This window comes from Zalophus californianus, chromosome 1 (assembly GCF_009762305.2).
Source record: "Zalophus californianus isolate mZalCal1 chromosome 1, mZalCal1.pri.v2, whole genome shotgun sequence".
Classification (NCBI taxonomy): domain Eukaryota; kingdom Metazoa; phylum Chordata; class Mammalia; order Carnivora; family Otariidae; genus Zalophus; species Zalophus californianus.
In genome coordinates, this window is record NC_045595.1 from 122,201,752 (window position 1) to 122,345,930 (window position 144,179).

The 144,179-nt window shown below is 41.2% G+C and overlaps 5 protein-coding genes across 17 annotated transcripts; 2 read left to right on the forward strand and 3 right to left on the reverse strand.

Moving 5' to 3' along the window:
- Positions 1–1,288: 1,288 nt before the first annotated feature.
- LRRC34 (leucine rich repeat containing 34) lies at positions 1,289–17,264 on the reverse strand. 6 transcript variants are annotated; one of them, XM_027582833.2, is made up of 11 exons: positions 17,131–17,264; positions 13,274–13,394; positions 12,409–12,527; positions 12,244–12,308; positions 11,126–11,209; positions 8,645–8,773; positions 6,838–6,933; positions 4,084–4,238; positions 3,561–3,716; positions 2,868–2,994; positions 1,289–1,621 (listed from the first exon to the last, which is right to left on the reverse strand). In XM_027582833.2, the coding sequence occupies exons 2-11, from the start codon at positions 13,345–13,347 to the stop codon at positions 1,418–1,420; spliced, it is 1,209 nt and encodes a 402-aa protein (XP_027438634.1). In that variant the 5' UTR covers positions 13,348–13,394; positions 17,131–17,264; the 3' UTR covers positions 1,289–1,417. The 6 variants fall into 6 exon arrangements, with proteins under 6 accessions (XP_027438634.1, XP_027438633.2, XP_027438632.2 ...); XM_027582832.2 differs by lacking the exon at positions 17,131–17,264 and adding an exon at positions 16,867–16,981 and having other exon boundaries at positions 12,463–12,527; XM_027582831.2 differs by lacking the exon at positions 17,131–17,264 and adding an exon at positions 16,867–16,981 and having other exon boundaries at positions 12,244–12,341; positions 12,463–12,527.
- A 102-nt stretch (positions 17,265–17,366) lies between these two features.
- Positions 17,367–45,228, forward strand: LRRIQ4 (leucine rich repeats and IQ motif containing 4). 7 transcript variants are annotated; one of them, XM_027585742.1, is made up of 7 exons: positions 17,481–17,848; positions 23,672–24,725; positions 28,631–28,804; positions 30,044–30,182; positions 31,105–31,301; positions 36,152–36,321; positions 45,103–45,228. In XM_027585742.1, the coding sequence occupies exons 2-6, from the start codon at positions 23,703–23,705 to the stop codon at positions 36,302–36,304; spliced, it is 1,686 nt and encodes a 561-aa protein (XP_027441543.1). In that variant the 5' UTR covers positions 17,481–17,848; positions 23,672–23,702; the 3' UTR covers positions 36,305–36,321; positions 45,103–45,228. The 7 variants fall into 7 exon arrangements, with proteins under 7 accessions (XP_027441542.1, XP_027441543.1, XP_027441540.1 ...); XM_027585741.1 differs by lacking the exons at positions 17,481–17,848; positions 45,103–45,228 and adding an exon at positions 17,367–17,436 and having other exon boundaries at positions 36,152–36,368; XM_027585739.1 differs by lacking the exon at positions 45,103–45,228 and having other exon boundaries at positions 36,152–36,368.
- On the reverse strand, positions 38,687–63,157 carry LRRC31 (leucine rich repeat containing 31). 2 transcript variants are annotated; one of them, XM_027585746.2, is made up of 9 exons: positions 62,968–63,157; positions 58,166–58,309; positions 56,286–56,453; positions 53,535–53,642; positions 53,130–53,297; positions 52,184–52,351; positions 49,691–49,858; positions 45,255–45,422; positions 38,687–39,018 (listed from the first exon to the last, which is right to left on the reverse strand). In XM_027585746.2, the coding sequence occupies exons 1-9, from the start codon at positions 63,155–63,157 to the stop codon at positions 38,687–38,689; spliced, it is 1,614 nt and encodes a 537-aa protein (XP_027441547.2). The 2 variants fall into 2 exon arrangements, with proteins under 2 accessions (XP_027441547.2, XP_035577754.1); XM_035721861.1 differs by lacking the exon at positions 53,535–53,642.
- On the reverse strand, positions 46,403–46,861 carry LOC113917756 (40S ribosomal protein S18-like). The gene has a single exon (XM_035721862.1). The coding sequence runs from the start codon at positions 46,859–46,861 to the stop codon at positions 46,403–46,405; it is 459 nt and encodes a 152-aa protein (XP_035577755.1).
- A 48,384-nt stretch (positions 63,158–111,541) lies between the features above and the next one.
- Positions 111,542–129,537, forward strand: SAMD7 (sterile alpha motif domain containing 7). The gene is made up of 7 exons (XM_027582478.2): positions 111,542–111,627; positions 112,913–113,037; positions 116,351–116,429; positions 117,564–118,195; positions 119,201–119,322; positions 125,328–125,438; positions 129,340–129,537. The coding sequence occupies exons 1-7, from the start codon at positions 111,542–111,544 to the stop codon at positions 129,535–129,537; spliced, it is 1,353 nt and encodes a 450-aa protein (XP_027438279.1).
- The last annotated feature ends 14,642 nt before the right edge of the window (positions 129,538–144,179 follow it).

Here is a 144,179-nt window from a genome sequence, read left to right on the forward strand (position 1 = left end):
TTCTATAAATTAGGTAGGTCAGCTGCTTCTCCTGCTCTTGAAAGTAGTGGCCTTGTGTGGAAGGCATCCTGTGGTTTCCTGCAACACAGTCCTCCCTAGTCACCAGAACCTGTTGAGGTTGAGCCATGATGGATGCTGGCATGCTGGTGGATGATGCTAGCCCTCTGCCCCACTGGCTACAATGATCATCCTGTCGTGTTAAGGGGACAGTTGTGGGCAGGGCTTGTCTGCTGCACAGCTGGCTAATAAGCCCTAGTAGTCTCTATGTGCTCAGCCTGTCTGCAGTGGTCCGCTTTGCCTGCTCTGGGCTCACTGGTGAGCAGGACTTGTTTCCTGTTTGGCTGGCTGTGAGACCTGGTTGCAGCACCTGTGGGTTTGCTGGTAGGCAGGGCTGGCCGTTAGCCCAGGGGTCTAGAATGAGCCTCTGTGACTGCTGCAGACACTGAGGGTAGGGCTTGCTCCATCTATAGGCAGCTGAGAAGCACAGCTATAGCAATTGCACATGCACTGGTGTGTGGGGTTAGCTCCCCCCTCCCCAGGGCAGGAGGTGCTGTGGAGGGGTGCCTACCACGGTGGGCAGGTTGGACAGGGCAGGGCACACAGTTCAAGCAAGGTAGGGGGAGAATGTCAGAACTGGCTTCTCCAAGTGTCTGGCTATCTAGGCTGGGAGAGAGCAAGAAAAAGGGCACCTACCAGCACTTTCATGCCTAGAGAAAGCTCCTGTATTTCCTGTAGATTCCTGCCCCTCCTGTACACATCCTAAAACTAGTCAATAAATCTCCCACACATATAGCCCAGGCACTTTTCAAACTGTTCCTTCTGTGCTCTGTCTCGGGCCAAGTTATGTAATGTGTTGGCTTTTAAAGGGTGAGGACTTGGTTTCCTAAGCCCTCCAGCTCTCCTGGAGTTAAGCCACACTGATTTTCAAAGCCAGACATTATGGAGACTGGGTCTTCCCAGTGCAAGTCCCCAGGGCCAGGGGTGTCCATTGTGGGGTCGCTCCTCCCTGCCTGTGATGTCCCCCACCTTTGTTGAGTAGTCACTTCAGGAGTTTCATTCCCGATGCATCTGTCCCTCCTACCCTTTTTGATGTCACCTTGTGTCTACACCTAGCTGTGGAAGAGCTGTTCTGCCACTCTTCAGGTGGTTTTCAGAGTGAGTTGCAGTACATGTAGCTCTTGCCTCCATATGTCCGTGGGGGAGGTGAATTCAGGGTTCTCCTACTCTGCCATCTTCCCTCTCCTGTAAAATTTCTTTTAAAAAATACTACTGTTTTTTCCACAATGGATAGTTATACAAAGTCATTTTAATATAGTCATTTCCAAATATATGAGGTAAAACATTCTAAGAAAAATTTAATAGGCAATAAAATATTAACATAAGACAAATATGTGAAAATTATTTTAGAGCTTGTTTTTCATAGATGTTCACCTACTGGTACAAGAGTAAAACCTGCGTTAGGTGAGTTCGTGCAAGCTTCTTCATAAGTTGGTCTCCAGTAATAATGCTTTTTAAGGCCATTGGAGACTTCTGCAAGATACACATGTCCATCCACCATAAATGGCTCCACATCTGTATTATCTGGTTTTAGACGGTCCATTTGAATTAAGTCTGAATAAGCCTATGATTTTTAAGAAAAGAAGAACCTATCATTAAGAAAATTGTTTAATTACCACAAAAATGAATAAGCTAATTTCAGTATTCAGATTAGCTGTGATTTTTAGTTTAAAATATTCTGAGTAAATTACTGAATTTTAGTATTTTTTACATATGATTTTTGTTCACCTAATATCACATAATGAAATTATAATCTTGAAAAAATTATTTCTAAGTTTTAAGGTATTTTGTTCTATGGCTCCTAGAATTAACAGTTCTCTGTATTACAGATTTTGTGGGCCAAACGTCCCATGGTCAAAATTTTCAAGTCCTACAGGGGTTCTTAGGGAGAAGGGAGTTGTATATGCCTTGAAAATCTGATGGTAGCCAGGGACCCATTTCTCAGAAAAATAAGCAACCAAATTTTGGCATACAACTGTATGGAGTTCATGAACTCCCTGAAGCTAATTTATAGACTGAGGTTTAGACAATTCCTGTAGTATTAGATGCTGGCCTGGCAGTAGCCTAATTCCGTCTTCACTGTAGAATTTTCTTTGTATATCTCTTGGGTCATTGGTATCTTTGTAAGGGTGTCATACAAACATGTTAAAATGGTTGGTCAATAAGGTTGTGAGCATAGAGAAAGGCAGATATTTAGACAATAAAAGATTTAAAATTTTAGTTGCTTTCTACTTTAGCTTATTATTCCAAACTAATTCTACTGTGTAGAATATGATCTTTTTCTGAAATCAAGAGTTTAAATAGTATATTTTATTACTCTTTTTAGAGGTGGAATTTTGGATAGTCTTTTTGCAAAAAAGCATCTTCATTCTTTCCAAATAAAAACTATTTGTTACAATGCCTTTTGTTTTGAAAGTCGTATCAAGGGCTCTATTTACATAAGCAACATAAAAGCACTGTATGTCTCCAAATTCCATGTCTTGGTTTAATTATTGGGTAGCAGACGAGATTGTGTTACATCAAATTTAGAATAAATCAACAGTTGTGACTTTTAAAATGTTTTAACTTTGGAGGAATTGGGACTGTATAATTCAGTGATCTCTGTATTAATATGTAGTGTTTGATATCTTCTGTTTCAACCACAAAACTTTCTAGTGCTTAATTTTTAGGACTTATGTTAAAATTTATCAAAACTTAAGTGTCTTACTACATTTTGGAATCATTTCCAAGGCCACCTGTAAATGCCTGATATTATAGAGAAGACCCCAGAAAAAGCCTTTAGTGAAGATTAAAAAAACCAAACAACTCACCACACATGTAGCCTCATCAAATTTGTTTCCCCAAATGTAGACATTCGAGAATGTGGGGTTTGTTTTCATTGACTCTGAAAGTGCAACAAGTCCTTCTCCCTCTATGTTGTTGCTGACTACTGACAACCTATGAGAAACAAGAAGTAATAACCCTGAAAACCAAAACATACTTCCACAAAGATGATGCATAAGTTAGCCAACAACATTTATTACATTTTATTGTGTAAAATCTTAGGAATTATATTAAAGATACTTAAGAATAATGCTAACTAAAATCCAAGAAACTTCATTTTCTAAGTGGATGCTTCATGTATCCAGTATAGTTAACTACATTTTAGAAACCAACAGCCTGTTTTGTATCATTCAGTAAATGTTTTGGGTGGATTACAAATACACCCTTCAGGATAAAATCATCCAATAATACTTTGATTATTTTTTGTCTTGATCATATTATGATTTTTCTATAGAATTCAGGATAAATACCGTAGGCAGTAAGAATTTTCCCAATCTTAAGCAATCACAACCAGAGTCAGTCTAATTTTAATAGACATTACTTTTGAAAAAGAAACTGAAATGTTTAATGTCAGTTTAGAAACTTCTCATATTTCATCATGAATCTTGAGTTTTAAGGGGCTTGAGGCTAGTATTTTAAAGTTTTTCTCTTATTTTGATTAAATATAAAACCATACTAACGCTCTTAGACTCCTGTTGTGTGAAGCAAGAGTTTCACTGAGATACTTTGCTCCTGCATTTTCTATTCTGTTAAAAGAAAGATCTAATACTTCCAGGGTAGTATTGCTTTTCAGTACATCAGCCAAACACACCATTCCGTCGCGAGTTATTTTATTGCTGGGAAGCGAAAAATACATGGTTACATTTGAAAATACGAAGTATTCTTTTATTCACAGAGATTAACATGCTTCAAAACTGTTGTATAGAACATTACTTTCTAGTTTAGTTAAGATTTTAATCACTCAGTTTCCAAAAAAGTTAATCTAAATTTGCCATAAAATGTTTCCAGTCTGGTTTACTCATGATTAAATTGCTCATTCACATTGTTAGAGGAGATAAAATAGCATATAAACTAAATACTAAGGCTTAGGACAAAAAGTTGACAACAGTGGTTACATTTTCTGATCTAACAGTGTATCCTGTGTACTGTGAATATTTACATAGATTATTCCCAGGACTTCTGGATTAATGTATTACCACTTACCAGCTGACATCAAGGTAGCGTAGGCTTCTGTTCAGATACAGTGCATCACATAACTGTTTAATACCACAGTTCTTTATATTATGCTTACACATGTGTAGTTCAACAAGGCAGTGATTTTCTTTCAACATGTGGCCTAGATGAACTGTGGACTCTTCCTAAAAATAGGTGAAATCTTTTTCTAAAATACAGTTTGGAAGCTGTACATGTTTATTCCAAATATATGCTAAGTTACTTAAATTAGCTTTTTAAAAAGATATCAGTTAAGACTATTAGCCTATAGTTTGTATTTGTTTTGGCTTGGCTTTTAAGAAAAATCACTTTTGCCACAAATGATACTTCATCATTTTAAAAACCGGCAGCAGGACCTTGGAAAGTACAGTGACTAAGTGATGTAAAAGAGGCTGGTTTTAAAAAAGTCAATTCTAAACAACACTCCAGAAGGGGAGGAAAAAAAAAAACTTGGCCCCATGACGTATTGCGCATATTAAGCTCCCTTATTGCTGTCCTTTCAAGAATCTCTAAATGTTTCTTATACCCTCCATATGTTCCTGAACTTTTCTCTTGATCTCTACTCTTTATAGATAAAATACAAAGCCATTTCTCAATGTTGATTCTCTTTTAAAAATATACTCATTAGTCCTGTGATATCCAATTCTTCCCTTTTATAATCCCAAATTTCTAAATATGTTTTACTGTTCTAGTCACTGGAAGACTTACTTTTAATTCCAAACTCTAGCTGCTTCCAGGCAAAAAGTATATAACCTCAATGAGGATTTGAGTACCAAGCACTTTAAGTTTTTAACAAAGTCAAACCAGGTCTTAAAATAAATGGGTCAGTATTTTATGGTAAGGAGAAGTCCTCTTACTTGATTGCTGCATTTTTTTTCTTTTTAAAGTAAGCTCCATGCCTAGCATGGAGCCCAGTGCAGGGCTTGAACTGAGATCAAGACCTGAGCTGAGATCAAGAGTATGATGCTTAACTGACCGAGCCACCCAGGTTCCCCAAGATTGCTCTTTTTATAAGTTTTATAGTCACTGGAAATGCTGATCACGACCATGAATAACTATGTATGCTCAAATTATGTACTTCTACATAATAACTCTGAGAAAAACTACAAAAGTTAAATGAAACCACATAGCAGTAGCAGATAGTACATGAGTTTTATAATAAAAGTATGAGCTCTGTCCAAATACTAGCTTTATACTAGCTGTCTGACTTTGGGCAAATTATTTCATCTAGCTAAGTCTCAGTTTCCTTTTCTGTAAGACAGGTAAAATTATACTTCCCTCACAAGTAACAGAAAAGTACCTGGCATAAAATAACTGTTATGTAGAACACTAGAAAGCATTTTTTATTGTTCAGTAGTCTGTAATCCTATATCTGATTTGTTTAAATTATTGCTGGCACTGACAAAGACCCAAAGGGAAGCTATAGTTGGGATCGTAACAAATGTAAACTGGCCACGTAGGGGTCCAGTATTGCTCTGCGTGGTGCCTGGACAGAGCACAGGATACATACTTGTGTCTTATGCTTTGACTGCCTTTTTTTTTTTTTAGGTCAAGAAGTTTGGTTAAGGGACTACCCTTATTAGGGAAGGGAACTAAAATCAGAAATAGAAGTGTTTTTAGATCCATTTACCAACTTTGACAATTTGCCCAGGATGGCACCTGGCATCTACATCTTTTCCATGCTCCCCAGATAGTGAAACGGAAGAGAGGTCTGCAGGGCTTATGTTTGGGAACAGCAAAGTGTGAAGAAGCACAGGAGGGCTCTACTCCACATCCACTGAGAAGACTAGGACTCACAGGGACAGGGGGTAGTGGCTGCCTTGGAGAGGAACAGAAAGCAGGCTGGAGTTTAGCTGACTGCTAGAAGCACCAGGTTAAGAGCAAGGGCCTGGACCTAAGACCTTGGGCTTTTCTTAACTCTTCCCTGATTTGGGAATAATGACACCACTTGACACAAAGAGGAATCATTGGGGCGCCTGGGTGGCTCAGTCGTTAAGCGTCTGCCTTCAGCTCAGGTCAGTCCTGGGATCAAGCCCCACATCGGGGAAGCCGGCTTCTCCCTTTCTCACTCCCCCTACTGTGTTCCCTCGCTCGCTGTGTCTGTCAAATAAATCTTAAAAAAAAAAAAAAATCGTGCTTCTAGTGTGATTTCATATAGTTTAACAGACTTATTTCCTCAAGGTCTAATCCAGAAAATTCTGATTTAGCCTTGAAATCTCATGTCCTCAATCTGAAAACCTGCTCTGCCAGTTCTGTTAAAGAGCAAAGAGAAGCCTTGAAAGCAGCTACAATGTTTTTACTCATCATCTTGTCTCCGGCAGGCAGCTTACCTATAGGATCAAGTCCACACTTCCCAGGCTGCTCTTCACACGTATATGGCCACTGTTACTCATGATTTCAAAGCGGTTTAGTGATATCAATATAACAAACAACAAAACAATTCACACTGAGCTCTTATCCAACCTTTAAAACTTTTAATCACTGTTCTCGTCTTAACTACTCTGCCTCTTTACAGGTTTACTCACTGTTAGATAATCTGAGTTTACAAGAAAGAAAAAAAAAGACATATTTACTGCTTAAACATCTAAAATCATTATTTAACTCAATTTTTCTTCAAATAAGTTTTTCTTTGTAAATGCAGTAAATTCTAAAAATATGAATGAACCTTGACATAAACTTCAGTAAAGAGTACCTTCATTTCATTCACATGTAGTAATATTAGCTGTCATCACTTTGAATACATACCTGTTCACCATACAGTATAGGTCGGTTTAGGTTTATTCCCTTAATTGTTTGGTTTTGAGTTAGGACTGTAGCCAATGCTATCACACTTTGCATTCCCTAGAAACAGTAAATTCATTAAGGAAACTGACGAAGTATATAACCTCCCTATTTCAAAATTAGTAATCTGGATTCCTAGAAATAAATTGTATTTTAAATTGTAAACCCTGAATTATAGTTTGGTCAAATTCAGAAATGAATTGTTACTATGTTCTTTTCTCCCTGCCCTAAAATCTTTAACATGCACGGGGAGTTCTTAAAGTTTTGGCATCCATTTCCTAGGACATTCACCTCCAGGTTTGCTTCTAAGCCTTCAAGGTTCTATGTGTTTCCGACTTCAGATACCCAGACACAGATGCAGATCCCAGCTAGGGTTCTACACTACTTAGAACAGACCTTGTGCAAGCATTCTTTTATATGCATACTCACAGTGTCTGTGCAGTGGGAAAGGTTTACTAATCACGTTTTTCATAGCTTCCACAGGATTCCCTCTTTATGTTATTGGAAGGGCCTAATTCTCCAATTTCTGTGATGGACACCACCACACACCCCTAGCTGTTATGCCAGAAAATCTGGGCCTCCTCTCCGCCAGTCTACTCACCCTCCCATCCAATTAGTAAGTCTTAGAGATTCTGTCTCCAAAAGAGGTCTCAAATTAACACATCTGTGTGCCACCACCCCACCCCCAGTCCTTACTGCCCGCCTGGACTACAGTAACTTCCTAAGTGGACAGTGAGCTTCCTCTCGACACCCTCTAATTCCCCACAGAAACCACAGTGATCTTTTTAAAGGACAAATCATGTCACCCCTCAAAGCCTTATCATGATACGTATAACACAATCCCCTCTTCCCCTGGCCTGTGACCCACAACCCATACAACGTTGCTGGATCTGGCCTCTGCACACCTCTCACCTTCACTTGAGATACTCTTAACTCCTTCTGTCTAGCCACTCTAGCTTTTCAGTTCTTAAAACCTGCCAGACTCAACATTTCATTATTCATGTGCCACTCAGGATTTTTGCCATATTGGAATCTCAGTTTTACTGTTTACTTAATAGTGCTCTATTAAATCAACTCACTTTTTCCACTTTATTTTAAAGCTCTATCACTACCATAAATGGAAAACCGTTATTCCTCAAAATAGAGCATTTGTAAAAATAAATACATGAGTAGTAAAATTACCTCAATCTATAATAGCATTGCTACCCATATCACACTTGGGGTAACACTATCTTTTAGAGTCTTTGTGTGCTGGACCCCTGCCTGGAATGTTCTGCCATGGACCCTCTCCAAGGCAGTTTTTTTCTCACCCTTCGTGACTCAAGTATTACCTCCTCAGATATTAGGCAACTGTCCTATCATGCAGATTACCTCCTACCAGAGTACCTGGCCATCTTGGTAGCACTTTTCTCTTTATTGATGTTTTCCCAACTAGAATATAGGCTTTCTAATGAAGTAGCATTTTTTTTTAATTAAAAAACAATTTCTTAAAAAGTCCCATATAGGTTAAGAAGGGTTATAGATAGAAGCTTAGGAAGAATTTTATTCTAGGATTCTAGGTATTCCTCTACAGTATTATTTAGAACAATCTGATTAATAGCACTATTATGCCTAATAGTAAAAACAAAAAAAACCTTTTTCTCTGATATTAGATATTAGGGGCAAGCTTCATAAGACTGTCATTTAGCTGGTCTCTTTAACAATTCCCTATCCTGGTTTCCAAGGAGAATGATGTAGTACCTAGGTGATTTTTCTCAACCATTTTACTCACCAGATCACAGTCACCCAGATCTAATTTTTCTAAAGATGAATTAATTTGTAGCATTGCAGCAAAAAACATTCCGCCTTTATTTTCAATCTTGTTTCCAGTCATTCTTAGGTATTTCAGAGTTGTATTCTTCTGAAAAGGAAAAGAATCAAAACTCCATTAAATTTTTATTCCATAGAATTCTCTTTGGCATACATGAGTCAGGAGACTTACTATTTGCAGACTCCTCAATTTTTCAAGGTTTCATGGAGATAGAATAAGATATACTCCTTAAAGGTAACATTCAGTTTCCCAATAAGAGATAAGAAATCTAGTTTTTTACTGGGAAGAATGCCCAGGAAACAGATGTCCAAACAATGCCCAGTAAATGAAGCAGATTTTTAATAAATTTTCCTTTAATTGGGAAACCTATAAATTTGTTTTCTAAGAAAATTATACCACTTTTTTTTATTGAGGTGAAATTCATATAACCCAAAGTTAACTATTTTAAAGTATACAATTCACTGGTTCTTAATAAATTCACAATACTATATGGTCATCACCTAGGTGGTTTCAAAATACTTCACCCCCCCTACTCCCCACAAAGGAGGCCCTGCACCCATTAAGCAATCACTCCGTATTCTCCCTGTATCACTTTTAAAGGAATATAATTCCTCAGACATTTGCAAAATTTAACTCCTCTCATTCCACTCTTAATAATTCTTTCACAAAGAAAAATCAGACATTTCAGTGTCCTAATGAATATCAGAGGATATATAACTGCAAATAGTTATTAATTGAAACCCCTTAAGAGCAGGAAGAAGGCAAGGATGTCTACTGTTTGTTTTTTTAAAGATTTTATTTATTTTACAGAGAGAATAAGCAGGGGGAGCAGCAGAGGGAGAGGGAGAAGCAGGCTCCCCACTGAGCAGGAAACCTGATGTGGGGCTCGATCCCAGGAACCTGGGATCATTACCTGAGCCAAAGGCAGACGTTTAACACACTGAGCCACCGAACAGGATGTCAACTGTTAATACTTCAAGTGTACTGGAGGTTCTAGATGAGGCAATTAGGCAAGGAAAAGAAAAAAAAAAAAAGGCATCCACATTGGAAAAGAAAACTATCTGTCTGCATATAACATGATCTTATATATGGAAAATCCTAAGGAATCCACCCAAAAAAAGCTGTTAGAACTAGTGAGTTCAGCAAGACCGCAGGATGTAACATCAATATATAAAAATCAGTTGTGTTTCTGCACACTAGCAATGAACAATGCAAGATTGAAATCAAGACTATCCCACTTACAATAGCATCAAAAGGAATAAAGCATTAGGAATAAATTTAGCAAAAGCAAGACTTGCACATTAAAAACAAAGCACTGTTGAAGGAAATAAAGATATAAATAATGGAAACACATCCCACGTTCATGGATCAGAAGACAATACTGTTAGGATGGCAGTACTCCCCAAATTAAGACTTAAAGCAATTCCTCTCAAAATCCTTGTTTTTCTTGCAGAAATTGATAAACTGATCTTAAAATTCATATGGAAATGCAAGGGACCCTGAAGATCCACCACATCTTGAAACAAGAACAAAAAGGACTCACTTCTTGACTTCGAAACTGACCACAAACTACAGTAATCAAGGTAGTGTGGGACTGACATAAGGATAGACACACAGGTTAACGGAGTAGAATGAGGAGTAGAGGAATAAACCATTTGTAATGGATTTTTGACAAGGGCGTCAAAATTAATGGGGGAGGAATAGTCTTAAATAGTGTTGGGACAACTGGATATCCACATGCAAAAGAATGAAGTTAGACTCCTTCCTCACATCATATACAAAAATTAAAATGGATCAAAGAACTAAAAGGAGCTAAAACAAAAACAGTTAGAAGAATATGCAAGTGTCAATCTTCATAACTTCGAGTTAAAGCAAGGCCTTAGATATAACACCAAAAAGCACAAACAAAAGAAAAACTAGGTTGAGCTTTATCAAAATTAATTTTGTGCTTCAAAGGACACCATTAAGGAAGTGAAAAGGCAACCTACAGAATGAGAGAAAACATTTGCACATCATGTATAAGGGACTTACATCCAGAACATACGAAAACTCCTAGAACTTAAAAAGAGACAACTAGACATGGGCATCGGACAGGCATTTTTTCCAAAGAATGGCACATGAAAAGATGCTCAGCACCATTATCATGATGGAAATGCAAACCAAAACCAAAAAACCTCTGCATATCCACTAGGTTGGCTAAAATCAAGAGGACAGTAACAAGTGCTAGCTGTAGAGAAGATGGACCTGGATGTGCTGGATGTATCTTAATAAAGCTTTTTTTAAAGGAGTTCAAAAGTGCTCATGTTACATTTTAATAAATTGAAGTGTAATAAAAGTACACATTTGCACAATGAGTTCATAACATTTCATTCTGTTAATTACAGGCCATCGAAAGTTAAAATTCCCAAAGAAAATGTTAGTTTGAGGTATATAAATGCTTACATGTAGTGCTTTAGCAATCAGTTCTCCACCTTCGGGCCCAATATCATTAAACATAAGGTTTAAGTAAACGAGGTTATGTTGTTTCTATAATAAGGAGAGGAAAGAAGCTATTACATATATAATTGTTAGGAAAAAAATAATATAGGAGCTGCTTTAAGTAAAAGTATTTACCTCCAAAGAAAATCTTTGTAACAGAAAATCTGAAAGTCCAGCAAAAGAAGCTACCATTAAGGTGTATGTGTGGAGGGGGAGGGAATCACCATGCTCATTTAAACATAATTGCAATATAAATGAAAGAAAGAGACTATATTCTATTTTGATCAATCATTCAAAGTATGAATGTCCTTTATTTAACCATAGTGTACAAGTTTGCAAAAGAGGACTCAGGAGCTCTAGGTACCAGCAATCTACCGATAACAAAAACACACGTGGGTTTTCCACTTATTTCAAGTGTTATAAATATAGTGCAAGGTCAGGATCCCGGACATTTTACAAAACTAGCATTTTGTGTGCGTGTGCCACTAGAGTAGGTGGTTTCACCACAAACAGAACTAAGAAAACTCAAGAACATTTTGATTATTTTTGCAGCATTTTTGTAATTGCTGAGAATTAGCTCATATTTTTCAATCTTTACTCTGTCCTGTGCTGTGTGCCATCGCATGGATATGAGAATTTTAGGATCATTTTAAAGCTCATTGGAAGCACATTTAGCAATTGAGATTGGGACAAGTAGTTAGGAACTTAAAAAACCAATTTAAGAGAGGTATCAAAAAATGATATATGCTGCTTTAAACATTTTAACTGAAAATACAGACATATACCCATATTTGCCAATCTTTTGACGCTGAAACAAAGCCTTTTCTTAAAGTACACCTACTCTGATTGGTAGACCACACTGTCTTTTGTTTTTGTTTTTGTTTTTTTGACCCCCCCTGTCTGTCTTAAATAAAATGAACCGTATTGCAGCATGGGCATCGCCAAAGTGAAGGCTGCAATAAAGGGTTAACTTAGCAGGCTTGGGATGCTCGAACCCTGTACATTCCAAAGAAAAAGGACTGCTTCTTCACTGACTCCTGGAAGAAAACATAACGAACTAAGAACATTTTGTAGTAAAATACCTGAAGCAGTCTTGCAGCATAGTATGCACCAACGTCACTTACGAAGTTATATCTAACATCCAAACCTGAAGAACACAGATGAATACAGGCTGATGTTCCTTATACGGAATAATTAAAATCAGGAAAATGAAAGCAAGAGGTAATGATTGTTAAGGAGACATATACCATTAATATATGGATTCTTCTTTAAAATTCTTAAAAGAATCCAAAAATCTTCACCTGTTACTTTTTCTTCTGGCATTAAGCGACTGTTACCAGCAATGTTTAATGTGATTCCTTCCGATCTATTAAGATACAAAAAAGAAACCCACTAAAGAAATAGAAGTATTTTTTCCTCCTATAGAAATAGTAACATCATGAATAGCATTTACTGAAACCAAGTATGTATCACAATACAGATTCACACTAAGTAACTTAAGACAACTGAATACTCTATAGAATACTCTATAGACTGAATACTCTATAGTAAACACTTTTATACTATATAATTTTTCTTTCACACACACACACACACACACACACACACACACACACACACACACACAAAACAATGTATCAGGATGCCTGGGTGGCTCAGTAGGTTGAGCGTCTGCCTTCTGCTGGGATCGGGTCCCACATCTGGCTCCTTGCTCAGCCAGCAGGGAGCCTGCTGCTTCCCCTGCTTGTGTGCTCCCTCTCTCTCTGACAAATAAATAAATGGAATCTTAAAAAAAAAAAAAAAAGTATCTCCACCTGATAGATAAATGATATCAAAGACTTCAATGTTTTTCATAAATCAATCCAGCTCACAGGAGTTCAGGACAAATGTGAAGGCTAGACTCGGAGATGGCTGGTCTAGTGCTCTTCCCCACATACTCCACTACCTCCAAGACCAGCTAACAGTGTCCATCAGCCACTGTCCTAAATCAAAAGGTAGGTCTGCTTTAAAAAGCATGTGCAAATGGCTTTAAACAAATCACTCGGTATTCCAGGATTTTCACAGGATGTCAGTGAATATTACTTATGTAGTCAAGTTAAGTGTCTTCCTTACCCCTTTTCAATTTCTTCATCCACTTCTTGGAGTATATGCAATATAAAGGAATTAATTTTCTGGGACTTTTCCATACAGAGATTATAATAATTTTCCTGGAGATGGCCAATAACTTCTGGAGCTTTTGAAAAATAAGTGCATTACTCTTCATCACATACAAATTATACCAGGACCTTTCCTGTTCCCCTCCATCCCCTCCCCCAAAACACACTTCTTTCAAAGATACGAATGTGTGTGTGCATAGAGTCAGGGGTGAGGAAGAAAAGGCAACAGAATTAAGAATAGAGAAAGAAGAGGGAAATAGTAGGAACTGGGGGGAATAAGAATACTGTTTGGAGAAGCAGGGCCATAGAAGCACCCACCGAGGGTAGGCAGACACTAACATGGAAGTGACATAAGGGGAGAACTAACAGAGGTAGCAGAGTAAAAGGATATTCAGAGACATTATTTTGTCCCAAATCATACAGCTAATAAGGACGGAGTATAAAAACAGACTCCAAAGCCTCTTTCCACTCTGCCACATCAGGTCAGGGGGACTCACGTTTTCTTATCATGACTTCAAATAAAGGCAATTTTAATCAGAGAATCTACACTCTAAAAGGGTCTGAAAAGTCCCCAAGTCTCAGAGGCTCCTTGGATACCCTCACATAAGTTGATGGCATCTTTGGCTACAGCTCTGTCGGTTCCTCCTAACACGGAGTTGAGGCCTGACTCAGAGAAGCTCTTCACCTACCCCGGCCTTCCATTTCCTCTTTCTAAAGGTTGATTTTTCTCTGTTCAGTCCTTAATAAAGAAGACGGAAACAAAGCAGGAGTTGAAATCTCCTTCCTCTGTTATGCCTGCATCTTTCCTTAATGGTCTTACTGTCTTTGATACTAACTTAAAAGGATCTTTTGCAAGACCCAAGCCTTCTGGGGGTGGGAATGATGTCCCTCTTCTTAGAAGCACATATCACTATCTTTGTTTTCTATCCTGTCTTTTCTATGGGTCTCTTAAAAAAAAAAAAAAAAAAATGTGTGCTCAGAGATCTCACTATTCAACCAGCCTGGTATCTTCAGGAGCCAGCCTAAGTCTCTGCATCTCGAGATGTTCTTTTTTTTTTTTATAAGGTTTTTTTTTAAAGATTTTATTTATTTATTTGAGAGAGGGAGAGAGAGAGCACATGGAGGGGGAGGGTCAGTGGGAGAAGCAGACTCCCTGCTGAGCAGGGAGCCCAATGTGGGACTTGATCCTGGGACTCTGGAATCATGACCTGAGCCGAAGGCAGTCGCCCAACCAACTGAGCCACCCAGGCGCCCTCAAGAGATGTTCTTTGCTGAGATTTCTGCACTGTATGAACTCAAAGAGTTTGCTAAACAAACTTGCAGAACAAGATTTAAAATGAGGACTATTACATTAAAAATGAGAGCAGTAAATTTTTTAATAGTTTTTTTAAATAAGCTTTTAAAAAAATTAGCCCACTTATTCCAGACAACTTGGAAATTTCAATATCAAAAAGAAGTAAATATTTATCAGCAATCCCACTGCTAAAGAACCATTATAATTAAGGTCTGTGGGTATTTCCTCCTTATTGTTTTTCTCATCTATGTATATATTAGCCTTTTTAAAAAAAAAAATGGAATATTTCAGTACAGTCCTATATCTTTTCAGTTAACATGGTGAGCTTTCCCATGTCGGTCTCTGAAAAATTTTAATGTCAACAGAATTTCCTGTCTTATGGGTGGATGTACATAAAAAAAACTCTTCACTTATTTTAGGAAGTTTCCATGAATTTATATAACACTTTAGCACAATATTTCCCAAACTGTGTTCCTCAGAATACTAATCTTCCAGAATATGATCAAAGATGTTCTAAATAGAATAGATTTTATTGTCAAATAAGTTTGGGAAGTGCTGAATTAAAGCGAAGCAGACCTCTATAATACTTCTCAGGACATTTACAACACTCAGGTGCACAAAGACTCTTCAAACTGTTGAGCCTGGAGAAAAGGGAGAAAAAAAATACTCCATTTCCCAGACTTATGTGACCATGGTTCACATGGAATTCAAACTACACAATGCTACTTGAGCATTCTTCACAGGAAACACAGTAAATAGATCTCTAACAAATTTACTTGTTGGAGGTGGGCTCCCACTGGGCTTCTTTCCTCCCTTCTTGCATACTACCTTCCTTGCTATTAAAAAGAGAAGACTGGCCTGAGAATCTCTGAGGTTCAGTGCCTGCCCTCAGCTGGCGGCACCAACCCAACACATGCAGAAGAAATGTGTCAGAACTCATGTTTCTCTGAAGGAAGGAATCTTAGATTACAACTTAAATATAGCTAAAGAAAGTTACAAGAAAATTCTTGGGGTGCCTGGGTGGCTCAGTCAGTTAAGCATCTGTCTTCAGCTCAGGTCATGATCCTGGGGTCCTGGGATTGAGTCCCCCATCGGGTTTTTTGCTCAGTGGGGAGTCTGCTTCTCCCTCTGCCTCTCTCCCCAGCTTGTGCTCTCCCTCTCTCAAATAAATAAAAGCTTAAAAAAAAAAAATTCTTATTACCTGACCATGGATTTAAAGTATTTAAAAGTTTCTGCTATATTTTTCTGCTATGCTCTCTTTCATTTAAAATTCACCTAAGTGTTGTGTGTCAGGATTTTACGGCACCAATAATTTATTTCCTGTATTCATATTAGGGGAAAATAATAAATCCGTCTTCAAATTGTAAAGCTTAAACTAGGACTAACCAGTTACACAATATCAAGACTCTAACTCAAATGCCATTTTTCATCCATGCCAACGTCTTGTATTCCAAATATTTTTCACCTGGCAGCACTTGTTAGAATTTCTAAAGAAAGGGCTCATGTCGGAGGTGTCCCCTATCCCTTCTATACAGGAACAGCCAAGTAGCAGGAAATCCAAGGGTTAGGAGTGAGTCAGACTGGGCTACCTACCCAGGATCACCTGTGTACCTTTGTACAAGTTACCTTAATTCTCCCATCTTAAATTTCCTCTTACGCTAAAAGCAGAGCACGGTGCCCATCTCAAGGATGCGGTGAGGAATATGTAAGGCTTCTAGCACAGTTCCCTATCTACAAGCACACACTTTATAACACAAGCATCCAAAATGGAATCGGTAGCAGGAGGAGGGGCGTGCAAGCTGTGATTAATTTGCTAGAGATAATTCAAGGTTGCAGAAATACTTAAAACGGAGGTGGCATAGAGAGGCAAAGTCAGAGCTGTCTCAAGACCCTCTTGCCCACCTAGGCCCTTCCTTCTGGAGCTTCCACAAAAAAGAGCCCTAGAAGAGCACCTAGACACCCTTCCCGGAGACCGTAGGAGCAGAGCAACAGACAACGCCTTCCTCCAGGACAAGGGCTCATGTGAAGGGCAGACCCCCAGGGGGACTTGGGGCTCCCTTCCCGCCCACATTTGGGGGGCCCCCAGAGTTCTGGCCAAAGCTGGGGTTCCCAGGGGCACCCTCCTGCCGCACCGCCTCGAGCCGGCAGCCTGCTCGGAGGAATGGGCTGGCGCGAGCAACCCTGCAGCTGGGGCCGAAGCCCCTCGTGCGCTTCCGGTGGGCCAGGCAGGCGCCAAAGGACACCCTAGTTCTTACCACTACCGTCGGCCAGGGCCCAGGACGGATTAGGGGTCGTAGTGGGAGCGGGAGGGGGGAACCGGGGCCCGGCGCGGGCGGCCTCCTTCTTGCTGCCACACATGTTCCTTTTCACTCCGAGGCCGCCGCGCAGGCGTTGTCATGACGACGGGGCGCATGCGCCTGCCCAGTCCCAGGCCACCCGCCTGCCGCGTCTGGGTTCGGATGACCGCCAGACCCTGAGCGCCACCTCCAGCCAGCTGCGCATTCCCTGCCATTACCCACTTAGGCTCTGAAGCCTGACTGGGCAGGCGGTGATTGCCAATGCTATGGAAGTTCCTTGGCCACTCCGTCTGGCTCCGGATCACCCAGACCTGGGTGAAAAACACAGAGGGAGGGTGCTCCCGCTCTTCTGCAGAGGGAAGTTCTTGAGGTTTAGGGGGCACGGCTGATGGGCTAGGGGCCGGGGCTACAAAGACGATTATGACACAGTCTCCTCCCCAAAGTGTGTACACACCTGCGGGGGCCAAGTGCAGAAGCAGATAGTAGCACCAGCACGGATAAGGCACGGAGCTAAGGGAGCTTAAAGGGGTATGTAGATAGTCTTGTGGAGGGGCGGCGGTATCAGGGAGGACTTTCTGTAGGGGGTAACTTCCTGAGTGGTCCCAGTGAATCCACCCCAGGGCGGAACTGCCTGGTGGGTGCTGGAGATGCGCAGGTACTTGGGGCCACCCAGATGAGTACGGGGCAGGGGGGGCGGTGGCAGGCAGGGTCGGACCCACGTGGAGCATCCCCTGAGCAGCACAGCTGTTATGGGACAAGGACGCTGGGAGCCCTCAGATAGGGAGCAGCTGGTGGAAGGTGGATTTGACAGGACCTAGAGGAGAAGAGTTCCGAAGCCCCTGCAGTAGCCCAGCTGAGAGAAGATCCAGCTGAGGCTGGACTTGGGGAAAGGAGGAGAAGGGGACAAAACCCAGCCATAGTTACAGGGCAACATGCTCAGGTAATTGGACGTGGGAGAGAGAAAAAGAGGAAGGAGGGAAGGAAAGGTCTTCTGTTTGGGGTTACCATAGACCACAGGGGAAGTAGTTGAAGGGCCCCTGTAGAGAGCTCTGGAGCCAACCAGAGACTCCTTGCCTGGGAGAAGGAAGGAAGACCCTCAAAGTGAAACCAGGACGTTTTTGAACACAGTTCAAAGGTGAAAAACAAAAACGTCCAGGACCTCTGTCCCTGAAGCTACCCCACTAGGCAATTCCAGAACAGCACTCCACTGCTAAGAAATTGTGCTAGGCAAGGCAGGGGTCTCTTCACACCCTGTGTAGCCCACAGATTTTAAGCATCACTTGAATTCTTTCAGATTAAATATGAATAGAAAATATTGTTTTCATTTACCCAAGTTCTACCAACAAAGCCGAGAGGTAGCTTGAAATACCAAAGCATGCGTGTGGGCACAGTTCAGCATCTACCCTCCCAACCCCTTTCAGAGTATTTGGAGTAGAGGAAAGTAAAGAGAGGTTCAGGATTTATTAATTGCTGCTCTAGGGGAAGGAGGGGATACTCTTCTAAGGGAGCAAGAAGTGCCAATCACTTTTGTTCTAGAGAGTGACTAAAAAACAGGTTCAGAACAGAATAAACAGAAAAGAGCTGCTTTTAACTAGACAAACACCACTTAAAGCACTGTTCTCCCTATCCACCTTAGCAAAAAACAAAACACAACAACCGTATTTGCATACAACTACAGCCTGCACGTCAAAATGCATATCAAGTAGGATGGTAAAAAAAAAAACCTGACCACATGTACAATTCATTTCCATCAGTACATTTTTCATTAATCCCATGATTTCCAGATGGAGGAGGGATGTAATTTTAAAAACCCTCCCCTTGAGAATCACTGACTGGGGGGGAGGGGAGGGTGGTGGAGGAAACAGATGTTGCTGAGCTGGCTTCAAGGAGACTTAAGTGGATTCACTGGGTGCTTAGGTGTCAAGAACCCAGAGTGGAGGTCTAACTTGAATCTCAACTTTCTAGAAGTCAGAGCCAAAGAGAATATAGGAGGGTATGTAATCCCCATTCTTCAATAAAAAGCAGCATTTACATTTCTCTGGCACCTTATTGTAGGAAGGTTTAGTAGGTGTATCTTTATATAAGTAACTTAATAGACAGGTCTTTGACTATAGCTTTATAGAAAATCCAGAAATATTTTTCAAATGTTTCTTTTATTGTAACTATTTAAAAAGCCCAACAGCATGAGGTTTTATTAGGATATAATTATGATCCTCCTGTCTTGAGGAAACACAGATAATAAGGTCTAGGTAAGTTGTTTCTTGCTAACATGGAGATTGAACTCAAAGGATCTGTGAGAATTAATATTTAACACACCCATTAGCTATTTTCCCCCAACTACCAGAAGGCTCAACTGAGCTGCTAGCAAGTATCAGAACAGAGCAAATTCCTGGTTGAATTTTCTGACAAGTATCTGAAGTGCTGACTTCCGGTGTTGTTCATGCATATGTGCTGTTTAGGTACTAAATATGCAGGTGGAAAAATTAGTGTTATTAAAAAAACTGATTTGGCCCATGGATAAAAGAGTGAGTGGTCTGAAAAGTTTACATTTTTATTATCTGATGAGACAAGAAAGTATCGGTGATTAGTAATAGAAAAGCACCTCAAACCTTCTTATTCATTGTGCAAGACAATAATCTGAAAAACCACATTCTAAAAGAATAAAAGGTTTTGCCTAGGAATTACTAGATCTATAGTTTGGTGTTACACATAGAGGAATAAAGGGTAGAAACATTTTTGAAAATGGGCAAAATGCCCGTCTGAGTCTATTTAAAGAAAACAAGTCCTGAGAAGCTATTTCAGATCAATTATTTGGTGACAGTGGGGATGGGGGCACACTGTGCAACATGGCTAACAATTCTGGGAAATGAATGTTTCTCTAAGACCTCTTTTACCTTTAGGTAACTGATCTGAGGTTTTCAAAAGGCCAGACCCACTGGACCCGTGCTTGGAAGACTCTCTACTCTACAAAACTTTCAGAGCTCGTTATCAGATTATAGACTTTTTTCCCTTCTATTTCTCTTAACATACCAAACATCTCCGTATCCCAGTACTAATTAGGAAGTTTCTACTTACAAAACACCTGACGCCAACGGCGTGGGTTTTCCAAACAAGCCAGTCTCCAGTTCTCTGCATACGCCAAGTAGGTGTCCTAAGGTTTGATTATGACACTACACACCCAGAGTTAGTGCAGACCCTACAGGTTGAGGGCTCAGTCCCACAAGGCTGCTTCCCACCTGAGATGCCACTCACGAGTCCCAAGTGGTCACCGGTACCAGTGGACTACAGATCAGGGGTGCCCACAGCTCTCTCCTGAAGTTCGATAATTTGCTTTAATGGTTTACAGAACTCAGAGAAACACTTTACTTACCATTACCACTGTATTCTAAAAACTATGGTTCAGGAACAGCCACATGGAAGAGATGCACGTGGGGAAGAGAGGGTACGAGGAGAGGGTGAAGAGCTTCCACGCCTTCTCCGGGCACATTACCCTTACAGCACCTTGATGTGCTCACCAACCCAAAAGCTCCCCCAATCCTGTTGTTTAGGGTTTTTATAGAGGTTCCATTCCCAAGGCACGATTGATTAAATCACTGGCCATTGGTGATTAACTCAACCTCCAGCCCCTCTCCCAGTGACCCTTTCTTGAGGTCGTGGCTGGGGCTGAAAGTTCCACCCCTCTAATCGCATGGATGGTTCCTCTGGCAAACAGCTGCCTCCTGAGGCTATCTGGGGGCCTAAGGAGAGTGACCTCATTAGTATGGACTCAGGTGTGGTTGAATGGGGCTTATTATGAATAACAAAAGACACTCCTCTCCAACCCCCCAGAAAATACCAAAGGTTTTAGAAGCTCTTGTATCAGGAACTTGGGAACAAAGACCAAATATATATTTATTATTATATCACAACATCTTGCCTTTATTATTGGCTGAGCCCTTTAGATTCTCCCTTGCCCCTGCCAAATCTAAAGTTGCTTGCTTATAAAAGTTTTCCACTCAAGTCTGTAGTTTATTACTCAGTATTACTTGAGAGGAGACCTAAAAATTTTTCCTGGGATTTTAGTTTCCCAGAAATTTTTATCAAAGAAAGGGTGTTACCATTACCATTACATGGTTCTCCATCCAAGGTATATTGAGGCTTTTGGCTTGTCTGTGTTAGAGGGAGAAGATCTCCCAGGTGAAGCTTTAAGTAAAATCTTGAAATTATTTTAACTAGAAATGGTTATTTATGCTATCAGAGAGCCCTGTTAACCTCAGGACTGTAGTCTTATCTCTCCAGTTGGTGTGTAAACAGACTTGGAAACAAAAGTGTCAACACTTGATAGAAATTTAAGGTTGATCATTTTCTTAAATGGCATTAAAGTACACAAAAAAGGGCCAATTATTAAACTATCCAAACCCTGACTCCTTGAAATGACACCACAGTTATTACACCTAGAAATTCCACAGTAATATTGGGTTGTAACAAGTTAATTTGACCACGTTGCGGTAGCAATCCTTATGAAAAAAATAGTCAATGAGGAATCAATCTTCTCCGTTCTTATTTACTGTGGCTGAATTACTGGCCAACCTGTTGCAAATCTGACTTTACAACCTCCTATTATTAAGTCCGTTAATGGATATGCAATATATATAGCTTTCAGAGGCCATCAAATTGGTTCCAGACACATGTGGGATAAATGATTCTGGCAAGATAACATATGTACACACACATTCAGACATTCTAGGCAGGTCTCAACTTGGAACAAGACGAATGTTAGGAGAAATAAGTTCTTTTATGTGTCTGGAAGCCCAGATGCACTTGGGTTAACCCTAATCAGACGGCTAGTCCTCAAGAATCTTCCCTAGATGACTCTGCCAGAAGGCCGCAAAAGAAAATCAAGCCAGAATGCTCACACCCAAGGCTGATTTTAATAAAAACCAGGCTTCTTGTAAACGAATGATGTTAATATCCTCAGTGAGGTTAAGGCAAATTCTTCGCTCCTGCCCCAACTTCTTACTAGGTTCTGAGAAAAGCCCTTTTGGTTAGTTTCTGTATCTGTAAAACCAAGATCATAATGGCACCTGCTTCTTAGGGTTCTAGTGAGGATTATATACATTAAGTAAAGCTTAGAGCATATAGTGTCCCGAGTGTTCTCTATTTTCGTTTCTACCATGGCCTTAGTCCGTACACCACAGATTGTTTAGGAGTCCAGCATTGTCCGTGGTTTATATTCAGGACACTGGAAATTTTATCCACAGGACTGAACGGTATTAAATCAATCTAATGATCAAATGAGAAATGTTGGAGACAGCTTATTCTAGACATGATTTTATCAATGATAAGTCTTTTCCTTTCTTTAAATAACAGAGAGCAACACTGTCCCAGAACTCTGTCGGAGGCTAGGCATATAGTAATGAGGATCTAAACCACATAATTTGTGTTGCAAGGCGCAGTAATATTAAGTGTGGGGCTCGAAGCACATAACCTCCATCTAAGGCCTAGGCTCTGTGTGGGAGGAGAGGTCCAGTACTCCAGCAGGAAAGCCCCCATCCTAGAAGGCAAGTCAAAGATGCTACAATCAACCGGGCCACCATCGCCTCATCGTCTTCTCGGCCTTCCTTCTTAGGCTTTGAGGTGTGTGTGTGTGTGTGTGTGTGTGTGTGTGTGTGTGTGTGTGTGTGTTAATGACCAAGGACTTAGTCTTCTGTAACACAATATTAACACCTTCGATTTATAAGATTTATAAATCCAGTAGTGCAAGTCTGCCAATTTTGTTATTATTCAAGATTATCTCTTGCAATTCTAAGTTCTTTGTATTTTCATATAAATTTTAGAATCAGCTTGTTAACTTCTACCAAAAAAGAAAAAAAAAAGCCTATTGAGATTTTGATTGAGATTGTACTGAAACAAAAGATCAATTTGGGGAATATATTAACCTCTTAACACTGAGTGTTCTAATCCATGGACATGATTTACTTCTCATTTAATTTCTTTCTAGGTTGCTGCTGTAGTTCATTTCAATTCGAGGCAATTTCAGATATCTTGCTTAGGGATTTAAGCCCCTACGCCCCAGCCAGGCTTAGGCATCTAAGACCACGAGGTCTCTCTGCTCTTTCACCTAGCCTGCAACTTTTCCTAGGCCATTGAGTCAGGCCCAGTCTAGCGGGGGAGAACCGACTCTGCATTTGAGGCCCTTCCATGCTAATCCATACATGGCTTAAAAAAGTTTGGCTGGTTTCTCCTTGTCTCAGAAGTTCCTTTGCTTGTGCATATGGAAGGCTGGCTCCTCTTCCTGCCGGTCCCCAAAGTTGAAAAATGCCACCAGGCATCAAAGTGCCCTCTGGTCTCTACATACTTAGGAAAGAGTAGTCCATCTCTAGAATTTAATTCTTTTGGCCTTCTTTGCATCCACAACTCTCTGGTGGCTTCAAGAAAAAAAAAATGCAATATTTTAAAATATTTTTTCTTAGTGTTCTCTCAGTGTTTATGGTAAGAGCGATCTTTTGCAATCTTCTCCATTCTACCTGGAAATAGAATCAAGACAGGGATTTTAAAAAAACTGAAATTAGACAATCTTTTTTCTTTTCATATAAGTCAACCTGTTAGGAGGAGTCTATACTTGAATTCATCTCCCAACACGAAACACAAAAACCTACATTTCATGCCCTGTTAGAATGTCAAGCCCTAGATTGAATCAACTAAGCTTAAATTTTATCTCTCTTAAGGATATGGAATCTCATGGCAAGTAAACAGATTTTTTTTTCTTTTCCCAATATTTCAGATTTTGAATACTTGAACTTTCCATCAACACAATGTCATATGACATCATAAAATCAGTAGGACGTGCACCTAGAATTCATCAGAAAGGTGATCCACAACAGGCCTCTGGTAGAACATTTTTCATTGATGCTTCTCATCAGAACTTGACTACCATTCCCTCAGAGATCTTAGCATTAGAAGACTTAGAAGAAGCGCATCTGGAAAACAACCAGCTTGAAGCAATCCCCCAAGGAATTCAGCGTTTAAAGAACGCCCGGATCCTCTACCTGAACAAGAACAAGCTGAGCGAGCTGTGCCCGGAGCTGGGCAAGCTGAGCAGCTTGGAGGGCCTGGACCTGAGCCACAACCCGCTGCTGCCCTCGTCCCTTCCGGTCCTGAGCGGCCTGCGCGCGCTGCGCGAGCTGCGCCTCTACCACACCCGCCTGGCCGACATCCCCATCGCCATCTGCAAACTCCTGCACCACCTCGAGCTGCTCGGGCTGACCGGCAACGACCTGAAGTCTCTGCCCAAGGAAATAGTGAACCAGACCAAACTGAGGGAGATCTACCTGAAGCAAAACCAATTTGAAGTCTTTCCTGCGGAGCTCTGTGTTCTCTACAACCTGGAGATCATTGACCTGGATGAGAACAAACTAACTGTCATCCCAGAAGAGATTGGGAGCCTGACGAGGCTGCTGAAGTTCTATGTCGCTTGTAACAGCCTGCCCGTTCTCCCCGAGTCGCTGGGCCACTGCCGCAAACTGTCGGTGCTGGATTTGTCCCACAACCGCCTCCACTCGATCCCGCACACCCTGGCCGAGCTAACGGGGATGACGGAGATCGGGCTGAGCGGCAACCACCTGGAGAAGGTGCCGCGCTTCATCTGCAAGTGGACCTCGTTGCACCTGCTCTACCTCTGCAACACTGGCCTGCGGGGGCTGCGGCGCTCCTTCCGGCGGCTAGTCAGCTTGCGCTTCCTGGATCTCAGCCAGAACCATCTGGAGCGCTGTCCGTCGGAGATCGGTGCGCTGAAGAACCTGGAAGTCCTGGCGCTGGAGGATAATAAGATACGGCAGGTACTGATTCCTTTCCTGGCTGTCACGGTGCTTCCACAAGGCTTTTCCTGCCCCTGAGCTGGTGTTGATGTCTTCATTTTGTTGTGGGTGCTATTATCCCCAGTGATACATGGGGAAGGCGAGGCACGGGGAGCTTAACTGACTTCCCGAGGCCACACCCCTGTACAAGACGGAGCCGCGTTCCAACCCAGAGCGCCTGGGCCCCAGAGTCTGTATTCTGAACTGAGACCACCTCCTAACGGGGATTCCTCACACGGCAGGGGTTTTTCCTGACACCTACGACCTCAGGCCTTAATGTTCCACTCTGGTGAACTGCAAAAGCAGTCCCTAAAGAAACTCTGTCCCATGTGTGCAGGGTGGCGTGTGCAAAAATGTTCATCATAGCGCTATTGACAGGGAAGTATGGGAGCGATGAGCAAACAGATGGTGCTATGTTCATAAAATTAAAAAACCCTACAATAATTTAACTGAGCTAGAGCAGTATGTGCTCTACCTGTGGGGCAGGTAGACCTCAAAATTGTGATGTTTATTAAAAAGGAAAACACCAAATTGCAGAACCTGACACTATAAATTCTTACACAAAACTATATACATACACACACAACACCTACTTTGTGGATATGTATATATGTAATAAAAGTATGAAACATATGAACTAGGAAAAAATTCGCTCAATTCTTAATAGTGGCTGCCTGTGGGAAGAGGAAGGAAGTGAAGGAAATGAGGAGGGGGTCACCAGGGAGCTCAGTTTTAATTGCAGCATTTCATTTTATTGATTTGAAAATTCTTTTTATTTGAGTAGAGTTGACACGAATTTCATTTTATTAACAAATGGTTTGGATGGTGCATACACATGTGTTTGTTTCTTTATTATTTTTTTATAAAGATTATAGAGAGAGACACAGCGAGAGAGGGAACACAAGCAGGGGGAGTGGGAGAGGGAGAAGCAGGCTTCCCGCCGAGCAGGGAGCCTGATGCGGGGCTCCATCCCAGGACCCTGGGATCATGACCGAAGGGAGACGCCTAACGACTGAGCCACCCAGACGCCCCTCTTTATTTTTAATATTTGAAAATTAAAAAGAACAGTTAGTTCTGTTACAAATGTAGAGGGAGAAATCAGGAGATTTGGAAATCCACGACTGTAATCGAATAATAGGTCTGCTTTTCCTGGCCATGGATGCGGATCTCCTGTGCTCACCATACTTTATACTAGTCCTAGGCCTTAAAGGTTTGTTAGGGGTGTTTTTGTTTTTGTTTAATCTCTTACTCGATTTTTCATTTAGAACTTCGTGGGGGGTGCTGTTGTTTTTCCTAGTCGCTATAGTTTTAAAACTGCCTTTCAGGAAGTAACCATTCTGATGGTAATTTAGGATTTAGAAAGAGAATCTAGGGCTTGATCTCCACTGGAGGATTTCAGAGGTTTATCAGAGGCCCTCTGCCCATCCCCCCAGCTATTCCACCACTGAGGCAACAAATTTCTTTTACAGTGGACAAAGTCTGTCCAGTTCTACACTGGGAGTGAAAGCCTCAAAATAGAAAGTGCCCTTGGGAAGAATAACAAATTGACTTAATTCCTACTGAGTCTTGAATGATAAGTAATCCTTTCCTGTGAGACTTTTTCAGAGATCAGAATAGAGGAGGGAATCACACACAGATGGCGCCTTAATAGAGATAAGCCTCATCCAATGCCAGGTTTTACCACAAATCAAGCTGTGCCGAAATGTGGACATGTTCAATATTATTGTGTTGAATGTGAAAATCTCTATGTACCATTGCTTGTTATTCTTCAGTTCTTACGAAGGTATTTCTGTGGTTTTTTGTCTTCTTCTCTCATTTCCTCTTATGCTAATCCCTCCAGTAACTTCCCCGTGCATCTCTCTGTATAATGACACATGGTTTTTAAGCCAGCTCCTTACCTCTCCTACCCGAAAGACTTACCTGATGGGTTTCTGGCTCTTGGAGCCTGGCCAGTAGCTTTTTCTTGCCTAGGTGGGTGCAAAAATAGCTGGCTTTCAGTGTGTATCTAGATGGATTTTATTTGTATGGTACATTTCTGTTAAGGGACAACTCAACCTCAAAATGACTAAAGCTCAGTTAAGAGTATCCATAATGATTGTCCTCATTTGATGCTCTGTAGGTTTTCTGTACATCCAGATTTATTCCTGCTACTTTAATGTGACTGTAATGGGATTAATTATTGGATCTTGAATATCCTGAAAAAAAAGTCTTTAAACATTAAATGTGCTTTGAAAAAGAAAAGCTAAACCTATGAGCTAACTGAACAGCAGTAAGAGGAACATCACTGGGTTATAATGAAGGGGTTAGATTGAAAAACCTTTTCCTATTATTTTGGACTGCACTGATGCAGATGCTTTGTATTAAAGGGATCTAAGTGCCTGATGAAGAATTGTGAAATGGCCAAGAAGGAAAGCTTAAACATCAGTTTCTCTGGAGATTGACTTCCTCTGATTACAAAAATAAATAAAACTATACACATTTTATAGCATTTTTAGGAAAATGAGCCCTCACCCTACACAATGAAGAGAAAAATATCTTATGGAAGATTGCAGGTGTGTGAGACTTACTGTTATGTTGTCCCTCTAAGGGGCTTTCTTTTGACCTACTCCCCAATTATTTATCTATCCCCCCATCTATGGAGAGATCAGGCTGAGTTGAACTGTAACCATTCTCATGAAGAAGAGAGGAATGGGTGGAGGAGAAGCCAGGGCTTAGGACAGGCAACTGTGGGGAATGATTTCCCCGTTAGGAGTAAAGCCAGATAAAGGAAGGTGGTTCAAAGTGAGTTAAGAAGCTCTTGAGATATGTAGCTGGGCTTTTTTTTGTCTATAAGAGAATAGGTGTCTCTGTAACATAATCAATAGGGAGACTGTCGCACATTTTAAGAATGAGATTTTTCCATGTGGTTCTAGAGGGCCAGAAAGAGACCAATAGGTGAACATAATAGTGACACAAATTTTGACTTGACCGAAGAAGGAAATCTGATGATTAGAGGTCCCCATCCAGGTAATAAGCTTTTCATTCCAGGAGGTGGTATTTAAATGTATGCTGGATGGCTACTGTGGAATATATTCAACCATCCTATTAAAGGACTAGAATAGATAACCTTTCTAAGGCCTCCTAAGCCTGACAGTCTGGGAGTCTGGGAAATGGCTACCCAATACCTACAAAGGGCACATAAGCCTTGATGTTCATTGGAGGGCAGAATATGATAAGATAAAAATCACAGTAGTCTTCACTGTTTGCTTCCAACTGAGATTTTAAGATTTTATTTATTTGAGAGAGAGAGGAGGAGCAGGGGGAGAGGCAAAGGGGGAGGTAGAAACAGACTCCCCACTGAGCAGAGAGCCTGACATGGGATCCCAGGACTCTGGGATCATGACCTGAGCTGAAGGCAGACACTTAACCAACTAAGCCACCCAGGTACCCCCAACTGAGAATTCAACTGAAGTTTCTAAATTGCTGACCTAAAGCCTTTCAGGGTGAGAGGTCATGTTCCTAAATTGATCAGTTCCAATAACTGAACTTATTAATATTATAGTTGCAATATTACACTAAAAACGTTAGTACTTTTTCAGTTTTGTCAAGCATTTGCTACACTACAGCTCAAAAATTTGCAATAACGTGGGTTAAAAATTGCTTCGATTTAAAGCAGTGCCTAAAAGTGAAGAGCAGAGAGGCTTGGGGAAAGAGTGGGACTCTAGACTTTAGATCTACAAGTATAAATACTCTATATGCAAACATGTGTGCCAACTTTTCACCAGTAGGAATTGCTAAATTGCTCTACTTTATGTTTATCAATTGGCCTCAAAACTAAAAACCCCATTTATTATCTTACTTTTTAAAATAACCTTGACCTGAAACTTATCTTTTTGGAATACTTCTAGTTACCGTCAGACTTCGGTTCACTTTCAAAGCTGAAGATGCTTGGATTAACAGGAAATCAGTTCCTTTCATTTCCAGAAGAAATCCTTTCTTTAGAGTCTTTAGAGAAATTATACATTGGGCAAGACCAGGGAGCCAAGTTCACCTCTTTGCCAGAACACATTAGTAAACTACAGGTAAGCCTCCCCAAACGAGTAGGCAAAGAAGTACGTGCCCACCGATTCCTTCAGTTGGCTGATCCTGAGAAAACATGGTGGTGTCCCCGTAGGCTGCCTGTGGAATCATCCATACTAGATTTCCAACCCCAAACAAGCAGTAATTCTAACACCGTTTTCCTGAGCCCCTGGATCCACCCTCAAAGAACATAGCCAAGAGGCTATGCCATGCCATATTCCTTTCCACTGTGCGGTTTGGCATGTTTTATTTACAGAAATTGAGTCATTCTGCTTTCCATTCGATTTCTACCTTTTTCTAAGAGGCCCCTGAAAATTTTACTATTTTGAAGTTAAAGTATCATACAGGTGACATGGCTAGGAGCCTGCATTTTGGATGGGGGGTCAAGGTGACCCCCCTCCCTGCATGATGGCAGGCAAATCAGGGTCTATTTAACATTGTCCCAGGTTCCTATGGAGATGGGTCCACAGCCCTGGGCTAAATCCTAGCAAAGCAACAAGATAACTTCATTCAAACTAGCCATACCCCTACGTCTCAATGTATGCATAAAGAATTGAGATTTTTCCCATGATTGTGGTACTTTGCACTCTTACTAACGATGAAGTAGATGTGGCCGCGACACGCCCCCCCAAGTCGTGGAACTGAGCGATAGCATGCATAGCACCGGTACTTCTTACCTGTGACTCAGAGGTCCTGTTCTTGATTCTCCATTGCTTTGCCCTGTGTTCAGAACTCTTCTCGTCATCTGGCTCCTTGACAGGCCATGCGACACTCTCTGAAATCTTTGGGTGAGATGCAAACACTACATTTTTGCTCAGCGGATTTGAAAATAGCTAACTTGTTACGTGCACATTTTGGTTACTTCAAACCTGGGCAGTGTTAGATTGACACTTGATGCGATTTCAGTTCTATATGAACTGCTGCAGATAATTAGCTATTGAAAGGGAGCAAATGATATATATAGTTAAATTATCACAATTATTTTTCCATAAAGCTCATGTGAAACAAACACTAGATTCCCATGTTTTCTTTTCCCTGCATAGACGGGAACCATGTCTAATGGTTTTACCCGAAAATAATTTTATGTTTTGATGATGGTTCTTTAAATAAGTATGTTTTTCCCTTGATCCCAATGCATAGTATCCCCCATTGAAAGAGTATGGGAACTCACCAGTGATTCTGGTTATTTTAATTCTTTTATCAATGTAAGGATCATTATGGTCTACTCTCATGCTTTTCAGAGTCTTAAAGAGCTGTATATAGAGAACAATCATCTGGAGTACCTGCCCACCTCCTTGGGATCAATGCCTAACCTGGAAATTCTTGACTGCCGTCACAACCGGCTTAAGCAACTTCCAGATTCCATTTGCCAAGCACAAGGTGAGGAATCTTAGTAGATCCTCAGCCTAGTGAAGTGTGAGGTCAGCATTTCCCATGATGAAGCATTTCCCATTTCCTTGACTCACTAAAGACCAATATCAATGTTTAGAGAGCGTAGCCCTACCCCATTACCTCCTTGCAGGCCTCACGGGTGAGACAGGGAAGGCCAGGCGCCTGATTAGTACAGCTAAGAACTTCACCAAGGCAGTTAGATTGTTTATTTGGAACTGAACAGAGAAGTAAATAGCACCTGCTAAGAAAATTAGCATTCATCCACACAGTCATTTTACCACTAATCATACTTTACTGCCTACCTACTACATGCCAGAATTTGGAGTTGGGGGTCCTGCAGCAAATGTGCATTAGGTCACTAAGTCACGTGAATAAAAGGAAAAGTGTTGACCCAGAGTGGTGAAATCAGCAAGGGAGGACTTTTGGAGCTGTATGATTGGCCTGAAGAATCATATACGATCCATATTTAAACACCCAAACATTTTACCCTAGGCTAAACCATTCTTCATTTGTACCTGTGTCAATCTCTCCATCCATTTGACAGCCTTTTGCTGACCTTTCAGTGGGACCAAATAAAAAAGTGGTTTTTGCTGTAGAGTCGAGGGTGGGCATGCAGTACCCCTTAGTAATGCTCCTGACCATCCATTTTTTTCCTGTCCTTGGTCCCTGCAGGACTGAAACATTGTCAGATTTTTTCCGTGTGTACTATTTTTCTGTCTCTAATGCTTATATACACTGGCTCCAACACCTTTGAATTGTTATAAGGAAGAGAACTTGGTTTGCCTCGTTAAATCTGTGTCTTTTATTACATGACACAGCAGGAGACACACATTTCAAAGTAACTGGACTGAAGAATGCTAACTTTGCTTCTTCTTAAGATAAATCTATCATTAAAAACAAATTGTTTCAGCTTTGAAAGAATTACTGCTTGAAGACAACTTGATCACCTGTCTTCCAGAGAATTTAGATAGTCTGGTGAATCTAAAAGTTTTGACACTGGTGGACAACCCCCTGGATGACCCCCCAAAAGAAGTGTGTACTGAAGGCATCCAGGCTATATGGGCAGACTTCAAGAAAAAAAGAAACATGAAGATAATGGCAACAAAGGTAAAATCAGCAAAAATTCTGGCTAGCACATTCACAGTTGCTTTGGAGAAGGGCCAGTGGTAAACATATTACAGACTATTCTGGGGCTGCTCTTTACACATCTATACCTTGTCCTTGTCGAGAGTAGACCCTCTTCCTTCCTTTTTATCCTCAGAATTAAGCAAGAGGATCTTTGAACATCATCTTAGCATTTTTGCATTTTCGTTCTCCAGCTCTTTGTCAGTTAAGAAGACAACAAACAGGCGAAAGAAACCCAAACTTCCAATCCCAAAGCAGTCTAAAATTCTTGGACTGTTCACTGGACGGAAACGCTTATGTTCACAAAGTCACTAAGATAAGGCTGAAAAATTAGAAATGAAAGTATTTATGGAGCAAGGCTGTAGAGACCAGAGTTCTGCTCTGCCACTAAATAGGATCAAAGGGCAAAGAGCCTTTAAAAGGGAGGCAGTGCAAAGAACTTTGTCATCTCCTCCTTGCCCACCTAGCCCATGGAGATAATAGGATACCCCAGACAGGCCAGGCCAGGCCAGTGTCCATTTCATTCAGGATTCAATATTCTTTATGCAGGTGGTCCAAGTCCCTCACGACCACCCTAGTCCTCCAACTAGCATCCCTGCTTCCACACCTGCTCACCTTACAGTATACCTTCCACTCAGCAGTCAGACCAGTGCTGTTAAAATACAGGTGGGATCTTATCACTACTCTACTGAAATCCATGATTCTCTTTTTCACCTGAAGCAAGAGTGAGTCTTTGCTTTTGCAAGACCCTCTTTTGTCAATGGCCCTCAACCATATCAAACCTAACATCCTCTCTTTTATGATAAATAGTATGTGATACCTTCTTTACTCTTCTGAAATTAAACTCAGATAATATAACCTACCAAAACCCATCATTTTAACAAATGAAAATAATGCCTGAGCTGCAACATAAAGGAGAAAGGAAAGTAATTTATATTAAAATACTTATTTTAATATGTATATACTCAAGAATGGCTACACTGGAAGAATGAAAATAATATTTTTTGGATACTTCCTAGAAGTATTTTGAAAAACCATGTACCCTCTTGCACACTTTGAAACTGGTATTTAAATTCTTTTGCCACTAAGTTTAAATTATTGCAAAGGATTTACTTTTCAGTGAGTTTTAAATATTGACATCTTAAAATAGAGCTCTTAGATCAGTATTTTAAACATACTCAGTGGAATCTAAATACCATTATGATTTGATATGTCAGTTATATCAATTTACAAAATACTTGAGCAAGCTCTTATTTTATAGGCAGAAATTTTTTTTTTAGGATTTATTTGAGATTGTGTGTGTGTGTGTGTGTGTGTGTGTGTGTGTGTGTGTGTGTGTAGCTGAGTGGGGGATGGGCAGAGGAAGAGGGTGAAAGAATCTCTTAAGCAGACTCCATGCTGAGTGTGGAGCCCATGGCTGGGTTCAGTCTCACAACCCATGAGATGGTGACCTGAGCCGATATCACCAGTCAGACTTGAGCCAACCATAGGCAGAAATTTTATATCCTTTCTTTTTCTTCTTGAACATGTATTTCTATTTCACTTTCCCCTAAGAATTGAGCTTAATGTTTTATATGTATAATTTTAAGTCATTTATAGATCACCTTTCATACTTTCAGGCAACACAAATATTTATACAAGTTAAGTTTTAAAATTAAAATTTTTTTCTGTGACCATAGGGTTTTTAATGTCCTGGATTAAGTCATATTACAATTATTAGTGGTATAAAATTGACCAAACTACTATAAAATCCATTACAAATTTTGGTATTTAATTATTTGACCTAGAGGACTTAGGGAAAATACATACACAAATGAGAAACTTTCCCCCATAGTTTATATATCCCTGCATAAATGTTACTTATTGCTAGGGTTGACATCGGTTCTATTCCTACTTTTCATTTTACAGATGAGGCATTGAGAAACCTTGTTGACATAGATAAGTTGACAAGAATGGAAGAAGCCTTTGTGTGTGTGTGCGCCTATATTATTTTGTCTTAAATGGTAATGCTTCACACATCTTTGAACTTCTTCCAGATTTGTATCCCCAAAAATCAGATAGCGGGCTCGTGGCTGGCAAATCAACTGGTCTTCTTTCAATTTTCTTGAAGGCAAAGAGCTGGGAACCACTTGCCTTATAAAAGAATTGGTTACCTAGTCTGTGGGGCCAACATCAATATTGCTAGTCTTTTATTATTGAAATATAATCAACATACAATTTTATGTTAGTTTCAGGTGCACAACATATTGACAATTCTTTGCATTACACAGTGCTCACCCCAAGTGTAGTCCCCATCTGTCACCATACGACATTATTACAATATTATTATATTCCCTTATGCTGTACTTTTCATCTCCATGACTTACTTACTTTATAACTGGAAGTTTGTACCTCTTCATTCCTTCACCTGTTCTACTCATCCCACCACCCACCAACCCCCCCCCCCCCCCGCCCCCGGCAACCAACAGTTCTCTGTATTTTAAGAGTCTGTTTTATGTTGTTGTTGTTTGTTCGTGTGTCTTGTTTTTTCTATACTACTATTTTGTATTGTATTTGTGGTGTCCCAGAGGGTTTTGGGGTCTAGGGCAACACACCCAAGTCAGATTCACGTGGCTGAGAGGCGTGCCAGAGGGGCAGCCATGAAGCAGAGGTGGGAATGGAGAACCAGCAGTTGTGTTCCTCGGCAGATACATTGTAGGAAGGGGTGCATGTGGAAGTTGAAGCTCTGGATATGGATTGCCTCCAAACTATGCAAGCACGCACACCCTGGGAAAGTCTTTGTGCACTAGGGTGCACGTCCCACAATTGAAGACCGCTAAACCTCAAGACAACAAAAAGCCCCGAAAGTCTAGAATGCCTCTAGGGGGCGGTACTGTTCCCCTGGAAAAACAGCATCCGAACTCCGGTGCGGCTTATCTCACTCCCCATCTCCTCCGTCCCATTTTCACGTCACAAACGGGTCCTTGATGTTTTCCCAAAGTCCAAGCCTGTTCCTCCCTCTGCCCAGCGATGCTTCCCCCAGATATGGACAAGACTCCGGCCCTCACCTAGTTCAGTCCCCGCTCAAATATCCTCATACCTACCCTTGATCCACCTTATATAAAACAGCATCCCCCACCCACCTCATTCATTCATTTGTTCATTCATTCAGCAAATCCTTACTGAGCTTCTGCTATGTGCCAGGCACTGCTGTAGGCACCGAAAGTACATCAGTGAACAAAACAAATTTTTCTATCCTTATATTGCTTAATGTCTAGTATGATGGAAATAAAAACATGAAATATAAAACATAAAATTATATAGTCTGTTAGAAAGTGATAAGTGGCATTGGAAAAAAGTTCAAGCTAAGGGGAACTGAGATGCCCAGAAGTCGTGTGTGTGTGTGTGTGTGTCTGTGTGTGTGTGTGTGTGCGCGCGCGTGTGTGTGTGTGTTGGGGGGTTGGGGGGGTTCGACTTAAATGAGATGGTCAGGGTTGGCCTCATTGGAAAAATGACTGGCTTAGTCAGCTCTGGCTTCCATAACACTATACCATAGACTGGGTGGCTCAAACAACAGAAATTTTCTCACAGTGCTAGAGGCGAGAGGTCCAGGATTAGGGTGCCAGCATGGTCGGCCTCTGGTGAGAGCTTTCTGTCTCACACGTGGCTGTCTTCTTGCTGTGCCCTCACAAGATAGAAGAGTAAGTTGTCTGGGGTCTCTTATAAGAGCACTAATCCCATCATGAAGACCCTACCTTCATGGGCACATCCATGCCTAATTACCACCCAAGGGCCCATCTCCAAAGACAATCACCTTTGGGGGTTAGGGCTTTTAATATGAGTTGGGGATTAGGGGAGACAGTTCAGTCCACAGCCATGCCAACTAAGCAAATACTTGAAGAGCCGGAGGGTAAACCATCTGAATATTGGGAAGAGCATTCCAGGCAGAAGCAGCAGCAAAAGCAAAGGCCTGAGGCTGAGGTTGTGCTTGGTGTGTCCGACTGTGAGCAGGCCCGCACAGCTGGAGCAGAGTGAGCTAGGGGAAGGAGCAAAGAGGTCCGTGTGGTCAAGAGGAAGGGAGCAGATCAGATAGGGCCTTGTAAGCCCATTGTAAGGACTTGAGCTTTTATTCAGAGAGAAGTGGGGAGGCACCGGGAGGTTCAGAGCCTACAACTAGGGCAGGGATGTTTCTGAGTAGGTGGGGGGGGAATAGGATCTCAGAAGGAGTGGGGGCTGGCTGTAGGTAGAAGCCCAGCAGTCCAGTGATGAGAGGGAGGGCAGATGCAGGCCCTCCTGATTCCTCTTACTGTGCACTATTGTCTCCGTGGCATTTACTACCAACTATCAAATCATACATTCCTGTGTTTGTCTCCTCTCGCTGCAGTGTGAGGTCTGGGACGTTGGCATTTAACTGCTCTTCCCTAAATGTCTACAGCAGTGCCTGGGACATAAAAGCACTGATTTTTTAAAATTTTTATTTTTTACATTTGCCAGGATGACTGGCCAATTGAGAGAGAAAATAAGGTGTAGAGTTCTAATATTCCATTCTTCACATCTTTTTTTTTTTTTAAGACTTTATTTATTTGACAGAGAGAGACACAGTGAGAGAGAGCACACAAGCAGGGGGAGTGGGAGAGGGAGAAGCAGGCTTCCTGCGGAGCAGGGAGCCCCATGTGAGGCTCGATCCCAGGCCCCTGGGATCATGACCTGAGCTGAAGGCAGACACCCAACGACTGAGCCACCCAGGTGCCCCGCTCTTCACATCTTTAAGACTACATACCAGAATGAAGAGATAACCTTCCCCAGTCCTAAGTGATACCAGCTAATGCTGTTTGGGTTTATCTTGTTTTTAGATTCAGGCGTGGTGGCGTGGAACAATGGTCCAGAAAGGATTGGGGAGATTTGAAGAACTGCAAAAATTGCTAAAGAAAGGAAAGAATTCTCCAAAAGATAAGAAAGGAAAAAAGGATGTAAAAGGAAACACCACAAAGAAAAATAGGAAATAATTCTATAATGAATTGAGGTAATGAACCCTGTTGGATTAAGAAAGCAAAATATGTAGGAATTAGATGCCCACCACACTAAAATTATTCACAGAATCGTGATTATGTATAAAAATAAAGATTCTCACTTTATTGAAATATTTATAGATAAAATGATATGATGCCTGGGAACTGCAGCAGAATAATATCAGGTAGAGGTTAAGTGTGGGGGATCCCAATGAAACAGGATTGGCCATAAGTTGATAATTGTAGATGCATGTGATAGGTAAATGGAGGTTCATTGTACTATCCTGTCTACTTTAAAACTTTTTTTTCTTATTTTTTAAATACATTTATTCTTCTAGATAAATTTCATTATAATTTATGTATTAAAATCTTTAAGACGCCATTGGAGTTTTAATTGGAATTTAATTTAGTATACCTTGTATTTAGAGCATTGAGATCTTTCTTGAGAATATTATCTTTTTTAAAATTTTTTATTATGTTAATCACCATGCATTACATCATTAGTTTTTGATGTAGTGTTCCATGATTCATTGTTTGTGCATAACACCCAGTGCTCCATGTAGAACGTGCCCTCTCTAATACCCATCACCAGGCTAACCCATCCCCCCACCCCCTAAAACTTTTTTTTTTAAGTTTATTTATTTAAGTAATCTCTACCCCCAACGTGGGGCTCCAACTCATGACCCCAAGATCAAGAGTTGTATGCGTTTTGGACTGAGCCAGCCAGGCACCCCTAAAACTTTTAATTTTGAAATAGAGACTCATAGGAAGTTCCAAAGAAATGGACAGGGAGGTCCATGCACCCTTCACCCTCCCTCAGTGTGGACATTTTGCATAACTCTAATACGATACCAAAACCAGAAAATCTATATTGGTGCCATCAACTGAGCTTATTTGGATTCTATGGGTTGTAGGTGCATTTAGGTGTGTGCGTGGGTATGTGTGTGTAGTTCAATGCGGTTTTGTCACATGTAAGCTTTATGTAGCCATCACCACAAATCTCCCTGGTGCTATTCCTTTTAGTCACATCTACTGTCCACCCCATCTCCCGATCCCTAACCTTTTCTCCAGCTCTATAATTTTGTTATTTCAAGGATGTCATGTAAATGGAATCACATAATGTGTAACCTTTGGGGATTGGCTTTTTTACTCCACATAACTCGTCCATCCACATTGTTGCATGGATCAATTTGTTGCTGAGTAGTATAACCTAGTACCATAATTTGTTTAACCATCCACCCATTGAAGGATATTGGACTGTTCCCGGTTTTTGGCTAGTTGTTCATAGGCTTTGCATATGTTCATAGGAACATATGAGCAGAGGTACTCATGGAATTCATGGGAATGCCCAGAGAATGAAGAATACCATGATTGCCTAAAACATCCCCATCTACACCACCCAAAACCTTCTCATTCTGATGACTTTCTTTTGGAGTAATAATGATTTCAAATTCTACATGTCTTTCAAGCAATAATTGCAATATAAATTACCAGTGTAGCAACAAGAAGCCAAGCATAATTTGTTTAGAGTGTATCGGAATAGAAATGTGTGAGCAAACAAACACTTCTGCTGTGTAATGAGTTTCATGCTCCTACAAAAGATAACCAGAAATTTCAAAAATCACTTAGAGCAAGACAAAAACTTTAATCAATGAATTAAATAGATTTTACATAGAATATTCCATGCCAAAAAATGCCCAGAGCTAATGTTATTTTATTTTAGCAATAAAAGATTTTACTTTATTTTAATAAGATGTGTTTTTGATACTGGGTTTCGAAGTTTTGACCACTTTTAACTAAGAATTATATGTCTGTGACCATTATTAGTGTTCATGGTTTATATCTGAGATAAAAAGCACTAGAACATAAAATAATAAACCATGGAAGGTATACTTTGGGACAAAAATGCAAATAGATTACATAAAGACATATATAATAGTAAAGATAGAATGAAACTATCATAGCTAGTGCCTTTCACATTAGAATTTCACACACACACTCACACACACACACACACATTCACACATGCTTATATTTAGAACATTTATCATGTAGGAAAAGAAGAGACAGAAAATTCCAGGTCAAGAAAAAAGGAAATGTGTTACCAGGATCTAAACATTTTTGGCAGGCCTTCTAAACAGTAAGTGAACTATATATCCAAAATAAATGAAACTCCATGGAAACATGTCATCCTTGTCATTAGAAAGTAAAGTTGTACTTATATTAGATTACCATATACATATTTGTAAGACTTTTGTAACATCAATCCCATTAAACATCCCAGAAGCTGATACTCCTTTGATTACACTAAAATTCATTCATGCTCTTTTCCTCCTCCAGATAATGGTTTATAGCTTAGTTAAGCCTTGGGAAATCAGCTTACTGAAACTCACCAAGGTCAAAGTGAATGCTGCGTCTGTGATCTTGGAGAAAATGTTCTAGTTCTTCCTCCTGTGAAGTGGGGAGTTTCCATCTTTTCATTCCTATCTCTGTGATCTCCAAAAGTTTGGCAACAGCACATAATAAGTGTCTAAACCATTGTCCGCAATCCCGAGAAGTTGATGGCCGAAGGCTAATATCCAGCTCGGTCAACTCTGTGAGGAACCGCACATTTTGGCAGAAGATGGCCCATCCTGCATCACAGATGCTGTCATTATAACTCAGGTGGAGCTCCCGTAGCTTGGCTAGGTGACCTGTGTGTATTACTGATGCTGAAAAATAAAATCACACTAAATGCTAAAATGCACGAATACTTTCTCCTGTGGCTGTTTGCCACTTCCAATAACACAGTCATTCCAAGATTAGAAATGACAATATTGGTGCTTAGTAATGATTTGTTATTAGCGAGCAGCTTTATTCAGGACATCTGAAATCACTTTAGTACCAAATCTATTCTCTGCACATCCCAGATACAGCTTGAAAATTGTTTTGTTTGTTTTTTTCCTCTTTCCAAATCCCAACCCAAAGAATATCTTTTTTGCTCGTGGCTCCACTAGAGTCCCAGCTCTTCCTGCAGACTCTCTCTAGTTAAATGTGAGGAGTGATGGCTCTCTGGCTTTAACTGAGGACCATTTATAAATAGTCATCTTGCTGTTTAATACTGTTTAATTTTTCACTGCTCATTCAGTCATTCTTCATTCAACAAGTATTTAACTGAGCACTTTTCACGTGCAAAATACACGTGGGTAATTTCTTTTTTATTTTATTTTATTTATTTGAGAGAGAGAGCACAAGCAGAGGGAGGGGCGGGGGAGAAGCAGGTTCCTCGCTGAGCAGGGAGCCCGACATGGGACTCGATCCCAGGACCCTGAGATTATGCCCTGAGCCGAAGGCAGACACTTAACCAACTGAGCCACCCAGGTGCCCGAACACGTGGGTAATTTCTAAGTCACCTTAGGGACCTCCAATTCACAGAACAATTTTCCCTTTGAAGAGCACATATCACAGTACTACCTAAAATGGCACTTAATAAATAATAGTGATGAAGCTAAGAAAAGATAGTAATGCTTGTAAGAGGGTATGGGAGAGCTACCCAAAGCAAGCAGCGCATGCTTCCCTTGCCAGCCAAATGCAGTGATGAACCACAGAGATCAGATGAGTAGCATGGGATCTCAGAGCTGGCAGGGACCCTGGAGGTCTCCTCATTCAACCTCCAGATCAATGATCAGAGATGACTCTTTCACAGCTTCCCTACTGGTCACCAGCCGGCTCCCGCCTGAGGCACCCTTTCTGGTTGCCCCGATAGAGTGAGGTGGCTCTCAGCAGGAGAAAGCCCCCATCCTTTGGGTCCCTTTCTGCCTTCCAGTGATGTTCACCGATTGCCCCGCAGCCTGCTGAACACTTCAGCTCCTTCCTCACACCAGCCTTGCAATGTTGGACGACAGTCAGTTCCCCTCAAGTTCTCTCCCTTTAGGATTAATTGTGCCCTGAATCTTTCGGTCATTCTTCATGTGTCCTGGTTCCCAGAGCAAGCAGCATGCTCCATCCCCATTGCTTTCCTTTGCCCACAGTTTGGTGCATTCGAAAGCTTAGCATTCCGTACACTCAAGAGCTGCACTCCATTCATAGGTGTCCATGTTGATGTGTGTCTCTTCCTTTCTGTAGCATTACTCACCATGTTCTCAAGACCTAACTGTTAAAGACAATGTACATGCTTTTCCTTTTTACAATTTTTTCTACTATGGAAATTTGCAAGGGTACCAAAAGCAGACAGAATAGGAGCATAAACTCCCATGTCCCCATCATTGAGCTTCAACACTTACCTCCATCACACCAATCTTGTTCCACCTACTTCCCTCCCTTCTACTTTTTTTTTTTTTTTTTAGTACAGGCATTCCTCATTTTGTTGTACTTTGCTTTACTGTGCTTCACAGATGTTGCTTTTATTAAATTAACAAATTGAAGGTTTGTGGCAACACTGCATCAAGCATTTTTCCAACAGCATTTGCTCACTTTGTGTCTCTGTGTCACATTTTGGTAATTCTCACAATATTTCAAACTTTTTCCTTATTTGTTATGATGACCTGTGATTAGGATTTGCTGAAAGCTCAGATGATGGTTAGCACTTTTTAGCAAGAAAGTATTTTTTTTTTTTTAGGGGGAGTAGGGTCAGAGGGAAGGGGAGAGAGAGAATCCTAAGCAGGCTCCATGCCCAGTGGGGCTCAATCTCACAACCCTGAGATCATGACCGGAGCTGAGATCAAGAGTCAGATGCTAAACTGACTGAGCCACCCAGGCGCCCCACAATAAAGTATTTTTTAACTAAGGTATGTATATTTTTTTAGACATAATGAACTGCACGCTTAATAGACATAACTTTTGTATGTACACATAACTTTTGTATGTACTGGGAAACCAGAAAATGTACTTGACTTGCCTTTTTGCAATATTTGCTTTATTGAGGTAGTCTGGAACCAAATCCACCGTATCTCTGAGATATAACTGTATTTTATTTGTATTTATTTATCCTACAATATTACTGACTGTATTCTCTACACTATACTTTTCATCTGCATGACTTATTTTTGTACGACTTAGTTCCCTTTATCTATTTCACCCATTCCCCACCCACCTCCTCTCTGGTAACTATAAGTTTGTTCTCTGCATTTAAGAGTCCATTTTTTGTCTTTTTTTTTTTTTTGTATTTTAGATTCCACATATAAATGAAATCATATAGTATTTGTCTTTCTCTGACTTATTTCACTTAGGATTATACCCTCTAGGCCCAACCACGTTGTCACAAGTGGCAGGATCTCGTTCTCGGGGCACCTGGCTGGCTCAGTCTATAGAGCATGTGACTTTACAAAAGTTCAAGATTGTTGAGTCAATGATCCCATTGTTGGGTCATGACTTTAAGCCCCATGTTAGGCATAAAGCTTACTTTAAAGATAAATAAATAAAATGTGTGTATCTTAAAAAAAGGATCTCATTCTTTTTTATGTCTGAGTAATATTCATGTGTGTGTGTGTGTACCACTCTTCTCTACCCATTCATCTATCTGTGGATACTTAGGTTGCTTCCATATCTTGGATATTGTAAATAATGCTGGTATAAACATAGGGGTGCATATATCTTTCCAAATTTGTTCCAAAACAAACAAAAATTTGTGTTCTTTGGGTAAGTACCCAGGGGTAGGATTACTGGATCGTTTGCTATTTCTGTTTTTAATTTTTTGAGGAACCTCCATATGGTTTTCCAGAATGGCTGCACCAATTTACACTTCCACCAACAGTGCATGAGGGTTACTTTTTCTCCACATCCTCTCCAAGACTTGCTATTTCTTGTCTTTTTTATTTTAGCCATTCTGAAGGTGATACTTCATAGTGTTGTAGGGTTTTTTTTTAAAGATTTTATTTTTAAGTATTCTCTATACCCAATGTGCTCAAACATACAACCCTAAGATCAAGAGTCACATGCTCTACCGACTGAGCCAGCCAGCCGCTCTCTCATTGTGTTTTTGATTTGCATTCCCCTGATGATTAGTGATGTTGAGAATCTTTTCATGTGTCTGTTGGTCATCTATATGTCTTCTTTGGAAAAATGTCTCTGCAGTTCCTTTGCCTATTTTTAAATTGGATTATTTGGGTTTTTTTTTTTTTTGGTGTTGAATTGTATAAATTCTTTATATATTTTGGATATTAATGCCTTATTAAATATATCACTTGCAAGTATTTTCTCCCATTCAGTAAGTTGCTTTTTCATGTTTTTTGATGGTTTCCTTCATTGTTCAAAAGCTTTTCATTTTGTGTAGTCCCAATAGTTTAATTTTGCTTTTGTTTCCCTTGCCCGAGGAGATATCTAGAAGTGTTGCTAAAGCCAATGTCAAAGAGATCCCTGCCTATGTTTTCTTCCAAGAGTTTTATGGTTGTAGGTCTCAGATTAGGTCTCTAATCCATTTTGAGTTTTTGTGTGTGGTGTAAGAAAGTGATCCAGTTCCATTCTTCTGCGTGTAGCTGTTTAGTTTTCCCAGCACCAGTTATTGAAGAGACTGTCTTTTCCCCCATTGTATATTCTTGCCTCCTTTGTCATAGATTACTCGACCATATACACATAGATTTTTTTCCTTCGGTCTTTGTTCTATTGATCCAGGTGTCTGCTTTTGTGCCAGTACCATACTGTTTAGATTACTACAACTTTGTAGTATATCTTGACATCTGGGATTGTGATACCTCCAATTTTGTTCTTTTTTCTTGATTGTTTTGGCCATTTGGGATCTTCTGTGGTTCCATACAAATTTTAGGATTATTTGTTCTAGTTCTGTGAAAAATGCTGTTGAAATTTGATAGGGATTGCATTAAATTTGTAGATTGCTTTAGGTAGAATGGACATTTTAACAATATTTCTTCTCCCAGCCCATGAGCATGGAATATCTTTCCATTTGTTTGTGTCATCTTCAATTTCTTCCATCAGAGTTCTATAGTTTTCGAGTACAGGTCTTTCACTTCCTTGGTTAAGTTATTGCTAGGTATTTTATTATTTTTGGTGTAATTTTAAATGGGATTATTTTCTTAAATTTCTCTTTCTGCTGCTTTATTATTAGTGTATAAAAATGCAACAGAATTCTGTATATTGATTTTGTATCCTGCAGCTTTACTGAATTCATTTATCAGTTCTAATAGTTTTTGGTGGAGCCTTTAGATTTTCTAGATATAGTACCAAGTCATCGGCAAATAGTGAAAGTTTTACTTCTTCCTTACCAATTTGGATGCCTTTTATTTCCTGTCTGACTGCTGTGGCTAGGACTTCCAGTACTATGTTGAATAAAAGTGGCAATAGTAAACATCCTTCTCTTGTTCCAGACCTTAGAGGAAAAGCCTCTCCATTTTTCACCATTGAGTATGATGTTAGCTGTAGGTTTTTTGTTTTTGTTTGTTTTTGTTTTTTTATCTCTTTTCATTTTATCTCTTTTGTTTGTTTGTTTTGTAGGTTTGACATATATGACTTTTATTCTGTTGAGGTATGTTCCCTCTAATTCCACTTTGTTGAGAGTTTTTATCACAAATCGATGTTGAATCTTGTCAAATGCTTTTTCTGCGTGTCCTGAGATGATTATATGATTTTTGAGATGATCATATCACTGTATTTTAAAACAAATCCTAGACATTGTTTTAACTTTCCTGTACTGTTTGAATTTTCCAATCGTGTGAGTATCCTAATTATTATATTTCACTATTTTATACTTACTATATATTTTAAAAATCTGAGTAATAGGATCATAGGTTATAGAAATACTTTTGTAGTTTACTCTGAGAAAGTGTTGTTATTTTTAAAAGAAAAAAAAGCTACAAGTGATTAATTCTTAAAGAATGCTTGTTAAAATAACCCAAGCAGTATAAAAGTGGTAATGGCTAGGGGCGCCTGGGTGGCTCAGTCGTTAAGCGTCTGCCTTCGGCTCAGGTCATGATCCCAGGGTCCTGGGATCGAGCCCCGCATCGGGCTCCCCGCTCAGCGGGAAGCCTGCTTCTCCCTCTCCCACTCCCGCTGCTTGTGTTCCTTCTCTCTCTGTGTCTCTCTCTGTCAAATAAATAAATAAAATCTTAAAAAAAAAAAGTGGTAATGACTAACCACACATAGTAATACATGTTATTCACAAAAAAATTTTTGGGGGGTTGCTCATTGCTTCAGAGGTCTGGGAGTAGATGGCCGCATAGTGCTGGGGATGCAGGCGCAAGGGTAGATGAGAGACACAGAGGTACTCTCCAATTCACTGTTTCCCACTGAGAAGTGGACATAACAGGGGTGATTTTAGGGGATATTTAGGAAAGGTATTATATACTCTGGAATCCTGCAGTGCAAAAGTTATTCTTTATTCAAATCTCTTTCCACCTTTCTAAATTGACATGGAGAAAGTGTCAGATTGACGCTAGTATGCTTTTAAAGCCCTCTCTTCCCCTTTCTGTAACAGAGAGAGAATGAACCTCTATTCAAAGCCTTCAGCTGGCAACAGTCTAATAATGTCTGTCTATGAGAAGTGATTCCTGTATTTCAGTTATGTTGATGATGAGTTTCCTGTTTAAATAAAAACATTTAGGTTAAAGAATCAATATAAAGAAAAAATGAAGTAACAGTGTGGGTACCACGTGGACAGGGCAAACTTTGTGAAAGCAGACTGTAGGTAACCGAAGTTTGAGTAACACTGGGCTGGCCAGGGAACAGGACAATCCTTCCCCTGTGCCCGGAAGGCAAGGAACAGAAGCTGGAATGACCCACTGCCACGTCTATGCTCATGTCTCCCTTTGTGAAATGCCCTCCACTGTCTTCCTGGCTTGAGAATTGCCCTTCTTCGTTTTTGCCAGCTCTCTCCTAAGCAGATGTCAGAGAGAAAGAAGGGAAGCTGCGCAGAGGGCTCAGCCACAGGCCTGGCCCCGCTCCCCGCCGCCCTTCCCCTGCGGCACAGGCACATTGTGCTCCGCGGGACGGGACTACTTTGGGACCAGTAGATACCAACCCAGGAGAGCCACGTCTTCTGTCACCAGGCCACAGCTGCTCAGTCTCAGCACTCGAAGGGACGCTAAGAACTTCAGTGTTTCCAGAAGCAGCTTCAGGTTGCCACCAACACATTTATTCCAAGAAAGGTCGAATATTTCCAGAGCAGGGAGGTAAGTGGAGGCTTCAGCTAAAATTGATAATAGAAGAGCAATCGTTAGGTTTTACCTCTTTGAAACTGAGGAACCTGGGGCAACATATTAATATAACTGAGATAAGAAAGTTACAGAGACTGTTTTCTTTTGCCCGAAATTCATGACCACAACTTACACTGTCTAGTTTTAACTGGGAGAAATGTTGGAAACTTTAGAAAAGTAAAACTTGATTAAGTGGAATTCACTATCAACTGGGATTTTTCTCCTTTAGTTCCCATCTAGGAAGGAGAAAGAGGCAGAGGATTTGGACAGCTAGTTGAGATTTCCAGAGTATGTCCTGGTTTTACATATTCCTGTGTTCAGTCATGGCTGAAGTTCAGAGATGGGGCCAAGCCTCCTCAGGACTCTGAAACACCCAAATGCGTTTGTGTCGACCTACCTGCAGTTACAGAAACAAAGAAGAGAACTAGTGGATTTTGGAGACATTTTTAAATGAGGTTTAAAAAGATTTTGCTTAATTCTCAGTTGCCCCTAATGCTGAAATTAACCCTAACAACTTATTCCTAAGATATAGTTAATTATACTTTAACTCCACTCTTCTTTCTAAAGAATAACAGGTGTCTAAATGGCAAATATATATCCTTTTATGATATCTATTAAGAAAATCCCTCCCACCTGCATAGTGCAGAGACCTACCAATAAGAAATGGAACTTTTTCTTCTAAAAGTGATATGGAGAATTATATGTTTACTTGACTGACTTCTTTTTTTGGAGGGAAGGGGAGAGAGAGCATGAGAGTGTCGGGGGGGGGGGTGGCGGGAGAAGGGCAGAGGGCAAGAGAGAGAATCTTAAGCAGGCTCCATGTGGGGCTTGATCTCATGACCCTGAGATTATGACCTGAACCAAAATCAAGCGTCAGACACTTAACCAGCTGAGCCACCCAGGTGCCCCTGCTTGATTTACTTTTTTTTTTTAGGTGTATAAACTATTTTATTAACAGACAAGGCCTACAAATTTATTTCTTCTTGGACACACCCACGGTGCAGCCACGGCGCCCTGTGGTCTTGGTGTGCTGGTCTTGAACACAAAGTCCCCAGAAGTGGCGCAGTTCTCTGTGGGCCCTAATTTTCTTCAGTCTCTCCAGGTCTTCACGAAGTTTGTTGTCCAGACCATTGGCCAGGACCTGGCTGTACTTTCCATCCTTCACGTCCTTTTGTCTGTTCAAAAACCAGTCTGGGATCTTATACTGGCAAGGATTTTGCATAATGGTGATCACACGTTCCACCTCATCCTCAGTGAGCTCTCCGGCCCTTTTGGTGAGATCGATGTCTGCTTTCCTCAACACCACATGAGCATATCTTCGCCCCACACCCTTAATTGCAGTGATGGCAAAGACTGTTTTCCGCCGCCCATCGATATTGGTGTTGAGTACTCGCAAAATGTGCTGGAACTTCTCAGGGATCACTAGAGACATGGCAGCGGCCCCAGCGGCGGCGTGTAGGCCTCCTGTGGAAGAGCTGATTTACTTCTTAATTCAAATTGAATGATACATTTATTTCAGATTATATAATTTAATGTAATATTTACTTGATTGTGATTCATTATGCAGCAATAATTGGGAAGAGCTCTATCTTCTGATGGCAAAAGACACAAAATTAAAAACAAAATTTTCTTCAAAAAATATCCAACTTTTTCCAACTAGGGACATCATGTTGTCCCTAAATTTATTTTTTGTGGAACTTTCCTAACTGAACGTTAGTCTGAACAGTGTAATGTGTCGTGTGTGTGTGTGTGTGTGTGTGTGTGTGATGTGGATATGTGTTTACCTAACCATTTTGGGCATTACAGACCCCTTTGAAAAGTTAGTTTGTTTACTTGCTTAACTAATATGCAGAAACACCTAAAATGGGGTTAGGGTGTGTAGTGAAGAATGAAAGCAATCTCTGCCTTCAAGGAGGTTATAAACTGTGGGAAATACATACACTGAGAAAAACACACAAATAAATACATAATTAGAAATTCTAATAAAGGCTATAAAAAAGATACAGGGCCTCCTCATTTAGATCAGAGATGCTGTCTTAACAGGGAGCCTTTATGCTGAGACCTGAAGTCAGAGCTCCCCAGGAAAGAACAGGGGGCGGGTGGGGGCGGGGGGGCATTCCATCCAGAGAACAGGAAGGCATGGAGACAAGGGATTGCTCAGTGACAGGAAGGAACTGAAAGAAGCCAGCTGAGGTTTGTTCAGGGAGCAAGGGTGAGAGTGGCCAGGAGGTACTAGGGCCAGATCACCTGGGCCTTTTAGACCCCATGAAGGAATGTGGATTTTACCAGAGATGCTATGGGCCACCATTGTGTCTTTTTAAACTGGGTAGTGATAAGATCCAATTTATTTTGTAAATGAAATTTATAGATTCTCTCCCCATAATAATATTAACAACTAACACTGAGCATTTACTATGTGCCAGGTACCTTTTCAAGAACTTTACATGTATCAACACATTTAATTCTTACAACCCCATGAAGTATGTACTATTATTCCATTTTACATTTTATAGACAAGGAGACTGAAGCACGGAGATGTTAACTATCTCAGGTCACAAGAGCCAGGGCCAGGATTTGATTTTAGGCAGCCTGATTCCAGGTGCTTTGGAGCCAGAAAATGCACCACATATGTCCCCCACAAAATAATTACAATCAATTTCCGGGAGTTCACAGTCCCCTCCCCCAGGCACAGCTCTAGACTGACTCTCTGACCCAGGTTAAGAACTCCAGATCTGAAAGGTACATATCTTGCTATTTTCCCTATCCAGACATGGGGACAAGGAGATGAGCAATGCTGGGGGAGGGGTGGGCACCGTTCACAGCAAGGACCAAGTCTATGTGGGTTGAACAAAGTACTTGGGCTAAAAGGGAGGCAAGAGTGCCTTAAATATAGAGGTCTTAGAATTTGGTGTGAACTATATGCATTCATTTCTGTTAATAGATAGCAATAAATAGCTTATTTTATTACTAGAATATGCTTATTTCATTAATAATAATAATCCGTGTCTGGCCCATGGTACAATTCATTTTTCTAGAAGGTGTCAACTGACACACAATACTTGGGGGTCAGAGAGAAGGACTCTGTTTTCATCCTTATCCAGGAAGCCCCAGAATGCAAGCTCTCTAGGCTGTGTGTGTGTGTGTGCAAAACAAGAGCTAACCTGCCAGGCCTGAGGCTGCGACCCCCTAAAGGCTTCCTGGCCAGGTTGGTGGCACCTGGGCACTTGCGGCTTGGCTCTGTTCCAGCCATTCCTTACCTAATAAGAGTGGCTCACTATGCCTCCACTGTGTGTCTACAAATTCCATGACTTATGCGGAACACCAGCTTTCCTTCTATGCTCTGGAATTTCGGTAGAGAGGGTGCCTGTGTGACCACCGCCCAGTAAAAGCCCTAGCCGGAAGGTTCAGGTGAGCTTCCCTGGAAGGCATCATTTCACACGTGTTGTCAGAAGTCGCTGGGAGAAGGAAGTGTGTCCCGTGTGACTCCACAGGCCGAGGTCTCTTGGAAGCTTGTACTTGGTTTCCTCTAAACTTTGTGCCATGCCCCGTTCCCTTTGCTGATTTTGCTTTGTATCCTTTTGTTGTAATAAATCCCAAAAGTGAGTCCGACTCTATGCTGAGACCTGTGAGTCCTCCTAGCGAATCACTGAACCTAAAGGTGGCGTTGGGGACCCCCATCCAGCAATGTGTGCCCAAAGTTCTTTGCCTGGGTGGCGGATTCTGCAAAATAATGCAAAGTGCCTTTGCCTCAAAATATCTCCCTCTACTTGCAGACGATATTCTTGCCCCCGAAGAGGCAGACATTCCAGATTCTGTAAGCCCTTGATCTTAGCTGGACTGTGTCTGTGACCTTCCAGCAGGCCCAGGTTCCTAGAGAGGACAATAAATCCTGCTGGAAAGTGGGTGCTGGGCAGTCAACTAGGCTCACACCCCAGCAGTTGCCTCACTTTTCCCATCAGACTCCCAGCAATCCAGTTTATATTGGCACCTCAGTGAAATCCCAAGTTACCATGGATATGGGCCTCCAGAGTTGGCTACATACACTTTGGATTTTAAATGTTAAATTTGCAAATGCCAGCCAGAATCATTCATCTGGCCCTCAGAAAGCCACTTTTAAGAAAGCACATTTCCTGAGAAGAAGACAAATTAGTGATTCATAACTTTGCCTCTGGCAGAGGCTTGGCATGAAATTCCTATGTAGGGAATATGTGGACTCATGAGTTACTGTACATGCATGCAGGGATCTGGGGAATTCTCTTACCAAGGGCGGTAAAAGTCTCACTCTCCAGAGCACAGCTGTTGATGAGTAAGGACTTCAGTGCTGGTAAAAATCGGAGCCGGCTGAGGAGGTTTTCAGAAGAGCTGCCCATCTTTTTGTTGGCAGATAAATCCAACTCTTGAAGACTCGAGAGTAAAGGGATTACCTGGGCTGTTAAAATGTCAGCAGTGACATGTTTTAGGCACCATCTCACAAAGAGTCTTCTGGATATTTGGGTCCCACGGTCCCACAGTCTCTGTCCCTTACACACACGCACACCAGCCACGCTCCCCAGTGTGTAAAAGAAGCTTGGGCTGTTCTACTTCCAAGCCTCTCTCCAGGCTAGACATTAAGAGCAAAGACCTTGGAGACAGAACTGGGTTCTAATCCTGCCTCTGCTGCTAAAGAACTGTGTGATTTCAGGAAAGTTACTTAACCTCTCCGAACCTCAGTTATCGCCATGATAATAACAACAACAGCAGTACTTCACAGGGTCATTGGGAAGAAAAAAATGACTTGGTATAGGTAAGTATGCTGGGATCTCTGATGGGCTGGCTCACCTCCGCAGAGCCTTCCAGGGCCCCCTAAGCCACAGAAGCCCTTGGTCACTATCACATCACCCTATTTATTTTTGCTTATGTGTTTGCTTTCTGTCCTCCCCCACTGAAGGTGAGCTCTGTCTGTAGGGCCTGCTTCCTCCCCAGAGTGTGCAGAAGAATCTAGAACACTGGAGGAACAGACATTTGTGGAAGGAGGGAAGGAAGATGGGAAGGAAAGGAAGGCAGGCAGGTGGGATGCCAACAGATGTCATGGTTTCTTCCTCTTCACCATGTAGTTGGTTTGTTCCTGTCCCTACCAGACGGAGGCTCCCAGACTGTGAATTTCCCTTAGCCCGTGGCACAGTGCCTCGTACAACTAGATGATTAATCAAAAGTTGTTGGCTAAACGATCTGTAATTCCATTTCTTTGGAGCTATCTAGAATGATCAGATAAAAGAATGGTGAGTTATTTAGCCTCCTAAGGTACAAACGGAATGTATTTTCATTTCCATCTTTTCAAAATTAGGCAGTAGAACGATGCAATTTGCTACAGTTCTTAAATAAATCATTAGCTTTCCAGGGCCTTTCACCTGTGTTGGTGGCATCGAATCTGGTAAGAGAAGCTGATCCCCCTGTTAGGCTATTGGTAACAGTTGAGGTCCCTCTGGCCCTGGAATCTTCCTCTGAGTAACAAGATGAGAGGTGATATTCATGTTACTCCGTTGTACCAAGGGAAATTCATTCTTTGGAATCTGGTCGCTGATAATTCAAAAGTGTTTCCTCCAGGTATGATGCTCAGAAGTAAAGGGGATGGTGATACCCCGTACGCTCCACCTGGAGCTCAGAAACGAATTGTTTTGTTCCTTTAAAATCCTTATGAAAGCCTTGAAATTTTCTGTTTTCCAAATTGTATGAATCCCAAATGTAATTTAGCAGGTCTAAAATACAGATGTTAGACCTAAGAACCTATTTTACTCTTTTCCTTCCCAAATTGTACTAAAAACAATTAAGAAATTCTTCTTATTCTTGTTCTTAATTGATTCATTCATTCGATCATATTCAACAATCATTTCCTGGGGGCCAACTATGTACCAACCCCCGTACCTGAACAAAGGAGAGATGCTGAAGGGGCTCCCGACACAGGAGGGGCCCGTGATCTGAGAGGGAGCAAGGACAAAGGCCCCAGGGACAGAGGGTCAGCCCACACAAGTGGCTGGGGTGGAGTCAAGGAGGGGAAGGCTAGGGAACAAAGTCAGAACGACAGAGGAGGAACAGTGAGACCATTTGGACTCGTAATAATCTGGGCATGAGATGACAGTACCCTGAACCAGGGTAGTAAAGGTCTAGATGGTGAGCTGTGGTGAGATCCTGGAGGTATTTTGAAAGTTTATTGTGGCCACAGATGGAGTAAAACCCTTAATGGCAAGGCTGCACTTGGGCTGTTTGTTATGGGGAACTGCATTCATACATTATGTTTTATAATTACACGATTATGCCTACAGTGGGAAGTTAAGCACAGGCACCTAAAGTTAAAATGTACACCTATGATGCACCACCCTAAATTCTTCTGTAATTTCATTTGTACCTAAGGGGCTTGACTTCACATGTTAGTCAGCAAGCCTCAACGCCCTTTGTTTGGCTTTCTCTCTACATCCCTGTTTGAAACAAACTTTGTGACTAACAGAGTCATTTCTAAACAGTAACATATATTCAAAATGTTCTCCACCAAGTGCCACATCCATCATTTACAAACATGTATAGGAGGAATTTAGATTCACTAACATTTACTGAGCATGTAATATATGCCAAATACAATATTGGGGCATTCACAGAACTTTTATGATTTGATGTTTTTGGTAAGTTTAAGTAAGTTTCAGGGGACACCTCAAATTTGGCAAGTTCCAAACATATACTGAGGTTCCGAAAGTCCTTCCTTGGCTCTATCGTTCACACTTACTCAGTGACATCACATCATCTGCTGTTAGCGAGCACTGGTGAATATCCAAAACTTCTAGATGCTCCAACGTGGCCAACTGAGCTGATGAGTCTTCAAAACCCCCACCCAGCTCCCTGTTGCAGGAAAGGTCTAATTTCTTCAGTTCACACAAGGACCTAAAAGCAGCATCTACAAAGGAAGTCAAAAGTCCCATTCTGACAGGTTAGAAGGTGGAAGGCAGGTGTGGAACAGGGGAGGGGGCAGCTGTGCAGAAGGGAGATGGAGAAAATACACTGCGTTGAGAAAAGCCAAAACGGAGGAATAACTTTAGACTCCCTGCCATCTGGCCCTCTTTGGACTTGACCATGACTTCAAACACCCCGCCCCCAACACCCCGCGATCTGCATTGACTGCCAATGGCTTTGGTGGAACCCTGCAACGGATGGTTCTCCTCCTCCTACACTGGAGCATTGGCATTTCACAGAATTCTAGACTTCCTCAAACTGCCAGTGAGAAGGATATTATAGACTCTGTAAGTCAAAGGGGAACACACAATTTCATGTCATGTTCTCCCTACAGATGCCACTGGGAGCTATTCTTTTTATCAGTACCGATTCCTTCCTACTACTGCGCATAAAATAATGCTGACATTTTCAGAAGTAAGAGAAAAATGGAGAGCTTTTGTAGCGCATAACTTTTCTTTTGCCCAGTGTCTATCTCAAACCCAGAATATCCTGGCCTTTTCAGAGGCAGCCATTTTAAGAGGTAATTTTTAGAATCATGAAAAGTATGTGCTTACTGTAAAAGACTTAGAAAAGAATAAAACAAAGAAGATTTAAATTACCTATAATCTCATTCCCCAACATAACCACTGTGTATATTTTGTTGAATTTCCTAACAGCTTAAAAAATTAAATATAAACTAAAATTTCATGTGTATGTAAAAACCCCAGTCATTGCTAACTCACCCAGTAGTCTGACGCTCTCTTGTGATAGTCCACAAGAGTGTAACTTCAGTACTTTCAGATTTGAGGTACTTTTTAATCCCTGAGCAATACTGTTCAGACTGGCACCAATGTTTCTGTTAATGGAAAGATCAAGGACTTCGAGATTTTGCATCATGGGTAGCAACTGACCTAGAGAGAAGGAAGTGAATCCAAATGAGAAGAGCAACTCAGTAAAAACACAGGTTGTGAATGTTGGGGCAGGAAAGGGAGGGCAGCCTCATGTGACCCCGGGGCTATAGTGAGCCACTCCTCCAATTCAGGGTGAAACAAAGCACAGCCAACTTTGACCCTTTGACTCTCAGGCTGACTGCTTGTGGGTGTCTTCACATTTATTTTCTGGGAAGGACCCTTCCGAATTCCACTTACCCACAAATGCCCCATTGTGGGGCAAATTGTGAGGCAAATTTCCTCCCACTTCACTGTTCCAGGACAAGTTCAGCTCTTTCAGTTCAAGTACCACCTTGAGTGCTTCTCCTGTTACAAAAGAGCCCGAAGATGGGGTCGATTGCTAATCCACAAAGCAGGGAATCCACCTTGAAATCAGCACAAGCATTATTTATGGAATTATAATGCCTGGGCCAGGGACTGGTCAGGTGTCGAGGAACAGAGCAGACCCAGTTCCCACCCGCTCCTAGCAGGCTGAGCCCCTGTATTTACAGAAACAGCAATTCTAGACCCTCCAAGCTTCAGAAGCCATGCCTCTGTACAAAAATTATTGTCAAGAAAACCTTACCTCTCAGTAGGGTGGTTTCACGGAGTTGTTTTTATGGTAGTAAATACGTGTACTATTCCAACTCCTTTCTCTCGCCCACCTTGTCTGGGGTCAGTATCACTGGGAAGCTGGACCAGAGGACGGGGCAAGGCCAAGCAGAGCCCTGGCTGCCACGGGGGTAAAGCTCACTTTGACATCAAGAATATCACATACAACTGAACCGAGCCCTCCAGAGACCTAGTAATAAAGCATAAGGTGCTAGCAGCTCATAACAGCCATGCAGCCTTGGAGGGTAGAGGAGGATGCAGTGAGAAAGGGGTGAAACCTCACATTTCTGAAACCCTTCAGCAGAGGAAAGCATCCGAGGTCTGGAATGGAGGCTGGGTGAGACCAGGGAAATCAGCCTTAGGAATGACTTTTCCACTGCCTTGGGGAGAACGGGGTGGAGAGGCACACACGTGGAAAATGCACTTATGCAATGTGCAGAGTCAATCTCAATAGCAAAGAGTTAAGAGTCCTGGAAAGTCCCCTGTGTCTAGAAGCCTCTCCTCTATGGTCCACTACTGTACTTGGACTTCTGCCATTGGCTATTCATTGTGAGGACTGAGGTTTCAGGAGTCCAGGAGCCTCAGTTAAAATGCATGTTCTCCCAGCACAGGTGCCATTTTGTGTGCCATCACCAGTCAGTTGGGGTGGCTTTCTACAGCCCTAAAGCACTCCTCAGCATCAGGGACAGAGAGTACATGACTGATCAGCCATGTCTGCAGTGCACACGGTACTGGGGAGCCATGCACCTGTCATCCTACACTTAGTAGTTGTAACAGGTATAATAATGTTGGAATGCCTCCTGATTTATGGTCTCTTTTCATTAAACCATTTATTCTCCCTGTACCCCATCTGCCATCAATGCTAAGGAAAGTCCCTTCTGATGGAGAAGATGCAGAAGCCCTTTCAGAGTGGAGAAGGAGTCTGGGAGAGGGAGCAGGTTACAAAACATCACAGCAATAAAGATGCAGACTCTCTCCTGAACCGGATAAGTTTGGAGTGAGTCCCAGGACAGAAATGACATTTCCCCATTTCTTTTTTTTTTTTAAGATTTTTATTTATTTATTTATTTATTTGACAGACAGAGAGAGACAGCGAGAGAGGAAACACAAGCAGGGGGAGTGGGAGAGGGAGAAACAGGCTCCCTGCTAAGCAGGGAGCCCGATGCGGGGCTTGATCCCAGGACTTAACGACTGAGCCAACCGGGCGTCCCCATTTCCCCATTTTTTAAGGATGGAAGACCATGAACAAAATTTAGATTAATCATAAGAAATAAAGAAACTACATTTTCTTTTCACCCCAGAGTAGCAGTGAGTTAAATTTGCAACTCCACTACACAATAACCAGCTGCTAACCTGGGGCTCAGTGGGGCTCAACTGATCACATAAAACCACTGAAAGTTAATTTTGAATGAGGGAGTAGTGAAAGGAGGAACTGTGCTCAATTACTGAGCATGTACTATGTCCCAGGCATGCAGTAAGTGCTTCAAAGAAATTATTTAATCCTCACAGTAGTTTTTTGAGGTGGATATCAAACTTATTTCAGAGATAAGAAAGCTGAGGCTTAGGAAGTTTAAATAATTGTCCATTGTCACAAAGCTAGTTAGAAGTGGGGATAGAATTTGAACTGAGACCTGGCTCTGAGATGTATGGTGTTTCTCCTCAGCTATGGGAAGGGTGGGCCAGGGGGCATAAACTGATCCTGGTTTTCTACAGAGGGATCAGAGAGAAGACATTTGACATGAGTTGTGTTGTTTTTACAGAAATGTTTGCCAAGATGTAAATGATCAAAATACATCACTGAAATAAGAAACTTCAGACCAAAAGAACTTTTAAAAAATTGAATGGCATCTAAAACCAGCAAGGATCATAGTAAAGAGTTGGATTAGTAGAATGACAAATTTTATCCTACATTCTATGTTCAGTATATAAACTAATTGAGGTTCTAGTTCTATTTAAACCATTGCTTTTAGTTTAAATATCTTGTTTTGATCCATTTTTTAAAATGGGAGTGGAAAAATAGAAGAGATTATTTTGGAATTGGAAAATAATCATTACCTTCCTCAACTCCTCAATTTTACAGACGAGTAACAGACTGAGAGTAAGCAAATTTGACAAATTATCTCCATTTAAATTCCATGAGAGCAGGTATCTATCTGGCCAGCCTTGTTCCCTTCTCTATCCTGGGGCTTACCACAGTGCTAGTAGGTACAGGCTGTGTAGCTTTTTAGAAGTTATGCAAGTGCTCAGCATGGCATTCCATCATCCATGTGCTCTCATCCATGAGCACCCGAGGGGGTGTGACCCAGATAGTTTGCCCTTGACACTTCAAAGCTGCTTCCAGTGAAGCATTCATCATACCCAGGGCTCGAACATCATCCGTGGTAAGTCTGCAACTTCCCAGCCTCAGGATTTTTAACTTGCTGACGAGATGCATTTGCTGGGTGACTGAATGGAGGTTTCCACCTACAGAATCATTCCAGGAAATATCCAGTTTTTCCAAGTCTGGGAGAAAAGGCAGCAAAGCAACTGGAAATGAACAAGAGGATATACAGATTTGCATATGTAATGTGCGACTGGTAGTAAATAGGATCCAATGCCTATTGCACTGTTAAGAAGGGAGGGGTGGATGTATTGGCTTTCAGCAAAGCAGGGATCCCTCAGCCATGCAATTGGGGAGAATGTCACCTTTATATTTCCTATTTCCTAGGATATTTTCTATTTCTGCCACATAAATGCACTCCAAAAATGGAGTGGTATCTTCATAAGATTTCATAGGAGCTCTTTTATTGTAGCAGAAATGGTAATTCTACTGTTACTACCACTGCCACTGTGATATGTATACTAGTCCTTTATTTTGCAAAAATAATTCCTCACCCCTTCATCATCCTATTGGACCCTCGGGCTGAAAGCCGGAGGACTGTTCTGTTGGCCAGGATTGCTGAGATTGAGGGTACCTCTTACCCTTTCTTTTATATCTTGATTACCTGGGTATCATCACCTTAAAAAGCTCCCATTATATTTAAATAGACCAACATGTAGAGGTTTAGACAGGCACAAAGCCTGACTAGAACCTTCTCTGAGTATCGCCCATTAAAAGTGACCTTACTGTCTGTGAGAAAGATTCGCTAAGGCCATCTTTATCTCCTGAAGCAACGAGACTCAAGAGTGAAAATGCCAACGAAGCGTGGGTGAAGAATCTTTGTTTGCTTTTAAATCTGTCTTGAAGGTTAAGGGCAGCCGTTAGAAGTAGCAAGCTGAGCTTTTACAGTTACAGACACAGCTGCGTCCAAAATTCTGAGGCCATGATTAGGAGTGAAATTTGTTTTTGCTTTTTGGTTTTTTACTAGCCTTCAATTTCAACTTGTTCACCAAAATCCTAACTTTATCAAGCCTGAAAGTCTTTTGAACACATTAAGAAGGAAAAAAAAATTTAAAAACAAGAATCCTGGGGCCCGCTCTCAGAGACTCCAAGTTGGTGGGCTTGGGTTGAACTGCAGTGAACACGAGCTCTGCTAGTGATTCTGACACACAGGCATCTGGAAACACAGACACGGTTAGGGTTCTCTCTTCAGAGAATTGTCCAAAATACAGTGGCATGGATTTTAATTAAAATAGTCAAGGCCCCCTCACTCACGATTCAGTTCTTTTGATACCTCTGTGCTGGTAGACACATCTAGTTTGATGAAAGACTCGACTTAAGGTCTCCGAGAAAAAGAGAAAAGAAAGGTGGTAATAGTTGTATGGGGAGGGGCGTCTTCACAACCAGACGCCCGCTTACGTGTGACAAGTGGTGATTACACTGTTGAGTACACAAGTTGTAAGCAATAATTGCTGGAAGTTCCTCTTTCATTCCACAGACAACTGAGCACAACACCCCGTTACATTCCCAGCGGGGCTCAGCTTAATGGATGAGTTGCACGAGTTTATATCTCATATTGTGTGCAAGACAAATGTTTTTCAGGGAGTAAGGTGTCATCAGTAGGGAGGTAAAATGCTCAGGAAGAACAAACAGACAAATGAACCTTCCTCCTAAACTCAGCTCAAATCTTTGAAGCTTGAGGAAGGATCAATTAACTTGTTTTTTTGTTTTTTTCAATAGTGGTACAGCTGCTATTCCTGAGTTGTTCGGGGCCACCCTGAGACCTTGGGTTGCCAGGTGAGTAATGAGCGTGTTTTGCCTGCTCATCTCAACCTGAGGGCTCCCGTGGCCCTCCGTGCGAAGTCAACTGCATACAGACCCACTTCCCTCACGTCCGCTGCCGTTAGTCTGCAGTTATTCAGATCTAGACACTTGTCCACAGCCGTGCTGCCCAGCTTCTGCAGGAACTGCTCATTTTTCTCCATCCTGGATCCCCAATCCTCGTCTGAAGTGAGAGGCTGAGCTACATTATAAGAGTAAAGAAGAACTTGGGTGAATGACAGATCGTATTAAAGATGCGCAGTGATCGCAATAAGACAAGTCAATAGACTAACAACAATCCTGAGCAGGGAGGTTTTGTAGATGAAAATGTACAATTTAAAACATATAAAAAGAGTATACTGGAATCCAATATGAAAGTGTAAGTTCCAAATATGCAGTGATACTACACTAACCCTTACAAAGTATAAAACCACATCGCTAAAAAGAAATATATTGGTACCAGTGAAAATTAATAGTAGGATTTCAGTAGTAATTAGCTTAGACTTAAATATTAGGAGAGTAATACAAACTCTACCTCTCCTCGGTAGTGTGTCTGGTGGCTGGCTATTTTTAAGAAAACGCCTGTAGGGTGTACATCTTTGCAGGGATGGCTGGTGTTGCCACATTCCGCCAGTAGGAGGCAGCACCATCCACCATTTTACCTCTTCACTCTGGTCTTCCACTTGTATCAGGCATTGGTAAATAAAATGTATTTCATTTTGGGTAGGGTTGCCAGATTTAGGAAAAACAAAAACAGCCTGTCCAATAAATTTAAACTTCAAGTAAACAAGGAATCATTGCTTAGTAAAAGTATATCCCAAATATTGCATGCATTTTATCTGGCAACTCTAATTTTGGGTAGAGCAGAAGAGAATGGTGGGTGGGGGGTGCAGAGGGACTAATTCTTATGTGCCAGGACATTTTGTGTAAACTTCATGCAAGGAGACACAATCGCACTATTTCATAGGTTTGGAACCTGAGACACGGAGAGACTGTCAATTAGTAAGTAGCAGAGTCAGAATTTGAACCCAGAACAGTCTGCTCCAAAGCCCATTATATGTATGTGTGTGTTTTTGAATTTTTGTGTTAAAAAAATCTCTCTGCATGCTATCTGATGCTTTCGCCCTTCTCTTTTTGAACTTATCTCCATAGGCTCAACTTACAATCATGCTCAAGTTCCAGCCTCACAAAAGCTTCTGTGTTTTCTCAAGCCACTGTTTTGTCTTTCATTAGGAAATGATTACTGTCATATGTTTGGAAAGGGTGGTTTGTGCTTGCTGGTACCACTTCCCCACATTTGCCAATTAACCCTCTATGTTCTGGTGACCACATTCACCTTCTCAAAGGTCACCAGCAGTGACCTACCAATTGACAGATCCAGGAATCTCTTCTCAGACTGCATCCTACCTGGGTACTCTGTAATGTTTGACAGAACTGGCAAGTCTAAGACAGTGTAAGTGGAAGACCTGGTTCAAATCATGGTTCCCTCAGGTAAGCAAGTCACTGAACTTCTTTGAGCCTTGGTTTACTCATCTATAAATTAGAGATTATTATTCCTGCCTGGTTCACTTCTCATTTATTGGGGCCTCCCAGGGAGATGGAACTCTGCAGTGCCTTTTATATGGGAGGTATTCTGTAAATACTTGTTGAATGCACAAATAATTGAATGAATGAAAGAAGGAAGGAAGGAAGGGAGGGAGGAAGGAAGGAAGGAAGGAAGGAAGGAAGGAAGGAAGGAAGGAAGGAAGGAAGGAAGGAAAGAAGGAATATTAGCTTTAAGGCTCCTTAATGACCAAAATAAATCAACATGGTAAATCTTTATCAAACGCCTAAGTATAAATATGAGTACCAATGTATGAGATCCCTGGACATGTCCTTACAGACCATATATTTCATTTTTTTTTAAATACATAAAACCCTTTTTCCAAGGATAGCTTATATCCCAGCTCGAGACGAGACGGTTGAGTCAGAGTTGCTGCCCATTGGCTGAGGTAGGATGACCGGCCCATCATGAAGAGGACAAGGTTATCACACGTGAGCAGTTCTGTGGAGTGACTCAGCGCCTTTTCCTGGCTGCTTTCCTGCTGAACCGAGCTTCTGCCTTCTCCATGTGATTCTGGGAGCTAAGCAGTATCTTCACATTAAGTTCTTTTCCAACCTAAAACTATAAGGGTTGGTTTCTTGGTTATAAACAACCAAGAATCCCAGTAGTTTCATAAAACATGATTACATGTTTGTAACATGGGTGGTGCTGTACAGGGAACCAAGATAACAAGTTCCTCTTTTCAAGGAGCTACCTGTCTAATGGAAGAGACAGATACGAAACCCATGCTGACAGTACAGAGGAGACGTGCAATGACGGAGGCGTGTGGAGGGTGCATGGGAACACACGGTAGTGACAGTAAATACCGTAGGTCCCATGGGCAGGTCTTGGCAAACTTGCAAGAGAAAGGGGTACATGAATTGCACCTTAAGGGTGAGCGATAGTCAGGCAGGTGGGTGGACACGAGGGAGGAACAAATGAGGGAGGGGTGCAGAAGGAGCATGGTGACAAAAGGGAAGGTCTTTATAAGCCCAGGGAACCCCTTTGGAAGAATACGGCCAGTGCAAGAAACTGCAAGTGAATCTGAATTTCAGGAGTTGAGGATGAACATGAGGTTGGGGGAAGGCAGAGGTCATGAAGAGAGATCCATCTGATCATAAATACCTTGAAGACCATGCTTGGGAGTGTAGACTTTCTTTTCAAGGCAAGAAAGACTAGGAATCGAACCTTCAGGAACATGGTTCATGAATACCTGTAACCATGATGAAATTAACAGTGGAAAGATTTTAAGTAGGGGAAAGACATCATGTCTGTGATTTAGAAAGAGCACCCCATGGCACTGTGGAGGACAAGTTGGCAGGAGAGCCAGACTAGAAGTAGAGAAACCAGTTAGGAAGCTGACCCAGTGGTCCGGTCAAAAATCCATGAGCCCAAACAGCAACGGAGAAGAGGAGCCAGGTCTTAGAGCCATTTTGGGGGCAGAATTGACATGACTCCAGGAGCCACTGAATTTTGGGAGGAATGGAAATGGAGAAACCATGCAAGGTTGAGGGGCCAGTGTTGCCCAGCTGGGATAACCAGTGCCTAGCCTTGCACTGTTAATTTCATCATGGTTACAGGTATTCATGAACCATGTTCCTAAAGGCTCGATTCCTACTTTAGAACAACTATGAACAATTTTCTGATAGAGGTTGTCCTTTTTTTAAAAAGTAGACTTTAACTTCCTATTTCCAAAATAGATTTAAAAAGACACTTAATCTGCTTTCACATAAAATGATACTATTTTTGGTATTCGATGCAAATAATCTGATAGAATTGAGGGTAGGTATAAATGAATCAAGATTGGCCACGGGTTGATAATTGTTAGAGGGAAGTGATCATGGGGAGTTCTTAGACTGTTCTCTCTACTTCTGTGTATATAGATGTTTGAAAAATACATTTAATCTAATAGATACTATATTAATGGCATTGTTTATGACACATAGCTTTAGGGAGAGGCCTGCCAATATTTATTTTCCTAACCCTTGAATTTTTAACCTCTGTTCTAAGAAAAAGGCTGAAATACAATGAAGCTGGGAATAAGCAAGAGGGAAAGACAAAAATATTCACTGAAGGGCAAAAAAGGAACTTAAGTAATTATGGAATATGCGTGGAATAGAATATTATGCAGCTGTTAAAATTAGGCATACGAACATCATTTTGTGTCTGTCTGCCACGTGGGGATTGAGCAATATAATCATATGTTCCAGAAGTAGGATATCAGCTCCATGTAAGCTCAAGAGGGATTTGTAAGCTATTATAACTGCAAAAGATGCCCGCTCTGGCCCCCAGGAACCCCTGGGGGGGGGTGACTGTCCTACTGCTCTTGTCCTCTCCCCTCTCTCATCTTGCTTCAGCGCCCCTGACCTTGGGCTCATTCTCAAGCATTCCAGGCCCAGTCCCACCGTGGGCCTTTGCATTTACAGTTCCCTTTGCCTGGGAAGCCACTGCCGTAGACGTCCATGGGACTGGCTTGAGTCATTCATTCTGCTTGGCTTACTTTATTCAGATCTCTGCTCAAATGCCACCAAAGCAGAGACTCCTTCCCTGTTGGGAAGGAGTCTACGACACCTAGAGTAGTACCCCATCCATCCTCTGTCTCCTTAGCCTGCTTTATTTTTCTTCCTATCACTTATCACACTGAAATTATGTCTGCATTCGGTTCTTTGTGTATATGAGGTCCTGTTTTTCGTGGCCGCATTTCTAACACTTACAACAGTAGCTGTCATACCGTAGGTACTCAATCAATGTTTGTTGACTGGCTGACTGACCATAAATGCATGCATATGAACAAAAGACTGAAAAGAATCTTGAAGAAATGATCATTTGTGTTAGAATGAAAGGAAACAAGGTATTTTCTCTATACCTTCCTGTAGTGTTACTTTTGATAATTTAAAAGTCAAATTAGCCAAGTATTTAAAGCATTTAAGTCACGTAGTAAATGCTTAGAATAGAGGCTCAGATTAGGTTTAGTTTAACCCATATGATCTCTTTAGGGGAAAACATTATTCTAAAAAAGTAAAGAAATAGGGCGCCTGGGTGGCTCAGTTGGTTCAGCAACTGCCTTCGGCTCAGGTCATGATCCCGGAGTCCCGGGATTGAGTCCCACGTCGGGCTCCCTGCTCAGCGGGGAGTCTGCTTCTCCCTCTGACCTTCCCCCTCTCATGCGCTCTCTCTCTCTCTTATTCTCTCTCTCAAATAAATAAATAAAATCTTAAAAAATAAAAATAAAAATAAAAAATAAAAAAGTAAAGAAATAACAGCAGTCAGAAGTTCACCCGTATCTAAAGTGGCTGTTTTCTGTGCATCGTTGCTGGGTTGGAAATCAGTTGTTGCAAGGTCATTGCTCTCTTTTCTGCTTTCAGCTTTGGAGGACATAAGTTTTGAGCCCCTGAGGAATTTGTTGACAAATGAAGTCCGGGGTTTAGTTTCTCCATCTGAAGAATTTTTCTTCCGTGTTTGACTCATGGTCAAGTTGAAGGGGGCCTTTCTCAGTAAGACATCTTCCTGTTGTTTTCTGTTTCTAGGATTACTGAAAAGAAAAAGTCTCTGTCAAGCCTGTGTGAAATCAGAATTTCCCTACATGAGTTTTTATTTCCCCCCTTCCTTTGTTTTTATTACTGGTAATGTTTAATGTAAAAATACGAATGACGTAAGCCAGGATCCGGGAAACAACAGATGGTGGCAGATACAAATCTAAAACAAACTTGGTTTTTAACTTTACCCTATTTTATTGTGTGAGATACAGGTCATTTAAAACCACTCCGGCAAATGCATCAAATGTGTCAATACATTTGAAATTTCAGCAGTCGATTACAGTTACCTTCCAAGGGATGACAGTAAAGGAGGATTTTAGCATGTCTCTCAACTATCTGGCCCTTTGCAAAACTGTCGCGCAGAATGTGCCTCAGTGAGCCCAGCCTCCTCTCTTAACGTATTGCTGCTTTTTCTCCTGGCATCATCCTCCGTTTGCCACTCCAGGCCTCCTCTGCCACCCCACGAAAAACACATTGGCAGTAAAACGTTCGCTCACTCCATAAGCAGAGCCTACTCTGGGTCGGATACTGTTCCAGATGGGAGATTCGAAGAGGAGCAAGACACAGCTCCTGTCTTTGATGGAGGCTTAACCTGTAAGCCAGAGAACACCCCGGGGTAAGGGCCGCCAGGGAGGAGGGACCCAGATACTCAGGGAAGGCTCCAATGGACTATGCCTGCCTCGGAGAACAGATTTGGAGCCTGAATTTTTAGCCTGGGGAGTTAGCTGAAAAAAGAGGAGAGGGAAGAGTGTCCCAGGTAGAAAAACAAGCTCAAAAGTCTCCAGGAATGAAGGCTGGAAAAAGCCTAGGGTTGGCTCCAGCAGTGAATTCTGGTTTACCTGGAGCAAAAGATGTAGGGGATGGAGGTAAGGAATGGGTCTGGTGTCATTTGAGGCTTAAGATTCATAAGGGTCAATCTATTGTCCCTCCTGGGATTTGCTTACATTTTAAGGGAAGGGTTGAATACTTAAACTGGGGATAAAACCATCAATGGAATTTTAGATTTTTTTTTGGCATTTAAAAAAAATTTAAATTCAATTAATTAACATGTAGTGTATCATTAGTTTCAGAGGTAGAGTTCAATGATTCATCAGTCTTATACAACACCCAGTGCTCATTACATCCCGTACTCTCTTAATGTCCATCACCCAGTTACTGCATCCCCCATTCCCTCCTGGAATTTTAGATTTTGTTAATAAAATTTAGATCCTGTCCTTGGGACAGGGCCTAATAGGTATTCTTGAAATTACATTGCTCGTGGCTTCTTCCCTATAAAATAGGTCTTTCTGTAATACTGTGTTCTAGAATGACTCAAGAACCTTTTGCGTAGGGGCTCCTAAAAATGACCTTGGAGAGCCCACTTCCATGCCAGGGAGACGGAATATTCTATATACCTGGAGTACTATTTTAGAAGTCACAATTGGGCATCTTTTTCTTTTTGCATTTTCTTTTCAAATTAGAGCAGGGTGTGGCCCAGGTTTACCCAGGAACAGACAGCAATGGAACCAGACAGTAGCCCCCCACTACAGCCCCACAGCTGACCAAGGTCAGTGGGTTAGGTGGGAAAGAAAAAAAGACGACTGGCGATGAACCCAGCCACAACCAGCAGCCCTGGCTATCCCAACCTGATTCCACCCTCACCTCAGGGGCCTTTGTCCTTCGGCTGGTCCTCTGCCCCACCCCCCCAAGATTTACCTCCATAGTCATTGTCATGCAACTCCACCTTTTAGAGATGAACACAGAGCCATTCTCTGGAGTGTCATCCCACGAAATGGTTTCACTTTTCCCCCCACTAACTGCGCTGACTTCAACTTCCAAGTCTTAAGAAAACACTGCTGGATGGTGCTCCAGGATGTGGTCATTTAGCCAAGTGAAACCCCACCCAGCTTGGGAGGCCCCTCCAGGTCCTTTGCAGAGGAGAGCCCTTGCAGGCAGAATGGGAAGGGCCAGAGGGGGCGCGGGAGGCAAGACACAACCCAGGATGCAGGACTCAGGACTCAAGGGACAGAAGAGCAAACAGAAGTTCGGTGGGGGCAGGCAGAAAGAAGGGAAAGGCAAGAGTAAGAAACAACACACAGGAAGCCAGGGAGATAGAAAAGGACCAAGTATAAGGAAGGCAGACGTGTGAGCCCCAAGCAGAAAGTGTTTGCACATTGCTTAACTTACAGTGGGTAAGTAGTGGGTTACCACGCTCACTCTAAAAACATCTTTTTTTTTTTTTTTTTCCAATATGTGTTCGGGAAATTCCTCTCTATATACAAACTTGAACAGGTACTCCAGCTTCCCATACCAATTCAGGCTTACACAGACCTTCCATTTTCCCCTTGTCCCTGCACTGGGTTTTACTGTGTGAAGGCAAAGCCTGGAAACAGAATTGGGAAATTTGCAGATCACAACATAACAACCAGACTACAGCAGCTAAAAACTGGGCTTTGTCTCTTCTCCTAGGATCAGACACATTCATTTAAGAGCCCTTTGGGAAAACTAAGGGCTGGTGCTCCAAGTCAGTTTAACAACATTAATTGAGCAGTTATTTTTTTATATTTACTTTATTATCACTAGATAAGGTTATTTGCCATGAAACCCCAGGGATAATACATATTTGGCATGTTGTTTCTCTTGCATCTAAGCTGTTTTTATTTATTTTTGCAAAAGTGAGAAATGCCTTTTTCTTCTTTTCCATCCTCAGATTTGGGCTGAACACTTACTTAACATTTCTGATCCAGTGTTTCAGAGTGAATCATATTTTCACTGTTGCTTGTTAAAGGGAATTGCATTTTTCCTTCACCACAAAATGTGCTTCATTAAAAGGGAAGTCCTGACACATGTTACAGCATGAATGAACCTTGAAGACATTATACTAAGTGAAATAAGCCAGTCGCAAAAAGACAAATGCAGTATGATTCCACTTACTTGAGGGATCTAAAGTAGTTAAATTCATAGAAACAGAAAACAGAATGGTGGTTACCAGAGGTAGAGGGGAGGGGAAAATGGGGAGTTGTTTAATGGGCACAGAGTTTCAGTTTTACGAGATGACAAAGTTCTGGAGATGGGCTGCACAACAATGTGAATATATTTAAAAGTACTGAACTGTACCCTTAAAAATGGTTAAGATGAGGGGCACCGGGCTGACTCAGTTGGTGGAGCTTGCAACTCTTCGGGTTGTGGGTTCAAGCCCCACGTTGGGCATAGAGATTGCTTTAAAATAAAATCTTTAAAAAAATGGTGAAGATGGTAAATTTTATGTAATGTGGGTTTTTTACCACAATTACACATTTTATGTATATGACTCAGAGGATTAGAACACTAAATGTAAGGAAGTTTTAGAAATACCTTAATTTCTGCTTTTACTTTCCTTATGTATGTACAAGTATGATGATTTTTTAAAATATATTTTATTGAGTACAAAGTAGAAATCCTAGGTAATTGTTAAAAAAAAGTATTATGGTGTTTTGAGTTATATATCTGATGGACTTAGTTCAGCCCTATTCAGAACTCTTCTCTAGAAAACACACTATTTGTAGATATATTTCTAGCATTATTGTCAATATTACTATTCTCAGTTTAAGCAGAAATTTATTAAAAAGATGGCAGAGGTAAACATGTATTTGCCTGCATCCTTTTGAATCCCACTTAAATAACAATTAAGGGATTAAAAAAAACCCACTTCATAAATCTCTAAGGATAAAGAAAACTGGATAGATGCCAGCAAAATTTTGGAATCTAGAGAACATAAGAAGAATTGAACTGACTTTATAGTTAAGTGTGTACAAGAGTTGGGGAACAAATTTTTAAAAATTCAGTATCCTGAAAGACTGGTAAATGAGCCAATAATTGTACCAGGTAACTCTGAAGGAAGAGGTGAGTATGGGTGGACTGAAAACAGAGTGATTAGTTAAAAATTTGTAAGAACTTTTTTGGGTTTTTATTTTTTTTAAGATTTTATTTTTAAGTAATCTCTATACCCAACATGGGGCTCAAACCCACAAACCTGAGATCAAGAGTTACATGCTCTGCCAACTGAGCAGCCAGGTGCCCCAATTTGTGAGAGGTTAAACAATTAAATTTTATTTCTCACGCCAGGGCAGACAAGAGATGGCCTCTCCCTCACCCTGGCAAAAGATAGAAAGTTTATTTTCAGGATAGGTTGAAACATAGAGGATCTGGACTCAAACACTGGTCATGTTTTTTGAGGACCTTATTGGATAGGGAAGTTAAGTAAGGTCTGTATCTTGAACCATGAGACGCCTCCCTACTCCCCGTTCAGTTCCACTAAAAATACACTGGCAACCAAGCTTGATCCCCCACTTCCCCAACCCAAAGCGGCATATGGGAGGACACCAATCTGGGGAAACCAATACTGACTGTGCAGCATCCCTCAACTACATAAATCTGTCTCTGCCAAGCAATTACAGAGATGCTCACTGACTGAGAAGTCCCAAATATATACACAGAGCTCCTGAAAAAATGCCTAAATTCTATATATGCTTGGAGGGCCAAAAATCTCAAGATAGTGGAGGGAAGACTGACATGAAAATGAGATGAAGAAACAAGAAGAGAAAGGGAACTTAGAAAAAATAAGGACAATGTAGGGAGACTAAAAGATTTTTTAAAAATCACTATTAGAGAGTTAAGAGTTGCTGGAGGGTCCATAAACCAAGAACCAGAAGATGTAAGAAAGGGAAAATCCAGAGAATGGAAGAACTTCTAGAAATGTAAAATGTGATATTTTCTGCATAAGAGTAAAGTGGTATTGTTTTGAATCTACCTAATCCTCCAACAATCCATCACCACCACAAATGCACAACGGTGATCTACTATAAAAGTAATAAGGTATCCTGTGAGTTTCCAAGTACAAGGAGAGGGCTGATTAACTGGCAGCAGCAAGACCCACATGATATCATCAAGTGGAAGGAGACAGTAGAAAGCAGGCAAAGAAAGGATTTCTGGTGGCACTGAGTGCCAGCAAACTCATAATCAAACTGCCAAAGGTATTTATCCCAAAATGTAAATGTTCCCACTCAGCATTGAAAGCTAATTGAACTTTTTGGGGAGCGGTGCCAGAGCTGGAAAGGGATTCCTGAGGGTGAAGTCAAAAGAAAAGTTACATTGTATGGGATGGTCTAGGCCCTCTTAAGTCTCAGCACTAACCAATGGAATCTCCTTTGCAGAACAAAGTCCCTCTCAGAGGAGAGTCTGCTGAGTAGAATCTAAATAGAGCAGCACAGAGACACTGTGGGCAAAGGCAAGAGAAGATCCAGATAAAGTGGGGGAGGAGGCAGAAAAGGTAGTTTCAAAAGGCACAAGGCAATATCGTTTAACTCTTTATTTTTTATTAATTTTTAAAGATTTTATTTATTTATTTGTCACAGAGAGAGAGAGAGAGCAGCAGAGGGAGAGGGAGAAGCAGACCCCCAGCTGAGCAGGGAGCCTGATGTGGGACTCAATCCCAGGGCCCCAGGATCATGACCTGAGCCAAAGGCAGACACTTCACTGACGGAGTCACCCAGGTGCCCATGTTTAACTCTTTATAATAACAACAGAATAGCCATTGAGCTAGGGAAGCAGTCCTGGCCCACTCTCCTCTCCTAAGGTACACCTTGCAGGCCTCTTCATAGGGCTGTTTGATGTGTTCTCACAAAATGGCAGCTGGCTTGCCAGAGCACATGATTCATGAGTGGGAGCTAGGAGAAAGCTGTGAGGCCCATGGTGACCTAGTAACTCACCATCCATTCCATCATATTCTATTCATTAAAAGTAAGTCACTAAGTCCTGCCCTCACACAAGGTAAGGGAAATTAGGTTCTACCCCTTGAAGGAAGGAGTATAAAAGAATTTGTGGACATTAAAAACTGTCCTACAATATTTAAAAAAATTAGAAAGTGAGAGATATAAATAGATGATAGGCAAAGACAAACCAATATCTGTATAAGGGGATTCCCTGAAGAAACCCAAAGCAAATACTAAAACCTTTAATTCATGAAACTACTTCTCAACGAAGACTTAAACTGGCATATTTAAATGGCATAGAGCATACCTAGGACAATCTACCTGGAATGGATAACACCAAGACATATTCGAGTAAGACAAATGAACTTTAAAAAAAAGAAATAAAGAATAGGCAAAAAGATGAGGTCATTTGTAAGGGAAAGTAATCAGACTGTCAGCAGACTTTTCACCAATAGTTTACTATTTTTCCCAGATACTGGGATACATATTTAAAATACTCAGGAAGAAAATGAGCCAAGGATTTTATAATTAGCCAAGTTGAACTCTGCTATGAGCATTTAAGAATAAGGAAATACTGTTGCCATGAACTCTTCCTCGGGGAATCTTAAAGAATGATCTTTAGACAACAAAAATAATTGAAATGACATCAGCATAAGGACTGATGTTGATCACTGAATATATACTTATGTGCGGTTCTAGGAATAATTGATACATTTAAGGGAGACCAAGTATTTAATGGTTGTGTGCTCTCACATTATGAATATTAAATTATGAAAACTATGAAAAAGAAATAGCAACTATAGTATAACAGAATATGGTTTCTGTATTATAGAAAAAAACTAAAAAGAAATAGCTGCAAGTAAAACTATCAATAATAGTCTATTCTCTCCAGAAAGAGAAAAAAAGCAAAGAAATTTTTTAAGAAAATTTCCCAGAACTGGGAAGTATGAGTTTCTACATTGAAATAGCCTCCTGAGTAGTCATTAAAAGAATGAGGAAGAAAATACCTGTATCAAAGCACTTGTTCCTGACATTTCTAAACAATGACTAATAGAGGATCCTAGAAGCTGCTATAGAGGAAAAACTTAGGTCCATAAAGATCAGGACTCAAACTGGCAATGGATTTTTAGCATTAACTTTAAAAGCTAGAAGACTATAGGGACGCTTGGGTGGATCAGTCAGTGAAGTGTCTGCCTTCAGCTCATGTCATGATCCCAGGGTCCTGGGATCGAGTCCTGCATCGGGCTCCCTGCTCAGCAGAGAGCCTGCTTCTCCCTCTGCTTGCCGTTCCCCCTGCTTTTGCTCTCTCTCTCTCTCTCTCTCTCTGGCTCTCTTCCTCTCTGAAAAATAAAAAAATAAAATCTTTTTTTTAAAAAAAGCTAAAAGACTGTAGAATCGTGTCTTCAAAACTCTATGGAAAGTTATTTCCAATGTAGAATTCTACATTCCCAAGTAACCTGTTTTGTGGAAGGTAAAGGATAGAGCTTTTCAAACAAATTAAGTCTCAAAAAATTTCCCTCTCATGTCCATTTTCTCAGGAAGCCAATGGATTATGTGCTCCATGAAAGTGAGGCAATTAGCTAAGATAAAGAAAAAACATAGGATCCAGAAAGGAAAAAGTCCCAAGATATTTACAAAGGGAAATCCCAGAATGACAGGCACTAGGTTTAGGGTCAATCAGTCCATTAGTGGTCAAAAACAGAGGCTTTTAAGAGGGATGTTTCAGTTAAAAAAACAAAAAACAAAAAACTGGGGCAGGAGTGATTTCTGATTTATCTGGCCATATTGGAGGAAGTTTTGAAGCTCTGCCAGAGTCTGTGCATGAATTAGTAATAAGTACAACAGAAAGCAAATTTTAAACTGCAGCGATTCTTAACTCTAGAGAACACACTGAGGGTTGTTGAAGGGGAGGGCATGGAGGGATGGGCTAAATGGGTGATGGGTATTAAGGAGGGCACTTGTGATGAGCACTAGGTGTTATATGTAATTATGAATCACGAAATCCCACTCCTGAAACTAATATTACACTATCTGTTAACTAATTAGAATTTAAATAAAAACTTGAAATATTTAAAAAAAATTAACTGCAACAATTATTAGAAACTATTAGAAGTATTAAGTTTGTCAAAATTATAGGATCAATATACAAAAATCAATTGAATTTCTATACACTTAGCAATGAACAATCCAAAAATGAAATTAAGAGAACAATTCCATTTATAATAGTATCAGAAGAATAAAATACTTGGGAAAAAATTTAGCAAAAGAAGTGTGAAACCTATACTCTGAAAATTATAACACACTGTTGAAAGCAATTAAAGAACATCTAAATAAATGGAAAGACATTCCATGTCCAAGGAGCAGAAGACCTACTTGATAAGATGGTAGTATTCCCCAAATTGGTCCAAAGATTCAACACGATCACTATCAGAATCCCAAATGACTTCTTTGTAGAAATTGATAAACTGATCCTAAAATTCATATGGAAACTCAAAGGACCCAAAAGAGCCAAAATACTCTTGAAAAAGAACAAAGTTGGAGGACTCACATTTTCCCTGTTCAAAACTTAGTACAAAGTAACAATAATCAAGCCAGTGTGGTACTGGCATTAGAATAGACACAAAGATGAATGGAATAGAATTGAGAGTCCAAAAATAAACTCACTTATTTATGGTCAATTAATTTTCAACAAGGTGCTAAGACTATTCAATGGGAAAGAGTACCCTCCTTAATGCCCATCACCCAATTACCGCATCCCCCCAACCTCTCCCCTCCAGCAACCGTCAGTTTGTTTCCTATGATTAAGAGTCTCTTATGGTTTGTCTCCCTCTCTGATTTCATCTTCTTTTCCCCCTCCCTTCCCCTATGGTCCTGTTTTGTTTCTTAAATTCCACAGATGAGTGAGATCATATGATAACTGTCTTTCTCTGACTGACTGATTTCACTTAGCATAATACCCTCTAGGTCCATTCACATCAAAGACCTAAAATGTAAGAGGTGGGGTGCATGGCTGGGGCTCAGTCAGTAGAGCATGTGACTCTTGATGTTGGGTTTGTAAGTTTGAGCCCCATATTGGGTGTAGAGATTACTTAAAAATAAAATCTTTTTTAAAAAAACGTAAGAGGCAAAACTATAAAATTCTTAAGAGGTAACATAGGAGTAAATCTTTGTGACCTTTGACTTGCCAATTCTTAGATACGATACCAAAAACACAAGTAACAAAAGCAACAAAGGGAAGAAATAGATCAATTGGGCTTTATCAAAATTTAAAACTTTTGAGTTTTGGGGGATATTATCAAGAAAGTGAAAAAACTCACAGAATAGGAGAAAATACTTGTAAATCATTTATGTGATAAGAAACTGGTATCTAGAACATATAAAGAACTATTACAACTCAATAATAAAAAGACTAATCCAATTGTTAATTTAAAATGGGCAAATGATCTGAATATACATTTTTCCTAAGAAAACAGACAGATGGCCAATAAGCTCATGAAAAGACACTCAACATCATTAGTCACCAGGGAAATGCAAACCTAGACTACGATGAGATACCACTTCACATCCAGCAGGATGGTTAGAATCAAAAAGTCAGATAATAACAAGGATGTGGAGAATTCAAAACCCTCATACACTGCTGGTGGGAACAGAAAATGGCACAACCACTTTGTTCATTTTTTTTTTGTTTTTGTTTGGGTTTGTTGTTGTTTGTTTTTGTTTGTTTGTTTGTTTTCTTGGGGGGCACAATCACTTTGGACAATAGACTAGCGGTTCCCCTGTGCCCAGCACCAGGAAAACATTAAAACTCAGACAAAATCCCGAACATCAAAGGTCTATCTAGACAAATCCTGATCGTGAAATCAGCTTAAGGTAAAGAAAATGCTTTAAGATAATTAGAGAGCTGTAAAAACACTGCCCAATTAGTCACAGAAAATAATAGAGGTCCAGAGAGGTTTGAAACATCTACTCCCCTCTGGTCTTTAAGCTAGATGCTCAATGTAGCTCATCCCAACTGTATTCACTTGACCCAGAAAACCCTACAAAATCACGCAAATCAAGAGTTTCAAATCTTCGTGTTCACTTTAAGAACACACGTGAAACTGCCTAGGCCATCAAGGGTATGCAGATCCGAGAAGCCACCAGGTATCTGAAGCCACGTGTGCCATTCCATCCCTACAGTGGTGGACCTAGTAGGTGTCCCTGGGCCAAACCGTGGGACTGGACACAGGCTTGTGGGCTCAAAAGGAGTGCTGAATTTGTACTGAGCATGCTTAAAAAATGCAGAGAGTAATGTTGAACTTCAGGGTTTAGATGTAAATTCTCCGGTCATCAAGCACATCCAGGAAACCAAGCCCCTACCAGGCAGTGTAGAACTTACAGGGCTCCTGGTCAGATTAACCTGTACATGAGCTCTCCTTGCCACATCAAGATGATGATCCTTACTGAAAAAGAGCAGGTTGTTCCTAAACCAGAAGAGGAGGTCACACAGAAGAACAAGATATCTCAGAAGAAACTGAAGAAACAAAAACTTATGGCCTGGGAGTCAATTCTGCATAAAATAAATGCGGACAAGTATAGGGTTTGCAAAAGCTAAAGTGAGAGCTGGGAAGGCTTTCGAAAGCAGGGCTCTTATTTAAACTTGGTTCCTCTGAGACGTGGTGTGATGAACACGATGATTTGCACATTCAGAATCTCCTTCAACCCTCTTCCAGCAGCTTTTCCAGATTGCGGAGACTACAAGCTTTTTTTTCTTTTTTAAAAAAGATTTATTTATTTATTTATTTATTTATTAGAGAGAGAGAGAGAGAGAGAGAGAGAGAGAGCGAGCACATGCAAGCTGGGGGGAGGGGCAGAGGGAGCGAGAGAATCTCACGCAGACTCCATGCTGAGCGTGGAGCCCCACTCGGGGCTCACGACCTTGAGATCATGACCTGAGCTGAAAGCAAGAGTCAGACGCTTAACCAACTGAACCCCCCAGGAGCCCCGAGACTACAAACTTTAAAGGACTTTTCCCAGCCTCCCCTGAAGCGAGGTTCTGGATGTGATCTAGGTCTTGCTGATCCCTCTCATTTGTGCAAGCCTTGACTCTGCAAACGAGGTACTTGGGGACAGGGGCAGGTCACGTGATGCCCAATTTCCTGATGTGTGTGGTTTCAAGCCAGCAGCTGGAACGCCTGCTTCCAGTTTCACAGGCAGCATCCTCATGGCGCCAGGGCAGTGGCGTTCTTGCTGGGCCAGTCATGTGGGGTGGCTCTATGTTCTTCCTGGGAACACAGTGTAGAACCCATTTCTCCATGATTCCATAAGCCATTTAATACCTGTAACAGATGCCTTTCTACCAGTTTAGCCAGATTGGATCAGGCTGGATACCTCCGATGATAAGAGGTGATGGTAACTTCTAAAAGAGTGGGAGACAGCACTCGCTGAACTCAGGACAGGGGGACATGTTCAATCTCTCAACTTGGTTCTGTGCCTCCCAACAAGGAGGAACTCAGTGCCACTCCACAGGGACTGCTGGGGTAAAGAGAAGGATTATAGAAGGGTGATACATGACCACTGTTTGTTTCAAGAAAACCCAAATGAATTTAGAATAAGATATTGAGATCTTTAACAAAGCCCACAAGGCCCACCCAGCGTGGTTTCTCTGTGTTTCACAAGCCTGGTGGACAGATCCCCCACTTTTTCTTGCCCAGCCATGCCGGTCTTTTCTTTTTCAGATTTACTATGCCCTTCTCTGCCTCAGAACCCCAGCCTGGACATTCTTGAACTGATAACTCCCACTTGTTCTTAAATCAATCCTCCCATCAAATCTCAGACCTCGGCATGTTCATGTTATGTGCTCTCTTGACATGTTCTATCTCCCTTCGTAATAAGTCACAGCCAGAATTAAATACTGATTTATGGAATTTAAAAATAGACGTCTGCCCTGCAGACAAGGAAGTTCATGAGAGCAGAGACTGCCTTTGGGCTGGCACATTCAAAGTGTCTAACAATGCTTTGCACGTGGCTGGTACTCAATAAGTGTAGTTTGAGTGAACGTGCTCCATCTTCCTGGTTCAGTTTTGTTGTATCTCTATCTGAATACCTGCCCCCAGATTGCTGCAGCAAGGGAAGATAGCCTGCAGAATTGGCCACAGGTTCCTAAATGCTTCTGCATGGGAGTGACATGCATCCCTTCCCACTAACATTTCATTGGCCAAAGCAAGTCACGAGGCCATCAGCATTCAAAAGGGTGATCAAGAATGGGAAGAGAACTGCAAATATTGGCCTGTTGCAGCTCCCCACCCGAGAGGCTAACCCAAACATTAAGGCTGGGATAGGGAGAAGAACTGATTAGTCTGTAAGTAGTGGCTTGAGTTTTACTTCCTAAAGCAAGCACATTGCATTCTTTGTTCTAAGGCACATTTTTCCCATTTCACTTTTATTGTTATGTTCTCTACTGGCTAATGTGCATTCATATCTTGGCAGTCCTAAGCTCAGGGCTTTACCAGAAATGTCCCTGTGAAAATGAACTTTAGGTCAAAAGCAGAATTCGCTTACCCAAGCTGGCTCATCATCTATTCATTGCCTTAATGAGGACAAGCAGATTTAGTCCCTTTGTTACACATGAATCATGGGTATACTGTTGCTTTCATTCATTTGCTTTGAAATTGGCTGTTCTTGGGGCTTTGCAGAATGGGGCCCGCATCAACAATCAACCACACATTTATTGAACATCTGTTACCTATAATTCCTTTACTAGGTATTGAGAGGTACAAAGAAATACAATTTATGGCTCTTGTCCTCAAGGAACTAACTCCAGCTGAAAAAACAAGATGTAAACCCCCCTAAATATCACCTAAACTCATGGCTGTGTAAATTTAAACACAAACTCAGTGGTGGGGCGATAAAAAGAATTTCAGAGGCAAGAAAATTCCACATAGTGTTGTATAGTCAGGGTCTGTGGGGGTATGTGGAAAGTGATCTGTGCTTGGGGGGTGGTAGGTTTCAGCAAGTGGAGTATGGTTCTCCCCACCCCACCACCAGGCCTGGGCTTCCCTATGGAGAGCCTGAGAGAGGAGAGAGTAGCATGATCAGCAACAGCGATAGGGAGAGAACATTTACCATCAACGGATGCAGAGAGGATGCTGCCAAAGCAGTGGGGAGAAATACTGAAAGCAGGGGACTTAGCCCAGTGGGGCCTCCAGTTGGTCCAGCCATGGCAGTCCTGATGTCGGGTTGTCCTCAGGTCTTAATTGCACCTGAGAATCCAGAAACTCTACGTCTTCTAGGAAGTCCAGCATTGGGATTAGTATCCAAATCCTATGTCACGTCAAACATCTTTGTGTTGTGTCTGACATCCTCTCAGCCCATGGCTGCCCTGGCCATTGCTGCCACAACCAGGCATGAGCAGGCCTAATCTGACAGCACTGCCTCGGCCGAACCCAAGGGCTCTTCCCTGCTCTGGAGCTCTGCCGCCATCTTGAAAGATGCTGGAGGAAGCTACCCAGACATTCTTCTGTGGGTACAAGCCTCAAGTGCCAGGGAGTCAGCACCCCTGGGGCAAATCTCAGCCAAAGGGGAACTCGGGGGGGGGGTGGAATGCAGCAGATACATGCTCCCCTCTTCTGTCTCTTGGGCTGAAAATTCTGAGGGTGTTTTACATATTTCCACAGGGGGTCCCCAGAGGGAGTGAACCACCATTGCCCTCTTTAACACACCCTGGACTGGCTTTTCCTCCTTCTGTTTCATCTTCCAGGTCCCCAAAGAAGTAAGTCCTCATGCCCAAATAAGGAAAGAAAACTCTTTAAATTTGCTTGCTTTAAAAATAAATAAATAAATAATAAACTTGTTTATTTATTTCATCATTAAACATTTACCCCCTTGCCTCAGGGTTATTTACTGAGGTTAAAACAAAGCAAATTCTTTGCACCTTGCTCTTATAATTTAATAAGTGATATTAGAGATCTTTTCATATTAGTACATATATTTCTAATTTTTAAAATAGTATTCACTCTATGGAATATCATACTTCATATAATCAGTTCTCTATTCATTCTTATGATAAATACTTCAATGGACATCTTTTTGGGGGGGCGTCATCAAATGATCCTTTATTAAAATATTTTCCTTTGTAGTTCTTAAATAGTGGGGCATTCCAGTGCAACAGTGTTGATGTTATCGGCCATCAACATGGCAGCCCATAGAATGGGGGGGTCCCCAGGATCTTTTTAATGGTTCCAGAGAGTTCTCTGGCTAAAGATCAGTGCTACATCTGTCAGGCAATGTTGACAACCCCATCAAAAATGGTATTTCCACTGTGCTGAATGTTTTTCTGCTTCTTTCTGTCCCTTGGCAGTTCCTTGAGGGCTCTCATAATCAGGGCAGAGACAGAAGGTACTACTTCAATCTGGGCCTGTCTGCTCAGAATGGTCATTTTCACTGTTATCCTCAGACCCTTCCAATCACCAGTTGCCTTGGTGATGTCATCACCAACCATTTTGGGAGACAGACTCAGGGCACCGATCTTGGGAGCCAGGGCAGACAGGCACTGACTTTCCCATGGGTGCACCTCAGGTACACAACTTTGATCTTGTTGAGGTTGAACAGAGGTGGCATGGTGGAAGTGGCTGGTGTCAGATGAGCCCAGAATCAGGATGAACAAAGACAGTTGCATCTTCACCTCTTCCTCTGAGCCGAAAGCCAAAAGCCCCATGGACATCTTTATGTGTGTATGTGTCCTCTTTTCTCAAACTGCCCTTAATCTTCATTTTAGTGTGATTTCTCCTGACCAAAGTGTTGGGGAGAAAAATCCCAGCCTGTACTTTATTAGGCTAGGCCAGGATGGACAGCCTTCAGGCAGTAAAGTTGAACTCACAGGGAGTTTTGTAGGACATACTAATGTGCCTTTATACCTGTGTGAGTTTAGCCAACTGAGAAATTAGAACAAACAGTCTGCACAAGAGACTACCCTCATTTCTGATACCAGTTGCAAGTTCAGGGGTACCTAAAACTATCCTTAGGTTTGATCATTTGCTAGAACTCACAGAACTCATTGAAAGATGTTATGCTATGGTTAGGCTATAACACAGCTGAAGGGTACTGATTAGAATCAGGTAAGGGAAGAATTACCTAGAGCAGAAGTCAAGATTAAGTATGAAATCCTGAACTTTTGTCCTCTCCCCATGAACCCATGACACTGTCACCTTCTTGGCATCGATGTGACACAATATGCAGTGAGTATTGCCAACCAAGGAGGTTTACCCAAGCCTTGGGGTCCAGAGTCTCTATTAGGGCCCCATCCAGTGGGCGATCTTTGGTTCTAGCCCCTTGGGAGTTCAACTGATATCACATGGCTCAAATCCCCCAACCTCTTTCAAGTTGTGACTATCTGTCTGGTGCAGGGTCCCCAGGCAAACAAAGACACTCCTATCAGGATGCTGAGGACAGAGACCAGACCTCTTTTTGGAGTAAAGGCTAGATCTTTGGTACGCAGTACCAAAAACAGAATCGATTCCATAAAATTTTTCTGGGAAACATCTAATTAATAATGTCCAGTTTTTTGGAGCACCTGGGTAGCTCAGTCAGTTAAGCATCTGGCTGTTGATTTTGGTTCAGGTCATGATCTCAGGATCACGGGATCAAGCCCCATGTTGGGCTCAGCAGGGAGTCCGCTTGAGATTCCCTTTCTCCCTCTCCCTCTGGCCCTCCCCCTGCTCACTTTCTCTCAAATAAATAAATCTCTAAAAAAATAATATCCAGTTTCTTTCCTGAGAAATGTATTTAATCACATTTCCTACTCCTCCGCCATCTTGCTGTGGTATATATATATATATACACAATGGAATATTATAATAGCAACCATCAAAAAACCCGAAATCTTGCCATTTGCAATGACGTGGATGGAACTAGAGGGTGTTATGCTAAGCGAAATAAGTCAATCAGAGAAAAACATGTATCGTATGATCTCACTGATATGAAGAATTCTTAATCTGAAGAAACAAACTGAGGGTTGCTGGAGTGGTGGGCGGTGGGAGGGATGGGGTGGCTGGGTGATGGACATTGGGGAGGGTATGTGCTATGGGGAGCGCTGTGAATTGTGGAAGATTGTTGAATCACAGACCTGTACCTCTGAAACAAATAATACATTATATGTTAAAAAAAAAAAAAGAAGAAGAAGATAGTAGGAAGGGAAAAATGAAGGGGGGGTAATCGGAGGGGGAGAAGAACCATGAGAGACTATGGACTCTGAGAAACAAACTGAGGGTTCTAGAGGGGAGGGGGGTGGGGGGATGGGCTAGCCCGGTGATGGGTATTAAGGAGGGCACATATTGAATGGAGCACTGGGTGTTATACGCAAACAATGAATCATGGAACACTACATCAAAAACTAATGATGTAATGTATGGTGATTAACATAATAAAATAAAATTAAAAAAACAAAAAAATAAATAAAAACATACAGAGTTCCTATTTAAAAAAAGAAATGTATTTAATCAAACAAAATAGGAAGAACCATCAACTGACTCAATAACAAAAAGTGTCCTTGACAGCAATTGGCTCAACATGTGGCAAAGAGAAACCATGCCAGGACCCTGGTCAAATGATCCCCCCAAAGTCACTCTCTGCCCAAACATGCCTTCTCTGGCAAACAGCAAGCTACACTGGGGCCACACGTTTTCCCCTTGGTCAGGGATCTTTGTGTATTTTAAGGGAAATAAAAATCCTTATGTTTTTGAATCATTTACACTTAACTCATTAAACAATTTCACAATGGAAATTTTGTGGTTCTCTTCTTCTTTAAATCTTGGGGGAAAAAGAGTAAAGAACTTTATACTAGGTATTTTAAACATTTAATATAACCGAAAACCTAGTTTCAGGTAAGGAAATCATGAATAATAATATTGGTGTTAATAATATCCTATGGACCATATTCTTCCAGACCTTGAGTACTCACATCACACCATATCCACAAAGCTTTCTTGGGCAATTCCAGACAAAAGTTGTCTTACATTTAGGCTGCTCTAACTGAATACCATAGACTGGGTGGCTTATAAACAGAAATTTATTTCTCAAGTTTCTGGAGGCTGCGAAGTCCAAGATCAAGATACCGACAGGCAGATTCTGTGTCTGGTGAGAACATGCTTCCTGGTCCCCAGAAAGCCATTTTTTCACTGTGACCTCACACAGCAGAAGGGGCTAGGGAGCTCTTTTGGGTACCCTTTTCAAAGGGCATTAAGCCCATTCATGAGGGACCTAATCACCTTCCAAAGGCCCCACCTCCAAATACCATCCCATTGGGGATTAGGTTTTCAACATATGAGTTTTGGGAGAATGCAAACATTCAGTCTATAGCAGAAGGAATCTCTCAGCCTTGTGAAATGTTCCCCCACACCTCTGATCTGGTCCAATATTACCTGTGTGCTTATCTCTCCAACTAGAGTGTAAAATCCAGAGTTGGAAGGTACTTTATACTTTGATACACGCTGCACCTTGCCCAGCACAGAACACTTTGATAACTGCTTGGCCAAATGCATAGTGGGGCTTCAATAAACATCTGTTGATGATGACACAATTTAGAATTTTGTAGGTTTCTTTTGCCTATGTTTATTTGATCCCCACAATGCATATTTTTACTTTGTCCTAGGTTTGGAAAGCAAGCTCCTTTACCCTCCCCCTCCCCCTCAATTAGTTAGTTGCCAAGGACTGTACCATTAGTTCCAGTAAGGCCCTCAGGACCAGCATTGGATACCTATCAATCACAGATCTTCTGCACAACATTGACAGGGTAAAATTACACATGATTGAGTGGAAACAGAAACAATCCGAAAGAACTCCTGGAGTGTGGGAAAGGAGGGATTTTGCCATGAGGATTTTGCTCTGGTTTTTAATATATTTTATTTTTTTGCCCCACTGAGAAAGTATGCAATTAACCTTAAGAACCAACGCACAACAAAAACCTACTGTCTGTTTTGTTCCTCAATTAAGCTTTATGTCATTTATACATTAAGCGAAGTTAGACCTTTTCTGGAGGTGCAATCACCACCAATTCCCAAATTCTGTGGCTAGGATCAGTATTATTTAAACACAGTACTGGGTTTCTACTACATAATTACTTTAAATTAATCCACTGGTTTGGGCATGACTGTGAGACCACATTCTGCCCTAAAAGAGCCCTTAATGACTAACTGTTGTTGTCTAAGAAAACAGTGGAAACTCTGTTGCCATTCAAGAAAAATGTGGTCAGGGGACTCTTCCCTTGATTGCTAAAGCAACTCCCGGATGTTTTAGTTTTCAGAGTAGTCTGGCCATAGTAAAGATTTTTTAAATCTAGTGTTAGATACATTCTTTAAGGTTTTGGGGGTAAACGTTAACTATATATATATATATACACACACACACAAACATTCCTTTTCATCTCTGGCCTCATATCCATTTTTTCCAGCCTAACATTTTGGAGGCTCCAGCTGCATTATCTGGCAAATATTTTATAAAACTGGGACAGTTGTTGACTCTCTTTCAAAGGTACTCTTGTAAAACAGGATAGATTTTTAGCTGTATGACTTACATGTGGTCCTATAAGACATGGGCTCAAAGTCTCTCCCAGAGAAGAGATTTGGGGCCAATAAAAATCCTTCCATTAAGGTCCTTGAAGTGAAAACAATTTTCATAACAACCACTAAGAGGTTATCTGCCTGCTTCACTCTCATACTCTCATGATTGTACAGTGGAGTTTACCGGTGACTACATGACATGATGTCACACCAGATGGAATAAGAAGCAGATAGGAGAATCCAGCTGTCTTCTTTTAAACCAGATGTACCAGAGATTGACAAAAATGGAAAACAATGCCATTCTTCACACTAAATTGTTTTGAAAAGATATTGTTCATAAAAATATCTTACTCACATTAACACGTAAGGAGTTTGTTTTTTAAATGAATTGATAAATATTTTTTTAATTAAATTTTTTGTTGTTGTTAGAGAGACAGAGAATCTTAAGCAGGCTTCATGCCCAGTGCAGAGCCTGACGCAGGGCTCTATCTCACAACCCTGAGATCATGAGTTGAGCAGAAATCAAGAGTTGGACTCTTAACTGACTGAGCCACCCAGATGCCCCAAATTGATAAATATTTTTAAAAATTCCCTTGGTTGAATTTCTAATACAGTAAATATTGATATGCATACCCATTTAAACAAAAGTTTTTTGAGGCACTCAGTACATTTTAAGAACAAAATGGACCCTGAGACCAAAAACAGTTTGAGAATTGCTGGTGTAAGGGAAATGTTGAGACGTCCCTACCATTTACTAGCCACCTTTCCACATGTCCCACTTTGAAGAGCACACAACACACACACCAACTGAGCTCTTTCCCATCTCTCACTTAAGGAAAAAAACAGTTTCATTCAATAAGTAAATATTAAGCAACTCATCAAAGCAATTGAAAGAAAAAATTCCCCCAATTGAGCAATGAAGGAGGAAACCAGGGTATGTCACCCCAAAATATGCCTCTTTGAGCTCTTATGTTGAGCTGAAGGCAATTAAGCAGCAGCAAACACGGGAAAACTCTCTACCTTCCACCTTTTCTGCCTAAAGGCAGTATGCCAATTCCCCCTTCTTGGAGATGATTATAGACTCTCATCTGCCCAGAGACAGCACCAGAGGAATCTGCCAACAAGTCCAATTCCATCAGCTTCCACCCCTGTATTTCCTTCCCTCAGTTTGTCTCCCCTGGAAGGCTAACACAGCTTTCCTTTGTCCTGTCATTTCTTCCCACATTTATTGTTCTATGCCAAAGATGCTGCATAAGTAGGAGTCCTAAGCCACCTTTTTTTATTTAGTTTCTCTTTTTCTGAGTTTCTCCCATGCATATATGAGATATACATGCTAACAAACTTGGGTTGTTTTGTTTTGTTTAATCTGTCTTTGTTCCAGGGCCCCAGCTGAAAACATAGAAGGTCGAAGGAAAGGTTTTCCCTCCCCTACCAACATACCTAGTATGGATATGGAGTGAGGAAGGAAAAGCACAAAAGAAGAACTAAATGTAAATGATTATTTTGGTATTAGGCTATATTTGCAGGCATACTCAACTGTAATTTGGACATTCCAAAAATTTTAGTTTTTCTATTAGCTTCTTAGGGGTTCTTTAATTCTTTTGTTTTGAATATATCTGTTTTCTTTTTCCTTCCCCAAGTCTGTTGAGGTATATTTTATCATAATAAATTGCACATATAGTATATAATTTGATGAGTTTTGATACATGTATGTTCCTATGAAACTATCATCATAAGCATATGCATCATCCCCCTAAAATTTCCTTGTGCTGTTTGTAATTCACCCCCCATTCTTCTACTTCTATCCTCAAACACTAATCTGCTTTCTGTTTACTACAGATTAGTTTGCATTTTCTAGAGTTCTGTATAAATGAAATCATATAGTATGTACTCTTTTGCAACATTACTTTGAGCTTTATCCATGTGGCATTTATCATTAGTTTACTCATTTTTATTGCTGAGTAGTATTCCATTGTTTAGATTTACCAAAACTTGTTCATCCATCCACATATTGATGGACATTGGGTTGTTTCCAGGTTTTGGCTATTACAAATAAAGCTCCTAGGTATATTTGGGTACAAGTCTTTGTATGAACATATGTTTTCTCTCGGGTGAATACCTAGTGCAATGACTGAAGCAAATGGCAGATATGTGTTTAACTTTATAAGAAATGCTCAAACTGTTTTCCAACATGATCACCCTATTTCACTTCCCTATCAGCAGTGTGTGAGAGAGTTCCAATTGTTCCACATCCTTACCAACACTCAGTGTGGCTAGTCTTTTAAACTTTAGCCAAATAAAGGTGTGTAGTGATAACCTGCTACTTTTGCTCTACCTCCTGGAAACCGTAGAACACTGTTTTCCTAATTTACTAGACAGTCTTCATCACACAGGCCAAGCACAAGATAGTATGTCCCTCAATGAAATATTAAGCATTTGTAAATAAATAAATTTGTCTATTTGTGCTGATACGGAACAATTTCTAAGATATATTAAGTGAAAATAGCACAATCTAGCATATATTACAGTGCTTTCTACATGCTGGGCACTGTTCTAACCATTTAATTTACATTAGCTTGTTTCAACCATAAGAGGCAGGTACTCATATTTGCCTCCCTTACAGAGATCAGGAAGCAGCTCTGTGACTTATGCCCAAGGTCCCCCTGGTAAAAATTGACAGAGCCAAGACGGAACACAGGCTCCAGAGCCTCAGCTTTTAATAACTCTACTGTTCTACCACTCTGTGCTTCAAGACGCAGAGTAGCTACCCTTTGTAACGCTAAAGGGGAAGGAAATATTTATCATATTTATTTACACACATACATAATACAGCTCTGAGAAAATAGGCAAAAGTCACCAGGTTGATTGCCGTGAGGAGGGAAATTACAGTCAAAGGGCAGGGGAGAAAGGGAGCTCTTTGGAATTTTGGGCCTTGGCAATACATATCTACTCAAAATATACAATAAAATGTAAAGTAACAAAAACACAACCCACAAGTCCAACTTCTTTCCAAAGGGCCTCCTAGGCCCTCGAATCCACATTCACCTTGACCAACAATTGACATTTGGTTGTTGTCTCATTTTTTTACGTAAGTGGTCTTTCGCTACTTGAATATGCTCTTTCAATGTCACACTATCTTCGCACTCATAAGTCTTGGAGTTCCCTGCAGGACTTAGCACGGTGCTGGGCCTTAGCAAACGCTTAATAAAACCCTCTTTATTAACTGGTAAGCCTGTTCCCCTGAGAAACTGAAATCCTGACACTGGGCTGACTTTTTGGTGCAAATGGTCTTTTGTGATGAAAATATGTGGGATCAGGTCCACAGAGGGGAATAGCAGGCATGGGCTGACGAGCAAAAGAGAAGCACCCAATAACCTCTTTTCTGAAAAAGTTCATATTTGATATCTGAAAAAAAATTAAAAAATTGAAGTAATCATCATGGGAAATAGAAATCCTTTGCTGGACTCCCTACAACTATTTTATATAGTTTGGAAGTTTTTTACTTGTTTACATAATAGAAACAGCACTGTTGTCTTTTCAACACCTGCCTTGGGGCCTCTAAGCATTTAATCCAGTTGAGACATCAAAAGGAATGGAAGATTTTTCCATGATGGTGTAATCTATTTGTCTTCTTTTTTTTTTTTTCCTGATAAATTGATGATGCTGAGCGTTTGTCAAAAAATCATTCAGAATCCCAAGGCACTTTATAAATGAAGCAGTGAGAGTGGTGGGTTAATACCACATGACTGAGGGGCCCCCCAGCCCTCCTTCCGGTGAAGGAGGCTGTGGTAGAATAAAGGCTCTTTAGGTTTCAGTTTGGGCCTTCCCCCCCCCCTCCCAGTTTTGTGAACTGAACTTTTGGATAATCTCTCATATGGATACTCAAATTGGTCATATTTTATTTTTCAGTAAGAGTGGTTGGGGTTACAAAAGTGGGGCTTAGGTGCTGATATAGAACATAAGTCAATAGGTGAGAAATTTTCCCATTCTTTGAAAAGACTCATTCAAAAGTTTCAGTGTCTCTGCCTGGGTCCCACTGATCTGTAGAAAAACACGACTTATACACACAAAATGTTAGCAGCAGGATGCTCCACTTCCTGGGTATATTTATATTCTTCTAGGATCAGCAATCCTTAACTCACAGGAATGACTTCAGATGATGAACTATTCAGAAGTTTCTACTTCCGGGATTTCGTCTGGTCTCAGGAATTCAGCTGAATGGGGATCAAACCATTCCGAACACCTACGAGCTCAACAGGAGATCGAAGAGGAGAGTAACAACAACTCTCTGAACAGAGAAGAAGTTTCTACTTCCTCTTAAAGATTATCTTACTGTCTGAGGTCTTCTTCTTCTTAACTTTCTTGTTACAATTGCAAATTATGAGCAAAATTCTATATTTAAGTTTAGAAACTGTCAGAAGAGAACATTCTATTTTATTCGAATTTGCTTTCGAGCTTTTTACAACCGAGAGTCAGGGAATAGTAACTAACACTTCAAAAGACAAATGCTATTCTGATTTTTTTTTTGTTTTGTTTTGGAGAACAAAAGATTTTTTTTTGTAGCAAATTTTGGAGTTAATTTTACGTTCAGATACTTTGAGGAGATTAAGGACAATTTCCTTGCATAAACCACCATTACTTCCAACACCTGCCTTACTTTTTGATGTTCCATAATTTTCCAGTCACATTTCAGAGTTATTGACAAACACAAAGTTCTGCCATTTAAATGGATATCAAAACAGTTTGGCAGTAAGGGGTCCTCACAATTTAAACTGAGTATCATAAAAACACAGCTGAGGGGGCGCCTGGGTGGCTCAGTCGTTAAGTGTCTGCCTTCGGCTCGGGTCATGATCCCAGGGTTCTGGAATCGAGCCCCGCATCGGGCTCCCTGCTCGGTGGGGAGCCTGCTTCTCCCTCTCCCACTCCTCCTGCTGTGTTCCCTCTCTCGCTGCCTCTGTGTCAAATAAATAAATAAAATATTTAAAATAAATAAATAAATAAAATAAAAAAATAAAAACACAGCTGAGGGAATCTGCTACTTATGATGGAGCCAAATCTCTACCCAGAGCTTGTCTCAACCAGGTTACTTAACCAAGTCACTGGTGTAGCAGCCTGAGTCATCAATATTCAACTTTTGGTTTTATTGGCATAGAAAGCCAATAACAAGGTCCTTTTTTTTTTAAAGATTTTATTTATTTATTACCAGAGAGCAAGAGAGAGAGGGGGTACAAGAAAGGGGAACAGGAGAGGGAGAAGCAGGCTCCCCTCTGAGCAGGGAGCCCGATGCGGGGCTCGATCCCAGGACCCTGAGAGCATGACCTGAGCTGAAGGCAGACACTTAACCCACTGAGCCACCCAGATGCCCTGAAAAGGTCCTTTTACAATAATTTGCTTTATCAATTCTTTTTAATTAAAGCTGATTCCCTTTTTAAAGGAAGTTAAACTTTTGCAACTTCAGACTTTTCCTTCCTAGAAAGAAAGCAGACATGATTCTACTTCCATATCCGTGAAGCCAGCCTGCTTGCCTCCTCTCCTGAGCATTGACCCGACCAGGCCTGCTTGCCAGATTGTTGGCCAGTGAAAGAGCTTGGTGGGGTGCCAGGACACTGTTAGGCATCTCCTCCCTACTCATGGCCAAGCGCTTGGCAGGAAACAGGGCTGAGCTCTCCAGACCGTGGGGCTGGAGGCCAGCAGCCTGGTCTCTTCTAGGATTCTTGGCTCCTCAGCGGGCAAAGATTCTTCCCCCTCCAACTCCCCTGTTAGTTTGGCTAAGAGCTATGTCTAGTGACCTCCTAGGTGACTCTCATTTATTTTTTTTTTAAGATTTTATTTATTTGACAGAGACACAGCGAGAGAGGGAACACAAGCAGGGGGAGTGGGAAGGGGAGAAGCAGGCTTCCCGCAGAGCAGGGAGCCCGATGCGGGGCTAGATCCCAGGACCCTGGGATCATGACCTGAGCCAAAGGCAGACGTTTGACAACTGAGCCAACCAGGTGCCCCGGTGACTCTCATTTTTAAACATTGTTTATTTCAGGTTTTTCTTATGATCCAAGATTTCTATTTGGAGGTGTTTTGTTATGGATATAATATATTAAATCCTAGGATATGTGTATAATTTATAAATAAGCATATAGAGGGGATTCATGCTTGAAAATATTTTTTTAATTTAATTTATTTATTTGAGAGAGGGAGAGAGGGAGCACACAGATGGGGAGGGGGAGTGGGAGGGGGAGAAGCAGGCTCCCCGCAGAGCAGGGAGCCTTACGCGGGGCTCGATCCCAGGACCCTGAGATCATGACCCGAGCTGAAGGCAGACACTTAACAAACTGAGCCACCCAGGTGCCCCCACTTGAAAATATTTTTTAATGGGAGTTCACAATCAAAAAAGTTTGGACACCACTGATCCAGGAGTGAAAGTTCTGGTAAGGGTCTCTGTGCCCTTCCCCCAAAAGCAGTTAAAAAGCTTATGTCCAAGACTCAAGAACCAATTTGAAACAGCTCCAAATAGCCAATGATGGGACAATTTGAGTACTAACGCCAACAATGGATTAAAACATACTAAATAAATTAAAAAGTCATGAGTTCATAATGAAATTTTTTTTTAATATTTTATTTATTTATTTGTCAGAGAGAGAGAGCACACACAAGCAGGGAGAGCTGCCAGAGACAGAAGGAGAAGCAGGCTCCCCGCTGAGCAGGGAGCTCCATGCAGGGCTCGATCCCAGGACCTCAGGATCATGACCTGAGCTGAAGGTAGACACTTAACCGACTGAGCCACCCAGGTGCCCCAATAACGAATTTTTTAAAGTAAACTCACAGGTCACCTTTGAAGGATATTAGTAAACCAATTATTCTAAAATCAATGAAGCATTGAACCTGTCTTTCCTGTGTGAGCTGTACCCTCACACTCAAGAAATAATAGAATTAGAATACCATCATTTGGCAAATCTCAAATGAAATAAGATCTAGGTTTTGGCTATCAGCAGACACTAACATCGTAGGGGAGAACTGAACAGAATGTGCCTCCTGATGGAAGATTCAACACCATCTTCATGTAAGTGCCCTTGCCAAAATATCAAACCTGAATCAGATCGAGCATCTAAGTCTGATATTTGAGAAATATGAAGGCCTCGGGAACATGGTAACAACACCAGGGGAATGCAATAACCAAAACCAGACACCTGACAGAAAAAAATAACCCGTTTTCTTAAATACATTCCAAGGAAAAAGAAGGGAGAGGAGAACCTATAGCTTCAAAAAAACTCAGTGCACATCAACAAATGCACATAAACCACATGGGCATTTTTTGGATTCTCAAACAAACCAACTTTTTAAAAAACTATGAGACCATCAAGGCAACTTGAACCTGGACTAGACAATAAATGATGTTTAAAATTGTGGATGTTTGAGTTGTGGTCATGGTTTCACGATAATAGTTTTAAGGGTCTTTCTCTCTTAGAAATATATACTGCAATATTTATGGATGAAATGATATCATAGCTGGCATTTGTTTCAGTATAATCCAGTATGGGGAAGGAGAAGCAGAAGGCATAAATGAAACAAGAAAGGCAAGAGTTTGTCATTGTTGCAGCTACATTATTGGTACATTCAGGTTTATTGTTCTAGTCTATCTCCTTTAGAGTATGTTGAAATTATCCACAATGAGAAGTTGGTTTGTTTTTTTTTTTTTAAGGCTATGTCCAACCACCATCCTCCTTTATATTCCTAAACCACACACCAGAGAAGAGAAAGTGTTCCTCAGAAACAAGAATTTCAAATGCTCTAGTGGAATCCAACAAAACTAGATGAAGTGGACCAATGAATCTCTGCTCCAATCTCACCTATAAGGGAAAGCCAAGCAACAGAGTCCATGATTATCCTGATGATTGTTCCATACAGGATTTCCACTCTGGAAAGGGAAATCCTGCAGCATTTAGTGCTTTCAAGAAAACATTCCATATGGGAACCATAAAGCGTCGTTGAAACAAAGGACACCCTGTTGCATGCCCTGATTGCTAAGTCAGTTCTCCTCCCGACCACAACTTCCCTGTGGAAAGCTGGCCAGGGCAGCAATGTTGGAGATGGATTTCAATAAATCTGTTTATTAAAATATTTTCAAAAGGAGATGACTGAGTATTTAACCTCATTTCATTTGTCATGTTTTAAAATCTGCAAGGTCATTGGGCATATAGTGGTTGCCTGTAAGCGGTCTTTTTTTTTTTTTTTTTTTTGTTATGTTAGTTACCATACAATACATCATCAGTTTTTGATGTGGTGATCCACAATCCATTGTTTTCGTATTTTAAGCAGTCTTTGAAGGAAAATTTGTGCTTAGAGTGTTTCATAGGATTTACACTTAGGCCACAGGAGAGAGGTCATTCTATTGATTCACCAGAACATGGCCTGAATGGAGAACACAATTTAAGGGGCATAACTTTATCGTGATAGTGGGACCTGCCATCCCTTTGGTTCCCTGCTATTAGAACTAAAATCTTCCGTTACTGGTGCTCTGAGGGCTTTACTGGGTATGTTAGTTGCATGGGGCTACTCTAACAAAGCCTCACAACTGGGTGGCTTAAGCAACACAAATTTTTAGTCTCACAGTTTGGAGGCCAGAAGTCCAAGATCTTCGGACTTCTAGCCCCCAGGTGTTGGCAGGGCTGGTGCCTTCTGAGGACCGTAAGAAAAAGTTAGTCCCATGCCTTTCGCCTAGCTTGAGATGATTTGCTCACACTCTTTATAACACCTTGGCTTGTAGAAGCATCATTCTGGTTTCTGCCTTCATGTTCACAAGCCATTCTCCCTGCATGTCTCTGTCCAAAGCTCCTTTCTTATAAGGATACCAGTCATTAGTTTAGAGCCCATTCTAATGACCTCACTTTAACTTGGGCCATGACTTCTGTAAAACCCTATCTACATATCAGGTCACATTCTGAGGTACTGGGGGCGGGGCACGGATAGGACTTCAACACATAAATTCTGGAGGGGCACAATTCAACCCATAATACTGGGTATCCCCTATCTTCCCAGGCCTCCCTGTCCTCGGGGACAATTACCATCTTGGACTGAGTTTTCCAAGGAAGTCACTGGGTGACAAGGTCTCGAGCTCTCTTCCTTTCCCTATTGGCTCCACAGTAGTCTTCCTGGTCTTGCTTCTGAAGCTTTCTGAACATGGCTGCAGTTAATGTTGCCTGTTCTGGCTCTTGGTGGCCTGGGTTTGTGGCTGTTACTTCCCTGTCACTGGAATATTCTTCTCTGCTCCCTCTTCTTTCACTGCAATGATCCTTAACGCTAAAGAAGAGTTTCTTCTTTACCAGCAAACCTCTTTTTTGGCTTAACTTCCCGTGGCCTGGCCTTACACTGGTTATTCTATTCTTTGAGCTTTCTTTGAAAGGTAGCCTGCTCCTTTTGGAGGAACTTGGGAAAGATTTCCCAGATCTAGACAAATGTGGGCAAGTAATAGAGTATTTCTCCCCTATTGACCTTGAGCCCTTATTTAGGGACCAATTTTCCTTCTCTCATTCAAGACATGGTACATGCTCTGCTTTTCAGGGAACCCACGTCCCCCTAAATTGAAGGAAGCCTTCATCACATCTTTGAGATTCCTCTTCTTGATGGTCTAGGAGTTTATAACTTCTCAAAATTCACTTCCCCGTTTTTCCAGGACCCGGAGGGGGTTCTCATGCAACAGAAATCCTAGTAACTGGCTATGATATTCCAGATTTCTCACAGCCAGTGTGCAAACCAGTGGCCATCTAGCTCTCACTATAGGATTACATCTTCATATAACTATCAGTCCTGCTGTTTGTAGTCTCTGCCCAGAGCAAGCTAACAAAAGAAAGCCTTTTCCTTTTGGATATATAGACGCCCAACCTGATAGGCTACAGTCTTAATCAGAGTACTTCCAAACTTAGAGCTAGAAAGATGACAGCTGTGCACTCATGTCCCCTTAGCTAAAGAGTGCCAAGCATCATTAGCATAGAACCTTAAGAAACGTATATACTCCCCTTGTGTTTTCTGAGAGCGGACAGTTATACTCCAGGTCACCAGATAATAGTAATAATTGCATGCCAAGACCTCAATTGCAAGAAGAAAAAATGACTAGCCTGGGGAGACAGGACTAGGAGCAGGAGAACCAAGAAAAGGCCCAAAGCCTCCAATGGCACAAACTTGGGGAGCAGGGGTGGGGATGGGGAGTGGGAAGGAAGGTGTTCTGCGCCAATCCATTCAACTCCAACCTAAGGCAGTGGGTGAGGGTGAGAAGCCTGTAAAGCCAGACAGACGTGGGTTCAAATCCCAGCTGCCTCTAACCAGCAATGCGAACCCACCTGTGTCCTGGCCTTAGGCCATTCTCGTTTATAAAATCAAAGTCATAATAGTACCGCCTCACAGGTTCATTGTGATGAATGCATGAGACAGTATATGAGACGCACATGGCCCCAGGACTTAATACAGAGTAAGGACTCAATAAATGTTAGCTCTCAGCATTATTGTTGTATGAAGTCCAAGGCTCTGTTCGGCTGAAGGAACAGAGGTGACTGGTTTAGCCTGAGCCACCTGCATTTATGTACAAAGAATTCCCTCTCTCTGAATTCAAATCAGCACCTTGAGGTCAGTGTTACTCTATGAAAAACATGCTGGCACGTGTCCCCCAGAGGCCAGGGCAGAACTGCCTAATTTCTTTGGCATTTTGTAAGGTGGAGGTGCATGCATCTTCCAATGTCACATTTCAGAATCTCCCTGTCTTTACACCTTTGACAATTCAGTAGAACGTGGCTAGCTCATCACTCTCACCAAAGAAAATGAAACGTCCACAAAATTGGAACCATGTTCCAAAAGGCATGCCTAGAAGGACTTGAACCCAACGGAGATCTCTCTAATGGAGGGCAGTGACACAGGCAGCCTTCTCTTTAAGAGTAAGAAGGGGGAAACTCTAGCTGCTGGCGCCCAGGTTTCTGGGCTTTGGTTTCAACCAAGGCTGTTGGCATGGTTTCTAACAGGGGTAGAGGCAGCAATACTATTTCTGCATTATAGTAGATGGAAAAGATAAGATCTCACCCTTGTTTCTCTTAGTGTGTCTTTAGAAGGGCAACAGTAGATGAGCAGAAAGTCGAAAAACTAGCAGCATGAAAAAGTGATGCATTAACCTTATGGACAAAAGAGAAAAATTACTCATTTTTTTGTTGTACCTAAAGAATTCATAATTTAGCCAGAAAACTACTTGACATACCAGCAGTTGGTTGTATTTGCAGTTGACTTCCTGACTGGTTTTGGCTCCGCTGGCTGGTCCCTTATTGCCCCAGCGTCCGCTCTGGGCACTTCCTAAGTGGGTCGAACTCAGGGAAGCCACTTGGGTAATCAGCACGGTCACCAGCTGCAGCTTGCTTTTGCTCTGAAGCATGTTTCTTCTTCCAATCCAGAGAACCTGGGTTGCGGCCCCAGGTGGGGGCACAAAGTGCAAACATTTGGTCAGGGGTGACTTTGTTTACTTAAAAGTTGGGGACGTTTGATTCTCAAATTTTTTGTGTGAATCTCTGCTGCAGTTTTGACCAGAGATCTAAGAGGGAGACACTACAAAAAAATGAAAACGAAGCACTGCTTGTGCAAAACGGGGACTCCTGTGTTTAGGTGTTGTGAGGGGAGGGGAGGCGCCCTGTGGAGACTGGAGGCTGGAGGCTGCCACGGTGCGTTTGCTGGATAATAAGCGCCAAGGGTGGGGCCCCTGGGTGGCTCAGTCGTTAAGCTTCTGCCTTCAGCTCAGGTCATGATCCAAGGGTCCTGGGATGGAGCCCCACATCGGGCTCCCTGTTACGCAGGAAGCCTGCTTCTCCCTCTTCCTCTCCCCCTGCTTGTGTTCCCTCTCTCGCTGTCACTCTGTGTCAAATAAATAAAATCTTAAAAAAACAAAAACAAAACATAAGCGCCAAGGCTGGTTTTCCTCAACACTTCCCACATTTTCAAGCATTTCATCTTTCACTGTTTTCTAAACCTTGACTCAAACCACAAGATATTTAGACCTTTTCTTTAGGTGATGGGTTTTAAAACCTCCAATCTGTTGTAGGAAACATGACTGACCAGGTGGAAAGGACAGGGGGCGTGAATATTCAGTTTGATTCCCCTGGGGTCTGAACTCCAGTTTCTAGAACTATACCCAACACCAGCCAGCTTATTTCCTTTTGTCAGGATTAGCTTTTCCAGATACCATCCTTACGAGCATCTTTAAGATTACACTGTAAGTGACACGTAAGGCAAACTCTCCCTTTAGTTGCCAAATATTTGTGTCGCACACCCCATCATTCCAGAAGACATATGAAAAACCAGCTGCTTATATCTGCTTACATTGAAAATGTTTTATTTCATTTTTATGTGTGTTTATATTACTTTAATATTTTAATTGATTACACATCAATATGTTTATATTGTATTTAATATAGTAATATGTTTGGAATATTTTTGACTCTTAAAGATATCTGACATTTTGAAATCAGGACTAAATGAGTACACTGTCCATATTAGGGTATTATGAGGTTTTATATAGATAGATGTATAGTGACTAAGATTGCAGCACAATAGGAAATGTTGATTTGGTGACTTGAATAGCATAAATGACATCACTGTTCATGATGTGATTTTTTTTTGTAATGATGATCAATTCTCAACAAAATTTGGGACAGAAGAGAACAGTTTTCTCTCAACTTATATCATAGTTGAATACCTGGAAAAGTCAGTGTATTTCAGGGGTGCCTGGGTGGTTCAGTCAGTTAAGCATCTGCCTTCGGCCCAGGTCATGATCCCAGCGTCCTGGGATAGAGTCCCACATCTGACTCCTTACTCAGAGGGGAGCCTGCTTCTCCCTCTGTCTGCTGCTCCCCCTGCTTGCACTCTCTCTCTTTGTGTCAAAAAAATACATTTTTTAAAAAATCATTAAATTAAAAAAAATCAGTGTATTTCAAAAACCACACAAGAGAAAGCTTTGTATTTAATGTAGAGTTCTAATTCTGAGCTTTGCTAATTATAATTTATCTTTGTGAATTCCCAGTGAACGCTTAAAAATTGGGTATAAGGTAATATAGTCCTTTGTTGAATGGGACTATCCACAGACTGCAGGATGTCTCCTATCCCTGGAAATACCCATAAATCCCGTAATGTTCTCTAAACAACTAAAAAACCAAAAACCTTCAACAGTGTTCCATAAAGTCCCTGTGGAGGCATCATTGTCTCCAGTGAGAATGCCTGGTCTAAGATCTCTGCTAGTTCTAAAATTTGGTGGTTCTGTTTATATACTTTACCCTCCAAACTTAATTATTTTTAATGCCTGGTGTGTGCTTTTCCATTGAGGTTGGCAAAGACAAACTTATGTCTTCTTCCTTTACAAAGACTTTTACAAATGTATCCCTGATGTCTAGCACAGCCCCTGATACATAGTAGATGCTCAATAAATAGTTCTGAATGCATGAAGATACCCAGCGAGGGTACTCAAGCTGTATGAAACACCAGTCTTTCCCTGACCTTCTAATTGGAGATGTTGGCGATATCTAATACATTATCACTGGAAAATGAGGAACATGTGACAACAAAATAATGTCAATGAAAATACGAATTCATTCAGGGTGCCTCTTCTGGTAGAAACTATAAGGGCAATAACATGGTAAGAGAAATTACTGAGGCACTCAGGGAAGGTTTTGTACAGCCTGTGGAATTGGAGCTGGACCCTGAAGGAAGGGTTGAACTTGCGTGAGAAAAGAGGAAGGCTTTCCAGAGAAATGGGGAGGAAGCAGGGCCCAGAGTCAAGCAGGGTGCAGGGGCTGGATTTTGAAGGACTTTGAAAAGCAATTAGTGGAGACTTATTTAAAAGCTTTCAAGGAGAGGCCAAAGTTACACACTATTTTAGAAACCCAAGCAGAATGTTGGGGGTGGAAAGAGTGTGGACGTTTGAGGGCAGAAGTGGTCTAAGCAGCATGGTGCTGGGCCAGCTTACAACAACTCACAAGAACTGATTATAAAATTCTTAGGGATTTTGGGGGCACCTGGGTGGCTCAATCGGTTAAGCAGCTGCCTTCAGCTCAGGTCATGATCCTGGGGTCCTGGGATCGAGCCCCACGTCCGGCTCCCTGCTCAGTGGAGAGCCTGCTTCTCCCTCTCCCTCTGCCTGCCACTCTGCCTACTTGTGCTCTCTCTCTATCTATAAATAAAATCTTTTTTAAAAAAAATTCTTAGGGATTTGGCATGTTGGTTGTTAAACATATCCATTATTAAAAATCAAATCATACAGACTCACAATTGAATCCATTATCTTAAAAATAAACATAATACATACTCAAAACTTATCTCTTCCTAATTATTTTACCACATTTTACTATTTTCTATGTTTTTGAGATGATTTACATCTACTTATCAGAATGATGGAAACAACGGATAACAATGCACTGCTGTGCATCTCTTCAGGGATGGTGGTGGCTTGAGATCTGCCATGGTGGGAGTATGGATGCCACAGAAATCAGAGAGTGCTATGAATCAGAGTTTGATATATTGTTTTGTTGATCGTAGACTTAAGAGGGTGATGGAGAAAATGTTAATAATCCAGATGGAAATGTTAAGTGTCATGTCTCTGAGAAGCCATTGCTTAGAGAATAGCACAAAAAATTGAGGAACTATTCTTTCAATATTTATAAATTTTTTCAGCTTTATAGAGGTATAACTGACAAAATTATAAGATATTTAAATGTACAATGTGATGATTTGATATACATACATGTTGTGCAAGTATTCTCCCTATCAAGTTAATTAACCTATCCATTATCCCACATATTTACCTTTTTTAGGGGTGGTGGTGAGGGCATTTAAGTGCTATGCTCTTTGTGAATCCAGACTATACAAGACAGTATTATTAATCGTATTTACCATGTTTTATGTTAGATATTAAGATCTTATTCATCCTAACTGAAAGCTTGTATTTTTTTACCAAATTTTCTGTATTTCTTTCACCTCCCAGCCCCTGGCAACCACTTTTCTACTTTCTGTGTCTATGAGTTTGACCTTTTTTTTCTTTTTCTTCTTTTTCAATTCTACATCTAAGTGATACCATGCAGTAATAGGAGAAAGTCATATATCTGGTATGGGGCTAAGACCCAGAATATATAAAGAACTCCAACAGCTAGACAACAACAATAAGCAAACACAAGCAACTCAATTAAAAAATGGGCAAGGGACTTGAACAGACATTCCTCCAAAGAAGACAAACAAATGGCCAACAAGCACGTGAAAATACGTTCAACATCACTAATCACAAGGGAAATGCAAATCAAAACTACAATCAGATCCCACTTCACACCCAGTACAATCACTATTATAAAACACACACACCTCTCTATACACAAGACAGAAATAGCAAGTGTTGGCAAAGATGTGGAGAAATCGGAATCCTTGTGCCTTGCTGGCAGGAATCTAAAATAGTGCAGCTGCTGTGGAAAACTATAGAGTAGTTCCTCAAAAAGTTAAAAATAGAATTACCATATGATCCAGAAATTTCACTTCTGGGTATATACTCAAAAGAATTGAAAACAGGGTCTTAAAGAGATACTTGCACACCCATTTTCATAGTAACATTATTCATAATAACCAAGGGGTAGAAGCAACCCAAAAGTCCATTAATGGATGAATGAGTTTTTAAAGGTGGTATATACATACAATGGAATTTTACTCAGCCTTAAAAAGGGACGAAATTAAGCTTGAGGACATGATGCTAAGTGAAATAAGCAAGTCACAAAAGAACAAATACTGTACCAAATCCACTTACATGTGGTACCCAGAATAGTAAAAATCGTAGAAACAGAAAGTAGAATGGTGGTTGCTGAGAGTTGGGGGGAGGGGGAGGAGAGGGAGAGGGGAGTTTGTTAATGGAAACAGAGTTTCAGTTTTGCAAGATGAAAAGAGTTCTGGGGATTGGTCATACAACAATGTGAATGAACTTGCTGCTAAACTGTGTGCTTAAAAATGGTTAAGATGAGGGCGCCTGGGTGGCTCAGTTGGTTAAGCGACCACCTTCGGCTCAGGTCATGATCCTGGAGTCCTGGGATCGAGTCCCACGTCGGGCTCCCTGCTCAGCAGGGAGTCTCCTTCTCCCTCTGACGCTCTTCCCTCTTGTGCTCTCTATCTCTCATTCTCTCTCTCTCAAATGAAAAAATAAAATCTTTAAAAAAAATGGTTAAGTTGATAAACTTTACGTTAAGTGTATTTTACCACAATTAAAAAAAAAAGATATTTCATACCATGTGGCACTCGTAAGAGTGATTCATTATTTAGATATAAAATATAGACATCCAAGATTGTTTTGCAACAGGATGTTGTTCATTCCAGGAGTCAGAGCACTAAGCTGGAGGAGTGAGGGAACCTGGGGTCACTTCTGATTTCATCAATGATGCACTGCATGTGAAATGCAGTTATTGCATTATAGTACCTTTTGAGGGTTTGATCAAATGCTCTTACTGCTTTCAAAAAAAAAAAAACCTAAGCGTTTTAGGTATGAATGGGGTAATCTCTATAAAACAACAGTGGTGCCTTACCAAAAAGAAGACTGTAAGTAAAGAGAAAATAGTGGTATCTTGGTGGCTCAGTTGGTTAAGCATCTGACTCTTGACTACAGTTCAGGTCATGATCTCAGGGTCATGATCTCGAGGTGGTGAGATGGAGCTCTGAGTCAGGCTCCGGTGTTCAGCTCAGTCTGCTTGAGAGTCTCTCCCTTTGCCCCTGCCCCCACTCACCTGCACACACTCGTGCTCACGTGCACTCTCTCTCTCATATAAATAAATAAAATCTTTAAAAAAGAAAAAATATATCATTGGTATTATTAAGCGACTTCTGTAAACATTTTTACATTGTTAAGTCCATTTAACTAGTCGGGGCTAAATATCTATTAATGATAGGCTGTTTGTCACAGCAAGTAATATTTAGTTTTCAGAAACCAATCTTTAAAAGCCTGTTTTGTACAACTGTTGAAGTCTATCATTACAAGGATTTATTCTTGGCACCGAATGCTGGCACTTTGGCTAATAGCAGTCAACTGAGGTAATTCTAGCTTAATTTTGCAAGTGTTCTAATGGCAGTAAAAATATGTTACTCGTGAATCATAATGACACTCAGCAAAAGAGCTCAATATTTTATAGAGCTTCAAGAGCACGGCAGCTGCAGTTCCCATTTTCCATGATCATCCTTTGTGGGGAAGAGTTTTATTATTTAGAGAAATGCTAATAATCTTTTGGAATCAAATTCCATTATAACTAATACCCACATAACAAAAGTGTGTTCCATCCCAGAAGTTTTGTGACAAGGCCAAGTAGTCTAGATCCAAATTTCCTGGAAGAGTTGTTAAGATGATTCTCTCTCTCTCCCTTTCCCTCAGCCCCCCATTAAAAAAAAAAAAAGCATTATTTAAGATCAAGTGATGTTTTAAAAGCACATTGTCATGCAGAAAATAATTTTTAAATATTATTTTTATTTTCAGGGTTCATGGCTTTCTAAATCTTAGTAATTATTTGTAAATGGGGATATTAAGGAAAGTGAGGTTTTAAAAATTGATAGAATGAAGGAAAATGGCAAGTAAAACTAGCATCTAGAGAAATGAAAACCTATGTTGAGTATCTTTCTTGTCTTACCATTTCCAAATTGTTGTCGACTTGTAAAATATGCATGAGTAAGTAATAAACCAGAGTTCACTGATTCAATGGAATTGCCATTATAACAGTACCATATTTTGTAATCTTGAATATATGCAAATTGATGTAAAGTACATTTGCTATTTCCAGCTCAGTTATTTACATAAGCAAATACTTTCATTCATACAAGGGTTATACCAAATAGTCTTCTGTTAATTGTTAAGCAATTAAATTGTGAAGCATTAAAAATTAGCATATAACAATTTCAGAAGAAATTATTTAATGCTACCATATTTTTAATAAATGAATCAAAATCTCATTAAGCTAGAGACCTCAATTTTTCACAATTTCCTTAGATCATGAGATAATCACCATCTACATTCTGGGCAAGGAAAGGGAAATACAGAGGAAGAAGGAATATTTCCTATTCTTTCTTTGGAAGTCTTTTGTTTACATAGAAAACATGTCTTTAGAACAAATACTATTACATTCCATTTCTATACTTACATGCTCATCTTCCAGGAAAAGAGCTCTCAACCCTACAGGAGAAAATAATTTCAAGTGCATGGTGGATCAGAAGTGTCTCAGTATCAAAACAAATGATATAAAATAGTTCTAAGGCCATCTTTAGATTTCAGTGCATCCTTTCCACATTTAGAGAAGTCACTGATGGTAAGGCAGTAAGAACTTTAGTAATAAACCTAGTTTGAAAGCTAACTTTATTTTTTAAAAAATAGATGGAGAAAATACAAAGATGAGATAATATAAAGGCAGTAAGATGGCCCAGAGGCAGAGCCATGAAGCTTAGGGCCACGGGGAGGGGGAGGGGGAGAACTTGCATCATCAGAGCTGTGCATGGGGTGGGGGTCAGGGTGGGAGGGCGCTGGTTTTGAGTCCCCAACTTGCTTTTTTCATCTGCTTAATTGAGACATTTGTCCTTAAAACTAGAGTTTGTGGAGAGAGGATGGTTAGCCCAAATCCAGATCATCCCTTTTGGTGAGCATATCAAGAGTGAGGACTGGGGTCCCTGCTCACAGGTGCACATCAGGGAAGTCCCAGCAAGTAAGGAAGAAGGTGTCTATGCTTTGATACCAGGGACCTGAGTTAGTTTTCCTGAGTGACCCTGAGTGGTGTGGAAGGAGGGATCTAGAAGTGCCTGCATCCCCTTAGATGATATGAAAGTAGCAGAGGCTCTGTCTGGGAGGCTTGCTAGAGTGGGTCCCCAGTCCCAGGGCAAAGATGACTCTGTGGTCAGGAGCTGCAGGAAGGACCATCTCAGCCGGAGGATGAATAGCCAAACCTCAGAGGCTTTGCTGTGTCAGACGCTGAGTCAGCAGGTAGGGCCTCTTGGCGAGCACACCAGGTCATGATGTCCCCATGGGAAGCCAGCAGAGCCTCCAGCCTGAAGCAGCACCCAAGAGCCAGAGGGCAGGATATGGTCCCTCAACTCACCCCTTCCCCCATGAGGACACTATATGTTGCCCATGCCCAACTCATGCACCATCTTAAGGAAGAAAGGGAGATGGAGAAAAGATCCAAAGGAGACAATTTAATCTCGGAAGAGACTAAATTACCCGAGAGACATGGTCTCTTTGCATTGTTGGGTACATTTGAATTTACCAGATTGGACTAAACGTAGTTTCTCACCTCTTACCGAGAGAATAGGACTTTTGAAGGAGACTAGACCAACTGCAAGAAAATAAAGAGGCTTTTCTTCATACTGGGTGCAAACTTGCAACACTCCTGAATGCCTAACAAATAATGTGCACGCCCACTGCTGGTTTCATCCTTGCCCGTTCCTCTCTGCCTGTGGAGCTTCTTCTAGCTTCTCCCCAAATCACTGGGGCCCCTCCAGTCCTCCCTTTCTCTCTCTTTTGCAGCCATTGCTCTCCTTCTCCTACCTGTACTCCTTCTCAGCACTGTGACCTTTCTCTCTCTCGTTCAGAGGCAGTCACCTCCAGTACAGACCAGTCTGACCGGATTTTGGCGGGGGTGCTGGCGCAGGGACCTACAGCCCTCTGCCTGTTAGGAGCCTTCTCTTTAGATACTGTACTGTGGGGTGGGGTATCTGGGGGGAAATCCTGGAACAACAGGATGGAGGAATACTTGGGGGCTCAGGGCACTCACTGTTTTCTAACCAGAGCAGGAGATTTCAGTCTTTTTTTAACAATCGGCACAATCAGACCCATGTGTGCTGACTGGATACCAGAAGCTTCTGCCTCTTCTCTCCCACTTCCAATTGGAGCCCCCAGACTCTCCGGAAGCCACTGTTTCTCTTTGTCCCCCCCCCATTCCACCTGTCAGAGCTCCTCACCTTCCTTCCTTCCTTCATTTAGCAGGAGCTGGTGTTGAAGAGTAAAAGGAGTAACAGCTGCTCATGGGGTGGAGACAGGCATCCAGGGCCAGGCCAGGAGAAGCCATGTCATTCATGAACCCGACCAGGACTCTGATCACATTTCCAGAGAACAGGACTATAAATGGTAGCTCTATCTTGGAATGAGGACTGCTGTTACACTGTTAGATGGGTGTTTATGGGCTGGCCAGGAACTGAATTCCCCTTTAGGATGTTGCTTGTACGAAAGCAGTGCATTTATAAGTTCTTGTTTAGCAGTGTACTGACAAGTCTTGCAGACACAGGCTCTTCTAATTTGAGGCCTATCAGGGTGATGAAAATCTATATGCATTTATTATTTATTAGCAGAGACTTTAATATACACATATGATACAAAGAGAGAGACAGTTGAGTAAAGAAATCAAGGCAAAAGGAAAACCACATTAGGAAACATAAGATGAAGCCATGGATATTTTCTAGTTTTAAAATGCATGCCTAAAGGCAGGCCCTACAAATTTGGCTCTGAGCTTCCTAATAGCCAATGTAAAGAAAGACATGCACTAGATACATGATCCTTGAGATGTTGTTTTGGCTGGATTTCTCAGGGAAAAGCCCAATTATTCCTAGCACTGTAGGCTGAGAAAAATTTCTCCCAGGGCTTTTCAACAGAGGACACCATATAATGTCATTATCTAACATAATAATTAGCACCTAGTGGGAACTACGAAATACTTTGTCTACATTGTTGCCTTCATGTGTCAGAGAAACTCTATGAGACTCTGCTGAGATGAGGAAACTGAGACTCAGAGAAGTTCAATGTCTTGGGCAGGTCATCAAGCTCACAAATGGTGGGCCTGAGACGTGACAGGGTCTGTTAATCACGTAAATCCCTGCTGTTGACTGCCGTTTCAGGAGAAAGAACCCCAGAGTGAAATCAGTACATCCCATATGGTATTTTTTTTTTAGTGACCCCAATAGCCAATGATAAAAATGTGTGTCAACAGGGGCGCCTGGCTGCCTCAGTCGGTGAAACGTCTGACTTTGGCTCAGGTCATGATCTCGGGGTCCTGGGATCAAGCCCTGAGTCCATCTCCCTGCTCAGTGGGGAGTCTGCTTGTCCGTCGCCCTCTCTTCCTCCCCCCACTTGTGTGTGCTCTCTCTGTCTCTCAAATAAATAAATAAAATCTTAAAGAAAAAAATGTGTGTCAACAAAGAAGCAAGTTATCTTCAAACAGGAAACCTAAAGCACTACTTGTAACATAATTCTAATTTTTGTCTTGGATTCTTATTTTGTACTTTCCACTAGCAAATTATTAGGAATAAAAATTATTGATGTTCTTTTTCAAAGCTACAAATGTTTCACTAGTAAATAAAACAGATCACATTTTCAAAATTCCATATTTTCTCTTTTATATAGATGGCAGCTCTCACACAGACTGTCAAGGGCTTTTTACTTGTCTATCAGAAAGTACAGTTGTACTTCCTAGAAGCGTCTTCCTTAAATAGATTGCCTCTTTTGTTTAATTTTGCAGCTCTGTGAAAAATAACTTGTTTTTTTTTCCCTATTTGTGAAGGAATTTTCCCACTCAAAACCTGTTGGAAATATGAAATAGGCCATATTCCCATCAAAGAAAACGTATTACTTATTCTCCTAGTATTTTCCTTTTGTGTCAAATTGAAGAGGGGCATTAAGTGAATGCCCACAAAGCATCTTAGAGGCTAAGGAAGGATTAAACTAAAGACTAAACTCTGAGACAGGTTTATGTACACTGCAGTGCACTTTCCTGGGGCTTAGCATCTTTTCCCCTATCTTTAGAGGATATCGGAGGGCAACGTTTCTGTCATGAAATAGGACTAATCAACTTAGTTGAGTTCGTATTTAAGGCAAGGTGAATTAATTAAGACGGTTTCTGAAACAGTTGTCTTGTCAGATGTGCTTTTAAATCTGCAGCCAGAGTCACTTCTGCAAGTAAAGTCTTTGGATGGTTCTTCCATGAGCAATGTCAAAACCAGGACGACTTCACAGAGGATGTAAGTATATACAGCTACACTTTAATTAGTCCAAACTCAGGCTAGTTGCTTTTAGTAAAATGTTTGCACATATAAAATAAAGGGACACTTTTGGGGCGCCTGGGTGGCTCAGTTAGTTAAGCGACTGCCTTCGGCTCAGGTCATGATCCTGGGGTCCCGGGATCGAGTCCCGCATCGGGCTCCCTGCTCGGTGGGGAGTCTGCTTCTCCCTCTGACCCTCTTCCCTCTCGTGCTCTCTATCTCTCATTCTCTCTCTCAAATAAATAAATAAAATCTTAAAAAAAAAACTTTAAAATAAAGGGACACTTTTATCTTAAAAGAAATGCAAATATATGCTCATCCAATGCCCGATGGAGAAGTAAGGAAATAATCTTGTATAAATACCATCAACAGCATTCCTGCCAAAATCACTGGGTGCATTATAAAAACAAAACAGTTTAGACTTCGGAAAAATAAATTTTTATAAAGAAATGCTTAGGTTTATCTATAAATTTTGTTTGCTCCATTATTGCTAATAAATGTTAGCTAATAAATTCTTACTTGGCTGAAGTTACTGAAGAATTACTAATGATATACTGCTCATGCCAAATAAATAAATACTATCATGCCTCAGGTTTTTTTTTTTAAGTAAAAGTAAAAGGAAGTTTAAAATAAAGTCAGCTCAAAGTTGTATGTAAATTTATTAAGTGTTTTCTCATCTTCTAATGGATTAAGTACCTGCCTCTTTGTGTTGCTGCTATATATTTACTGTGCATTATTATTTTAGTGGCCTTTCATTACTGCAGATAACTATATTCCAAAAATTGTCATGATGTATGGACTATGAAATGTCAGAGTAGAAACTTGTAGAAAAAATTTGAGGAACAATCAATGATAATCATGAAAAACACTACGTTAATATTTCTTCACTCATTCTTTACAACAATCTACCTAAAATATCTAAAATTCAGTTCGGTTATAAGGGTACTGCTAGATTTCACTTTGGTTCTCATACAAATTTATATATAATGGGTTTTGCCTCACAATCTCTTGGAGGAAGTGAACATGATTTATTCAACCTATAGTGGCACATAAATTATATCGAAGTAGTAAAGCTATTACATCATTTCCACTTGTTTAACGATGACAAAGGTTTAGTCCTTTTCATCACAACACTTGCAAACGTGCCTAGCACTTTACATTTCAAGGAGGCATGCAGGGCTGTAATGACAATGAGCTTCCAGAGTGAAAAGAAAGGAGAGGTGAGGGAAGCACACACATCATCAGTCTTCATGGGACACTTTCCAGGGTATGCATTGTGATGCGGTGCGTTTAGCCAAGTGCTAAATCTGTAATGCCTTTCGTAAAAGTGAGATATATTTTAGGGCCGCTGCCCAGTGCCTCGATATTAACTGCCTTTGTTGGCAGTACTGCTTACCACTGCAGGGAGAACTCATTTCATTTATATGGTGCTGGTATAACAGAGCAAGGCTTGTTATTTAAAACAAAAATTACATCTAGCCGCCTTCTAAAGTGGGATGTTCGTGGCATAATTCCAACCGGTAGAAAAGAAGTCTCTAAGTCTCTTTGCTATCCTTGGCAAGGATGGGGAGGGGAGGGAATATGCAGAGACCCAGAGTCAAAGGCCCATAGAGGAGAGGCTCAGAGCCGAATCAGGAGGAAGTTGTAGAGGTCCTCTGCAAAACGAAACGGGAGGAAATTTGGCATTGGTGGGGGACCGGCCGAGAGAAGGCCAAGAAAAAGAATGTGAAGGCTGGGCCTGAAATGTCAAAAGTCCTCAGAGGAGTGTTTTATGGTGGAGAAATTTAATGTCCAGTTTTAAACTGTTTTTGACACAACACTCTCCTCTCCCCTCAACCTCCAACTGGCCAACATCTAGGTAAGTTGGCTATACACACATTAGCTTGTGTGGGTGGTTTTATGTGGATATTGAGGGAAATGGATGGCATTCGGAGTCAGTGTAGAGCAGTGAGGAGGGAAGAGCTATAGGAGGTGGGCCATGGGGCAGAGTGGGAATCCCACACACTCAGAGCATAGACTCCCAGCCCGAGCGCCCACGAGGATGAAATCCTCAGGAAAGGGCAGAGACCTTGCGGAAGAGGTGGGAGGGGGCCTAAGGTGACATCAGCCACTCAGATTTTAAGAAGCAATGTCATTTGTCCTGTTATAAATGGCCATGATGCACATTTGGGGTGAAGATACTTTAAATATAAGTATTTCTTCCACTTGAAATAAAGGCTTGGATAATTTTAGATTCCCTTGTAATCTCAGGAAATTATGCGTATCTACAATTAGAAACAGTCAAATATTTTATGCCCATTTATTCATTGAGTCTTACGTTAAGGTTTATTTCAATTAACAAATGTACTTTGAATATCAGTACAATTATTTACATTTTACACAAGATTTTATGTAATTATTTTTTAAAATTTTTTTCTTATTGGATATAAAAATAGACTGTTCACACTTCTAACTGTAACTGTGAGAAATTAACATGACTGCTTTCACAGTGAATTTTTCTGATACGAGTACTGATAATGAAATACTTTTGGAGAGCTCCTTGGCCTTCCTATTTTTTAAAAATAGGATCATTTATTATTTTTAAAAACTGAAAATAGGGCGCCTGGGTGGCTCAGTCAGTTAAGCGACTGCCTTCGGCTCAGGTCATGATCCTGGAGTCCCAGGATCGAGTCCCGCATCGGGCTCCCTGCTCAGCGGGGAGTCTGCTTCTCCCTCTGACCCTCCCCCCCATGTGTGCGCGCGCGCGCTCTCTCTCATTCTCTTTCGCTCTCTCTCATTCTCTTTCTCTCTCAAATAAATAAATAAAATCTTTAAAAAAAAAACCCTGAAAATATACTTAAAAAGAAGTGTGAATTATGCTTTAGCATTAAAATGCTTTTCAGAATCCACATTAATATAGGACACCTAGAATGGTGAATGTGTGAAGCTACTAAGGATTGTTTTATACCTTAAACAAAAGAACTCTCTAAATAATCTCCTGCTAGTTTTAAGAATTTATTTTTTTCAGAATTGTAGAAACATTTAATTCTACTAATCCACCCTTCAAATGTAAAAACTTATCAAATACAGAAGTTATTTAAACATTCATTTATTTCAATGAATAAAATCCCAGAATTCAAGCATTCTTTCTTACATGCAACAAATATTCTATAGGTAATTGCTCAAATTTGGGCTTGGCTAATTCAAATTGCACTGTGTTTAATAAATAGTCACAGTGTAGCCAACCAGAGACGGAAATAGAATCAAACTGGCACCTGGCTACTAGGCACAAGGCAAGCATTCGTAAATATCTGCTGATTTGGCAAGAGCTTTAGTTCATGAAGTTCATGTCTTACTACTACTGCCCTAATCAGTTGAGACAGAATTAGCACTGGCTAAATCGTCTGTGTGCTGCCTGGAGGGGTTTGTTGAGGGTAAGAGTCTGAAGACAGAGATTAAGGAGTCCTCATCCTCCTAAAGTGCTGCGCATCCAGGATTAGAGCTCTGGGTCAGAGAAATCCTTCCTGAATGCAAACCTAAGCACCGGTGCCCTCGCGCACTTGGGATTACCAGACACACTGCATTCACAGTGCATATCCCCATCTGCATGTGCTCTCAAGAGCATTTCATTGGCCGTGCCAAAGTGACCTTGGTTCACAAGTCGTCTAGATGTTTCTAAAATAGAAGAGGATACCCTGAAAATGTGAAAAGTGACATCTAAAGACCTATGGGTTTTTAAAATGTCATCTTGGGAAAAATAAAAGACTTATGGGTGATCCCATGACTCCCCAAATGGTAAATTTGTAGAAACCTAGATTTGGAGCTCAAATATGTACCTTGCTGTTGAAGGGAAAGATCTGATCAACCCCTGAGTATTTCCTTGGAAGTCTCCTGACTTTGAAATATAATTTGATTTAAGACAGTGAAACTATTCTGTATGACCACAATAATGGCAGATGTATGTCATTTTACATTTGTCAAAAGCCATAGAACGTACAACACTAAGAGTAAGCACCAAGTAAGGTACACTGTACACTTTGGGGGATAGTGATGTGTCAGTGTGGGTTCGCTGATGATACCACTTTCCCAAATGTACCACTCTGGTGTAGGCTGTTCCTAGTGAGGAAGGCTATGCATGTGGGGTAGGGGGGAGACAAATGGGAACTCCCTGTTCTGTCTACTCAATTTTGCTGTGAACCTAAAACTGCTCTAAAAATAAAGTTTATCAAAAAATATATATAAAATATATATACATAAAAATATATATAATATATATAATAAATACATTTATAAAATAAAATATCTGTATATAATATATAAAATTTGGGACATTCAAAATACATCAACATAGCCTCAAAAAGATAACTTGGATTAGAGTTAGATTAGAATGGTCCATTCAGGCTGCTATAACAGAATACCAAAACCATAGTCTGAGTGGCTTTTAAATGTAGAAATTTATTTCTTACAATTCTGGAGGCAGGGGAATCCAAGGTGAAGACACCAGCAGGTTCAGCATCCAGTGACAACCCACCTCTTGGTTCACTAATGCCCACTCTGTTGCTGTACCCTCACATGGCAGAAGGGGCTAGGGAGCTCTCTGGTGTCTCTTTTCTAAGGGCACTAATCCTATTCATAAGGGGTCTACCCTCATGATCTAATCACCCCCTAAAGAGTCACCTCTTAATACCATCATATTGGAGATTAGGTTTCAACATAGGAAGGGGGGCCATAAAAATTCAGTCTATAACACCAGGCAGTGATATTTATAAAAGAAAATTTGGGCCCCAATAAATATGATGGTGGTAAGTTAAAAAAGCACTTGCTCACATGTGTGAGGATGAAAAGAAACTAGCTTCAAGTGGAGCCGAGAACATTTGGGTGTGGCAGATGTCAGTGACTCGTCCTTCCCAGGGACCTCCATGGCATAGGGATACTTCTCTAGACATTGCAAATAGCTTACATTTTAGGTAAGAACTTGGAGGATGGATTAAAAAATAATAAACCACTCTATCAGATGTGTAACAAAATTTTATAGATCACATTCAATCTCCTTGGTTGGCATTGCAAAAAGAAAGAAAGCCAAGAACCACAGAATCTAGAACAGTTATGTTACCAAGGAGGGCATTAAATTAGATTTAAATTAGATGAGACTTGTCTCTGATGCCTCATTTCTTCATCTCTGTTAACCTGATAGCCTTGAGTTCACTGCTTACTTCAATAAACGTGTGACTAACAGTGAAAAAAAATCCTGCTGTGTTGTTGCAGACAATGGACCCTACAGAACCTTGTAGAAATATGCCTATGCCTGGTGAGCCTGGTACTCCAGAAGAAAGGCATTTGTGCCAGTTATCTAATGGAATGACATTAGAAGGTAACCACATCGCCTCGACAGCACTAGACACTGTTGCTGCCCTATTCCATATCCCTTGGGCCCCCTTCCGAGTTCACCTACAACCATGGGGGGCCTTTCCCATCTCAAGCACCTGCACCTCTCAGCTTGTCAATCTGAAGGCTTCCCTCTGCACCCCGGGAGTTCATTGCATCTAGCTCAGGCATAACCCAGAAGGCTATTTACCCAACTCTTAGTCTTTCACTGGGACAATTCTGAGGTGTGTTCCACGAGGTTTCTTAGAGGGTCCCCAGGAGGGCTGAGCCCCAGTTGCCCACAGTAGTAAACCACACATTAACTCACCCTTTACTGGCTCTCCCCTTCCTGATTCCACTTTCCCACTCTCTCACGTGGACTTCTTGGGATCACTATCTGCACTCAAGCCCTTGTCTTGAGGCCTGCTCATGGGGATGCCAAAATAAGATAGTCTCATCTGCTTTTGGTGACTAATCTCCATGGCATTTCCCTCAGGTGACATGTGTGAGGAAGAGGAGTGGTCAGAATCTAGGCAGTCCTTGCTCTGGAGGGATTCTGTACATCTCCCTCTCTTCCTCTCCTTCCTCCTGATTTGTCTCCAGCATCACATAAAATGTGAGATAAACACTATATTTTCTCATTTTAAAGATTCTATCTCACTCATGGGTAAATTCAAACTTCTGCCAGAGACAATTTTTGACACCAATCAAAGTTCAGGAACACCAAGTTGTGTCCCACATTGTTCTGTTGTGCCATGAACTAGGGGGAAGAAGGTGGTTGTGCACCTGATCTCACATGGGGGACCTGAGATTTCAAGGCACGAACAGTGTCCTTGCCAGAATTGCAAGCCCATGTTTGACATAGAGCCCGCCTGTGTTCTTTGCTGGCATTCTCACCATGGCTGGCAGGCACCTGACAGCTATTTTTATTCTGACCCTGACTGGTCACTAGACTCTCTGAGGCCACTATCAGAGGGGAAACTGTACTGATCTCACAGAAATACAGTGAAAATAAATCAACACAAGTTTTTTAAGTATATAAATGGCGAAAGCCAATGTCAGGTGAACTGTGGATTTGATCAGTAGGTTTCAGTCTAGAAAAGAAGCTAAAGAAGTGATTGCTTATTTAAATACCATTGCAGTTTTGGTTTTTGAACCATATGAACATATTAACTGTTTAACAGTTAAATCAAATATACATATGAGAAAGGAAAAAGGAAAGATCACTACTTTGAAAAGCAGAACATATTCTTCCTAATTTCCTTTTTTAAAAAACGTAGTTGTGGTGGGGGGCCTGGGTGGCTCAATCAGTTGAATGCCTGACTCTGTTTCTGCTCAGATTATGATCTCAGAGTCATGCGATCAAGCCCAGCGCATGGAGTCCCAGGTCTGGCTCCGAGCTCAGTGCAGACTCTGCTTGAGATTCTCTCCCTCTGCCCCTCCCCCAGCTCGCACTCTCTCTCTCTCTCTGAAATAAGTAAGTAAAATCTTAAAAAATCTTAAAAAAAGGGACGCCTGGGTGGCTCAGTTGGTTAAGCATCCGACTTGCTCAGGTGGTGATCTCAGGGTCCTGGGATTGAGCCCCCGTCAGGCTCCCTGCTCAGTGGGAAGTCTGCTTCTCTCTCTCTCCCTCTACCAATCCCCCTGCTCATGCTCTCTCTCTCAAATAAATAAATAAATAAAATCTTTAAAAAAATTATAAAATAAAATATAGATGTAGGTATCTTGAATTTTTTTTAAGTGACAATTGAGGATGAAGGAGAAGATAAAATAACCTTGCTTGACTAGTACTTTTTTAATATTTAAAATTATTCAAAGGACATTAATAATTAACAGGAAGATGTAAAGCAAAATGTTATCCTTTTAACAATGGTCCCTTTCTCTGATCACTAGGTTCTGCAGATAAAGTTATGAATCCTTGTGTTTATGTACATTTATATATATATAACTTGCTCACTTGTTCTAATTAAACACAGTCTTATTCTGTATCCACTCTAAGTAGATATATTTTTAGCCATTAAAAAGATTTTCCCCTTCTTTTCTGTTTTAATCTTATCAGTTAAATAGGAATATTTTTCTGAAGATTGAACATGTGGGAGAATATATGCATTTGTACCTCTGGAAATAGAAAAATCAAAATAAGTGGGGGGCACCTGGGTGGCTCAGTTGGTTAAGCAGCCAACTCTTGGTTTCTGCTCAGGTCTGATCTCAGGGTCGTGAGATGGAGCCCTACATCAGGCTCCATGCTCAGCATGGAGTCTGCTTGCATTCCTCTCTCTCTCCCTCTGCCCCTCCCCTCTCTAAAATGAATAAATCTTTTTAAAAATCAAAATAAGTTGTAAGAAAGGAGGTTGGTATTTCTGGACTCTTGCAAGGCTGGTTTAATTTTACTATCGCTTGTCATGTGATATGGTATTTCCTGGGGGTTCATCAACAAGTTCCAAGGACCAATGGATGAATCACTAAGTTCTACAGTTGTATCTGGGTGCTTGAAATGGAGGGGTTTTTGTGTAACAAAAGCTTATTATAACAGTCTCCCCAAATGTTGGGAAAATACAAAAGGTGTTTAAGAAAAATTCAAATAGTTCACAAAACATAGAGTTACTTGTTAACATATCTACCTGATTCCTTCTAGAATTCCATCAGTGGCGAGAGATATTGATGATAAATCCCATGATGGCCATGAACCCTTTATTGACAGCATCAGCGCAGCAGAGAACGCCACTGGTTCCTTCACCATTTGAACCTCCAACAGCGGATAGGTATTTCTTTCCAATATACTAATTTGGTCCAAGGAGAAAATGGATGATCATTAACTTTTCAAATGATGGTAACTCCAGCGTTGTTTTCTTGTCTAATGTTACTTCCATGAACTGTAGTGCACTGATTCGTGTCAAGTTGCTCAGGGGGCCACACCTCCAATACACATCTTGTCACTTCCCATTTGAGGCCTGCTTGATATATTCACTCAACACATAGCTAACGAGCACTTGCCCTGTGACAGGCATCATGTGTGTATAAACATTGATGTAGTCTGTGAGGGCTGCCCGAACAGAATACCACAGACTGCATGGCTTCAACAACAGAATTTGACTTCTCGTACTTCTGGAGGCTGAAAAGCCCTGGATCATGGTGTCGGCAGAGTTGATTTGTGGTGAGGCCTCTTTCCTTGCCTTGCAAACAGCCGCCTTCTTGCTGTGCCTTCCCCTGGCCTTTTCCTCTGTGTATGCACTCCTGCTACCTCTTCCTCTTAAAAGGACACCAGTCCTATTGGATCAGGACTCCACTGTTATGGCCACATTTAACCATAAGTCCCCCCTAAGAGGCCCTATCTCCAAATATAATCACATTGGGGGTTCAGACCTTAATGCATGAATTTGGGGGAAACGCAACTCACTCCACAACAATTAAGTACCCTGGATTTCCTGTGATAGAACGATTCACTCTTTTCAATAAAAGTGACATTATCAATGCTTAGGATGTACACTCTGGCAGTTTCTTATTTTCCCTTCTTTAGAGTATTTTGACATTCTGAGAAGAAAGTTATATCCATTATTTATTGTTGTTCGTGGAGCAGTGAACAATAAATTTGGACTTCTTGAGCTTGGCAAAATAAATAAACTGTCACCCAGGGAGTCAAACACTGATCCCAGGTGGCAAAAACCAAGCCAAAGTAGGTCCATTATATGAGAAAAGAATATTGTGGTCAGAACAGTATGTTGGTCATGGGAAATCAGAGAGCAGTATTAATTTGATTAGATCTTTTTTCTAGACATCCCTAAAACTTTCTTTTCTTGCTTTATCTGTTGTGTTGTCAGCTGGGTCAATCCTTCCTTGATATATTCACTCAACACATAGCTCTACCAAAGTAGATCTTTCTTACCACATTTCTACTTAAACCAATAGAGGCTGCAGGATTTTTGCACTTCATTTTGGGAAGAGATGATAGAATCCTATCTGACAATTAAAAAATCTCAGTGCCTATGCAATGGGAAGTTTGTACTATTCCATCCTCATTTTATCTACTTTATATCTTTTTTCCCCTAGAGATTTATTGCCTTCCACTGTAGCTCCTACTGATCCAAGACAGTTTTGTGTTCCTTCCCAATTTGGATCTTCTGTTCTACCAAATGCAAATATGCCGAACATGCTGTCCAATCGTGTCTACTCAGGTATGAGCAAAAGATGGCTTTGATCTGTGGAGCCACTGTGACCTGGATGGCTGCCTTAAGTTTGCCATCATGCCATCAAATTTACTGCTAAGTTTTGGCAGCAGAACTGTGTGGCAGTTATGCCTGTAGGTTCTGCCCTTGCTACCTAGATTTAAATCATGTTTCCACCACTGTGTGACTGAATGTGAGTTGCTTAACTCCTCCAACCATCAGTTTACTGGGGAATAACATGGTAAGTCGCACTATTACTATCTGTCTTATCTTACACGTGAGGAACTAATGAGGTCATGAGGAGATGAGATATGGTCTGACAGGTCATGGTGGGGGTTCACCTTTTATTCTAAGAGGTGAAGCTTTTAAAGAGTTGAAGCAAAGGAGCCACATTTTCTGACTTATATTTTACCAGGATCACTCTGGCTGCTGTGTCTGGGACAAACTTGATAGGATCAAAGTTCTGAGGATAAACTGATGGTAGTTAATGGGCCATTAGAATAGCCAAGAGATTATGATGGGTTGGCCCTGGGTGGTGACAGTTCAGTAGGAACACGTGGTTGGATTCTGTAATTATTTTGAAGGTAGAAATAACAGGTTTTCTCACAGTTTAGATATGAGCTGTGTGAGAGAGAGGAGTTAAGGAGAACAGCAAGAATTTTGGTCTTGGTTTTGGTAGAGTTGCTGTCCCTGTTGAGGAAGAGTGTGAGAGGAACAGAGTTCTTGGGGTGGAGAGATGTCATAGGCACATTTTTGCTCCTATTACATTTGAGATGCCTAACAGTTTGTTAGTGGGAGATGTCAGGAAGGTAGCTAAATCCCAGAGAGGACTTCTGGAGACAAACTGGAGATATAATTTTGTAAGTCATCAGCATAGATGAGACTAGATGAGATTGCCCATAGAACAAGGGTAGAGAGAGGTTAAAAGGATGATCCTTAGGACACACCAACAAGCTCCAAAAGATGAGAAGGGAAGAAACAGGAGGAGAACAGGAGGAGAACCAGTGAGAGGAAACCCAGGAGAGGCTGATGGCCTTGAAGGCAAGGGAAGAAGTTGTAAAGAGAGAAAGAAAGCATCTGTGTCAAGTGTGCCAAGTAGATGAAAACAATACATGATTAGATTTAGCTAAGTGGAGCTCACTGGTGATCTTGATAAGAGCAGTCAGTAGAGTGGTATCTGAAAACATGACTGGATGGGGGCTTGAGAGAGATTAGGAAGTGAGAATTTCCTCACAATATTGAAGATCAAACTGATGTATCTTATCTCCCCAAAACTATATTGCTGAGTTTCTGTTTGTCCCTGCTCTCCAATTCCAACAACTCTCAATAGATAAGAACAATGTGAGTGAAAAGTTTGACACAAGAAGAAATATGATTGGTGCCAGGGCCAGTGAAGATACCAGACTGCCTGGATTTGAGCATGTTGTGCACGGATCCACTGCAGTGGGATTGGGTGGACAAGCCAGGGCCAGATATGAAACTAGACACACCCACTGGAGTGATCCAAGGACCAAAAAGACTGTTCCAACAGCTGATCCCAGATAAAAGCCCCATCTGGCAGCAAGAACCCAGTAAATCTACAGCCCATGGTTACAGGCAACACATAAATAGACCAGTGAAATAGTTTCATTGCTGACTCAGAGAGCCTGTCTTAGTGATAAAAAATCCAGAACCCGCCAACATTTGGATATACGCAAGCAAGTTGACCACCTGTCTCAGGGACATAGGTCAGGTCTCCTCGCTCAAGGCTGATGTGTAGGAGAGTAAGCAAGGGGAAAGTAGGGTCTCAGTCCTACAGAAACTGAGCTACTAAGTAAGTTAGCAAAATAGAAACTAAGACAGAAATATCTTTCAAAAATTGGATGTTAGGTAGAGAGTGGATTATTACAGCTAGACTAGCACTACGTTTGATGTCATCTTTTTGGGAAAGAGAAAGAAACTTGGAATAGGTTTGATGATTCCAAATTTCAGAGCATCCTAAAATCCAGGTAATTAGAACTGTGCCCTCTATACTGGACTTCTCATGAGAACCTTCTCTGAATCCTTTGGCAATACCTCCTGGGTTGAAATGTCATGCATACCGGCTCTCTAAAGAAGAGTATTTTGAAGCCACTGAATTATAAAAATATAGAGCTTTAGAGTTAGGAGGATTTTTTTTTTTAGAGGTCACCTCATCTAATCTCTGAATTTTACAAATGACAAAAGATTTCCTTTAAAAACATACAGTATGATTTGTTTCAAGATAGGTTATTAATGGGAGTTAAATGAGCTCTTCTAGCTTAGTACAAAGCATGTACAAGAAACAGTTCTAGCTCCCATGATATCCCCCTTGTTAGGGAAAACAGATTTTCACATGTAAAACTATCAGTGAATAAAACTACACATAAGAAATACAATTTGCGTGTCTGTTATGTTAAAGTGTGTTCTGTAGACCTGCGCTGGTCTGTGAAGAGGTTGTGCAGATAAATACATAAATTGAGAAACTTTTGCAGCAATTTGACAGGGTAATTCTCTGTTGATCTAATATTTTTTTTACCTTGTATTTGTCCTTGTTTTCATTTCAATTTTATAAAAGTTCATTATATTGTATTTTTAAAAAGTATCGGTCCATGATGGTTGGAAATTTTAAAAGAAAAAAAGTGGTCCTTTACCATAGATGGTTTGAAAAGCATCAGTATAGACTCTAAGTGCATTAGGAGTACAGAGAAAGAAGAAAGTCAATAGAGCATAAAGTTACCAGGCAAGAATAGAGCCTTGAAATCTATGATGCTGCTGTTATTTCAAGAAATTTTGGAAGACTGACACAAAGAATGTAATTTCTACCTAACATCATCGAAAACATTTTGGAAAAAGTATCTTCCTCAGATATGCCAAAAATCCACATAGAGAGCTTATATTTTATCCATTAAATCATTGCATTTATTTCCAGGGATTCTGGTGCATAAGAAGCACGTAGTTACTTTTTTTTAAAGGTCAACTGATTTCTCTAATAGCAAAAAAAAAAAAAAGTTATCCATTTTTACATCAAAAGCTAGAAATGAAGAGATCCATAAGTTATTTCATCTTTTTTTCCTTTTGAAGTATGGCAGGAAAATGTCACCAATCATGAGACCCATACTTAAAGAAAAATAAAATTATCTAGTATTTATCATTCCATCACCAAAGTGACCCTAAGATGCTGAACAGCAGTTGTGCTGTTTCCAACATTGTGCTCTACTGGTGGGTTTTTATGGATGCTGTTTTAAATCATTATATTCTATTGTATTATTTTTAAATGGAAAGTGTTAATTTGTGGGGTGAGATGATGATTTTCTTTTTTAAGGTTGGGGCATTTTACCACCTGAATCCATAAAGGCAATGGCCAGAAGGAATGAAATGATTCAAAGGCAGCATACTGCCAGGTAACATAACAGTGTTGTTGTATTTATTTTCTATTCACTCACTTGTTCATTTATTCATTTGTTTTAGACAGATAGATAGATAAAAAGATAGAAAGATAGAAAGATAGATGATAGAGATAGAGATACTTTTTATATACATACATTCATCCGTTATATTTGTATATACATACACACACTCTAATTATATACATATTATTTACGTATATTTGATAGATATCTGATTACATACAAAAAGTATTTCAGGACTATTACAAAAAGAAATATATACAAACGTATATTCAGGTTGGTTAAAGATAAAAGCAAGATTAGAAATTACATAGTGAAGCTAAGCCTGTAGATCATAACAGTTTAACAATGTCTCACAATTAAAATGCCTGGTTGTGATACCTCTGAAATTCAGATTGGCCCTTCTGTTTTAAATGACTTCAATTCTGCCCAAATATAGGAACCACACTTGCCAACCCCACCTGAGACTCTGCGAGCAGAGCCCAGACAGCCCCATGTCCGTGGCCCCAACAGTGGCCTTCAGCTATAGCAACTAGAAAGAAAAGACAGCAGTAATGATAAGGCATGGCCCTGGGGTGCAGGAAGGCATTATCCTCAGTTCTCTCATCACTGAACCCTAATAAGTCCAGGTGATAATCCATAAGCAAAGTAAGCAAACCCCCCACCAACTCCTCTAGCACAACACCTGCCAGTTGCATTGATTTGTAACGGTTGAGACTTGCATTGGCTTACTGCCTTCCTTGAGTCCCACTAAGATTATACTGCAGGGTTTAAAAACCTCTTCCCAGAACTTTATTTTCTTTGAAGATTAATCTCTGGCAAGAAACTACCCTCTGCCATGTTATCCCCATTCCTGCTAAATTTGCCAGACCTACTAGAAGTAATGCTTTAAAAACTGACCTTGCACTTCTGTCGAGAGATTCAGCCAAACCTTTCACCCTCAGATCTTTATTCCAAACTCTCCTTCCCAGTGAATTTTGGGGGGAACTCGTGTTTCCACCCAACACACTTCAGAGTGTGAAGACTCAGGAAAAGCAGAGGTTCCATCTCAGGGAAGGCAGAGGTCCATTAAGATTATATTTCTAATGGTTTTCTTGGGGTGTATAAAACATATTGTTCTGTTTTTAGGATGGAAATGGAAATGCATGCCATTTACCAACAAAGGAGAATAGAGAAAGTGAATCCCAAGGGACTAGCAGGCCTAGGGATACCGTTCCTCTATGGCTCCGGTATCCCACCTGGCCCAGCCACTTACCACGGCAGGAGCATGCTCCCTGCTGGTGACCTGCATTTTCACAGAAGCACCCTGAGAAATCTTCAGGGAAACCCCACGCTAGTGGCGACTGGTCCACATTTTCTAGAGAGTTGGGGTCAGAAATGTCGCCGTCTCAGGAGAGGTACAGGGAATCAGAAAGTTCTAGACAGCGATATTGAGAGCTCCAAAAGTCAAGTAGAAGAAAAACTCTTAGGCCAGACTCATGTGATTCCCTATGAAGAGGATGACTATGTAAAGGAACCAGAGACTGAAGCTCTCAACAATCAGAAGTCAAGTGAAACCAATGAAAAGCCAACTACAGCTCTTGCCAACACCTGTGGGGAGCTCGACCCCACCCACAGAAAACCTTGGGGAGCTCACGGTGCTCCTCTAGAAGCAAAGGCCTCCTGGGATAGTGCAAAAGAGAAGCCTTCAGAGCAGGGCTTTGCAGCCTGTGGGGAAAAGAATGGTATTTGCCCTCCAATTCCTCGACCAGCTCTGCCAGGTGGGTGTCAGGGGCCAATGGCAGATCCTAATGAGCCACAGGTCACCAAGTCCTTAAGTTATTCCATAATGCACTATACCCATCATGTTTCCTTTTATTCTTCCTTTTCTTAGTCCTATTTAGAACTTTTTGAAGTCACTTTATTATGTTAGTCCCAATAAAGCCATATTAGTGACACTTGTCTCTATTCATATGTTGCTATAGAGAGAATTTTCAGCAAAAGCTGGGAAGGCAAGGGTGAGGAAGGATGGGGAAATCTACCAGAATTTTAAATTAAATTTTTAACTTAATTAGCTCTTAATTTCTTCAACACAATATAGAGGGGCTTCTTGCCTAAAAGTATGAATTCTATCTCCCCTGTATTTAAGTGTAGAAAACTATAGATAATTAAACAGAAGCATTAACTTTCAGTGCCCATTACTGTGGTGATACCTTCTTACCTAAAAGCATTAGCACAATACCCACCCCACCCAAACACACACTGAATAGTTTTCTAGAACTTCTTTAGATAAAAATATTTTTAAAAAACACAGGGATTTGGTGGGGAGGGGGCTGTAGTCACTGAACCAACTGCTTCCCTTACAAAGTGTTAATTTGCCATTTTAGATGAATACGTAGCTAAATTCTCATGGTCACCTAGAGAGCATGATAAATAACATAACATCATAGAACACAATAGCATTCATCTGAAGGATGAAATCCACAGGGCATGTCCCTTGGAATCACAGAGAAACAGAGCAGTCGGCAACTTCTTTATTTACAATAATGCTATCATTAAAGATCCTTTAGGGGAAGAAAAGAAAGGAGATTACTCAACTTTCAAGAAAATGTCTCTCAGTATCTTTTAAGGAAGTTTACACACAGATCTATAGGGACCTAAAGTGACCCTCTGTGCTAATAGAATATGAGGAAATTAAGGTAACTGTACATAAAACTGTGCTCTCAGCTCCCCACTTTTCCCTGGAAATTTTATACCACCAAATAATTTCCTTTCCACTTTTAAAGGAGCACACCCACTGGCTACAACTGGGGAAAACATGTCCTTGGATGAAGATATTCAGAAATGGACTGTGGACGACGTGCACAACTTCATTAGTGGCCTTCCAGGTTGTTCAGACTATGCCCAGGTGACTTAACATTGAAATATTTTCATGAAAATATGACACTTTGAAATCTATTTCCTTCCTAATGAGTTCTGTCAAACTTGCATTTCTCTCTCAGAGAGGATTCCTAATAATTTACCCTTTCATGTGTCATTGGCTGACCTGGGACAGGAGTCTGGGATCGGCGGAACTTGGGTCACGTCCCCACATCCCATCTGCAGGGAGGCTGGGAGAGCCATGCCTGTCTGGCTTTAGTTTCTATTCTATCGAGACTCCTGGGAGGTAGGAATTCATCCAAAACTAGGAGATTCAGTGGCCAAACATCCAAAAACAGTGAGAAATGTCTACTACATTCCCTACTCTTCCATATAACAAACATACCAGAAGTTTTAGGCTACTCGTAATAGATAATAGAAATATCTTCTTCATTCTAAACAGGGTAACAAGACAATAGATCTGAAAAATAAGAAAGTAACTATTTAAAAATTCTATATTAATGCTGGGGCAATTTACAAAAGTGTATACACAGATAATTCAATCTGGGAGACAAAATAGTATTTTTTGAGTTATAATGTCTGGACAGTTGGAAAGAAGACTAGTTTCACTCATATGGGAAAATGGGTTGGCCAATTCTTAAAGTTTATGTCAGTGCTATATTTCATACATAAAGTTTATTTTTTTCAAGTGATTTATTTTTTAAAGATTTTATTTATTTATTTGAGAGAGAGAGAGTGTGTGAGCTGGCAGGAGCAGTAGGGGAGAGGGAGAGACAGACTCTCTGCTGAGCTGCTCGACCCCAGGACCCTGAGATCATGACCTGAGCCAAAGGCAGCTGCTTAGCTGACTGAGCCACTCAGGCACCCCGCAAGTGATTTAATAACACAGTTTTAAGTAACAATTTGCTTAGTAAATCTGGTGTCATTATCATTGGTTTATATATTAAAGGAAAAGAAAGCATGGAAAGGACATTATAATTTAACATAATTAACTGATGTTAGAAATAACTTTTTTCAGATCTTTTTTTATGATCATTTTTTACTTCAGTGTAATGCTGTTAATCCTATATTTTCTTTTTTTTTTTCAGTTTATGGGACTTACGGAAAAGTTAGATAGAGTAGTCATTAAGAATATGGCTTATGAAATTGCAGTACCAGGTATTTACCCCAAAGATACAAATGTAGTGATCCCAAGGTGTGCGTGCACCCCAATGTTTATAGCAGCAATGTCCACAATAGCCAAACTACAGAAAAAGCCAAGATGTCCATCAACAGATGAATGGATAAAGAAGATGTGGTATATATATATATACAATGGAATATTATGCAGCCATCAAAATAACCCGAAATCTTGCCATTTGCAATGACGTAGATGTAGACTAGAGGGTATTATGCTAAGCGAAATAAGTCAGTCAGAGAAAGACATGTATCATATTATCTCACTGATATAAGGAATTCTTACTCTCAGGAAACAAACTGAGGGTTGCTGGAGGGGTGGGGGATGGGAGGGATGCAGTGGCTGGTGATAGACACTGGGGAGGGTATGTGCTATGGTGAGCACTGTGAATTGTGTAAGACTGATGAATCACAGACCTGTACCTCTGAAACAAATAATACATTATATGTTTAAAAAAAAAAAGATAGTAGGAAGGGAAAAATGAAGAGAGGGAAACTGGAGAGGGAGACGAACCATGAGAGACCATGGACTCTGAGAAACTGAGGGTTCTAGAGGGGAGGGGGGTGGGGGGAGGGGTTAGCCTGGTGATGGGTATTAAAGAGGGCATGTACTGAATGGAGCACTGGGTGTTATATGCAAACAATGAATCATGGAACATTACATCAAAAACTAATGATGTAATGTATGGTGATTAACATAACATAATACAATTAAATTAAAAAAAAAAAGAATATGCTTATGAAACCAGAAAGTACAAGTTCAAATCCTGGCTTTTGTGTTTTCTGGACATGTGACCTGGGACAATTTGCCTGTCTTCTTGGTGCACAGTTTTTCATCTGTAAAATGGGGATAATTGTATAATATATTCTCAAAGGATTGTTGTAAGCCACAAAGAGGGTCTGGCACCTTATAAGTACTTGATAAACATTAATTTCATCATTCTATCAGAGGCTCCTCAAGAGAATGGAACCTCAGGTTACTTACAAGACAAGGTGTATTCTTCAGGTCACCTACTTTGTCTTTTTGCTTACTTGATAAAAAGTCCTGTCCTGTTCTCTCCTATTCAGCAAGTATAACATTATTGTTTTCTTATTAGTCATTCACCATGGGACAATCATTTTTAAATTTGTCTATTCCACTTCTCAGGTGCTTCATCAACCACCAGTACAGTGAAGTTACCAAATTTTGATAACAGCCAGAAATAAGCAACTCTGTGTGTAATGAGCATGTGATTGCCGGCTTCTGGTAGACTGAATCTATTTGAACCCTCATCATTCTTAATCAGCCAGTGATCCACAGGCATAGAAGTGCTCTTTATCATAACCACTCCTGTAATGAATGATGCCATGTGTGCATTTCATACTTTATCATCCTCAACGTCCTCTTGCGGGTACATAAAAGTCACATAAACACGAATACCCCACAAACTTGGCTGACTCATTATCTCTCACCAACAGGATGTCAGTGCTCCTTTCCCCACCCCAAGAAGGTGTACAATTATTTCTAGGTGTTTCTCAAATGTGGTTAGGATCAAGTTCTGCTCTTGCTTCCCCATCAGTCTATTCCCTCCCTGGGACGCTGGTGAAATCATCCGCAAGAAGGCCGCTGCCCCGCTGGGCACGACCCTGCTGCGCTCAGGAACAGTACGGTGTGCAGAGACAGAGAGAATCTCCCTGGACGCAACAGACTGTAACAAGCTTCAAAGCAGCACAGCTCAGGCACAGGTGTCATGAAAACCGCTGTCTAGTATGTCGCAGCCTGGGACTACCCCAGGGTTACACTTGCGGTCCTCCCCCTCTCCCCCCACCCTGTCCTCTTCTTTCTCATCTCTAGGTGGTTGCTACTCAGCAGTCTCCCACCACCTGCCTCCCGTAGGTGTAGAAAGAAATCCAGAAAAAAAGAACCACAACTAAAGCTCAAAGCCCCTATGCAAATGAATTCTTTTAAACAGATGTAGAGAGAGGGCTGGTAGCCCACTTGTTCAAGGACGTCCAGGAGACCCTGCAACACATCTTGTTTGTTCTTTATTATTATTATTATTATTTTTATGTTGTTCAGTTAGCCACTGTATAGTACATCATTAGTTTTTGGTGTAGTGTTCAGTGATTCTTGTTTGTCCTAAGTGACTCAACAGATAAAATATTCTTTCTCTAAAAGTAACTAAAATCGCTAAAATTATGTGTACGTTTATATGGTGCTCTTGGCCTCAACTGCTATCTTGAGAATGAGGTGGGAGGGACAACTGAGTGACACTGGAAGGTTCTGCAACTTTGCCTCGGGGCCAGGTTCCTCCACCAGGGCTGAGGGTCAGGCCCTGGCTGCCAACCTGCCTTTGTTTGAAAATGTATCCCTTCCCTGAAGGGAGAGGCGTCTGACTGAGTTTCCCAGCTGAGGGGGGCGGTGAGGTGGAAGAGAGGCAAAGGAGGAATTTCCAGGAGAAGGCCAGGAACCAGAAAGAATTTAGCACAGGTGGGATTTCCAGAGTAGTTCCTGGTGGCACTGAGGGGGCCAGAACCAAGAGTGGCACAGGTGAGAATGGCATTCAGGAGGCCGGACTAGAGGAAGGGGCTAGGTCACAAAGAGCCATGGAGACCCCGTGAGGGATTGTGACTTTATCCTGAAGGCAATTGAGGTTTTAAGCATGAGTGGCATGCTTAGCTTTATATTTCAGAATGGTCACTTAGGTTGCTTTTTATGAAAATAGGTTGAAGGTGGCAAGACTAGTGGGGAAGCACTAGATCCAAGGTAGCAGCAGAGGGACGGGTAGATAAGAGCATTATCTAGGGCGCCTGGGTGGCTCAGTCGGCGAAGCATCTGCCCTTGGCTCAGGTCATGATCGCCGTGTCCTGGGATCAGGCCACGGGGAGTCGGCTTGTTTCTCACCCTCTGCCCCCACCCCACCCCACTGGTGTGCTCGCTCATGTTCTCTCTCTCTCAAATAAATAAATAAAATCTTGAAAAAAAAAAAGACAACTATCTAAAAGGCAGAATTAGCATGATTCAGCTTCTAAGTTTAAGATATACATTAGGGAGCCTTCGGCATAGAGACACATTCACAGAAGCCAAAGACTGAGGTAAATCAGGAAAACTGAAGAGAACCTGAAGTAGAAGCCTCAGAAACCCAAACACATAAGGACTCAGATAAAGAAACAGTAGCCTCAAAAGTGACTGGAAAGGAAAGGCACAGAGTACCCAGGAGGGGGATGCCTCACAAAGGCAAGGGAAGAGCATTTCTTCATGAAAAAGGAGTCAACAATGTCAAAAGCAGCCAGGAGCACAAGGAATATCCATGCATTTGGTAACGGCAGAGACAGGAGGGACCCAGAAGCAAGCAGGGTGAACAGACTAGTGAGGGTGGAAGTCAGACTTCTTGAGACAGAGAAATGACTGGGAAGGAAGAACACTGAGGCAGGGAGGATCCAAACTCTTGAGAAATTGGGCTGTGAAGGGGTTGAGAGATAAGGAGCCGGATGAAGAGTTTGAGTGAGGTAGCGTCTCTCTAGGCGCTTTATTATTGTTTGTTTGCTCAAGGATGGAGACCTGCGTAATGCCGTTGGGAAGGAGCCAGCCAAAGAGGGGAGAGTGACTCTGAGAGGGGGGATTATCCGCTGAGGGAAGCCGGAGGTGGGAGGGGTAGGGACCCACAGCATATGTGAAGAGACTGTCTTCACACACGGAAAACCCTCTTCTACCACATCAGCACAAAGGAGAAAACATCTGTGGTTAGTTAGGCTGCTGGGCAGAATTAGAGGAAGTTTTGTTTTGTTTTGTTTTTTAAGATTTTATTTATTTATTTGAGAGAGAGAGAGAGAATGAAAGACAGAGAGCACGAGAGGGAGGAGGGTCAGAGGGAGAAGCAGACTCCCCACCGAGCAGGGAGCCCGATGTGGGACTCGATCCCAGGACTCCAGGATCATGACCTGAGCCGAAGGCAGTCGCTTAACCAACTGAGCCACCCAGGCGCCCCAAGGAAGTTCTTACCTACTGGTCTCTTTTCCTTTCTTCCTTTCTTCCTTTCTTCCTTCCTTCCTTCCTTCCTTCCTTCCTTCCTTCCTTCTCAATTAAGAAGTTATATGGCCTGCTGAAAATGAGGAAGGATTCTGTAAGGTTTTAAGTTTGAAGCGTGTGAAGGAAACTTGAAAATAGAAAAAAGAGAGCGCATCAGTAAATAAAGGATTGCAGGGCAGGTTGAAGCTGGAGATCATGAAATTACAGTACTATCAGTCTGCCCAGATTTTTGATTCATCTCTTTATCCACCTGGAATCTTTGTCCACCAGCAGCCTTCCTAGTTTCTGGAAGAAAGGAAGGCGTGGTGGCATCTACTCCACAGTCAGAACAGGGAGGGCCCCTGGGAAGGCCTAGAATGACAGTTCTCACCGGCATTACCTCTCCTCCCCTTGTTGTTTGTCCAAGGCAGTGGATGGAGGCTGCACCTGTCCATGTGAGAGGTGAAATTTGTTTGCCATGGTTTTTATCCACAACCCTTTACTCAGTCTATTTGTGCATTCATTGATTTGTCCAGCAACACTTATTGCATATCTACTATGTGTCAGCCACGGCATTATAAGGCTGCCGGTAAATAAGACATGGGCCTGCCCTCAAATAATAACTATTCCAGGTTGGAACTGAGTCCCATAAACAGAATTACAATGTACTCTAAGAGGAATTAAAGAAAACAGACAACTTGCTACTGGAGCACAGAAGAGAGAACAACTGAAAATGAGAAATTTTATAACATTTTGTGTCATCCTCCAGCAGTCTTAATGTTTCCTCCAAAACTAAAATACCTATATATAAAACAAGAATTTTTTTAAAAGACGTATAGACAAAGTTAACATCTTTTGTGTTTAATAAGGTATTTAAAGACCATGCAATTGATGGGGAAACCTTGCTGTTACTCACAGAGGAGCATCTTCGAAGCACTCTGGGATTAAAGCTAGGGCCGGCACTAAAGATTCAATCACAGGTATGGTGAGTTCTCATAACGAAATATGCATCAGTGGTATGAGGCTTAAGAGAAATATGTTATTTTTCTCCTGTTGTAATATGCACAATACCTGTTTCACCTCTTTATGAAGCATTGCCCCTCTGTGGGTGGGGAAATGATAGGAGTGAGGGAACCTGAACGCTTTGGATGGTGTAGTGGTCCACATTCCTAGCTATAGTTGGGAAGGCACAAAGCAGTGGTGTGCTGGTAAATACTTAACTACTAAGTTCTCTTTAAAAACAAAATGAATCCTGATTTGTAGCATTTAATTTCTGTAGTGTAAATACCCCCAGTATGACTGACAAACCTAACATAATGTTACTGAATACAGAATTGGGAAGAGATGCACAGCAGTACCCTATTTGAGAGTATTTTCACTCTATGGATGGACATAAATGACCTCAGGAGCAAAGATAATAATAAATAACAGTATGGGGCATCTGGGTGGCTCAGTCAGTTAAGGGTCTGACTCTTGATTTCGGCTCAGGTCATGATCTCAGGGTCATGAGATCAAACCCCACGTTGGACTCTGCACTGGGCCTGGAGCCTGCTTAAGATTCTCTCTCTCCCTCTGCCCCCCCCCCCGTTCATGTGTGCACACGTGTGCACATTCTCTCTAAATAATAATAATAAATAATAGTAAAATAATTAGGTAAAACAATTAAGAAATTATGAGTTCTTGAGTATTTACTACTTGAGTTTTCAATATAATGTATTTAATTGTAAGTTTATATAATTTAATTTTTAATAATGCCATGCTTAACAACTGGCTTGCAAACTTCCAAGAAGTTTCTCAACTGGCTCTTGAGACTGGAACAAGCCAACTCTAGTTCACCCCTTCTTGCCATCTCCACTGCTTCATTTGGGGCTAAAGCACCATTGTCTCTCATTGGATTACTCCTTTAGCCTTCTAACTGTTCTCTCTGCTCTGCCCTTGCCCTCCCAGCACCTACTCAAAAAACAGTTCAGGATGATCCTTCTAATACATAAGACAGATCGTGTCACCCTTCTCCTCAAAAGTGTGCCATAGCTCCCCATTTCCTCAGAGGAAAAGCCAAAAATCTATATTATTTGTGCTCCTCTCCACCAACCACTATCGTTAACGTCCTGACCTCATCTACTCTCTACCTTCCCTCCCCCCGCAGTTACTGTTTTTGACCACTTGCCTCTGGATGCTGCTTGAACATGTAGGCATGTTCCACCGTAGGCCATTCCCTCTGCCTGGGATGCTCTTCCCCTGATATCTTCATGCTTTGTTCCCTCATCTCCTTCATCTTGCTCCCCTAGATCTGCTTAATGGAGCTTGCTCTGATCACCCTGTTTAAAAGTGTACACACAGGACGCCTGGGTGGCTCAGTCGGTTAAGCGTCTGCCTTTGGCTCAGGTCGTGATCTCAAGGTCCTGGGATCAAGTCCCGCATTGGGCTCCCTGCTCTATGGCGAGTCTGCTTCTCCCCCTGCCTCTGTGATCTCTCTCCCTCTGTGATCACTTTCGTTCTTTCTCAAACAAATAAAGTCTTTCAAAAAATAAAAAAAATAAAATAAATAAAAGTGTACACAGCCTAGCCTCCATGCATACTACTGCTATCCCTTTTCTGCTCTTCTTTTTTCCCCCATAGCACCTATCAATCATACAATATAACTCATTTATTATATTCATGTTTATTGCTGATTTCCCCCTACCCCATTAGAATGTAAGCTCCATGAAAGCATAGATCTTTATCTGTTTGACTGATGTATCCTTAGAATATGCAAGAGCCATAATAGGTAAAAAATTATTTATTGAAAGAGTGAGTTTCCTAAAAGTGAAACCGAGAAGCATCAACTCATTCCAGAATTTATACAGGACTGCACCTTTCTACAATGCATGTTTATGCAAAGAACAATGAGATTTCAAAATATCCTTCAAAAACCATTTTATCTGCCCAGAAATTTTAGGGTAAAGAAGTTCTTTATTTTATGTAAATACTTTCATGTTTCTATTGGTATTCTTTTTTTCAGCTTCTTATTTTGGAATAATTTCAGATACAGAAAAGTTGCTCAGGTAGTATAGAGAGCTCACCCAGCTTTTCTTAATGTTAACATCTTACATAACACGGCACATTTGTCAAAACTAAGAAATTAACATTGGTACAATATAGTATTCATTTTTTTAAAAGCTTTTATTTATTTATTTGAGAGAGAGCCAGAGAGTGCAGGGGTGGAGGCAGAAGGAGAGAGAGAGGGACAAGCAGACTCCCCGCTGAGCAAGGAGCCCAACATAGGTTGATCCCAGGACCTTCGGATCATGACCTGAGCTGAAGTCAGGTGCTTAACGGACTAAGCCACCCAGGCACTCCAGTATTCACTTTTAAATAATTTATTTTTCTTTAATAAGGATAGTGTACCTCTTGGCATGCTTGATAATGACACTGCATGGTTTTTTCTCAAATATGATTTTCTTTGGCTTTAACTTATCACTTTGGCTTTTTTTTTTTTTTGTCCTTACAATGTGGCAACTCTAAGTCATTCTTTTTTTTTTCTTTGAGTATAGTTGGCATATAATGTTACATTCTCCAAGTCCTTCTTAATCTTCTTCTCACTTGCCATTAGTATTAACCCCCAAATCATTTTCTGAGGGCTATAGTCATTCCTTGGACTCCCGCCTGACATGTCTAAGTGCCTCCGTGGAGTCCCGCTGAGTTCTAATGTCCAGGCTCTGTCTGCCTGCACAACAGGACAGGGCTCCCACAGAAGCTGTGGGGGAAAGTCTGACTGATGCCACACATTCCACCAAACGGAACAGTTGTAGAGTTGTTGGGATTGAGAACTTCCAGGGGTCCAATTGAAGCAGCAGAATTGGAAGGTTCTGGGTAACATCTGGAAGACCCAGGAGGTAAGTGGCCATGAGTTCATCAGTGGATAAGATAACAAAGTCTCAGTCTCCAAAATGGGAAGCAGGGGCAAAATTCCATTACAGTGAACCCCGCTAAGAAGAAGGAAACCCACCCAGAAGACCAGAAACTTAAAAGGTGGACCTGGACCTGGATACAAGGAAAGGGATAGGAGAGGGAAAAGTTACTGGAATTTAGAACCCAGATATTACTAGAATGGAGGGAGCTGTGTTTGAGTTCTGAAAATGTGAACAACATAGAAATCTCCTGGGTCTCCGTGAGGGTCAGGTATGTATAGGAGCCCAATGACTAATACTGGGGCACCAAGGCCCAAAGCAGCAGTGTTTATGTCTCAACACTAAACCAACTTAAAGCCAGCTGTGTGCTGAAGTTGCCTAAAGAATTGCAGCCTGGGCGCCTGGGTGGCTCAGTCGGTTAAGCGGCTGCCTTCGGCTCAGGTCATGATCCTGGAGTCCCGGGATCGAGTCCCGCATCGGGCTCCCTGCTCGGCAGGGAGTCTGCTTCTCCCTCTGACCCTCTTCCCTCTCGTGCTCTCTATCTCTCATTCTCTCTCTCTCAAATAAATAAATAAAATCTTTAAAAAAAAAAAAAAAAAAAAAGAATTGCAGCCTGAGCTTGGAGAAGTTACCAGTTGGCCATTGGTAAAGATGGAATGGTGTGTCTGTGGGATCTCTTATGGGACTGTTAGAAAAGGTGGACTGAACTCAGAATGAAATAATGGTGTATGCAGATGAACCACAGCAGACCCAGGCATGGGAATTTGAAAGTTACTACCACCTTGATATCTAGTGTTATAGTAATAAACACTGTATGCTTCTGAGAGAAAGAAAAAGCCCACCACATCCTAAAACTGTGTCCCTCACAACTATATAGATGGCCCGTGCCTGAAATGACCTCAACCTTCCTACCCTCTGTGGCTAAGCAGAGTATGCTGGATTACTGAAAGAATCTCTAGCCTTAACTACTCTCACCATTTTGTCTTCAAAGGTATCTCAGCATGTGGAAAGTATGTTGTACAAGAAAAGTCTTTCACTTCCTACCCAAACAAAACAAGCACTTGATCAACCAGCAGATACATCCCCTCTTTTGGATTTTAATTCCTGGGGTGATAATACATTGGACATTCCTTGTTCCCAGGATATAACAATTCCTAAAGGAATCGAACGGGATAGCGTGAGAAATTAAAACCCTCAAGGAGCAAGAACGGTCTTAATCAGTTTTCCAAAGAGTCTAGGACATTCTGAAAGGTGTGTCAAGGTTTCCCCAGGATGAGATGGAGGCTGGAAGGGGGAGAAGCCAGCCCTCCTGGAGCTCATAGAGGCCTTGCCTGGAAGTTTTCCTAAAGTGACCTCGGAGCAAAGTGGCTGGAGGTGTATCCTTGGAAGCAAATGCTAGATGATGGAGAGAATTCTAAACACCCCCCCCCAAAAAAGAAAAAGCTACAGTTGATGTTTCCATGTGGAAATCTCTGAAGAAGCCAAAAGAACTCATACTGAAAAAAGAGCTCCTTATCTCTTCACTCATTTCCCTTCCCCCAACCCAGAAAGAGAAAAAGGCAACCCCAAGGAGTTAAAAGGAGGTAGAAGAAAAAGTGGTGAAGTACAAAAAAGAGAAGGAGAAGCTCACCACAAGACCTCCACTTTTTCTCATTTCAGGCTTCCACGCTGAAGAAGGACCAAGCTAGGGAAGAGCAGAAGTTTGGATCTTTAAGTTCAGAGTGACTGTTATTCAACATTTTCTTTCTGGCATGGAACTCTGTTATGACTAAAAATAATTCCTGGTTATCTGAGAGGGAGATGAAAAGTCATAGTGCCCACCTCAGATTTCACCAGAGGGGTGGGGTAGAGTTATCTCTGCAAGGCAGGTTTGAGTTGGCAGGTGGGAAGGAAGAAGATGAAAGTGGCTTTCTGCTTGTCCCTGCGGAGTGCCTTTCAACTTCCCATTTGACAGAAAGCCCCTGAAAGATACACAAGAAACTGCTAGGAGTTTGCTCAAGGAGGGGCCCGGTAACAGGGATGCGAGGGAAACTGACTGCATACCCTCTTGTACATTCTAAATGTCTAACGATGAGAATGCATTTTCTATTTTTAAAATTTACATTCAAAATAAAGAAACTGTAGCAGGCAGCCTCTAAGATAGCCCCCAGCGATCCCTGCTTCCGGGCACTCCTGCCCTTGTGTAATGCCCTCCCCTCCGACGCAGGCTGGACTGACTGACTCTGCTAATGAACATGGTATGAAAAACATGATGGATGTCACATCTGTGGTTCTGTCTGGGGGGCTCTTTCTCTCTCTCTTTGGAATCCCGGCTCTTGAAGAAGCCAGCTTCTATGTCTCCAGGCAGCCCTGCGGAGAGGCCTCCTGAGTAATTGAACATGAAAATGAATCTTCTGAGTCCTGTCAACAGCCACACTAGGGAATTTGAAGGTGACTCCTCTCCAGTCAAGCCTTGAAATGGCGATGCACACAGCTCCTGCCCACAGCCTGATGGAGGCCCTGAACCAGAGGCCCCAGCTAAGCTGCTCCTGGATTCCCGACCCACGGAAACTGCAAAATAATAAATGTGTTGTTTTCAGCCACTACATTTGGGAGGAATTTATTTCACAGAAATAGGTAACTAAAGCAAACAAATAAATTGCATTGATAAACATGTATAGCATGGTACCCACATTCACTTTCTGATTTGGAAAGTGGGCTTTTGAAGTTATTTTCCTACAAGCCATGCTAACATAACTCAGCTTTGCTTTCTTTCACTTTTAATCTGAAGACAGCAGTGTTTTTTGCTAACATAAAATCATACTATACTCTGAAATATGCTTGTGACTTGCTAGTTTACCCTCTATGGAGAGAGAGAGACAGAGAGACTGAGGAGAGAGAGAAAGAGAAAGAGAGAAATAATCCCTCCAAATTTCAAAGTTTTAAGAAGTTTTGTCATATGACCTTTCAACTGCTACGATTCTCAGTGTACAGAAGTTTCACAGGATACCAAATGTGAGTTAACAGATGTATGGTGGGGGATAAAAAGGAAAGCTTAATTAATATTTTTAGTGGCAAAGGGATCATGTGGTTGAATCCATATGATGGTTTTGAATTTCTTATCCCCGCTAAATGAGTCAGTTGAGTTGGTAACTGATTCACTTGAACAGATGTGTCTCAATGTTGTTCTAGAGAAAGTGTTCTGATATGCGTTCCTGGCATGTACTATCACCAAAAAAAGCACTGTGCTTAATCTTAGATCCCTGCACAAAAAAAGAAGCAGAGGATACAGGTGAAGGAGGTGGTCCCCAGCTCCTTGCACTCTTCTGTGGAAGAAAAGAAGGCTGGAGTTGCTTTTCCATACTCGGGTTACTTTCTTTCCAGATGAATAACTCCAGGGTACTTTTTTTTTTTTTTTTAAGATTTATTTATTTGACACAGAGAGACAGGCGAGGGAGGGAACACAAGCAGGGGGAGTGAGAGAGGGAGAAGCAGGTTTCCCGTGGAGCAGGGAGCTGATGCGGGACTCGATTCCAGGACCCTGGGATCATGACCTGAGCCGAAGGCAGACGCTTAATGACTGAGCCACCCAGGTGCCCCTCCAGGGTACTTTTTAACAACAGATCCACTTTAGAGATAGAAATGATATTGGGGGATGAAAATTTCACTGAGGTTATCATATAGAAATAGTGTTTAACTTTTCTGCAAATACTCCTTTAGTCTTGAGCATACTCTGTACCCTTTGTGGAAATATAACAAAGGACAGCAAACAAAAGACATCTCCTATGTTTGAAAACCAGTCACAATGAAACTGTGTTTGCTAAATAAGATCTTTGACTTATGAAATATTCCATTTAGACAGATTGAATAAACACCCATACGATGGAATACTTCGCAACTGTTTCCCCTACCAAAGTATTACAGCTATTAAAAAGCAAAAATAGAATTTGAATATCATCATTTTGCACCCCTGAAAAATAAGGGATCTAGATGATGATCATGAATGGCTACTAACATCACAAAAAAAGAAACAACCAAACATTACATGCCTCCTTATGGAAGTCCATGAAACAGGAAAATAGCAAAATCCAAGCTGTGGGAAACTGCCCAGTAGAAACTATTTAGTAACTGTGTAGTAGAAATGACCTGATTTTCTTCAACAGACAAATTGCAAAGAAAAACAGAGAGAGGAAAAAGGAAAATCAATAGATTAAAAGATAGTAAAGATTAAAATCACCCAGATGTAAACATTTTGGAAACAGGTAATGATGATGGTTATACAACATTATGAATATAATTAATGCCACTTAATTGTGCACTTAAAAACGGTTTAAATTGGGGGCACCTGGGTGGCTCAGTCTTTAAGCGTCTGCCTTCAGCTCAGGTCATGATCCCAGGGTCCTGGGATTGAGCCCCACATCGGGCTCCCTGCTCGGCGGGAAGCCTGCTTCTCCCTCTCCCGCTCCCCCTGCTTGTGTGCCCTCTCTCGCTGTGTCTCTCTCTGTCAAATAAATAAATAAAATCTTTTAAAAAATGGTTTAAATTGTAAATTTTGTTATATATATCCACAAAAAATTTGTTTTAAGATTCAAATCACCCAATGCAATTATTTGGATGCCTATTGAATGCACTGTAAAAAAAAAAGTTAAACAATTGGGGACATTTTAATACAATCGGAGATATCTGGTACTATTAAAGAATGATTACCTTTTTTTAGATGTGATAATAATATTATGAAGGTTTTTTCATTGTGGTAAGAACATTGAAAGTAAAATCGTTCATTTTAATAAAATTTGAAGGGCACAATATAATATTGTTAACAATGGGCATAATGTTATATAGCAGATCTCTAGAACTTCTTTCTTTTTTAAAGAGTTCTCAGCTTTTAGAAATGTATACTAAAATATGTACGGCTAAGGTGATATATGTTGGATCTGGTGTTTGATTTTACCTTAACTACAACCTAATAAATTAACCACTTAGTATTTTATGGAGGCTGGCAGAATACTCCAGACTCTTGAGTCAGAGCATTTATTACTCAGGACACAACAAGCAGCCCAAACCTTAGCATATTTGTGTTGGTTTCCCTTGCTCTCAAGTGCCACAGGAGTAACAAAGATGGGTCTAGAAGAGGCCTGCACATGCAGTGTCTTGCTTCACAGTTGAGGAGCACTGAGTTTGGGGAACCCACTAATTTGGATTCACTCTTTCTAGTCACACGGCCAGGGAAGGTGAATGCCGCTGGGATAGTGCCTGGCAGATGGACGTCCATCTTTGGCTCACGGCCCCTCCCCTTTTCCCAGCACTTCCTCCTACTGAAATCATTCCCCAGTCTCCTGAATTAGGGCTCTGAGTTTTGGCTCTGCCTTTCCCAGATAAGCAAACTCACCCCAAAGAGTTTTGCCCACTGTGAGAATCTCAGTTCTCAGAAGTCTCACCCATTCCACTCTGTGGAGGGATGTCCCTCCCTATCCTAGGGACCCAGCCTGACAGACAGCATCCTTTGTTCTGACTCTTGACTCTAAATTCCTTAGGCCACCAGCCCACCCATTCTAAATTCAGCCTACCTCACTCCTGAGCATTTCCTGTTAACATTTCTTCTAAATTGTTCCATCTTCCTAGTGGTCACCTCAAGCAGTCTCCCACTCACTGTCCCGATGTCCTGAGGAAATAACTCCAGGGAGACAGGATCAGAATCTCCTCTTTCCTCTAGGAAACAGGCCTCTTCACACACACACACACACAACACACACACACACACACACACACACACACACACACACACACACACACACACACACACACACTAGGATGCAGAATCTATGAGCTATATTTATCATGTGGCACTGAAACAGCCTTCCTTCTGTGTCTGTGATCCATTCTGCTGCTTCTCTCTCCTTATCTGTGTCCTCAAATGCTGTTTTAAGCATTTCTTTTTTTTTTAAGATTTTTTTTTAATTTATGTATTTGACAGAGAGAGACACAGCGATAGAGGGAACACAAGCAGGGAGAGTGGAGAGGGAGAAGCAGGCTTCCTGACGAGCAGGGATCCTGATGTGGGGCTTGATCCCAGGACCCTGAGCCGAAGGCAGACGCTTAATGACTGAGCCACGCAGGTGCCCCTGTTTTAAGCATTTCTAAGTCTATTCCATACTGTTGTAGAGCTATATGATGAATTTAACTGGACACATTGTGCAGAATCTATAAGGCAAAGTTTCTATGCATGTTGTACTGTGCATGTTGAAGCCTGTTTCTTCCCTAAGGTAGGCTGTGCCGCCAACTGCCTTGAATCAAACTAGCAATGCCATTCAACTGCTCTCTGAACACTGCAAAGTGTTTTTGTAAACACTGAAATTTCAGTGCTTTCTATATGGGCTATAGTATGCTTAACTGTCAACCTGTTTTTTGACATTGTATGACTAATCCAACCAGTTATATAAAGAAAGCACAATATTTGCTGGAGTTATGTCAAATACAGTGCTGAGCTTTGTCTTGATAACAGAACCCTGCTGCAGTGCTTTTTCACCTACATGACAGAAATTACCAGTGTTTACAAAAAGCATTGGCACACTTGATAAATTATAGTTGAAAACAGTTCCGCTGATATTTTTAAGACTCCAATTGCAGATTTCTTTTGAAAAAAAGCAATGTTTTCTTTTCAGATACACATTTAGGTCCCCAGACACTGAATAAATAGAAATAACTTTATCCAAACATCAGAAAGCAATTTTCTCCATGTTAGGTTTTGGGTTTTTGTGGGTTTTTTTTATAAATTAGATGAACAGGTGGTTGGTTCATGGTCATGAGATTAGAATCACAATGGTCATCTAACAGGCTTAGAACCTTTTAACACTCTGCTTTTCCTAAATCTGTTGATTCTTAGTACTTTATATTAACATCAATGGTTTGCCACTAAAACCACTCATTTAAGTGAACAAGCAAATAAGGATTCACAGCACAAGAATCAGAATGAATCAGTCAACATCGATTGTATAGGTTGTACCTAAGATAAACATTAGCCACCCCAAAGGACAAATCCATAGAAGGCTGGGAGCATATGAAAAAAAGTCCTTATTTCTGGCCTGATGACTGTTCCCATGCCAGAGGCATAAAAAGTCATTATTCACCAGCCTTTGTCTACATTGACCAGCACTTTAGGCAAATGGCATCCACAGAACAGATTCTAAGCATCATTTTCCTTATGGAGGATTTTCCAAAGCAAGTGGTCTGATTGGGTTACTTCTTATGATTATTATCTCTGAAATATGTAATTCAAAATCAAGCCTTCGTTTTAAAATTTAGGATAAAGAGGGGCGCCCAGGTGGCTCAGTCAGTTAAGTGTCCAACTCTTGATTTTGGCTCAGGTCATGATCTCGGGGTCATGAGATCGAGCCCTGCCCTGGGTCCATGCTCAGCGGGGAGTCTGCTTGAGATTCTCTCTCTCTTCCTCCCTCTGTCCCCTCTTCCCTTGCATGCATGCCCTCTCTCTCCAAATAGATAAATTAATTAAATATTTTTTTAAATTTCAAATTAGAAAACAAAAGAAGGAGGAGGAGGAGGAGCAGCTGTAGGTGTAGCTAAAGACGGGCCTACTTTCCTAGGCCCACTGGAAGCAGCACTGGCCCCTGCAGGAACAGAAGGGCCCAGGAACAGAAGGGCCCAGGTGTTAAACCCACATCCCATTTGGTGGCCACGTTAGTGATAACTGGATCAGCAAGACCTGGCCTAGACCCCAGGAAACAAAGACAACACTTCGGACCAGGCCTGGCACTCAGTGCTATGAGCAGAGGGGCAAAATGTCCCAAGCTAGAGGAAATGAGTAAGAACTGGGTGCCTTCCAGTCAGATTGGGAATGGACAAATCTGTTCTGATTGGTCATTTGGAAAAAGCAGACACTGGAGGTGGTGAGTTCCAAAGCCTTGGTGCACTTGAGTGGACAAACTTCCAGGAGCAGGGTTTTCCCAGCATGGTTCTCCCCAGTCTGTCCTCTCCCCCACACTTCACCTACTCTCCACTTAGGCAGGTGAAGAGGCACAGGCATGAAGGAGACCCCAGCATAGCCCAGATCATGTTGGAAACATCTCATTTCTTAAATGCTCTCCAGGAATGAGTGTGGGGTTTAAAAATGACTCCAAGCTTGATGGGCCGGAAAGAGTAGAGTGATGGTTCCTACTCTCTTCACCCAGACACTTGTGTTACTAATCATTTTCCTGTCTCAGCCTGGTTTGATGTTAGGATTTCTTTGCTTCATTTGTTAAGTTCCTTTACCAAACAGAGCCCATCCCTCACAGATTGGTGAAGAGCTGTTCTCTACTTGTAACCTTGGGAATGGGGTGGGGGGAGGCAGATATTTCGGAAATGACACAACAGAGTCACAACAGAGTAAAGCCATGAAACAAGAGAGGGAGCCTCAGACAAAGTTATAACATTCATCTGAGAATTGAACTAAAATTTAATAAAAGCCACACACATAGGTGTTTTGATTGTTCTGTTTTTCTTTGTTAGTTTTCATGCTTTCAATTTTCCCAACTTAGCCATGGAAAGTGGGTTTTTGGTTTTGTTTTATTTTGTTTTGTTTTGAGTAAACTCTACCCCCAACGTGGGATTTGAACTCACTACCCCAAGATCAAGAGTTGCATGCTCTACCAACTGAGCCTTCCAGACACCCCAGCCATGGAAAGTGTTTATAGGCCGATTTCCTATAAGATTTTCAGGTTTTTTTTTTTAAGATTTTATTTATTTACTTGAGAGAGAGAGAATGAGAGATAGAGAGCACGAGAGGGAAGAGGGCCAGAGGGAGAAGCGGACTCCCCGCTGATCAGGGAGCCTGATGCGGGACTCGATCCTGGGACTCCAGGATCATGACCGGAGCCAAAGGCAGTCGCTTAACCAACTGAGCCACCCAGGAGCCCAAGATTTTCAGTTTTTAGGGGTGCCTGGGTGGCTCAGTTGGTTAAGGGTCTGCCTTCGGTTCCGGTCATGATCCTGGAATTCCTCTAGGACACAGCCCCCACTTTGGGCTCCCTGCACAGCAGGGAGTCCGCCTCTCCCTCTGCCCCTCCCCCTCCTCATGTTCCTTCTCTCTCACTCACTCTTTCTCTCTCGAATAAATAAATAAAATATTTTTTAAAAAAAATTTCCAGTTTTTAGAAAATAAGTAAACAAAACCAGAATCTGTCATACTAGTACCTCAAAGGTTAGTTTCTGGCCCCTTTCTTCACTAAAAAATAAAACATATTTATACACATACGTGTGTGTACGTTTGCATAGAAACACAAGTAGGTGGTTGATAGATCATAGGATATTAACTGCTAGGGACCCTTTAGGTCAATGTCTTCATTTCACAGATAGAAGGTGGAGGTTTAAAAGAAGTAAAACGAGAAATACAACGACCCAGTTGGAATTCAAACTCAGATCTTCTAGCTCCAAATTAAGGACTTCTCCACTTGTGAAGTACTCCTCTTAAGGAGGGATTTTCTGAGGGAGTTAGTAAATACTGTGGTTTCTTGATGGTTTCAGATAAATGCCAGTCCCTGGTATTCCTCTGGCAGGCACATGGGAACAGATGTGGTGCAGCAGTTGCTATATTAATTCCAGTAATATATGAAAAAAAAAGGAGCAGGTTTGGACCTTCACTTATTTATCCTTTCACTGAATACCTACTCAGGCAGGATTGTGTTAAGGTCTGCAAGAAATGAAAGATGAATAAAATTAATAATGTGTAAAGAAACTCTAAAGAATATTTACAATAAGATCCCAGAGAGACTGGGAGAGGAGTGAGCAAACTTTGAATATACACCAAAATGTTAACCAAGAAGCGGGGGGGCATTGGGTGCCGGGGAATGGGGGGGAATTAAGGGCTACTCCCTCCCACCTCCTGTTTGGGGGCGGGGGTTAATTTTAAATTTCTGCATTCTGCATACCTAACATGCATTACTTTTGGAATAAGGGAAAAAAGTTATTTTCAGTTTTAAGAATTGACTAAGATATGTTGTGTGGGTTCTTCAGAGAGCCAAGTGGGCTGTGCACAGGTGTTCTCAAGCCCTAGGCTGAAGTGTCCTTAGTGCTCTGGAGTCCCCCAAAGCTGCAGCTTCCGGGAAGCCCTGGCTGGATGAGAGCATGAACAGGGAGGGCATTGTTCCTGTAACCACGTGGCCCCATCTTACCGCATCTGCCACCTCTTGGACATCAAGCGCTTTGCACTAATTCTCACGGTCACGTTACTTGTCATACCTGTCTATGCTAAACAAGGGCCAAACTGCTGTCATTGGAACAGCCTGGAACAACAGGGACGCACTCATTGGTTACCCAAGGAAGAGATAAATGAGAGTCAAAACAGTTTTAAAATCTTTCTTTAGCTTAGAAAGTGTAAAACGATGGGTTTTGTTTTGTTTTTTTTTTTTTTGAGAGGTCAGCTGTGTTAAATCTCACAGAAGCATTTAAGTTTGATGAGGGCAACTCTGTCCATTGCATGCAGGGAAGAACAAAGTTCTTGAAACAACGGGAAAGGTTTAAGCATACTTTATGTTATCTTGTTCTTGAACTTCGACATTATAGTATTATTAGAAACACTGTGTGTACAGTGAAAGTCTTTTAATTTCAAAAAATGAAACCTGGTGTATGTTTTGCTGTCCTTGGTTAAAATCATTTACTGGTAGTGCTCCTAGCCTTCCTCAGTCTCTCCGTTATCCAAATTCAGCCAGAGGAGCCAGCATTTAGAAAGTATTTGGGAACAGAGAGGTACAGGCAGTTGCATCATAGAGCACCCTAACTGACATACCATCCCAAAACAAGATAATTGAAACAAACTATTTTTAAATAAAAAATTTTCATATTCATGGAAAGCGTTTGAATCTTCACAAGATTTCTTGCATTTTATTGTTATTGTTTATCTTAAATATTTATTTATTTATTTATTCATTTGAGAGAGCGAGAATGCACAAACAGGGGCAGGGGCAGAGGGAGAGGAAGAATCTCAAGCAGGCTCCATGCCTAGCGCAGATCCCAATGCAGGGCTTGATCTCACAACCCTGAGATCATGATCTGAGCCAAAATCAAGAGTTGGATGCTTAACCAACTGAGCCATTCAGGCACCCCTCTTTATCCTAAGTTTTAAAACAAAGCCTTGATTTTGAATTAAATATTTCAGAGTTTGAATTTTATGGTTAAAAAAAAAATTAGTGCATAGGGTCACATGGCTCAAGAAGGTATACAGTAAAAAACCTCTGCTCCAGTCCTGTTTTCCAGCTATTAATCACCCTCCCATAACAAGCAAAAATGTACATATATTTTTTATCCCCTTTTAATGAAAGCATTAAAATACTGCACTTGGCTTTTTTTTTTTTAATGTAACAGAATATTACACTGTTGCCAGCAATGGGTGAGTGCCTATTGCCCCACACTCTTGCCAACTGTTTTATTAAAACTTTTGATCTTTGCTAGTGTGATAGGTGAAAAATATCAGTATAGTTTTCATTGGTTATACTTGCCATATAGGAAGTATCAAAAATGCTTACTGGAGGAACCTGTTCATTCTACCTCCTAAAGAGGAGAAATGGACCCCAGTATTCCTTCATCAAACCAGCCCACCCACCGGCATCCATTGTTGCCTCCCTCTTGATACTCTTCTTCCTAGAGAGCTCTCTGCCTGTGTCCTCAGTCTAGTAGCAACTGGAACCTACCTTATGCCTAAGCCTGAAGGGCCAAGGGGAAGCAACTGTTTCCAGAACCCCAACTGAGAGATTTGAATGGAGAGGGCCACCTAGCAAGAGCTGTGATCTTCAGCCAAGGACACAACCAGACCACTGCCTCCCAGCAGGGAAGAGAACTGGCAGACTAAGTAACCTGACCCTCTCTACCCTCCCTCCAGTCTCCTGCCAGCACTCTTCTGAATGGACCCAGAAGTCTGAGTGGGAGGGAGACCACTGATTAGCCTCCTGATCACAAAGTAATGGGGAAGGGTGGAATGGAGATCTAGAAAAGCAAGAGAAGACACCCAGCCTGCTCACAAAATGGCAAATCTCATGTTCTTTTAGAACTCCTTCCTCAGATTCTTGGTCTCTGGACTTTTCCAAGCTGCTGAAAGATAAAGGTTTTCAGTCATGACTGTACATGCCTTACCCCATGTTAGATTTTTCTGGTAGGTGAGCACTCAGCTGCATAGTAGCCATTATTGCCTCTGGGTTACTTATACATTTTTTAAAGTTCATCATCGAGAACTTGGATTAGCACAATTAAAGTCATATAGAAGAAAAAGATCTGAATAAGGATGACACAATTACTATTACTCATTTGCAACAGGAAGACAATGTTTCATGAAGATCTGCTTGTTTCACGGGTTGGAAATAGCTAATATGTGTGCTCTGAAGACCAAGCAAACTAGGGCAAATTATTGTTCTAACCCTAGATCCTGATGCCTCATTATCTTAAGACAACAACAGGTACAAATGAAGCCCTATTGATATTAATATCTGAATCTCAATTATATCCCAGTCCCACTTGCTCAACTCTCTGTAAGAGGCCCAATTTTTAAGTGTCCTTTTTTCTGGAAATTTGCTAGAATCCTCGGGGATCTTCCATGTGTCCATGTGTCAGTAATGCCCATTTATTGCCATTCTGGTGAGTTTGACTAGGATTGCAACCTCGGGGGCTAATGGTTCCGTAGAAGGGACACCCAGAACTGAAACTGCCCCTGCACCCAAGGCTGCCCCCTGGATCCTGGTGGAGCAGAAACTCAACAATGCCTAGAGCTACCTCTAGTGTTACTGAGCTAGAGTCGTGTCGCTGGTCTGGTGGAGTTGGAATCGAAAAGTTGTCCTTGAGGGGAGAGGTCCAAATGTTGATCTTACGAAGTGAGAAGGAGAATATTCCCTCTGGGTGACACTCAGGAGCAGCAGTACTGGGCCCCACAGTAAGGTTGAATGGATCCAAAGTGTTCGTGCACTTAGTTTCACAGTTATTTTAATGAATACATTAAACATCCTTTGCCAAGGGTCATACCTACTGCCAGAGGACCATGTTGAGGTAAGTTCTACAACAATGATCTAAAATCCCCAGCCCTCTGAAGCTCTGTTACTGGTCTGACTTCCCTGACCAGGCTCCTTCTTCTCTTGTAAGGTGCTCCCATTTCTCTCATGCTGCACATTATTCCTTCTAAAATTCTGGCTCCTGGGAGGACCCTGCCAGTCCATCACACATGTTGTACATGCTTTCACAGAGTTCAAAGTCTTTTTCTCGCAAAGATGTCCGGCCTTGCTGTAGATGAGTGGATGCAAACAGATTCATAACGAGAGATGTTCTCTAGGTCCTCCCCACAAAAACACATGAGCTCTTTTCCAGACCCTCCCCCCACAACACAACTGCACAAATAGCACAAAGGAAGTAGTTCTTATGGGGTGGAATAGAGAACATAGTACTGTGTTGTCTCATTCACAGACCATTCCTAAGTGATGATCTCAGAGACTCAAGCCAAATTGATAACTAACTAACTAACTAACTAAATAAACTATTCCCTACAGTAGTATCCCAATTAATAAATGTAGAGGGAATGGTGGAAATAGAAAATCACTGCTTGGCAAACATAATAGTAATAATTATTTCAGGCAGAGATAATTAATGGACCCTAAAATAAGTGGGCAAAAGTATGATGAAAAGCAAAATATTTACGTAGTTTCAAAGTATCACCTCATTCAGGACACCTGGTGGCTCAGTCGGTTAAGCATCTGCCTTTGGCTCAGGTCATGATCCCAGGGTCCTGGGATTGAGTCCCGCATCGGACTCCCTGTTCAGCGGGAAGCCTGCTTCTCCCTCTGCCTGCCACTCCCCCTGCTTGTGCTCATACTCTCTTTTTCTTTCTCTCTCTGGCAAATGGATAAATAAAATCTTTAAGACAACAACAACAAAGTATCACCTCACTGGATGCTTATAAATTTCAAAGGGAAGACAGTAACTTTCCAGTGGTGGAATGGCAGCTGGTAGATGACACCTTAACTAAATGATCAAAATTAGCATCACCACTGATAGGACACATCGACTCCGTTCTTCCTGATAGGATGCATTGAGAGGCACAGTGTCATTTCTGTGACATTCTTGCTCAAAATGTATAACCTGAACGTAATCATGAGGAAATATCAGACAAACCCAAATTGAGCAACATTCTAACTGGCCAGTCCTCTTCAAAAAGTCAGTCATGAAAGACAAAGAAAAACTGAGGATTTTCTTTTTCTTAAGATTAAAGACTAATGAACCATGAAAGGTAAATGAAGTGTATGATCTTGGATTGGATCTTGAGCTGAAAAAAGATACATTAGTAGGACATAACAAAATGTAAATAAGGTCCGTAGATTCCTAGGTAGTATTCTGTCAAATTAATTTCCTGCTTTTAAATGGTACTGTGGTTACATAAAATTTTGACATTTGTAAGCTGGATGACAAGTATGTGGTAATTCTTCATATTATTTTTTTTGCAACTTTTTCATATGTCTGAAAGTATTTCAAAATGGATAGTTGAAAAAAATTTTAAATAAATTTTAAACACCATGGTGGAGCAAAATTCACTTATTACAGTATTGGTTTTTGGACAAAATAAAAAATATATGTTAATTAAAAGAAATAACTTCACTCTTGAATTTAAGACTAGACAAGTCTCCTTTGATTAGTCAGGTGTGGAGTTATTCAGGCATTTCTTAAGCACACTCTAAGCTTTTAGCATTTATTTTATTACCAAAACTTGAATATCAGAATAGCAATTGTATGTGAAATTTCTTGGGTAATTCAGGTCTGTCCTTCTAACAATATGAATAGACCTCAGGTGGGAATTGTTTTATTATGACAGTAGAATTCTAAATACACTGACCTACAGATCAGCAATTCCTGGGTGGAAGGTGGATAGAAGAGGGAAGTTTCCCAACTGGCAGATTAAAAAATGAAGACCCCTCCCCATATCCCTTTCTTTACAACGTATAGCTTAGGAAAGGAACCTAGTACTTTTTTTGCTGTGTACCTTAAAATATATCATTTCAAATGCGATGAATTCTTTTGGGGGGCAAGGGAGAGGCTGCATAACTTAGGAGCAATCTGCAGAAAAAAAGATAACAATAATTGGAGCCATGGGAAGCAAAATATCTTACATGTTACATCGGAACAGTTGCCTACATAAATACACAAGGAAAAATAATTGAATAGCTTATAGCTTTAATTTGGGGGTAGACCCATAATTACCACAGCCTCCACCAAGTTATTTAGATAACTACCTAAAACTTAAAATATTCAGGGTGCCTGAGTGGCTCAGTCGTTAAGCGTCTGCCTTTGAATTTGGCTCAGGTCATGATCCCAGGGTTCCAGGATTGAGCCCTGCATCGGGCTCCCTGCTCAGCAAGGAGCCTGCTTCTCCCTCTCTCTCTGCTCCCCCTGCTTGTGTGCTCTCTGTCAAATAAATAAAATCTTTAAAAAACAAAAAAAATAAAAGTTAAAATATCTAATCTATAGGATTTACTGGCCTGCTCTTTTTATTTCAGAGAAATCAGCATTATTGAACTAGTACTCAAGCACAAGAGCTGTCAGAAAATTATCTGAGGCCAACATAAGAAAGGAAAAGGTTAAGATTTTTATCCCAATGTCCAGGCTCTCCTGGTCTAGGAGCCCTGGTTTTCCTGGCCCTCCTCACTTCCGTTCCATGAATTTTGTGCCAGTTGGACCTCTGCTCTTTATTGCCAATCCTCTCCTTTCTTCCAATCCTCATAGATGTTGGGTTTGCACAAAAAACAAGTTCTAGGTGTACTAATAACCTCTGAGGTTTAGCTGCCTTTCCGTGTCCAAAAGGCTTTAATCTGAGGCATTTAGCTTTGTCAAACC

Bases quoted from the DNA above. Each gene is read 5' to 3' on its own strand.
- SAMD7 (XM_027582478.2), top strand. From the start codon at position 111,542: ATGGCCATGAACCCTTTATTGACAGCATCAGCGCAGCAGAGAACGCCA. The intron at 113,038-116,350 runs GTATGAGCAAAA...TTCTTTTTTAAG, and splicing joins GTCCAATCGTGTCTACTCAG to GTTGGGGCATTTTACCACCT. The intron at 116,430-117,563 runs GTAACATAACAG...TTCTGTTTTTAG, and splicing joins CAAAGGCAGCATACTGCCAG to GATGGAAATGGAAATGCATG.
- LRRC31 (XM_027585746.2), bottom strand. From the start codon at position 63,157: ATGAGTCAAACACGGAAGAAAAATTCTTCAGATGGAGAAACTAAACCC. The intron at 56,454-58,165 runs GTCTGTATGCAG...GTTCATTTCCAG, and splicing joins AGCGGACGTGAGGGAAGTGG to TTGCTTTGCTGCCTTTTCTC. The intron at 52,352-53,129 runs GTGAGTTAGCAA...CTTCCTTTGTAG, and splicing joins AGAGAGCGTCAGACTACTGG to ATGCTGCTTTTAGGTCCTTG.
- LOC113917756 (XM_035721862.1), bottom strand. From the start codon at position 46,861: ATGTCTCTAGTGATCCCTGAGAAGTTCCAGCACATTTTGCGAGTACTC.
- LRRIQ4 (XM_027585741.1), top strand. From the start codon at position 23,703: ATGTCATATGACATCATAAAATCAGTAGGACGTGCACCTAGAATTCAT. The intron at 28,805-30,043 runs GTAAGCCTCCCC...CATGCTTTTCAG, and splicing joins AACACATTAGTAAACTACAG to AGTCTTAAAGAGCTGTATAT. The intron at 30,183-31,104 runs GTGAGGAATCTT...AAATTGTTTCAG, and splicing joins TTCCATTTGCCAAGCACAAG to CTTTGAAAGAATTACTGCTT.
- LRRC34 (XM_027582830.2), bottom strand. From the start codon at position 16,969: ATGTGTGGCAGCAAGAAGGAGGCCGCCCGCGCCGGGCCCCGGTTCCCC. The intron at 8,774-11,125 runs GTAAGCATTTAT...TTTCCTTTTCAG, and splicing joins TGATTGCTAAAGCACTACAT to AAGAATACAACTCTGAAATA. The intron at 2,995-3,560 runs GTTAGTATGGTT...TGTTTCTCATAG, and splicing joins CACAACAGGAGTCTAAGAGC to GTTGTCAGTAGTCAGCAACA.